This window comes from Gopherus flavomarginatus, chromosome 1, assembly GCF_025201925.1.
Source record: "Gopherus flavomarginatus isolate rGopFla2 chromosome 1, rGopFla2.mat.asm, whole genome shotgun sequence".
Taxonomy (NCBI): Eukaryota; Metazoa; Chordata; order Testudines; family Testudinidae; genus Gopherus; species Gopherus flavomarginatus.
In genome coordinates, this window is record NC_066617.1 from 197,703,260 (window position 1) to 197,847,438 (window position 144,179).

General features: G+C 44.7%; 1 protein-coding gene across 1 annotated transcript; it reads right to left on the reverse strand.

Annotated features, from left to right (window-relative positions):
- Positions 1 to 993: 993 nt before the first annotated feature.
- CYYR1 (cysteine and tyrosine rich 1) lies at positions 994 to 91,174 on the reverse strand. The gene is made up of 4 exons (XM_050962377.1): positions 91,075 to 91,174; positions 87,190 to 87,292; positions 7,811 to 7,968; positions 994 to 4,304 (listed from the first exon to the last, which is right to left on the reverse strand). Exons 1-4 carry the CDS (start codon positions 91,139 to 91,141, stop codon positions 4,171 to 4,173), a joined length of 462 nt encoding a protein of 153 aa, XP_050818334.1. The 5' UTR covers positions 91,142 to 91,174; the 3' UTR covers positions 994 to 4,170.
- Between the last annotated feature and the right edge of the window lie 53,005 nt (positions 91,175 to 144,179).

Below are 144,179 nucleotides of genomic sequence, written 5' to 3' on the forward strand. Positions count from 1 at the left end.
TAAAAATACTTTTTTTTAAATATTCATGCAAAGAAAATAAAGCTTGAGGTATAAGCAAGATACACAGTGGAAAAAATTATAATGGTTTCTAGCACTGATCCAACTAAGATCTTTAATAAGTGCTACACAGCCCCAAGTTCTGAATTCAACTAAATTCAGCTCTGTGCCTATTTAAGACAGTGAAACTCTTCTTTCTTGTTATGCAGCAACTGTTTCTTTGCCATGTTGCTTACATTTAATAAACCCTCCAAACTTTCTTTCATCTGCTTATATTGTACATGCACCACAGTTTGCTTTAAGAAGGCCATTTAACCTCTTCTCAAACACTTCAAATGTACTCAATTGTATATAGATACATCATCATCTGCTTTGATAGGGCTTGATGTATACTCCTTCAGTGATAAAATTCCAGCTGACTTGCAGAAAAGGAGCAGTTTTATGTGTCATTCTGCAATCAGCCAGGGCAAGGGATAATGTAAATCAGTTATGAGACATTGAATCATCCTCTGATATGGCCCAAATTTTTTTTGAGAAAATTAATGTACGAAGTGTGCACCCCAAGGTTCTTGCTTACTGGGGTCCCATCAAACAAAAGGATCTGTTTATTTTTGTGAGATGCTAAAATGAATTTCTAAGACTGTCCTCCTAAATCAGGGGCTGGCAAACTTTTTGGGCTGAAGGCCGCATCGGGTTTCCAAAATTGTATGCCAAACAGCCAGGCATGGCCTGGCCCCGACCCCCTATCCAACCCCTCCTGCTTCTTGCCTCCTGGGGCTCCTACTCCATTCAACCACCCCTTCTTCCTGTCCCCTGATTGCCCCTGGAACCCCTGCCCCTGACTGTTCCCCACTGCTCCATCCAACTCCCCTCTCCTTCCTGACTGCCCCCTAGCAACCCTGCCCCCATTCAAACCCCCTGTTCCCCGCCCTCTGACCACCCTGACCCCTATCCACATCCCTGCCCCCTGACCACCACCCCGAACTACATCTGCGCTGCCCAGAGCACCAGGATGGGCAGCCATGCCACCCGGCTGGAGCCAGCACCGAGCCCCGGTTCAGGCCACGGCTCTGCAGCTGCACTGCCCCAGGAGCTTGCAGCCCCAGCTCCCAGAGCATTGCGCCAGCAGCAGAGTGAGCTGAGGCTGCAGGGGAGGGGGAAAAGCAGGGGAGGGGCCAGCCTCCTGGTGCAGGAGCTCGGGGCCGGGCAGGAGGGTCCCACAGGCTGGATGTGGCCTGCAGGCCATAGCTTGCCCACCTCTGTCCTAAATACATGAGCTATTTATGCAATCTAGATACCTTATCAACCAGAACAATCTTTACAACAGGATACTGTCAGTGACGTGTAATCTCAAAGCTGTGACTTAAACTGTGGTTCTCTTGACCAATGATTTCTCACTAATTACCAGAAATGCCTCTTCCCATAAGAGCTGTACTTTATTACTTGTTCTGACTTATGTCACTAGAAGATAGATCTTTAAGATGAGGGAAGACTTATGATTCAGGAGACATTTAGATTTCCCTGTTCCGTTCAGGAAACTGTAAGAGGTTAAATGTACAATGTAGCATGAGCTCATCAGATAAAAATGGAATGGTAAAACTGCTCCCTGAGATGTATTTGTATATGCATTACATTGTTACAGAACAGAAAATCCAGAAATGAGCGAAGGAAAAGTACTCATTTCATTCGTACCTTCCTCTCCCAGGGGCAATTATTTTGGCATAAAAAGCATCATCAGGTGTGATTAGCTGTAAAAAGGCATGTGGCATTGCTATGGGAGAGGAAGGACTTCATGCAGAGAATATGATGCTTGCTCTGTTATGCAGGCTGACCACTAGTTGAGACTGGTATATTGGCAGACATGCCATTATCCTAACAGATGGTCATGAGCAGGGGAAGCCAAAATATTATAATCAGGAACCCTACTGTCAAGTACATTTTAGGCTCTATCTAGGAACAGCTGCCTGTCCCTTGTGAGCAGCCATATTAATGAATAATGTGACACACCATTATTACTCCAGCTGAGAGCTGGATTAACTTTAAAAATCAGATAATTTTGGATTCGAGTGCACAGCACCAAAAGGAATAATAATAAAATCTCCATTCTTTGTTGAAGGTGCTATGAAACTTGCTACAACTAAGTTCTGTGGGACAGTCCAATTTCCTCTGAATAGATTAAAAAATTTAAGTAGTACACAATGCTCATTTTGGCCAAAGGCCACGTAACAGCCCTTCGAAACACATTCTGTTGAGAATAAAGTCTTTTATGCCTTCAGGCAGACTTTTCAGGAGGGTAAAACTGCCCAAACTGGAAGGGACAAATACTATTCCAAAGTACTAGCAAAGATAGTTATTAAGGCCTAGAGTCAACAAGGTATTTAAGCTTGCGAATACCTGTCAGCATGTGAGTACTCCCGCTGAAGTCTGTGAGATCATTCATGTGCTTAATGCTACACTAGCGCCCAGAACCTTACCAAATCAAGGCCTCAGCACCTATAGTGCTTTTCATTTGGGACCTAATTCAAAGCCCAATAATGTCAATGGGAGTCTTTCTAGTGACTTCAGTAGGCTTTGGTTCAGGTCCTCAGTGAATCACCTTTCTTCTTATTTTGTAATACATTGAATGTCCATGAAAGTCTCCAGCTGAGGGCTATGTGCTAGTTTTTAAATAAACACATTCTGAGCCTTAAGAATCATGATCATAAACCTGGAGTTTATATGCATAAAAAAGGCTGTTTCCACAGCTTTGTGAATTCCGGTCACTATAACTTCTTGATATGCTACATCATTTTTCCTCTTCTACTTTTTCCATAAGTTGAGGAGCATACAAATAATGAAGGAAGCCATAAAAAGCCCATAATACAGCTGTAAACGTTACACAATAGTAAATTCAAATAGAAAAATCCATGTTGGTGTTTTTGTTCCAACAACTCTCTAATGAAGAACATTCACCAACAATGCCTGCAAAGTGATTCTGAAAAAGAGAAGAGATCAGGACAGAACTGCATATACCCCTAATTTGTGTGCACAGTTCTTAAACAGGATGGGAAATCCAACTCTGATCTCTCTTTCAATCTATGGAGCCCAATCACTTTTAAATAACCAAGATAACTCATTCCCCTATCTTTTCTGACTACAGCAACGTTTACAGTCCCTCTGCATGCATCTTCCTTTATGTTGACTATTAGCTTGTCAGAACAAATACTCAATTAAAATTACTACTGACCTTCATACAGTTTAATCAACAATCAAACTGCAGGAAAAATCTATGAAGCCTTAATAACCTTGGGTTTTCCCCCTCCAAAACTATTTCAGGATTTTGTTGAATCTATATTTACTTTCAAAATTAAAGTATTATCTAGTGACCTAAAAAATCTGTATACAGTATTTAAATCCATATAAAAAGATCTGTCTATAATTTATAGTGAAAGCTGCATACAAAAACGTTCTGTATACTTAGATTATAGGCTATAAACCAGACTTAATCTCCTTAAAAGTAGGCACTTAAAATACTCTGTGTTTTGGTCAAAAGTAGTTACAGTAGTCATATTTTGGCCACTGAATGACTTTAAAAAAATTCTTGTTTGCAATATACCTATCAGATCCTAAATACTGCTATGCTGAACAGGTCATCTGGTATTCCTATTTTGGAATGGAAGTCAATAAGTAGCTTCCATCTTTCTTGTTCTTCCTTATCTGCACCACTTCAAGGAAAGATACTATATAGGTTTGTAGACAACAGTTGGAATTGTCCTCCCAGAATAGACCCCAACTGCTGTATCTCATGCTCTGAAGCAGAAGCTTATTAATCATTTTTATCATACATTCCTTAAAATGGAAAAATTATATTCCAGTTCACTTTAACAGGTTGCTAAAGCAAGCCAGCAGAATTTTGGATGATGCTAACCACTGTTGACTAGGCTGTAAGTCCTAGTAGCTGTTTCTTTTATTGTGCTTTAGTTTATTTGTGAATTACAGTGATCTGGGATGGACTGTACTTTTCATCATCCTTTGGAAGTCATCCTGAGCCACAGCAACTGTCCTCTGTTACACTAACACCAGGCAGCATATGTGGATGTAGGCCCCATCTTATTTGCTCCTGGGCCAACAATATCTGTCCATAATGTGCTGGCTGATTCAACAGGCACTTTGTATCTCTTTAAAGCCCATTAATTATTTCCCTGAATATCCAGGGTATGGTGGAGGTGGCGGATACTGTATTGAAGTCTGTGGAGTTGGAGTGTAAGGTGGAGGTAGATCTGCTGCGTATTCCATCTCATATTCATAACTATAAGGTGGAGGAGCCACTGAAAGTGAAAGAGAAGGAAAATTAGTTTGAAAAGTATAATTTAACCAAATCAATACGATTTAGGTGGGGAAGGTTTCCTGTAGCAAATAGCTCTACTCATTGTGGGACAAAGCTTGAGGTCTTCTCTGAGATTCCTAGTCAATGGGAGCTGAGAGGAGTGGTGCCAGTGGGTGAGAGCTGCGTGGAGCCACTTGCGTACCTCCGCCTAGGAGCCGGATCTGCTGCTGGTTGTTTCCAGGGCGCTGACGGGGAGCCACCCGAAGTAAACCCCAATCCTGTGCCCCAATCCCCTGCCCCAGCCCTGAGTGCCCTCAAATCTGGAGTCACTTCCTGCACCTCAAACTCCTTATCCCTGGCCCCACCCCAGAGCCTGCATCCCCAGCCCAGAGCCCTTACCCCCTCCCGCACTGCAACCCCCTGTTCCATCCTAGAACTCCCTCCCATACCCTGAACCCCTCATTCCCAGCCCCACCTCATAGCCCTCACCCCCACACCCCAACCCTCTGCCCCAGCCCTGAGCCCCTTCCACACCCCTCATCCCCAACTCTGTTGGGTCGCGGGTATCAACAATTTTCTTCAACTGGGTCGCCAGAAAAAAGGTTTGAAAACCACTGCCCTAGTGTGTGGTTCTTCACAGCCCCACATCTCATCATGGAGATGTCCCACCTCCCCAACTTGAGGCTACATTGATAAGAGATTGGACTGCCTGATGATAGTGAGAGGATGTGAACCCAGGATGTGTGCACTGCAGGGGAAAATCAGATCCTAGTGCAAAGGAGAGATAATGGCACTTCCCCAAAATCTACTCAGAGCTGAAGCTGAGGCAGAAGGAAAAGATTTCCATAGCTTGCCACCTATCTCAAAGACAGCTCCTAGCTAGGGTGGGAGAAATAATTTCTCACAGTGTGCACCATCCTCCAAAACATGCTTCTGCAGAAGCACAGAGCCTCCCCTCGAAAGGATATTAATACCAGGGACAGGGAAAATGGAGAACTAAAATGCTTCCTGCTGGAGATGAATGGATAAGGATGAAACACAGTGAGAAAAGATGTCCTCCATTTTGTTTTTGCATACTAAGTTTGCTCTTTAGCGATTCATGATTGAGAATTCTAATGAGTCCTATAGTACTCCTTATTACTCAACTCTCTATGTTATGCAAAGCAATGTTTCTATAATGAGGATGATTATAGCTAAGTTTCGTGCAGCTGGCAAGTATGGGAGTGAGGGGGAAGACAGACACATTGAGTATAGGAGACTGCAGTATGGACACATGCACAAATACTAACTATGTAGTGAAACAGGGAGATTGTCAGGCAAAAATAGTATAGTCTGGAGTGGCATCATCTTTGCTGCTGAACCCAAGTATGGTACAGAATCCCATTTTTAAGGCAAGGGGAATTCCTATAGAGCAGCATGACTGATTTTATTGTTCGTAAAATACATAAACACAAAACCTTTATTAGGGTAATTTCAAAAGTTGCCAAAATTAGAGCATAAAATAAGGCACCAGCCCAGGTCATACAACTGATACATTTTTTTAGGCTCTAAGCTCTTTGGTGCATGTGAATACAAATATTTAATAATATTTTAAAAGCCCTTGTTCATTTTCACAGACAGCTCTTAGCATTAAGGACTTAATCCTGCCAAGTCTTAAGAGTCCTCAACTCCCACCCCTGGAATTTGCAGGAGGCACATAAGATGTTCCAGGAATGGGCCCTTCAAATGTACTTTATGTGATTCTACTGTTTCTATATCACAAGGAGCATTTTATCTTCAAAAGATTTTGTTTATAGTACCTGGCCAATCTCCTACTTACACATCGGGTTGGTTGTTTGTTTTGGGGTTTTTTTGTTTGTTTTTTTTAAATGACCTGTCCTTAAAAAATTATTCATCAAAGCAATTTCCCTAATTTGATACTTGGAAAATCAACTGCATGGTACTTGCACATTCTCCTGAGACAATATAACAAGATCTCTCTCTCTCTCTGCCATGGCTTCTTGTGCTGTTTTTCAACCTTATTGTATCACAGGTATTCATTTCTGACATTGGAACATAACCACCAACCCAATTTATAGGGGTATTAGATGCCCTGGCTTCACTTTGACATGCAACCAACATGATAGACAACTGAGTGCCTTGCATGCCCTGCCATCATGATGATTATTCCTTAAGTAACACAAAGCCATTAAGAAAGGGCTGGATGGTGGAAAACTAGAATATGTTTAGTTTAGTAGCATTTGTATTTTCCATAGCAAATCATGCACAGTATTTTAGGGATTGACTATGTAGACTGTAACTTGGAAACGAAGTGTGTATTTTAATATTAATGTTCATGTGTTTGAAATAAAATGTATTATTCTTTACTAAGCATTCAAAAGAGTTCTAGGTGCTTCAGAGAAGCAAGCAGAGACACAATTTCTGCTCCAAGGAGCCTACAGGAGAAGGTCTGAGGAATGAACTTTGTAGGGTGTGTGGCTCAGCAAAACCTTCAAAGGGGGATGTGGATCAGCAAAATCTGTCCTCTGATATGACCTGGGTGGAACAATGCAAAATGATCCACATCGAGATTTCCTCTTCCAAAACCCCTTGCAGTTGTGAATCCAGGCCAATCTGCAATATGTTCGGTTTCCAGAAGCTTGAGATGCAGATACTATTAAATTATTCAGATAAACACTTCCTTTCCATTGTATAGACCTTCCCCAAGCACTGAAACCACACCCACCCAATTCTTGAACATTTGATGGGATGGCAGGATGCACTTTACACTGCTCTGGAGTAGTTTTTGAAGTATCTTAGGATATGTCTATACTGCAACTAGATTCCGATGGTTGGCCCGTGCTAAATGACTCAGGCTCATGGGGCTGTTTAGTTGTAGCGTAGACACTTGGGCTCAGGCTGAAACCTGGGCCATGGGACCTTACAAGGTGGAAGGGTAACAGAGCTTGGGCCGCAGCCTGAATCCGAATGTCTGCACTGCAATTAAACAGCCCCGCGAGCCCGAGTCCATTGGCACAGACCAGTTTTAATTGCAGCGTAGACATGCCCTCAGTTATTGGGAACAACTGTCCTTTATTGACATCTTTATGGCTTTATTTTACTTACTATGATCCAAGAGTGGATGTAACCTCCCCATTTAATGGTTGCACTTAACTAAACTCTTCTTATTGTAGTCGAGAGGGGCACTGACCACCTGCGACCCTGACAGATCTAATCCTGGCCTGGAGAGGAGGGAGGTGTTGGAGAGTGAGCCTGGTCCACACTCAACCCGTAGTGGTGGATCCTGTCCTGGGGGGATGGGCTTGGTTCCCTGTTCTGGGTGTTGCAATGGGGTGGCCAGGCTTGCAGCACTACTCAGGTTTGCGGCATTAATGGGGGGTTTATGATTTCTGTGGGTAAAACTGCCACTGTTATGAAATCATTATGATTAAAGAATATAGCTCTGTTATGAACATTTCTTATGGAATTGTTTGGCAATCTTATGAAGGGGTAACTTAGCATCCTCACCCGGATAGGTGCTGATGGTGTTGATGTGCGTAGTTCTGATGACCCCTACTCGAGTCCCACGGTTGTTCTTCATGCACATGCAGATACAGATGGCGATGCCGGCAATCACTCCCATGATAAATACGATACCAAATACAATCCCTGCTATTGCTGTGCCTCTGCAATGTAAGAGGAAATATGCAGTCAGTTTCAGCTAAAGGCAGTTTAAAGAAAGAAACCCTTTCCTCTTCAGGGTTCCTCATTTTAAACAAAAATGCGTATTGATTATTGGAAATACCACAGAAATCCACCCATCACAGCATCTAAACAAACATGAAGATCCCAGACACACACAAAATGAGACAGTTAATTCAAAGTCACCTAGAACATTGAGACAGGTGTTAAGTGTTCCACACTTTGATCCAAGCCTAGAAATGTGAGACTTGGGAAGCCCCTTATTTGTAACATAACAGAATGTTGCAACATTGGACTATGTGACTGAGATCTTCCAGCTGTCAAGTTCATCCAGTTCTCTCTGGGACTAAGTTAGCCACTTTTGGAACAACAGGCACATTAAAAAAAAAATTAAAATTCTGAAAAGACTTTGTGAGATATTCTTTCATTTCCAAAGAGTCTTCTTATGACACTACCAAAAAATAAGACAAAACAAAAACCAAAGGCATAATGAAAGCTCCATTTATTACAAACAATCGCAGAGCTGTGAATGCTTCCATTGTATCCATTAAATGGATGAATCATCGTGACCTTCCCCTAGAGTGCAATATCAGAAAATCATACGGAAAGTTTTTGTGCTTAAACCATCTCATAGGTGAAAGAAACAGAACCTGAAACCAAACATCCCTGGACCGCTGGCTATAATTTTAGTGTTTTATTTTTCCTTTGTATACGTAAAGCAGGTCTTCCACATGAACTGTTCAACAGTAATGTTCCAAATATGCAAATCTACTCTGCCACACTCATTCACTCAAGCTCTTGAGATTAAAACAATTCACTATTTTTTCATTATTATTATAGCCTACAAACTGAGGGGAATTCAAACCACAGTTAAAAGAATAAAGGCCGACCCTACCCTCCACCTCCACTCTCTCTCCCCCTCAAAACAAACAAACAAACAAACAAACAAACAAACAAACAAACAAACAAATTTCAAAACCAAACAGCATCACCCACTTCTCTGGAAACAGTGACTGACCTAAAAATGCAAAAATATAAAAACAGTGGGGCCATATTCTGTATTCCTTATGCCGAGTTAATACTTTACAACATAAGTAGACTTGAAATCAATGGGACTACTCATGGTGTAAGGTACTACTCAATGTAAATGTGGCAAAATATGTCCAAATACCTGGATGAGGAGCAAATCCTATTAGTGCTCAAATACTCCACTGGTACTTAGGCCTTGTTTACATTTAAAAGTTTGCCAGTATAGCTATGCCAGGAAACCCTCTTAGTTATGTTCCTGAAAAATGCAACTTTAAGTGAAATGATGTTAAACAAATCCAATTTTCCCATAAGATGTAATGTAAATGTGGGGGGTTAGGTTCCGAAGAAATTATTTTTGGGCAGACAAAAGGCATTATATACTGTACAGTACTGTACTGTACTGTGGTTGGGAAATGCTCCTGGCTTACCCTACACAGGCACAGCCTGCTGCAGGCAAGGATGCTAGGAAGCACCTTCGAAGCACCAGCGGCAGCTTCCCCGGAAAAGAACAGGCACCGACTTTGTTGGGAATGCTCCAGGCCCGCCTCTTCCTGTCCCCGCTCCACTCCAGGCCCACTTCTTCCCACCTCCCCTCCACTTCCTCTCTGGAGCAGCCGTATCCCTGCTCCTCCCCCTCCCCCCCGAAAGTCCTAAGCACCACCAAACAACTGTGGATGAAGCACTGGGAGGGAGCGGGAGGAGGCGGAAAAGAGGAACTTGTGCAATGCTCCCTTGTAAAGTCGTTGCTCTTCCACAGAATATTACAAGCACTGGACAGAGCAGGCAGCCAAATGACGTTATAAGGGTGCACTGCACAACTTTAAACAAGCATGTTCCCTAATTGAGCAGCAATGTAACTTTGAAACAACGTTAAGCAGGAGAATGTTAAGTGAGGAGTTACTGTACTTGCAAAAAAAATAAGTGCTTCTGCAAACATAGGTTACACTGGTTCAGTAAGAAAGCTAAGCTATACCAAAAGTACTTTGCTAGTACTACTAGGACTTTTACCAGCAAGCTAGGTTCTCAAAAACCCAAAAGAACAGAATGGCCCTGCCAGCTAAACTTGTAAACATAGACCTGGCCTTAGATACTAAGGTCATGAGTCCAAAAAAATTGCCTAGATAGCTAAACATTTTTGTTTCTATTTATGAAGTCAGATTTTGCATTAAAGTGGTGTTTAGTGATTAGCTTTTAAACAGTTTGTTAATGACAGCATGAGACATGGAGAAGGAGCTGCCTAAACTCAAATGGCTTTTCTGTTCAAGTAGGGGCTGATCCAAAGCCCGCTGAATCGGATCCATGGGTCATGCATTTTACATTGTTATGCGAGCCAAGTACTTCATTTGTTAAAAAAAAAAAAAAGGATTAAGAGGATTTTGAAGAGAGTGTTACAGCATTAAAGTGCTATCTGCTAATCAGCTGAACATTAAGAACATGCTGTTAAGAGGTGTGCACCCACAGCTCCCACTGACTTCAGCTGGAGCTCTGAGTGCTCTGCACTTCTGAAAATCAGGCTCCAAAAGGCTAAAACTCTCAGAATCAAGTCCTGACATAACTAGAATGTTGGAATGACTGTTCTGTGGACATGATGTAAAAATAACCTTTGGTACGGCTACAATGTAAAAAGCAAAATCATAAATATATTTACCCTTCTGATGTGGCCAAATTTTGTCAATGCTATTTTCACGTTCCTGTTCAATTAAACACCCTATAAAGAAATTCATCAACTTTTATATTATAAAATGCATGCTCTCTCTCTTTCACTCAGTACTAAGAGGATACAGATGACATTTTTCATGCTATCACCACTGCAAGTTTCTTCAACGGGGAGTGTCTTTAGAGAAAAAGGACAGCAAAGCAAAGGAAGACCTAGAAACTGCACAGCAGAATCACATAGCAACTAGGAAGATATGAAGGAAAAAGAAAACTTTGAAGTACAACAGTTTAAAGGAAACCTTATGCAAGGTTCTTCATAGAAAAGATATGCCTAGAGGAAAAAAAATATAGCCATAGAAATAGCGACGGAAAAAGAGTATATAGAAATGTAAAGGGGAAGAAGAAAAGATTTTTTTTTTGTAAAAAGTGAAATTCCAAGGGGCATCCTTGGGGTAACAATAAAATATTCAAAAGACAAATTTTCTTCCCCCATCACTAACACCACATTTCTATTTTACCAGTCAACATTTCTGCTGTTGCAAGGCCCACAGAATCTCTTCAGATCTTCTGCTGGGCTGCACAGGGAGGCTGCCAGTAAACGGTGATCCAAGAAGCCTCTAAACCTCACATTCACCACATAGGAGGTCTCGCTAACTACCCTACATAGGCTGTCACAGAGGGTGTTAATGGGTGGATGAGAGGGAAAATGGCCACACAACTGGTGAATGCAATGGCCTTAATGCCCTGCACAAATGGCAGAGGGGCAGCAGCTACTACTCTAACTCACTGCTGCGTAAATGGGGGAGAGGCACAAGAGATTCTCGGGTGGGGGCATGAAGAAATTGGGATCCTCTGGGTCCCTCAGGAGCTATTGCCATAATAACGGAAGTGAGATTAAAAAAAGAAAAAAGATTGGGTATTGTGGGATGGGAGCGGGATTAAAAAAAAAAAAAGTGTCCTCCTACATTGCAAAGAACATGAATGCCCCAGCCAGCAGCTGCCATTCTCTGGCTGCCCAATGCTGGACGCAGAACCGCCACCAGCAACAGCATTGTCCCCCATTACTACTGCGTTGTTACTGGCAGTGGCGCTGCCTTCATTGCTGGGCGGCTGTAGCGCAGCAGCTGCTGGCTGGGGTATTGCCACCCTAATGTCTGCGCTGGTGCATTCAATTCTGAGACTGGTAAGGGGGGCATGACTGGAAAAGTTTGGGCACCACTGCTCCAACTCGTCGGCTGGAGTAGAGACTACTGAGGACAGTGCAGTGACTGTACTACAGCTCCACACCCATATTTTACACTGAGGGGGGTAGATTTCACCTACTTGACTTCCTGCCCCTGCAGTGACTTGATAACTTAGAATTTATGCAAATGAAGTGAATTTCAACTTTGATTAATGAAACAAATTTAAAAGTTTATTAGAGAATATTTAAATAAAGATGATACAAAGAGTTTGAAGCGTCAGTTATTGGTCATTGGGGGTAACATACAGAGTATAAGGGGACGCTGGTATTTGGAAATTGGTTAGCACATAATATATACAGTCTGCAATGTCCCCAATGCGGAGTGTACGGTGGGTGGGATCAAGAAGCAGTAAGGAAGCAGTGAGGGTACATCGCTCATACAGTGGGTTACACGCAGTCATGGGTATAAGTAAGTGGGCCGGGTAATGGGGACAGGATGACCTTAATATGGTAGAATCCAGTTCGGTGGGTTTAGGGCTCAGGGGATATGGTTCAGTAGGGGGGGTTTATAGGTCTCCTCCCCCCCGTGGGTGCACGAAGCCACGTCAGCTCACTCCTGGTATTGGCGGTGGCCGGTGATGTGCTCCGTGTAAATATCCCTAGACCACCGGATAGTGTCCGAGACCATCAAACGTCTCATGAGCCGCGCATAGCGACGGCCCACCCCACAGGCCCTGAGTACACATTCATTACAGAGGTCCCAGGCACCCAAGGCCCCGACGATCAAAGCGTCAGTGTAAACCTCGTAGCCCTTTGCCCGCAGGGTGTCAGCCAAGGAGGCATATTTTTCGAGTTTACGGGCTTGGGCTTCACGGAAAGCCGGGGTCCTGTTCTCGAACGGGATCGTCACGTCGACGAGAGTGATCTTTTTCCGCTCCTCGTCCGTGACGACGACGTCTGGGCGCAGCAGGCTGTCCGTGTCGGGGATGGTGTGGTTGACTGCGATCTCACCCAGGTGTGGGGCAATGGCCTTCACCAGCCAGTCCTGGACGGTGTTGTGGCGCAGCTGCCAGGCTCTGGCGTGGGGCTTGCAGCTGCACAGGACATGGGGCAAGGTCTCCAGGGCGTACCCGCACTTCCTGCAGCGCTTGTCACGGTTCCCGTGGTGGACGGCTCCATTGAGCGGGACGCAGTTCAGTTGGGCACGGTGTATGAACCGCCAGTCGGCGAAACGGGTGAAGCTGCCCGCAGGGAGAAAGTGGTTGCTGGAGTCCCACTTGCTGGTCACCTCAAAGGCCTTGCCCTGGTCGAGTTTTTTCCTCAGGGTGTCCACGTAGAGCGCATGGACAGCGGCCTTCAGTGACTTCTCCAGCACGCCAGTAGAGGTTTTCCTGAAATTTAAAGAGCTAATCTACACAGAGTTTTTCTACCGCTATGTAGTAGGGATTTAGCCAGGCTGGCTTCAGACCCGTTTGCTGCCTCACTTTCTGCCTCTCGGACTCCCCAGTGACTCAATATAGGATTTCATGCATCAAATAACACCCCACTTTGGGGGTGGGAGGTGGGGTCTGGTTTATTGATGCAAAGTTCAGAAGAAATACAAGATATTCCACCCAGTCTTCCCAGCTGTCCCACAGCCCTTAGTGCACGATTCTTAGTCCTGTCCCTGGTGAGACTTTGCTCCAGCAGGCTTGCTCCCTGCACTCCAACCTTCCTAGCTGGTTGCTGCTCTCTGCAGAATTGCACTTACCAGTTTCTCTGCCATGGACCTAAGAAAGACCTTTCTACATGGAGCAGCTCATGTAGTCATCCTGGCTCCTTTAAATCTTTCCCTGACCTCAGGCTGCCCTTATATTTCCCAGCAGGTCTGCTTCTGAGTCACATGCTCCCATCCCTTGCTACCTGGACTTATTCCCTTCACCTGCAGAGGTGGGCTGATCCCAATACTCTTAAAGGGTCAGCTCAGTATGTGACACACATGGTTATATCAGTTTAGAACACAATATAGTAGTATAAGCCTTTAGTATGGACAAAGTTATATGAGCATAAAACTCCTTATATTGGGGTAGTTTAGTCTGGGAAATTTACAGAAATCCAGCCTAACAGGGTTTAAGAAATATTGTTCTTAAAAGACATATGACAGCCACCATCCTCATTGTATTTTACTATGTTTCAGTACAGTAAGGGGGTACTACTTTCACAATCCTCATTTCATGCATCTGATCTATCAAGTCTCAATTTTCTGTACTTTTTTTAGTTTTCCAGTTAATTTGTTGCCAGTTGTTGGCACCAGTGGTTTGTTGACTTTGAATTTTTATAAATACTGTACATCAGTAATGGTACATGTACCACAAATTTTGGAATACTACTACTAGTACTATATAGCTCTTAAAGGATTTTCCCTAGTGTGTTAAAAAACGAAGTTACAGGATTAAAAAAAAGTCACTCTCTGAGATGCTTTTATAAAAAATAATATTCTATGCTCTTTGATCCTCTGTTCCGGCATATGGTATGTTTGGAAAATGAACTCTTTAGACCTTTAATTAAGTCTGATTTTGCTGTATTTATATAAGCAGAACTTCCACTGAATTTATTCGGCCTAACATGCATGTAAGGTCTGCAGCAAAATTCCAGCAGGTTCATGTGCACTTTTTCCTCACACACAGAGGGCAGATTCATGCCTTTTGAACTGTGGGTGTTCAAAGTGCACCTCCCCTCCATCCCAGCAGGGGCAGCTGTACCTGAAAGGGATTTACCTTCCCATGGAAGGCAAACTACTCTACTATTACTATCCTGTAGGAATTTTGCCAGGGAGGGAAGCTTTAATTTATGGCTGGGACACTACAGGACAGTGGTTCTCAAACTTTTGTCCTGGTGACCCCTTTCACATAGCAAGTCTGAGTGCAACCCCCCCTTATAAATTAAAAACACTCTTTAATATATTTAACACCATTGTAAATGCTGGAGGCAAAGCAGGATTTGGGGTGGAGGCTGACAGCTGGTGACCCCCCCATGTAATAAGCTCACGACCCCCGACCCCTGCTATAGGAGTTCCATTGGCAAAGCTTACGTTAGACTGATTGATTTCAGTACATCCTCTGGCTTCCCAGGGCTTGTTGCTTCTGGGCAGACTTTCCACCACAATGTGATCATAACCCTGGAACCCCTTAATAAAAGCCTGTGTAACCTGGGCTGCATAAAGTCGGAAAACTGCCAAACCTAGGACTCAGTGAAATTGTTTGGCTAGCTAGTACCCGGTTGCAGGGCCAAAACCTGATACAGGTTATGTCAGTTCTTTTTACAGGCCAGAGTTTGGTCAAGAGGCCAGAGGCCCAGTAAACAGTGAACAATCTTAGCTAAAAGAAAAAATAAGAGACAACCTTGCTTTTTACTAAGATAAAATTGGTCAGCAAAATGCCAGATGGGGAGCAATAATTGGCACTTTTATCTGAAGCTGCAAACAGACCAAAGGAATGAAAGGAGCCCATTATGTTTGTGTTCACCCCTCTGGCAAAGGAGGTTGCCATGCTCTCCCCACACACCAAACTTGAGTTTATGGAAGAGGTTCAAACATGTCAGTAGGAGATATGACATCCTTCTCCTGCTTCTCACAGATACCAATGTCCGCCTTAAGAAACACAAATGAAAATCTCTATTGCCAAACACTTTTCAAAGGTCTTTTTGTTTTAAACCCCGGGAATGTACCTGTTGGATAATCAGAAGGGCTACCTCATTCCTATGGACCCCAAATCAAAATTCAACATATATATTTTATACTAATACACTTTATACATTGTTTAAAGAAAAACACTTGTGTACTAATTGCATGTTACTTGTTAACCTGAAACCATGGGTGGAGACATTATGCATTCGATTATTGGCTACTAAGCTTATCTCGTCTTGCTGTTAGACCTATCCAGGTGCTTGGGACCATCCACCTTGTCACTTCTCTCCACCCATGAAAAATCCATATAATCCTTTGTAATCAATTGTTTGGTCATGTCTCTGAGCCCAATAAACAAAGTGACACTCCACCAGCACAGTGCATAATAAACCCACATGCTTGATTCTACACGGTGTCCATTTTGTTCCTTCACTAGTGTTTAATGTAATAAGTGGCATAGAGAACAGCAACTGAAGTAGGACTGGTTTTGCCTTTGAGGCCTTATTCTGCAGTCTTTACTTAGGCAAAACTCCTACTCACTTCCTTATTTTATCAACCTTTTAAAAGTATACCAACAGCTACTTTAGCATTTCAACTGTTACTTCATTAATTCTGTTTTACTGAGATCAGATCATGTATCTAAATATGTTGCTTCTGTTTGATTCCCTCCAAATTGATTTTTTCCTTCTGATACTGACAAGGTGAGTTTTTTTTTTTTTAACAGTTCAGCCCACAAAGTACTTTGAGAAGTATAAGCATTGTGAAAAAGCAAAAATACAGCCCTTTGGGCATACAGTACACTGCAAACCCTAACCTTCATTCCCGCTTCTCTGTTGGCAGCTTAGGACAGACATAACACTACACAGGACTAAAAACAATATTTTTTTTTCTTTTCATATTTTGGATGCATGAACAGTAGGTTACAGCCTACAAGTTTGTTACAAAGTTGCACGTCCAGTGAAGTGTAGTCAGGAATATTTAAATAGGACCTGAGAGGAACTCATAAACACTGAAACATAACAGGGATACATAATTACAATTTGTTCTGGTTTCGGCATAATCCTTGGATGGACTTTTCAGACAAGTTATCTTTCCAGAAACATGTGAACTCGGTGTACTTAGTTTCTTTATGCACATTCGCACACTCCTCTCCCTGGTGCCTAAGCTGAGTAGTTTGTCTGGGCAGTGGAGAACTCAGCCAGGGGATATAAGAATGGAATGTTACAAAGTGGCAACAGAGTGCTCCAAATAAGTTACACTGGAGAAGTCTGTAAGATCCATGGGCCCACCCCCAACAGGGAGAAAGGGCAGAATAATTTGTATAGTTGTGGATCCTCTAGCCCAGGCCTGCACAACTCGTAAAGCGGCGAGGGCCACATTACTCCAAAGAAAACAGCTGAGGGCTGAAACCTCCCAGCCCCGCAGAAACACCCTGCCCCAGGGCAGGCCAACCCTGCGGAAACAAGCCCTCCTTCCCCAGCGCTGCCCCACCAAAACAGCTGTGGGCCAAAAAGGAAGGTTGGGGGTGGGGAGGTGATACTTTATTTTAAATCAACCAGGGGCTCCCAGCTGAAGAGGTGGCTGGGAGCCCTCAGAGTCAAATTAAAGGGCCCGGGGTTCCGGCGGCTGGGGGAATCCGACAGGGCCGGCGCTAGGTTTATTGCTGCCCCAAGCAAAAAAAAATTTGGCTGCCCCCCATCCCAGCCCTGGGCTCCCCCCTGTACCCTCCTGCTGCCCCAGTCCTGGGCTCTCCCCCCACCCACCCACACACACCCCCTGCTGCCCCAGCCCTGGGCTCCGCCCCACCAGTGCCCCCCCACACACCAGCTGCCGCCCCAGCGCTAGGTCACTGGTAACTCACTCTCAGGGTGGGTCATTCAGCAGGAATTTTGGATGTGTACAAAACACAGACAGGATTGGTTCCCATATGGTTACAGAGCTGCAGTAAAGTGGAACAATTTTCAGCTTGTGTGATTAGAGGATATCTGGATGCATATTATAAGACTGTCCTACATAAATAAGGAAAAGTTGAGGTGCCTTTATTATTCTTTTGTTTCACTCTTTCTTTCCATGGGGAATTGGCCAATGCAATATCACTGTCTTCCTTTTAAACAAACAAAAGGCAATGGCTGTTGAAAATAGCAATTCCAGTCCTAATAACCACTGGGAAGCATTTCTTGCTCAATTTTATCCTACTTTTTCTACAGCAAGTTACAGTGGATCAGTATATTTGATTTGGGAGAAATGAAGTAACAGCAGCACAAACTGAGCTTGAACACTCCTGAATTTTGAGGTGTTCAAATCTGGAAGGCAGGTGCCGGGAGGGTGGGGGGCGGGCTGTGGGCTCCGCAGGGGAGCATGGCAGCAACTGTCTGGAGCTGCGTGGAGCCAGACACGCTGGTCTGAGTGGCATGGTAAGGAGGCTGGGGGTTGGAGAAGGGGTAGGCGGTTACAGGGGGCAGTCAAGGGACAGGGAGCAGGGGGAGTTGGATGGGGCGGAGGTTCAGGGGGCAGTCAGGGGACAGGCGGCAGTTGGATAGGCATGGGAGTTCCAGGGGTTTATCAGGGGACAGGTAAGGGGTGGGGTCCTGGGAGGGAAGTTGGGGGGGGTCTCAGGAGAGGGCAGTTGGGGACAAGGAGAAAGGAAGCTTAGATAGGGGCTGGGGTCTCAAGGGGCAGTTAGGGGCAGGGGTCTCGGGACGGGGCAACCGAGGGACAAGGAGCAGCAGCATTTAGATAGGAGGTGGGGTCCTGGGGGGCAGTTAGGAGCAGGGGTCCCAGGAGAAGGGTATCAGGGGACAATGACCAGCCATGCTTAGATAGGGGATGGGGGTCCTGGGGGGCAGCTGAGGCAGGGGTCCGGGGGGGCAATCAGCGGCAGTGGGTGGGGATTCAAAGAGCTCTGGGCTGCTGGTCACTGTGGGCAGCCCAGAGCCCTTTGATTCCTGGCAGCAGCTGAGATTTAAAGGGCTCTGGGCTCCCTGCCCCTGCCTCTGCCCCTGCGGGCAGCCCAGAGCCCTCTGATTCCTGGCCGTGGCTGAGTTTTAAAGGGCTCTGGGCTGCCCGCAGAGCGGGCCGCACAGTGAGGCTCTGCGGGCCGGCTGCACGTTGTGCAGGCCTGCTCTAGCCTGTTCCAAAATCCCCTCACCTGACAACAGCAAGCCCCTGGGATGCTTGAAAAACACCACGAAGGGGATGCGTGCTCCCTCCCTTCCCCATCCACTGAACAATAGAGAAGCATCGCAGTTCCTCTACAACTCTGCCCTCTGCACCCACAGAGAATGATGCAGGATGTCCCGCTCAGAGCATTCAGGACACACATGGAAAGGTCTTGGTTGATTTTATTTCTTGTAACAAAACAGGAAATGAATTCAGTGCTTGTGGAAACTGCTGAAGTGACCTTGGAACTGAAGTCATCTCTCAGTAGAACAGCAGAGCGTGTCAGCGCATGCATGCCCCCAGCTTCCCAGCATCATGCCTCAGCTATGGAATCATCTCCAGGGTACAAAGGTCATTGTAGTTTGAAAAGCTCATCCATTCAGTCTTGGACTTTCTGTCCTGACTGCAACTCTGGTGCAGAAAAGCACCTGACATCCCTAAATCATTTCACATAGGATAACATTATCATCAGTTTGTACTACAGTAGTACTTAGGTGTCCCAGTCAAGGATTGGGGCACAAGTGAGCAAGTCCCAAGAAGAAGGTCCCTGTCCTGAAGAGCTCATCAGTAGGTTTATGACATCATGTGAAAGGCAGATAAAGCAGATAAGGGGGAGGGGAGAGAATCAGGGAGGTGAGAGGACAACAGAACAATAAAATTAGCATGTTTTGCAGAATGGGAAATGGTTTCAGGCTATAACCTGATAATGGCCAAGCAACTACATTTTGATCAGTCTAGATCTGTTCTGTGTTTGAACTTGAATTTTAAAAGTGAACAGATCCAGATCATGGCCTTGAAACCCTGAGGCAATCAGTCCAACAGTAAAGAAATTAAATGCTTTTACTGCCATTTGAAAAACTGCCAATATAGTTAATTTAAAACAAAAGTGACACAGAAAAACGCTATTAACACTGCAATATCAGAAATGACAGCTTTTCTACTTTTTATTTTAAAGTACTTTGATCAGGACAGTGCCCCAGGCTTCTAGTTATTGACTTTGCCCTCCTACTTGTTTGAGCTAGGTGCTACAAAGGTATTTGAACCCCAGCCTCTCAGTTTAGTTTGTTGTGCCTTTTCTCTCTCTATTTTCTATTCTTTACTCTGCCCCGCCCCTCCCCTCCTCAGTTCTCCTGTTGCAATCTCATGAAATTAGAGTTTTCCAGGAGCTGCCTGGAAAGGAAATTGAACCTGTAATGGAATTTCCACTTTCTGAAATGTTCCACATTGTTGTGCTTACTTGATCAGTGACCCAGACACTGTATCTATAGCTGTGAGGGTGACACACTGTGCAAGAGCCCCTTGCACTTAGTGTAATCACTTTTGTCTTGTTTTAGATGATGCTCTTTTTGTTGTTTTTGGTCCTTGGTATTCCTGGTCCCTCATTACTGTTAAAAAACACCTTCTGAGTAAGAAGCCAGGAAAGCGATGAGAGCACAACAAAAAAGGAGCAACATCTCTAACAGCCGAGGAAGGGAGTTGAGCTCCTTCCGAACCCCTAGCCAAAGAAAAGTGGGGAGGACAGATTGGCATGTACTGCTTCCAGTAAAATTGCTACCACTCTATAGAACTCTAGCAATAACCCACTTTTGACAGCTTGGGTAGGTAGGTTTAAGTGCCTCCCAGAATGCTCTGACTAGTGTTTGTTTGGTAAATGTTTGAAGTCCTGTTTATTTATATCAGCTTCTGAAAACATTTGGCTTCACATATTTCCAACAGCTCATTTCTAGAGCTATGTCAGATTCTGTGTTTTTGCTTCACAGGGTTTGTTTGAACATTTTATTTGCTTTCAATTTGCAACCTTTGCAACCATTTACATTTTTGAACTTGGTATTGGAGGAATCCAAAACCTCAGATTAAAACCCACCAAGTTTTCCTTATGTCTACATCCACAGTGGATGTGCCATAGCTCCAATGCCAAATCAAATCATGTCAGGTAAGGTGCATGTGAGAGGTTCACGGTCCTCCTGAAGCTTTCAATGAACCTGTTCCATGTTTCAAGATTGTAACAAACCCCTAAATCAGGCAAGTTTTATATGATTTTAGATTTCACTGAGAACATTACACATAGCTCTGATCATTATCTGCAATGTTACCCACATGAGTGAGCACTAATTAAAGGGGTGGCAAGACTAGGCCCTTAAGTACAGCCCTGTGAGGCAGATGAGCACAAGCTTGTGGGGAGAATATTAAGTGGATGAGTGACATGGAAGGTCGCATTTTATCTGTGTAATCAATAAAACTTCCATAATGCTGAGGTCAGAGACCTGACAGTTGCTGATGCACAGTGTGAACGGGGTTCAGTTATGCTTCATCTGTGGTAGTATATGCCTGAGATTGCATAGACAAGAATACCTCACTCAGTCCTGGAACACAAACAGCCAGTTTATGGCTGTCTCCTGCACTAGTGTGCTGAGGCAGACAGGAACGTTACAAACCTGTGTGTTGCAGAGAATTGTTGCAAGTACTAGATTGGGGTGGGCAAACTTTTTGGCTGAGGGCCACATCTAGGTATGGAAATTGTATGGTGGGCCATGAATGCTCACGAAACTGGGGTTTGGGGTGTGTGTGGGGGGGAGTGAGGGCTCTGGCTGGGGGTGTGGGCTCTGGGGTGGGGCTGAGGATAAGGGGTTGGAGGTGCAGGAGGGTGTTTCGGGCTGGGATTGAGGGGTTCCGAGGAGGGAGAGGGATCAGGGCTGGGGCAGGGGGTTGGGGCGCAGAAGGGGGTCAGGGTGCAGGCTCTGGGCGGCGCTTACTTGAAGGAGCTCCCAGAAGCAGCGGCATGTCCCTCCTCCAGCTCCTACGTGGTGGTGCGGCCACGTGGCTCTGCGCCCTGTTCCATCTGCAGGCGCTGCACTTGCAGCTCCCATTGGCTGTGGTTCCCATCCAATAGGAGCTGTGGGGGTGGCACTTGGAGCGGGGGCAGAGTGTGGAGCCCCTTGGCTGCCTCTGTGCATAAGAGCCAGAGGGGGGATATGCAGCTGCTTCTGGGAGCCACGCAGAACCATGGCACACGTGGAGTGGGACAAGCCCCTGACCCTGTTCTATGGCTGGAGTGGGGCAAGCTCCAGACCCCACACCCCGGCAGGAGCTCGAGGGCCGGATTAAAACATGTGAAGGGCAAGATGTGGCCTCTGGGCCATAGTTTGCCCACCTCTGTGCTAAATAAATCTCTTTCTCACATGCATCCACCCACACACAGAGAGGAAGACTACTTGCTCCCTCTCCCTGTGCATTAGTGATAGAACAACTATTGTTTAGTCTTAAATGTCAAAACACATGGTTGCTTTTCTTTGAGAATGTAGTGGTTGAAAGAATTATTAAAACAAAAAACTTAAAACAAAAGACAAAATAAATGAACAAAAAATGAAAATAAATGTGTGTTTGTGATTATTATAATTAAAAGGAATAGACTACCAACAATTCAAAGATATCTGGCTGAGTTGGAAAAGTTAAGTACCTAGAAAAGCGGAAGTTAGACCTGGAAATCAAACTTCCTGAAAACGATAAGACACAACTCCAGTTGAGTAGTGCTGTATGTGTATATGTATGCAATCTCTAATACACCAAAGGAGTCATAAGCCAAAATGTGGCATAGTTCATGTCAGACTATGTGCTATTGACTCAAACTATCTCTCACAGCTCTGGAAAGGCTAAGGCCACAGAATAACATTCTTTCCTTCACAGTGGAAACAAATACTCTAGAAACAGATCCAACAGCTTATATAAAATTGCTAAGGCTTGTTCTCAAATACAAGAATTTTTCTACTGAATATTGTACATTCTCTAAGTGCTCCATTAGTGAATCACTAGAAAGAACTATATTGCCATCTACTAATGGCTGTCAAAAGAAAATATGAACCAACAAATGCAAAAATCCAGACAAGCCCTCTGAGGAAAGAAACCCAATTTGCATAGAGGTGCCTTATAGGGAACAAGTTACTCAAACAAATGCCCGAGGAACAAGCATTATGTGGTCAAAGAGCTCTCCTCTTTTAACAGAGAGCAAAAGATACATTGCATTGGAAGAGCCCCAATAACTTTTAATTCTGTTCATATCAATGGACCACGATGATGAGTGGCCACCTAAAGCACAGCAATGACATAAGAGCAAAATAAGTTCTACTGATGACATCAATTCTAGTTCTCTTTATATTTCTTGCTGAGAGTGCTAGCATCACTGACCAGAATTTGATAGAGATTCTTAGAATACTATAGTATAAAAGGATGGCCACTTTGGTCCTGAACCTGTACCCACTGGAGTTAACGGTAATATTGTCACCCATTTCAGTGGAAGCAGGATCTGGCTCTATGGATGAAATTCCCCCCAATACTGAACACTCATGCAAGGCCCATTGCACCACTTCAACAGCATGGTACCTCTGCAGGAGGAGATGACCTTGGAACAGGTAGAGGCACATCCATTGTATACTGCTGAAGGATAGTTTGTGGCCATGCTTACACTTACCAGGGATCGATGCTGCTGAGATCGATGCAATGGGGGTCGATTTAGCAGGTCTAGTGAAGACCCGCTATATCAACTGCAGAGCGCTCTCCGGTCAACTCCGTTACTCCACCAGAACGAGAATAGTAAGGTAAGTCGACAGGAGAGTGTTTCCCGTCAATCCAGCATGGTGTAGACACCACAGTCAGTCAACCCAAACTATGTCGACTCCAGCTACATTATTCACGTTGCTGAAGTAGTGTAATTTAGGTCAATTTAGCCCCATAGTGTAGACAAGGCCTGTATCAACTCTGACTGAACCCATTTCCATGGAGGCTGTGGTAACAACTCCAGCTTACAGTTCCCACAGCTGGCCAACTGGGCTCATGGAGTAAATTCCGCCTTCTCCAATCCCTGCAGAGTTCACCACACATACAATCTAATCCAAAGACTACTAAAGTTAATGGGACTCTTTCAACTGACTTTAGTGGGCTTCGGACCAGGCCTACAGATGATTAATGCTTGCTTTATTCAGGGAGGTGTGAATTTCATCCCTTAAGAAAAGTTGCTCCTTTAGTCCTTTTTTTGTGTGTGGCACACACAATGGCAAAATAAAAGAATATGTGATATCCAGAGAGAAACATCTCGAATGAAACACAGATGCAACACTATTTTTACAGAATAGGAAAAAAGCTTTAGACTTTATTTTTGTAACATTTCATTCCCAGAACTTAAGTCATGCCCAAGAAATACCATTAAGATTTATTAAATTCCAATTCAAATAGGAAGATTTTATTGTCTTTAGGAAAGCTGGAAGAGAGAGTAAAAATGAAACAAATGTATTTTTAGAAACTAAATTATCAGAATTATGTCTTGGAATCCATGGTGGGAAATTAAAGCCCCAACTTCATTAATTATTTACACCCTAATTTTTAAAAAGAAAATTATATCTTTATGTACATTGTCAGAGGAATAAAACAACAGTGAACTATCTTTTAAAAAGGCAACACTATCTGGGATTGTATTTTTTTAAGTCTGAATAATTCTATCTGGGCTTTGAATGATCTGGCATAGATTTTTTCCCAAATCTTTCAATAAGACACTGAAAATTCAATTCTGTAGCAGAGTAGGGGAAAAACACAAAAGAAAAATATTTTCTTCTCTTCTTTCTAATGTATTTTAAAATTCAGCCCCCTTACTAATAAATAATAAAATGGGCTTTGAATATTTCGGCTGCTAAATTAAAGGTGAATCTCTTCAGCATTCCTTTCCTTGTCAAATTTACAACACTGTTTACTTCCTTTACCTTTTCTCTTCCCAGAAGCTGCATGAGACCTCTTGAGATAACTCGTGTCTTTTGTGACTTGTAAGAAGGGCAGAGTCCAATTCTGTTCCACTGAATACAATGGGAGTTCTGCCAATGACTTCAAGAGACACAGGACTATCTTCCAAGGCTGTGATCCTGCAAATACCTATACATATGCATAACTTTAAGCATGTGCATATAGCTTCTCAGGATTGGGGCCCTATTGTATAATGTAATAAGCAGAGATCGCCAGCAAACTGTGATTAAGGTGATTAGACAAGCACAGGTTAAATATGGCTGTAATATCAGATGTGTACATTATATTTATTAAACATGGAAGTGATTGGTGATGGGAATCAGTTTACATTTCTAAAGAAATAGATTATGAAGGATTAAACAGGAAATTTCTGTTTGCAAATTTTTTGTTTTTGCTTTGTTTTGTTTCTCTTGTATGTTCCAGAAAGTGCAATAATTAAGGTCATTTTACCCAAAGAAGGTGATGGTGTTGAGGATACAGAAGGGGCCACTGAACTGTAAAAACCTGTAAACATGATAATGTAAATAATACTGAGCCAGATTCTTCTTTCACCTGAAGGAGTGTTGGAGGTACTGAGGATGGGCAAATTATTAATGAATCAGCCAGAATTCCTCTTAAGGAGTACCAGAGAATACATACACAGTGATGTGCTCACTGCACCAGAGTATATACTCTGGCCAACATGGAGTAAGGGTGGAAACATGACCCAGCCCCTTCCTGCCCTTTTTCAGACACCTATATCCACTGGGGTGCAAGGAAGGAAGAAGTACTATGCACCTCTTATATCAATTCTGGCCAGTTCCTATACAGTGTGTGGGATGAGCTCCTTGTTTCCCATTTCCCCTTTGCACATCCATGTAGGGACTGGACAGAATTTGGCCCATTATTACCAGATATGTTTCTCCAAAATTTTTAGCATAGTCTTACTTATTTTCTTTGCCACTGATAGGCACAGATGCAGGGATAAAACCGGCTCACCTTACCTCATGCGTGTAAGATGGGAAGGATTTTCCTTACAGACTATAAGGGAAGAGCTACGTAACCTCAGTGGGGTCCCAATTCAGCGAAGCGCTTAGCAGATGTTTAACTTTAAGCATATGAGTATTCCCACTGAAGTTGACAGAACTACTCAAGCGCTTAAGTGATTTGCTGAATCAGGACCTGGGTTTTCATCCATTGCTTGTTATGTAACTAAACTATTCCTTTGCCTCATGTTCACATATCATGCAGGACTTTGGCACTACCAGGCTGCCTTAAAATTATATTATAAAAACATTCTGCGATAGCCTCTCAAAAGAGTGCACAATACCCAGATTCTCAGTGGAAGAAGATGCTCCCAAACCCTCATCATCACACTCAATCATTTAAAAACAATCTGGAATCAAAATATATTCCTCGCCCTTAGGTGTTCCTTCTTATACAACACACTTTACTAAATTAGGCTTCTGTAACAGAACTGGAACATTACTACTTTGCAAAACAATGATGATATCCATAAGCCAGAAAAGCTCATTTCTATGCAAATGTCCCTAGTAATAAAAAACAGAAATATTGAAAAATTGAGCTACACTGGCAGAATGGTCTGTAAACAGATTTTTTTTGTCAAAGTTCTCCTTGAGGCTTCAAGTATTTCCTTTATGTCATAGCCTATTACTTATGTACACTTTACATGATTTTTATAGTAGCGTGAAGGAAGTGACTGAATGCTATAATAATATGGCTTACAAAATATTCAAATGCAAAAGCATTTGTTACTGCAAGACCACATATTGATGTTGTTTTCACTGTGGCGTACCCCCATAGAGCCATTTTATTTTAAATGTCACACTCCAAGATAGCCACTTGAGATGTGTCTCAGTGTCTCATGATATAGCTTCTGGGTAGAGCAGTGTATGTGTCACAATAGCACATCATTGTAAAAGAAAACATTTCTCATGAAAAAAGGGCCAAATTCTGTCTTTGATGTGTGTGAACAATTACCTCCACAGGAGTTCTGCACATGAATCTGGGGCAGAATTTTTCTCAAAGAATTGACTAAAATATTCAAAAGGAATGTTTAAAAATATATAAGCAGAAGTACATTGCCATGTACTATATCAGTAGTTCTCAACCTTTCCAGACTACTGTATCCTTTTCACTTAAAAATGACTTGCTTATAAAATCAGACATAAAAATACAAAAGCAACACAGCCCACTGTTACTGAAAAATTGCTCACTTTCTCATTTTTACCTTATAATTATAAAATAAATCAATTGGAATATAAATATTGTACTTACATTACAGTGTATAGTATATAGAACAGTATAAACAAATGATTGTATGTAGTGCTTTTTATGGAGCCTGTTGTAAAACTATGCAAATATCTAGATGAGTTGATGTACCCCGTGGAAGACCTCTGCATACCCCAACGGGTACGTGTACCCCTAGTTGAGAACAACTGGACTACATCACCAAGGAAGGGACTAAAGTAATTATTGCACATTTTATGTTAGACAGGCATATAGGGCTAATTTACAGAAATGGGTCAAACATGCTTAACCAAAACTGGCACACTATTGGTAAGGCAAACTTTACAAAATGTAGGTGATTACTCTCAATTCAAAATCTACACACAGCAGGTAAAAAGATCCTGCACAGATTTCAAAAGAAAACATGTCTTGTGAACAAAATGGACCCCTCAAAGCTTTGGAGCAAGTGTGCTTGGTGAGTGGAAGAGAAGACAACCTAGGTTTTAACTGATGAATAGTATTCAAAAAATAGGTCGCCTCTACTCTTTCTGCAGCATGTTGTATGGGAGCTTAGTATTGGGAACTCTTGGGAATATAACCACATTCAACACGCTGATTACTTTCACAGAACAAACTTGCGTTCTAACAGCTGATATTTTCATGGCTGTAGGCCACATTCATCACTGAAGTGAGCAGGTAAAGCTCTGTTGCCTCCAATGGAATTACATCTATCGATGCCAGTGATAAACTTGGCCTGAGGGGGTTGATAAAATGTTGAGTACCAGAACTGTGCCTTAAGTACACTCCAATGTAATTAACTAACTACAGGGGAAATGTTCAAAGGCACAAAGGGGAAATCAGGTGCCATACTCCTGGGAAGGTAATGAGAGAGGGAGGAAAAAAGGAGAGGAGTGAAAGAAAGTCAAGAAGGAACAGAAGGAAGAGTCAGAGTGAAAGAATGCGAATCAGGAAGCAAGTCAAAGAACAAGGAAGTAGAAAAGTAGAGAGTGATAGAAGAAAAAAAAATGAGTTGGGCACCTAATTCTCCTTTGTGCCTTTGAAAATCTCTTCTGTTCCTTTCAGGCTCATAGATGCTATTTTCCCTCACATGAGCTGTGTTTTAGGCCTGGTCTACACTACGCGTTTAAACCGAATTTAGCAGCGTTAAACCGATTTAACCCTGCACCCGTCCACACAATGAGGCCCTTTATATCAATATAAAGGGCTCTTTAAACTGATTTCTGTACTCCTCCCCGACGAGAGGAGTAGCGCTGAAATCGGTATTGCCATGTTCAATTAGGGTTAGTGTGGCCGCAAATCGATGGTATTGGCCTCCGGGTGGTATCCCACAGTGTAACATTGTGACCGCTCTGGAAAGCAATCTGAACTCGGATGCACTGGCCAGGTAGACAGGAAAAGCCCTGTGAACTTTTGAATTTCATTTCCTGTTTGCCCAGCGTGGAGCTCTGATCAGCACGGGTGGCCATGAGGTCCCAAATCCAAAAAGAGCTCCAGCATGGACCGTACGGGAGATACTGGATCTGATCGCTGTATGGGGAGACAAATCTGTTCTATCAGAGCTCCGTTACAGAAGACGAAATGACAAAGCATTTGAAAAAATCTCCAGGCTATGATACAGAGTCCACAGCACAGTGCTGCGTGACAAGTGTAACAGAAAGCCAAAGAATCAAATGGACGCTTATGGAGGGAGGGGGAGGGGACTGAGGATTCCAGCTATCCCACAGTCTCCGCAGTCTCCGAAAAGCATTTGCATTCTTGGCTGAGCTCCCAGTGCCTGTAAGGTCAAAAACATTGTCCGGGGTGGTTCAGGGTATATCTCGTCAATTTACTCCCCCGCCATCCCCTGTGAAAGAAAAGGAAAAAAAAATAATTTCTTGTCATTTTCCAATGTCACTGTATGTTTACTGCATGCCGCTGGTAGACGTGGTGCTGCGGCGCTGAACAGCAGCATCTCCTCCCCTTCCTTTCCTGATGGCAGACGATACAAAATGGTGGAAAACCATCATCATCCCGTAAGTGCTCCTGGCTGGCCTCAGTGAGGTCGGCCGGGGGTGCCTGGGTAAAAATGGGAATGACTCCCTGTCATTCCTGGCAGATGGTACAAAATACTTGGTAACTGTCCTCATCATAGCAGCTGGAGCCTGAGCTCCATCAGCCTCTCCCCTTTCGTGTCTAAAGAAAAGATTCTGTACTCCCTGGACTATCATAGCAGGGGGAAGCTGTGTTCCTCTCCCCACCACCCTTTAATGTCCTGCCTGGACTATCATAGCAGCTGGAGGTTGCCTCCCAGTCATTTTATCTCGCTAAAAAGTCAGTGTTTCTTATTCCTGCATTCTTTATTACTTCATCACACAAATGGGGGGACACTGCCATGGTAGCCCAGGAGCGGTGTGGGAGGAGGGAAGCAATGAGTGGGGTCGTTGCAGGGGCACCCCCTAGAATAGCATGCAGCTCATCATTTCTGCGAGATCTCTGGGGCTCTGACCCGGAGCAGCTGTGCTCTCTGGCTCTCTAGTAGACTTGCCCCATATTCTAGGCAGGATTGACTATTTTTAGATAAAACATAAAGAAGAGAGTCATTTCCATTTTTGTCCATGCGCCCCCGGCTGACCTCAGCGAGCCCAGCCAGGAGCACCCATGACAGCAGCAGATGGTACAAAATGATTGATAACCGTCATCGCCAATTTCCAATTGCAAATGGTACAAAATGATTGATAACCATCATCTTATCACTAATTTACAATGGCAGACAGGGCAATAGGGATGGTAACCATCTCTGCTACTTTGCAAAGGCAAATGAATGCTGCTGTGTAGCACTGCAGTACCGCCTCTGTCAGCAGCATGCAGTACATATACGGTGACAGTGACAAAAGGCAAAACATGCTCCATGGTTGCCATGCTATGGCATCTGCCAGGGCAATCCAGGGAAAAAGGGCACGAAATGATTGTCTGCCGTTGCTTTCACGGAGGAAGGATTGAGTGACGACATTTACCCAGAATCACCCACAACACTGTTTTTACCCCATCATGCATTGGGATCTCAACCCAGAATTCCAATGGGCGGGGGAGACTGCGGGAACTATGGGATAGCTATGGGATAGCTACCCACTGTGCAACGCTCCAGAAATCGACGCTAGCCTTGGTACATGGACGCACACCACTGACTTAATGTGCTTAGTGTGGCCGCATGCACTCGACTTTATACAATCTGTTTTACAAAACTGGTTTATGTAAAATTGGAATAATCCCGTAGTGTAGACATACTCTTAGAGTGACTAAAGCTCTGATTCAGCAAAGCACCTCTGCAGGTACTTGAAGTTAGGCACATGGTTAAATGTTTTTACTGACTTGGGGTCCAATTTCTTAAATGGAACGAGGGAAGAGGTAATATAAAGGTTAGTGGCTACATGTTGGACTTGTGGGAAGGAAGGAAATCCACTGTACCCAATGGATCGTATTGATCTAAAACACACAAAAAGTTGGAAGAGATTAGAGAAATTAATATGGCTTTAAATGGTGACAACTCAGATAACCATAGGAATTTCACTCTGGAAGGTCTAAGGCCCAGTACCAATCCTAGTGAAGTCAACAATAAAGCTTGTACATTTCTGTGGGAGCAGGACTGGGTATTTTACAACATCTCAGAGGTCTGACTAATCTTCAAAAGCAAAGCACCCACAATTGGTAAGAGAAATTTTAAGAAACTAGAAGAAAGCAGACAAGCTAAATACTAGTAAGTGGGGTTAATGAATTGAGAGAAGTGGAGAACCTGGGAACAATTTTACATGCTATTTATGATTATTGATATTTATGAAAAATGTGATTCTGATTTTTAAAACTTCACCATGGATCGTTTATATGCCTTTTTTCTGTTTCACTATTTCATGACTGATCGATTCATGTTTGGCTGAGTGAAGTGAGACTTAAAACTAACTCAGTGGCATTCTCTGTGTGTCTGTAATGTGACAATATTTAAAGATCAATCTGATCAATGACAAAATTTCAGGGAATGGTCTCAGCATCAGTGAGATGAACCCTACTGATTATTTTTTCCTGATCTGAAATTCAGTGTCGCTACTAATGTGAGTACAGTTATACATCTGCTTGTATTTTTGCAGGATTGTGATCTCAGACTGAAGTATAAACTCCTATTTTCAGCTTCCATTTCCTACCCTGGTAAATGTTGTAAAGTACATTAGGCCCTCGGCAATATTTTAAATACCATTTCTGAGAATGAATATAATAAAAAAACCCACCCCTTGCAATGAACCAATAGCTGCTGCTATTCCTGCCTCTCTGGCTCCATATTTTCTCATAGCGTCAAAGGTGACGGGACGTAACAGTTGTTCAGATCAGTCATCCCCCAGGGCAGTGGAGCTTGCCACACGAGTGTGGCTATTATAGCATGTTATTATTTTTAAACAGCAATTTGCAATGTGCTAAATTAATACAAACTGAAGTGAAATTAAGAAAAACAGAGTCCATTTGTGCTTCTAACATCTGAGGTATTCATGAAGCACCACTCTGCCACATAATACAGTACGTACCTCAAAGCACACTAGATACAACACTGTGGCTGCCACAGAAGTAGAAGAATCATTTAAGTCCCACTGCACTTTTACTTCCCTTAACCAGACATTTATCTTGAAAGGGTATTTCATATATCTCAATGTTTTCACAAACCCATTTATTCCTTTAATGGCTTTGGGGATTATGAACATACCTTCTCCTCTACCCAGGAATCAGGTAATACTCCTGGAAACATGTTTAGAGACTCAGTGTTGTCGAAGGGCCATTACCAGATTATGGGTGGTCTGGAGTCTGTTGTGAACATTAACTCTTGGGGAAGGGAAAAAAGGATAAATTAAATCCTTTTATTTCAATACAGGAATATGGCAGGGTTTTTTTTTTTTTACCACCAAAAAAGGTTTAATAGCATTCAGGAAATTTCAGAAAAAAGGATTTCACTAGTAATGAGAGGCTTCAGTGAAGTGTTCACATGGTTAAACCACAGGGTTCCTTTGTTCCTATCTAGTTTTCAAAGGGCGTGATCTTCCTTTAATTTTGTGTTTTCCTCATTTACTAATTCCAGAGGAAAACATTTCCTTTATCCTATTTGGTTCCTTACGGAATTCAACTCAATGAAAACAAAATTCAAATTAGGCTCGGTCAATGCCAGTTAACACAAACCATGACCAGTTGATTCTGATTTGAACTCCGAGAATTTAAATGTGTTTCCAATGAGGAAGTCACGATTAAGCACTTTCCTTCTAGTGACCCCTCAACTGTGCCTAGATTTATAGGGAACACTCACCAAACAGGCATTTGTATCGTGCCTGGCTGCATATTAGAAAATCTAACATTCCATCTTACTGTCCACTACTCAGTTTTAGTTCTCCTGGGGGATAGTTGTGAAAGGGTCATTTTAGGGGTGAGAGAAAATAGTGAGAAATTTCTTTCTTAGGATTTCTAAAGCAAATTCAACCCAGCTCTATTTATTAGCACTGTATCGGTACAAGAATGCTTGCAATAAAGAGAAAGGCTTCCTCCTTTTCCTTTCTAGATGACAATATTTCAGAATAGTACTGTGGGAGTCAAAGGGCCAAATCCTCAGCTGACCTAAATCAATTTAGCACCATAAAAGTCAATGGGGTTAAGACAATTTTCATCAGCTGAGGATCTAGTCCGGATGGATCTATAACATTTTTCTTCATGGAGCTAAGGTAAGTTTATTCTGCCTTTAGCATCCAGATGTATATTAACAGACCTATGACCTGATTCTTTTATCACTTCCATTGGTGTGAAACAAAAATAATTCTACCGTGTAAAACTGGTGTAGGTGACAGAAGAATAAAGTTCATAGGTTAAAATGTTTAAAAGTGACTAAATGACATAGGGGCCAAAATCCCATTTCCAAAATTGTCTTATGCATTTAGCCTCCTAAATCCAATCAACTTTCAAGGAGATTTAGGGCTTGTCTACACAGCCCTGCAGTTTCAAACAGGATGACATTAACACACACTAGGTACACCTTTGGTTTGTGCTAGCAGGCTCTCCACGGGGCAGTTACAGTGCAACATTTAAGTGTGCACTACAGTCCATATGCCTGTAATCTGCACTGCAGGGCCATGCAGACAAGCCTTTAGTTTCATAATTAATGTAGTTGCTTTTGAAAATTTTACCCTAGCTTACAAAGATAAGTAGAAACCACAATCCTCGTGTCTAAGAAAATACTACAAGCAATAAACAAAAAAAAACAAAAAGCAAAAATCAAACCTTTCTTTTAAAGTGTTCTAAAGCAATGGTGCAAAAAATATTGGAAAAGGTAGAGTTATGGAGATCTTCTAGCAGAATACTACAGTATTGCAGGTGCTAGTCCAGCAAAGCATTTAAGCTTGAGTAGTCCCATTAGCTTCAACAGGACTAATCAAGTGAGAGCCTGTAGTAAAATGAAAATCAATTTTCATGAACAAATCTGAAAATTGAAAGTGGTTTTTGTTTTGAAGTGCTTGAAACAGATCCATTTTAGTATTTTAATTTTTTTGTATTTTTGTTCAAAATTTTAACTTTTAATAGTATCAAAAAGTATGAAAGCTTTCACAGAAAATGAAATTTCAATGTTGATAATTTTTCATGTGTTTTTTAATGAAAAAAGGCCATTTTTCAACAAAAAGACTTTAATTTGAAAAATGTTAACCCGCTACAACAAATGCTTAAAGTTGTGCATTGGCTACATGCTTAGTTGGATCAGGGCCTTAAAAGGAGAGTTCTTGAGGAATTAGGATTTCTACTTACACCACTTTCTTCCTCCCCTGGTGTGTATGTGCGGGGTGGAGTGGTGTGAAAAGAAGAGACTTTTCAGGAACAAGTTTCCTTTTTCCTTTGCTTTCTTACATTTTCAACTCTTGCATTTCAGGTCCAATTACTGACTGTTGAGTAGATCTCTTCGCTGCATCAGATACAATGGATGAAACAGGAATGACTCAACCATTTGACTGCCTTTTATGCGCATGAGGGATTTTTTTATTTTTATTTTAGCATGAATATGGCTTTCTGAATCAGATCAGTTGGAAACTCTGCCTCTCTAAGACTTCTGCTCGAGGAGAGCGACACTGCCAAATACAAAGCCATTCTTTATAGAGATATCCGGGACACCACAGACCTTGAAAAAATATGTTTTACTCAAAATGATCAACTCATCTCTTCTGGTCTCAAGCCAACATGCTATAAAGTCAGAGACAGGACAGCATTTGTGATCTTAGCTGAAGGACCAGTCCCTTCATTAAAATGTCATATTGAAACATGTGTAGATAAAAAGCAATAATTTAAATGGCGGGGGAGGTAGGGGTGGGGAGAAAGCTACTTTACAGTGCTGTAACACTTGGAGCTAGCAAAACATCTGCAAAAACTTTATAGCACACTGGTCAAGGATCATTCTAAGAAATATAAATATTTCCATGACTAACCATTTCAGAGAATAAAATTTTTGAAAGAATTAAATATATCCTCTTGTTATCAAACTAGAGAACTCCTAACAGAAAACAAAGTTTACATCGTCAGGCGAAACTGTGCAAGTTTCTGGACACTGTCTCCCAAACTTCTGCACACAAGGCCAAATCCTGCACCATTCTCACGCTTTCTCCCCACTTCCTGCACTCCTGCAGAAAGAGTTGAGAGTGACTGTCCAGGAGGTGGGGAGACAGCGTGGGGATAGTGTGTGCACTTCCTGCTACACCATGGAGCTGTGCTCTGACAGGACTTCCTGTGCATCTTTGTGCCAGGGGAGGGACCCCCCCAAGCCTGCAACCACTGGTGATTACTGTAGCCCTGAAGTTGCAGTGGTTGCTATAGGGTAGATTCACCTCTGCTCAGGGGGCCTGGGTGGGGAGCATTCTATCCCTTCAGTTCCAGTTCTTCTTCTCCTCAACTATCTGCAGACTCAGTCAGACTGCATTGCATCTGTTTACATTTCATCCACGTTTAGAAGGGTTACTTTGAAAAGGTGGTTTCTAGTCCTTATTGTTGCAAACAGTTTAAAAAATTCTTCTGAAATTGCTGGCTATGGCCCCAACACTAGAAAGCAGATTTTACAAACCTGGTTTAGAGACAAAAATTAAGCTTCATAATAACATTATATATTTTACAGAATGAGAAACTGAGGCACGTAGAGGTTAAATTTGTGGCAGAGGCTAGGAAAATATCCATGATTTCTGACTCTCAGACCCCTGCTCCAGCTGCTCCACACACTCTTTGGTATCAGTTTCCCTAGTGCTAAATTAAACTTTAAAATGTTACAAAATATTTTATTGCATTTGATATGAAGAAGCTGACAACAGTGGTACAAGCTATGTAAAAGATTCAGAGGGCAGAGGTTTCCATGGAAGTGCACAATTTGGTGGTGGCTGCAGAATTAGCATTGTGCTCCCTTCTGCTCTGCTAATGGCAGCAGGATTCAAGAAGCAAGTGGGGAGAGGCTGAGGCCAGTGGCAGGCTCCATGTAGAACTGGCAGTCTAATGCCATGGAGTCATTAAGACCCTGCTGTGGAAATCAACATGGCAATGTTGTGAAGCAAAACAGCCCTTCATTGGCCTGCATTCCCATCTGGGTTGGCAGCCACCTCACTATTCTAGTATTAGTTTCCTCTGAGAAGATGGCCAGCCACGCCTAAATGTCAAGTGATTTTGTGGTACACACACATTTCTACTGAGAATTAGTTTAAACTAGCCTGAGACCTAGGGTATGGCTACACTTGAAATTTCAAAGCGCTGCCGCGGCAGCGCTTTGAAGTGTGAGTGTAGTCAGAGCGCCAGCGCTGGGAGAGAGCTCTCCCAGCGCTGCACATAAACCACATCCCTTACGGGTGTAGCTTGCAGCGCTGGGAGCTGCGCTTCCAGCGCTGCAGCACTGATTACACTGCGGCTTTATAGCGCTGTATCTTGCAGCGCTCAGGGGGGTGTTTTTTCACACTCCTGAGCGCGAAAGTTGCAGCGCTGTAAAGTGCCAGTGTAGCCATGGCCCTAGGCAATATATGAATCTAAATCCCAGAGGTGACAGATCAGTGGACTACAGTAGAACCTCAGTGTTATGATCAGAGTTACGAACTAACCAGTCAACCACACACCTCATTTAGAACCAGAAGTATACAACCAGGTAGCAGTAGAGACAAAAAAGCAAATACAGTACAGTATTGTGTTAAACATAAACTGCTAAAAAAATAAAGGGAAAGCAGCATTTCTCTTCTGCACGGTAAAGTTTCAAAGCTGCATTAAGTCAATGTTGTGTTGTAAAGTTTTGAAAGAACAACCATAATGTTCTGTTCAGAAGTACAAATAACCTCTGTTCCTGTAACATAATATAAACAAGGCTATATAAACAAATGGTGAAGAACAGACCTAGGGTAGGCCACGGCCAGCTTAAATCTGGCCCATGGGTATCTATCCTGCCGTAGGCTTCTAATTTTTGCAACAGTCCTATCTGGCCCACAGTCCTGGTTGGTGCTTCACTCACGTAAAAGCAGCATGCAGAATGGTGATGTTAAGCGATGCCTCCTGCCTGCTGAGCTTAGCTCAGGCCACGTCCAGACTACCCACCGTATTGGCAGGTTAAAATCAATTGCTCGGGGATCGATATATCGCGTCTAATCTAGACGCGATATATCGATCCCCGAGCGCGCTTATATCGATTCCGGAACTCCATCAACCCCAACGGAGTTCCGGAATCGACACGGAGAGCTGCAAACATCGATCCCGCGCGGTGTGGACGAGTGAGTAATCCGATCTTAGATATTCGACTTCAGCTACGTTATTCACGTAGCTGAAGTTGCGTATCTAAGATTGATTTCCCCACCCCTAGTGTGGACCAGCCCTCAGAGAACCAGTGACAGCACTGTGTGTTCCCTATGATTGGGAAAGGAGGAGAGATTCTTTAGGCCCCCTCCCCAATTGGCATTAGGATGAGGAACAAAAGGAGAATGTCTTCAGCCCAGCTGAGAGCCAGGAGGGAGCACAGGGTACTTTTTTTACCTGCAGTAAGGAGCAAGGGAAGATGAACAGAGTAGACTGCCCCCTCTTACCACCAACTAGGAAATGTGAAGAAAAAGGGGACAATAATGTAGAAGAGGAAAGAAAAAAACCTGGTAGAAGAGGAAAGACACCCCCCCCATTTCTACAGCTGCTTAGATAACTCTGTGGTCTGGCTATGGATCTCATGAAAGCATTATGGGTTTGATCCTCCACTGACCATGCCCCTGTGTGTGGTAATTTATACCTGTGCAGAGTGGTGTAAAACACTAGAAAAATCAGAAGAGTGGCATTTCACACTCACTTCACACAGGTATAAACATCTGCACGAGGCAGTGGAAAAATCAGGTTTGTGTGTGCCTGCATGAGATCCAAATGCAAAAAATTTCAAGGATTATACTGAATCCTGGATAATTCTAGCTGTGGCTTGCAGTGCTATGGGATGCAGTCTTCTGTCATTCATTGGTACACAGCATTAGTCCCTCAACAAAGCCATTACTATAATTTAATATGGGATATCCTCACAAGAACAAAAATATGGAAGTTTACTATGTGCTCAGAACTGAGAATAAGCACCAGGGAATTCCTATAAAGTTGAAGTGTGGCCAGAGCTAAGAAGCATAACACATGGGGGAAGGTGAGAACGCACAGGAACCCTGTGGTATTACAGTCCACTTTGGAGCTTGGCAGAAAAGCCAACAAGGTATGAAATAAAGCATGAATGAGACTTGCAGAACAAGTCTATTAAATAACTTTTCTGAGGGTTTTTATTTCTTTTAGTCTTTGCATCCCACCCCCCAGGTTTTGTTTTATTTTAGGAAATATTCTGATCTTGGATCCTGATGACAAGAAGACAATATGTCTCAGCATATGGAAGCTCTTGCTTGCTCTCAGTACTGGGTCAGCTTTGACACAAACTATTTGTCAAAAGAATCAGGGCTTCCCAAAGCAACTCTCTTCAGTGTTACTGTGAGGTTTTAGTCTCATCCTTTTGAAACTCATTGTGCCTGACAGGCAAAAATATTCATTCCCAATATATTTTGGACTTGGAGAAAGGATTGTTGACATTTCATGATCTCCTATCTTGTTTGCCACATAAGCCTACATTGCTGGGTGAACATTCAAAAAGTGATTTTAGATTAGTCACGGAAACATCAACATCCCCCCCTGGCCAAACAGCTCTTTGTATGCCATAGCAGAACACTGGCTCAAAGTTTGGCATCAGCACAAGCCAGAATTTTATTTTTCCTTTATTTTTCCTTTTTTCCTTTTCATTTTGTATTAGTTTGCATTCGACATAAAATCTCAAAAATAGCTTAAGAGAGAACGTACTTTCAAACAAGCAAGCTCATAATGTAATATCATCTGAGTTGAGAAACATGCATTATAAGGAAAGTATATATGTCAGTCACTCCCAGAGGATAATTCCATTCCATTCCATAAAAGAAACATTGCGACAATCATTTGCTTATAAAAAGGCATAATTCTACATTTACCTAATGTTTAATTCAGTATTTTTCATACTTTCAACATAACATGGTGTCCCACTTGAGCTCAGATTTGTCATCTTTATGAGCCCACAATTTCTGAAACATTGTCTTGAAAACGCATACTCATATGCAATGACCCATTCCAGCATGATGATTCATGTTGAAACTTCTAGTAATCACCTGCATAAATCCTTTACTGTATCTAAATATGGCTACCACCTTTCTGTAGTTCTGTCCTTACTTGCACTGGTAAATATTCAAGGATTCTATATAGATTCTAAATAGTCTCTTAAGCAAGCCTTAACTTCAGCACTTATTCAGGTGGGTCACTACCGCTAGATAATGCTCTCTCTCTCTCGAGAGAGAGAGAAAACATACTTGTGAACAAGTGCCAGACTGATAGCCCAGGAAACTGACACCTGTTTACAAAAAGGAATACAGCATAGGAAGCAGCAGTGCAAACCTCGTAACATTGCTCCACTAATGTGCCTCAAACATAACACACAGGGACCAACTTTAGAAGCGAGACGTTACAATTAAGTCTCCATGGCAGTTAACATCATCACTTCTATGCTTCTATGTGAAGACTTCCAAAAATGATATCAGCCAGTAACAATTGTGATGGCGGTTTTGTTTCCTGGAGTTGGACATGTGTCCTCTAGGAACAGGATCACAACGACCAACTGACTGGGGACTGTGTTTACCTCTGCAACCTGCTATGTGCATTAAGAAAAAATGCTTGGGTGACAGACCCCAGAGTAACATTTTCAGGTACTAGTGGTAGCATATACATAGTGGAAAGCCCTCGGTTATGGAATCCTTTATAGTAGAAAATCAGGGCGCTGCTAAGCCTTGGTGTCGTAACACAGCACCTGCCATTGCCTCTTCCTTCAGTAACAATGACAGAATGACCAACATTGGTTCTCATGGATGATTATTTTCAAATTATTCCCAGTAACTAATAACAGCTGAAATCAGTGGTAGAAAGGAGAGCCCCAATCATGCAAATACTTAAAAGCATGTGTGTAATTTTATTCATGCAGATACCTCCACTGACTTCAGTGGGACTGCTCACATGAGTAAAGTTGGCACGTGCTTAAGTGTTTGCAGCACCAAGGCCTAGATGTCCTTTCAGGCAATTAATACTATTTTCAACTTTGTACTTGGTGCCTGGTAATGAACTACTGAGTATGACAGAAATGCACAGATAGATTAATCTAACAGAAATCAGGTGTCTAGTGGCTGTTAGCAGAAGCCTGTCTGGATCAGAAGCCCAACTGACTAAGCAGCAGTTCTGCAGAAAAGAACCTGGGGATTACAATGGATGAGAAGCTGGATATGAGTCAGCAGTGTGCCCTTGTTGCTAAGAAGGCTAACAGCATATTGGGCTGCATTAGTAGGAGCATAGCCAGCAGATCAAGGGAAGTGATTATTCCCCTCTATTCGGCATTGGTGAGGCCACATCTGGGGCACTGCATCCAGTTTTGGGCCCCCCACTACAGAAAGGATGTGGACAAATTGGAGAGAGTCCAGCAGAGGGCAACGAAAATGATCAGGAGGTTGGGGCATGTGACTTATGAGGAACTGCTGAGGGAACTGGGCTTGTTTAGTCTGCAGAAGAAAAGAGTGAGGGGGGATTTGATAGCAGCCTTCAACTACCTGAAGGGGGAATCCAAAGAGGATGGAGATACACTGTTCTCAGTGGTGGCAGATGACAGAACAAGAAGCAATGGTCTCAAGTTGCAGTGGGGGAGGTTTAGAGGTTGGATATTAGGAAAAACTTTTTCACTAGGAGGATGGTGAAGCACTGGAATGGATTACCTAGGGAGGTGGCGGAATCTCCTTTCTTAGAGGTTTTTAAGGTCAGGCTTGACAAAGCCCTGGCTGGGATGATTTACTTGGTGTTGGTCCTGCTTTGAGCAGGGGCTTGGACTAGATGACCTCCTGAGGTCTCTTCCAGCTCTAATCTTCTATGATTTAAGACACTGACCTAGCGGTGAAAGAATCCATAGCCTGCTACTAATCATCTGAGCCACCCAAGTCCCTGTCTGAAACATCTCTTGGCTTTCACTGGTTATGTGAAGTAAAAATGATAGCTAGACATAAAATAATTAATGGCTAAGTTGGTGGTGATATATATTCTCATAATATGCAAAATTTGAAGTGACACATTATTGGCACTTTCAAAAACAGGATTAAAGTTAAAATGTCTTTTATGTCGTCTCCTGTCAGTGACCCAGTGTGTTTATACAAGTCTGAGATAGAGGAATGTATTAGGTCATCTAGCCCATTCCTGCAACAGTGCACAATTATTCTCTACAGTGCTTTGTCTAGTTTAATTACCTCAAGTGATATGACTTTTCTTGCTGTTCAGAATAATTTTTCCTTTCCTTGATGTCATCCCATTCCTAGGTAATACCACTTGCATACATGTGCTGACTTTCTTCTTCAGAGGAAGACAAACAAGAAAACTCACTGAACTAGAAGAGATGGTGGTGGTGATGTTGGGGATGGAATAGAGGAGTCATTCTGTGAGGGAAAGCTTGCCCCTACATGTGCTGAAGTGGCAACATCTGGAATTAGGTCAGAGTGAGCCCAGGCAGTGGATCTGCAACCCCTGAATGCTCCAGAACATAGATTCATGAGGACTCCCTTTGCATCTCTGTGAAGCAGGATTAAGGAGAAGAGGTCCAAGCTGGTGGAGGAGTGGATCAGCCTCCAAATGGAACCATTAGCCATTTTTCCCCACAGTAGGGGTGACTGCTGACCAGGGCTGGCTCCAGGCACCAGCTCAGCAAGCAGGTGCTTGGGGCGGCCAAAGGGAAGGGGCGGCACATTGGGTTCTTCAGCAGCAATTCAGCAGTGGGTCCCTCGGTCCCTCTTGGAGGGAAGGATCTGCTGCTGAATTGCTGCTGATTGCGGCTTTTTTTTCTTTTTTCCCCCGCCGCTTGGGGCAGCAAAAACCCTGGAGCCGGCCCTGCTGATGACTCAGGATTCCGCTACCTTTCTAATGTCTCTGACAAGCCAGTTGTATGGAGAAGGGATTTGGCCCTGTTGCAGAAGATGGTTTTGTTTTTCAAAGTTTGGAGCAGCAGCAGGAACAGCTGCCAGTGCTGAGCCAGGTAGGTATTTCCTGTTTATTAATTCCGGAAAGGCAGATTTAATATGGCAAGTGAAGTCTGACCTAAGGTGCTGCAGGTGAACTTTGAAAAATAAAATGAATGTGAATCTTTATAGAGAGGGATGAGCAAAAAGACTCAAATGTGATGGGCACATAGTGAAGGGCAACAAGGGGCCTTACGTGATGGCTCCCGTCTTGTGCAACATGCCAGGCACTGAACCGGGAACCTATAGACCTCAAAGCATGATCCGCTAGAACTAAAGCTACAGAACACTCTCTAGCTGGGGGCTGTAACAATTCATATGTTCTGTAGATAGGCACAGAGCAGGACATGTAATGCATGCTCACCAGTGGGTTATGCTTGCACCTTGCACAGTTGCACCAGTGCAAAATGGATACATAACCCTACCAAATCAGAACAGTTACGTTTTATACTCACTTGGCTCAGATCTAAAATGACTGCCCCTAGGGGCAGGGAAGAGAAGAACTGAGTGTAAGAGAAGGAATCTTCCCGTGTTATAGATGAAACCGCATTATATCGAACTTGCTTTGATCTGCCAGAGCGCGCAGCCCTGCTCCCCCAAGCACTGCTTTACCACATAATATCCAAATGTGTGTTATATCGGGTCACGTTATATTGGGGCAGAGGTGTACATGGAATTGGACCTAATTCTGCCAGTGACAATATTCATTCCCTGCATCCAGCTGGATTCCTCCAGCACCTCTTCTATCTGGTGACTTCTGATTAGAGTTTCTCCCTCTCATATACTATCCACTGAGTCAAGAAGCCCCGATGCTACTGAACCATGGAATCCTAACTTTTCTGAAATGGGGCAAATACCTTGAATTCCCAGTGCCTGGCTTCATTTGGAGACCTAGACTGGTTTGAATCACAAATGAAATTAGATATGAGTCTTGACTCCATGTGTCAATTTGGCCAAACCATAAAACCACATGGAAATTTGGTACAATTCAGGCCATTTAGATAATATATGGAATGGTGATATTCTCCCACTTCCAAGTACTGTAATTCTGTCTCCTTTGCAGAGTCTGTTAGTAATTCTCCTTGTTTACTTAACAATGAGTTTACACTTATTAGAAGAACATGCTAAACAGCCTATTTCTGAGGCTTAAAACAGCTAATGCAAGGCTACAGAATACCAATTACATAATTAAGCCACAACAAATCAATTGATTACAGTGAATGTTAAAAAACCAACTGGTACTGTATACACACTTGCATTCAATCAGTGCCTGCACTCTGAATTCAAACTTGCTAATCAATTTCTAACTCCACTGCTTCAGCAGTAATCTGTGTCTTTTCTAACAATCAAAATGATTCTTAGGACTAACACTCCAACTTCAGTGCTGATTCTCTCTTCCAGGATAAGATCATTTTGTAAAAGGTCAGATCCATCAACTGTAATGGAGTATTCCAGTTTATATCAGATACATCTCTGTCTAGAGATCCAGTGGTTACAGCAAGAAATGGCTGTCAGAAAGCTTGAGTTGTGGTGCTGAATTTGCCACTGACTCACAGTGTAATCTTGGGCAAATCACTTTGCCTTGCAGTGCCTCATTTTCCCCATCTGTGAAATGTGAATAATACTTACCAACCTTACAAGGGTGTGCAAGTATTAAGATTTGTCAGTAGCTTTGGGACTGATGGATGGAAGGCACTATAAAAGTTTTTTTTTTTTTAATTTCAAATCCCTCACCTAGGCAAAGTACCTCCAACTTACTCCCTTTATTTTTAGGATCTGTATTATAGCACCTTGAGACCCCAACCTAGACCAGGATCCTATTGTGGTAGATGAAATAAAGATACTTAGTAACAGATAATCTCCAACCCAATGTCTTTACAGGCTAAAGAAATCTAAATGGAGTATGACTTGCCCAAAATTACATGGGAAGTCTGTGACAGACCACATCATTGAACAAAGCTTTCTTGAGTCTAAATCTAGTGAGTTAACCACAAGGCCATCCTTACTGCTCTTTAACACCTTCACAAAATGAATAGGAAAACCCAGCATTAGTTAAAACAATTCCAAGGAATCAGAGACTCCTCGCATTGCCAGAATAGATAGATCTTTCACATGCATCAGAAACACGTTGCATAAAATCCTAGCAAACCAGTAAGAAGGACAGTGTGATGGAATACACTTCTGTATTCACACCCTACACACTACTGTAATAATATCTGTACATTTGAAAACTCAAAATTTGCTGGTCCTGATAAAATGTGTCTGGAAACACTGTATGTGAAGTTATGAGATTCTCCTGTATGATCTTATTAACACATGTATCAAATCCCACAGCACTGCCCAAGCAGAAGACGGGAAACAAATCTGTCCTAAACAAAATAATATGCGCTTGCCTTAATTTGCATGTAAGCAGTAAAGAGTCATCAAGCAGGAAGGGAAACAAAGAAAGCTCAAACAGGTGAAAAAAGCCAGCAGGGAACATCCTTCCACATAGACTTTTTGTATCCTGGTTCTCAGCTGGAAATGTTTTTCAAGACTGTGATTGAAACTATAAAAAGGAGGGACAAAAACCCCAAGGATCACCCCCACCTCCCGCCCATCACATTCTCTGCACCTGAGAAGACAAAAGGAAACAGTCATTGGGCTTTAAAGTGGTAGGGGTCCTGACCTGAAGAGTTTGGTCAGTAACCTTCCTGGTAGCAAGTAGTGAGAAATTTTGCTTGAATCGAATATAGTTTGTTAAGTTAGGCACTAGTAAGTTTTTTACCTTTATTATTCTTGTAACCATTTGTGATTTGTATGCCTCATTACTTATACTCAGTTAAAAGTTCTCTTTGTTGTTAATAAACTTGTTTTATCTAATCCAGTGTGTTTAAGTTGAAGTGTCTGGTTAACTATTTAAGATAATAAAATGGCATATTATTCCCTTAGAGAATAACCGACTTCATATAGTTGTACTGTGCAGGAGAGGGCTGAGCAGCACAGGATGTACATTTCTGGGGGGAAAATCTGGGACTGGGTGTGTGTTGGGGTCACCCTGCAGTATAACAAAGGCTGGTGAGAGCCAGGGTGTGGTTGGCAGGTTGTAGTTACACACAGACACTCCAGGTGTGACTTGCCTGCTGAAAGGCAGTCTGTGAACAGCCCAAGTCAGAGCTATTTAAGCAAGCATTGTAAGGCACCCAAGACGGCAGGGCAGGGGTGACGCAGTTCCCCATTGGTCTAAATTGTACTCTGGTATAAAGTAATTAACAGCTAACTTCATAAAAGGTTTAGCAGAAAACAATTTCTTCTAATGGAACAGAACAATCTTATACACCTTTACCTTGCTATAACGTGATCCGATATAACACAGGTTCGCGTATAGCATGATAGCAGCGAGGCTTCCACGGCTGTGGCAGCAGGGCTCGGGCGGTGACTTAAAGGGCTCGGGGCTCCAGCTGCTGCGGGGAGCCCAGGATCCTTTAAAACACCGCTGGAGCCCTGCTGCTGCTACCCCGGGACTGTGGCAGCGGGGTTTGCGGGCGATTTAAAGGGCCTGGGGCTCCCTGCAGCAGCTGGAGCCCAAAGCTTTTTAAATCACCGCTGGAGTCCTGCCGCCCCTACTCCGATATAACGGGGTTTCAGCTACAACGCGGTAGAGATTTCTGGCTCCCCACGACTGTGTTATAGCAGGGTACAGGTGTAGTTGAGTTACATCTTTTGGTGGAGAAACCACATTTGTACTAAATTACTATGTGATGTAAATTTTCTGTTTCATCAAGTCATGAAAGATTCAACAGATAGCTGAATAAATCACTTCAACATGCAAATCTTCCAGGCATAAGTAATATTTCTCCAAGGATTCTAATCCACTGGCTCTTACCCGATTATGGAAATGACTATGATTCAGAAAAGGAAACACAGTGTATGTTAATTCACTATATGTTTATTTTAGCTGCAGTTATTATATCTGGAGTATACAGTAGAACTCTGGTTTCTCCAGAGATCTCTAGAAATATGTGAAATCTTCAGAAAAGAAAGGAATTGGCAAATGTGCAGAATGAGCACCACCCAGCAAAATGTATGCATAAGGAAGGATCAAAGATGATAGCAGGTTGTATTGCATTACTCTGAAAATCAGGGTACCAATAACAGAGGTACTGAGCACTTACAAATTTCACTGAAGTCTACAGGAGTAAGAATTGCATAGTACATTTGAAAACTCAGGCATTAGCATATGATAGAGTATAATAATTAAATTATAATTACAGACTTCATAATGTGTTTGTTGCAAATTCTGTACTTGTGGCTATTATGCAGCATAACATGCACAGAAGATTTTAAGTTGCAGTTCTTAAGATATGATGTTATAAAGATTTTAACTTGAGATTTTTATATTATTTGAGGGCGCCAACTGAGTCAGGGCTTCATTACGTTAGGCACTGTATGGACATACAGAAAGAGAGAGTCCCTGTTCTCAAAAGCTTATGGTCTTAATTTAAGACAAGCTGTAACAAGTTAATACATGTATACATTTTTTAAAAAGATTGTCAGCATGTCACTGTGTAAAGGTGTGGGACCGGGGCTCGACCCTCCCTGAGGGGCGGAGGGGAGCCACATCAGCTCCCTACACGCTGTCGGGCCGGGAAGGTCCTGCGGCGATGAACACCAAAGCACAAGGCTCCGGCCCCGGATTCGGGGCAGTGCAACAATACAGAGTCACAGGGGGTTCAGGCCCTCTGCTTCAGGGCTGAGCAGCAATACAGAGTCAGTAGGGGCTCAGGCCCTCTGCTTCAGGGCTGAGCAGCAATACAGAGTCTAAAGGGAGCTTAGGCCCTTCTGGTTCAGGGCTGAGCAACGCACAGGGTTTAGGAACCTCAAGTCCTCTGGTTCAGGGCTGAGCAGCAATACAGTCTAAAAGGGCCCAGCCCTAAGTTCGGGCGGGGCACCAAACGCAGAGTCACAAAGCTCAGGCCCTTCTGGCTCAGGGCTGGGCAAAGCACTCAGTCTAGAAGCCCCGGCCCGTAGGCCTGGGCACCGGGGAGAGGGGGAGACTGCCACCCGTAAGCGGGGTGGCAGGGGGGACGCAGGCCCACCCACTCCACTGCGTCCCAGCCCGGGGCCCTAACAGTAGCAGACGGTCCGCTGCTGCGTCAGTGGGGATCCTGCCCGCAACACACTGACATAGGCTTGGATATGGCTGCAGCCTGACCGGAGTCGGCTGCCCCCAGGCTACTTCCGACCTCCCCCTCAGGGCCTACCTGGTCCGTAGGGTCGCCCCTGGGTAGTCCAGCAGCATGGGCTCCTCACGGCCAGGGCTGGGTGGCAGGTCGGGTAGTTCCTCAGGGAAGTCCGGGCTGGCTTGCTCCGGCGGTTCCTCTGGGTAACAGCAGGGCCGGGGGGGGCTCCAGCGGCTCCTCCGGGTAGTAGGCACAGGGAAGCTCCATCTGCTCCTCCAAGTAGCAGGTGTGGGGAAGCTACAGCCAGTCAAGGCGGCTGCCTGGGGCCCTAGAGGGTTACCAGTCTCGAGCTCCCTGCAGCAGGTCTGCTCCCGGCGGCGGCTGGGCTCCAACTGAGCTCTGACAGCCGGCTTTTGTACTTCCGGGTCGTCGCCTGACCCTCTGAGGGGCGGGCTCACCGCTCCTTAGCCCCGCCCACTCAGGCTTCTGGCTGGGCGCTCCCTCTCCTGGGCAGGAGGGGAGCCACACCGACTCGCTACATGCCCCCCTCCTCAAGTCTGGCTCCCGCTTGTCTGGGCCAGGCTCTTCCATCCCCCCGAGGAGGGACAGAAAGTCCGCGTTGGCATGGTCTTTACCTGCCCGATGCTGAATGGTAAACGCATAGGGCTGTAAGGCCAGATACCAGCGCATGAGACGGGTGTTGTTGTTCTTCATGTACATCAACCATTGGAGGGGGGCATGGTCCGTGACCAGCATGAACGGGGCGCCGAGGATTAAAAACCGGAGGGCGTCGCAGGCCCATTTCATGGCGAGGGCCTCCTTTTCTATCACGGCATAGTTTCGCTCCAGAGGGAATAATTTCCGGCTAAGGTACAGCACCGGGTGGTCTCTTCCATCCACTTCTTGGGACAGGACAGCACCCAAACCCACCTCTGACATGTCTGTTTGAAGGATAAACCTCCGGCTGAAGTCTGGGCTGTACAGGACCAGCTCCTGACACAGGCATCTCTGGAGCGTCCTAAAGGCTGCTTCGCACTCCAGGGTCCACCATACCTGTCGGGGGCTGTTCTTGGTCAGCAGCTCGGTTAGAGGAGCTGTGATGGAAGCGAACTGCGGGATAAATCGCCGATAATATCTGACGAGGCCCAGGAATTGCCGTACATGGCGTTCCGTCGTCGGTGTCGGGCAGTCCGTGAGGGCTTGTACCTTTCCCACAAGGGGTTTTACTCGTCCTCCTCCAACGGTATAGCTGAGGTACGTAGTCTCCTGTCAGGCTATGCAGCATTTCTTGGGGTTGGCCGTCAAACCCGCCTGCCGCAGGGACATTAGGACCACGGCAACCCGGTTCAGGTGGTCTTCCCAGTGACAGCTGTAGATTACCAGTTCACTCGAATGCCTTTCGGTCTCCATGGGGCCCCGGCGACCTTCCAGTGATGAATGGACCACCTATTACGATTGCATCGTGATTATGCAGCCGCCTACCTAGATGACGTGGTAAAGTCCCGATGGGGTGGCAAAGGCTGTCTTTTCTTTCGAGGCCTCATCGAGCGGGATCTGCCAGTAGCCTCTGCTGAGGTCCAAGGTGGTAATAAACTGGGCTTCCCTGAGGCGGCCCAGCAGCTCATCCACGCGGGACATCGGGTAGACGTCGAAGCGAGAGATGGCATTTACCCTTCAGAAGTCGATACAGAACTGGCAGGTGCCATCTGGTTTGGGCAACAAGACCACTGGACTGCGCCATTCACTTCAGGAAGGCTCGATAACCCCCAAGGCCAACATGGCCTGGACCTCCTCCTCGGCCTCTTGGCACATCCGGTACGGCAATGGCCGGGTTGTTTCTCGGATGACCTTCCCCGGCTCGGTCTGGATCATGTGGCAGGCCAGAGTCGTGTATCCCGGTGGCGCCGTAAAAGTTCTCCGGAAAGCCCGCAGGAGACAGTTGGCCTGCTTGCGCTGCTCCTCCGTGAGCAAGCCGCCAAGCAGGGGTGCCTCGGGGTCTTCTGTCTGAGGTGCCTGGGGACCCAGTTCCGGCAGGTAAGGGTCGATTAGCAGACCCTCCCGGTTGTGCCAGGGCTTTAGCAGGTTGACCTGGTAGAGTTCTGTCCCTTTGCGTCTGTCCGGTTGGCGAACCTCGTAGGTCCCACCTTCTGGGTGACTTCGTAGGGTCCCTGCCAGCAGGCCAATAACTTTGACTTGCTCGAGGACAGGAGAAGTAGGACCCGGTTCCCAGAAGAAAACTCCCGTACCTGCGCTTCCCGGTTGTAGGCTCGCCCCTGTCACTTCTGGGCTGTCCTCAAGTTCTCGCGCGCCAGGGCCCCCGCCCGAGCGAGATACTCCTGTAGTTGGAGGACGTACGTCAGGAGGCCCTGGGTCGGGGAAGCAGACCTTTCCCAGGTCTCCCGCATTACGTCCAGAAGGCCTCCCGGCCTGCGCCTGTACAGCAGTTCAAACGGGGAGAACTTCGTCGATGACTGGGGGACCTCCCGGACGGCTAATAGCAGAGGCAGAAGGAACTGATCCCAGTGGCATAGCTCCTCCGGGGGGAACTTCCGCAGCATCTCCTTGAGGGTTTGATTAAACCACTCCACCAGCCCGTCTGCCTGCGGGTGGTACATGGAGGTGCGGAGCTGTTTAACCCCCAGGAGCTCACAGACCTGCTTTAGCAGCCGGGAGGTAAAATTGGTACCTTGGTCGGTCAAGATCTCTTTGGGTAAGCCCACTCGCGCAAAGATCTTCACCAGCTCCCCCGCGATAACCTGGGCCGTGATGCTCCGCAGTGGAATGGCCTCCGGGAAGCGGGAGGCATAGTCCACGAGAACCAAGACATACTGGAAGATGGCAGTGCTCTTCAGGAGCGGGCCTACCAGGTCCATGGCCACCCGTTCGAACAGCGTCTCCATCAGGGGCATGGGGACCAGGGGGGCCTTGGGTACCCGGGATGGAGCGGCTAGCTGGCACTCTGGGCAGGAGTTGCAGTAACGCTTCACGTCCTGGTAGATCCCGGGCCAAAAGAACCGTGCCAAGATCCAGGCGAGGGATTTTTCATGTCCTAGGTGCCCGGTGGCCAGCACATCGTGGGCCAAGTTCATCACGGCCCGGCGGTGACACAGTGGCACCAGCAGCTGCATCTGAGGTTCCCGCGTGCGAGGGTCCCGGTCCACCCGGTAGAGATGGTCCCGGCGCAGCTTGAAGTGGGGCCACTGGGTTGCTTGCTGCAGATCAATAACGGCCCCATTGACTGCCGCGAGTTGCTCATAGGCCCGACTGAGGGTAGGGTCCACCCGCTGGTCCCAGCAGAAGTCAGTGTCAAGGTGGGGCTCGGGTGTGGGCTCGCTCCACGGCTCACCGGCTGCCTCCTTCTCGGCCTCCTCGTCCGCCTCTGTGGCCTCTGGCGGGGGCAACCGGGGGTCAGCTTCATCGCCGGCATCGACCGGAGGACTCCTCGAAGGCGGGCCAGTCCCGCCCCAGGATTACTGGGTACGCTAGTCGTGGAGCTAAGCCAACCACCAGCTGTGGGGTGACGCCAGCTACCGTTAGCGGGTTTCAGGCGCTCGGGTAGGGCCAACGTCCCCATGGATACACTGCAAGTGTATCGGCCCCAAGCCAGGGTCGGCTGGGGGTCCCAATGCTTGGCGGACCAACGTTTGGCAGCAGCCAGAGTCAATTAAGGCCCGTGTGGCTTGGTCTCCAACGACCACCGGGACTGTGAGCTTGGGGGTCTGTGGCAGTCAGGCCCGAGCGTTCCCTGCACAGACTTGCCTGAAGCTACAATCCATCTCTGAGCAGTCTCGCTGGAGGGGCCCCGTCTTTCCGCAGCCGAAGCAGGGGCCGAGCTCGGGGCGCCCGCCCTGGGAGGCTGCCGTCCTCAGGCTTTGTGGAGGGCTCCAACAGGCCCTTGGGGGCCCCTGGCCAGGGGGCGTCGCTGCGGGCCAAGGGGTTGAATCTGGGCGCTGGACCTGGGACCCTGGCTGGGTGTCTGGTCCGCGACCCGGGTGCCGTGGCCTGGTCAGGGGGCTCCCCTTCCTCTTACCGTTGGGGTGTTCGGGTTGCGAGTTGGGAGGCTGGAAGGTGGGTCCCATGGAGGCTTCTGCAGCGAGGAAGCCCTCCATAAGTGAGACGGCCGCAGCCAACATCGCCGGCTGGTGGCGGAGCACCCAGGCCCTCCCCCGGGCAGGCAAAGTGTTGATGAACTGCTCCAGGACGACCTGTTCGGTTACCTCCTCGGCCGTCCTGGCTTCCGGCTGCAGTCACCGCCGACATGCCTCCTTCAAGGTTTGGGCCACCAGCTGCGGTCGGGCGCCCGCAGGGTATGTCTGGCTCTGGAACCGCTGCCGAAAGGTCTCAGGGCTGACGTCCAAGGTGTCCAGAATTGCGGCTTTTACCCAGTCATAGTCTCTGGCTTCCTCCACCACTAGTCCGCGGTAGGCCGTCTGGGCCGTTCCGGCCAAGTAGGAGGCCAAGAGAGTGGCCCATTGGTCTCAGGCCCACCCCGTGACGAGGACCATGCGTTCAAAGGTGAACGAGAAGGCCTCCGGGTGATCGTCTGGACCCATCTTGGTAAGTTGTAGGGGGGCGGCCGAGCACGGCCCCCCAGCGCCCTCCCTTGCTGGCCCATCGGCGGGGCGGGGTAAGGTGACCACGAGCTGCTGCAGTTGGTTTCCAAGTTGCTGCACCAGCTGCTGCTGTTGCTCGAGCTGAGCCGCGTGTTGCTGCTGCTGCTGTAGGAGATGGGCAGCATCTCGCTATTGCTGCTGCTGCAGCTGGGACGCCTGCTGCCGCTCCTGGCTCTCCCCCAGCAGCTGGAACAACCGCTCCAAGTCCATGCTCTTTGCTGGGAGGGGGTGGACAGTGCCCCCTTTCCGGCCCCTTCTCACAGGGGCTTCCGGTCCCTGGTAAGGTGCCACGTGTAAAGGTGTGGGACCAGGGCTCGACCCTCCCTGAGGGGCGGAGGGGAGCCACAACGGCTTCCTACACGCTGTCGAGCCGGGAAGGTCCTGGGGCGATGAACACCAAAGCACAAGGCTCCGGCCCCGGATTCGGGGCAGTGCAACAATACAGAGTCACAGGGGGTTCAGGCCCTCTGCTTCAGGGCTGAGCAGCAATACAGAGTCAGTAGGGGCTCAGGCCCTCTGCTTCAGGGCTGAGCAGCAATACAGAGTCTAAAGGGAGCTTAGGCCCTTCTGGTTCAGGGCTGAGCAACGCACAGGGTTTAGGAACCTCAAGTCCTCTGGTTCAGGGCTGAGCAGCAATACAGCCTAAAAGGGCCCAGCCCTAAGTTCGGGCAGGGCACCAAACGCAGAGTCACAAAGCTCAGGCCCTTCTGGCTCAGGGCTGGGCAAAGCACTCAGTCTAGAAGCCCCGGCCCATAGGCCTGGGCACCAGGGAGAGGGGGAGACTGCCACCTGTAAGCGGGGTGGCAGGGGGGACGCAGGCCCACCCACTCCACTGCGTCCCAGCCCGGGGCCCTAACAGCAGCAGACGGTCCGCTGCTGCGTCAGTGGGGATCCTGCCCGCAACACACTGACATTGGCTTGGATATGGTTGCAGCCTGACCGGAGTCGGCTGCCCCCAGGCTACTTCCGACCTCCCCCTCAGGGCCTACCTGGTCCGTAGGGTCGCCCCTGGGTAGTCCAGCAGCATGGGCTCCTCGCGGCCAGGGCTGGGTGGCAGGTCGGGTAGTTCCTCAGGGAAGTCCGGGCTGGCTTGCTCCGGCGGTTCCTCTGGGTAACAGCAGGGCCGGGGGGGCTCCAGCGGCTCCTCCAAGTAGCAGGCATGGGGCAGCTCCGGCCAGTCAGGGCGGCTGCCCGGGGCCCTAGAGGGTTCTGAGTCTCGAGCTCCCTGCAGCAGGTCTGCTCCCGGCGGCGGCTGGGCTCCAACTGAGCTCTGACAGCCGGCTTTTGTACTTCCGGGTCGTCGCCTGACCCTCTGAGGGGTGGGCTCACCGCTCCTTAGCCCCGCCCACTCAGGCTTCTGGCTGGGCGCTCCCTCTCCTGGGCAGGAGGGGAGCCACACCGACTCGCTACATGCCCCCCTCCTCAAGTCTGGCTCCCGCTTGTCTGGGCCAGGCTCTTCCATCCCCCCGAGGAGGGATAGAAAGTCCGCGTTGGCATGGTCTTTACCTGCCCGATGCTGAATGGTAAATGCATAGGGCTGTAAGGCCAGATACCAGCGCATGAGACGGGTGTTGTTGTTCTTCATGCACATCAACCATTGGAGGGGGGCATGGTCCGTGACCAGCATGAACGGGGCGCCGAGGATTAAAAACCGGAGGGCGTCGCAGGCCCATTTCATGGCGAGGGCCTCCTTTTCTATCACGGCATAGTTTCGCTCCAGAGGGAATAATTTCCGGCTAAGGTACAGCACCGGGTGGTCTCTTCCATCCACTTCTTGGGACAGGACAGCACCCAAACCCACCTCTGACATGTCCGTTTGAAGGATAAACCTCCGGCTGAAGTCTGGGCTGTACAGGACCAGCTCCTGACACAGGCATCTCTGGAGCGTCCTAAAGGCTGCTTCGCACTCCAGGGTCCACCATACCTGTCGGGGGCTGTTCTTGGTCAGCAGCTCGGTTAGAGGAGCTGTGATGGAAGCGAACTGCGGGATAAATCGCCGATAATATCTGACGAGGCCCAGGAATTGCCGTACATGGCGTTCCGTCGTCGGTGTCGGGCAGTCCGTGAGGGCTTGTACCTTTCCCACAAGGGGTTTTACTCGTCCTCCTCCAATGGTATAGCTGAGGTACGTAGTCTCCTGTCAGGCTATGCGGCATTTCTTGGGGTTGGCCGTCAAACCCGCCTGCCGCAGGGACATTAGGACCACGGCAACCCGGTTCAGGTGGTCTTCCCAGTGACAGCTGTAGATTACCAGTTCACTCGAATGCCTTTCGGTCTCCATGGGGCCCCGGCGACCTTCCAGTGATGAATGGACCACCTATTACGATTGCATCGTGATTATGCAGCCGCCTACCTAGATGACGTGGTAAAGTCCCGATGGGGTGGCAAAGGCTGTCTTTTCTTTCGAGGCCTCATCGAGCGGGATCTGCCAGTAGCCTCTGCTGAGGTCCAAGGTGGTAATAAACTGGGCTTCCCTGAGGCGGCCCAGCAGCTCATCCACGCGGGACATCGGGTAGACGTCGAAGCGAGAGATGGCATTTACCCTTCAGAAGTCGATACAGAACTGGCAGGTGCCATCTGGTTTGGGCAACAAGACCACTGGACTGCGCCATTCACTTCAGGAAGGCTCGATAACCCCCAAGGCCAACATGGCCTGGACCTCCTCCTCGGCCTCTTGGCACATCCGGTACGGCAATGGCCGGGTTGTTTCTCGGATGACCTTCCCCGGCTCGGTCTGGATCATGTGGCAGGCCAGAGTCGTGTATCCCGGTGGCGCCGTAAAAGTTCTCCGGAAAGCCCACAGGAGACAGTTGGCCTGCTTGCGCTGCTCCTCCGTGAGCAAGCCGCCAAGCAGGGGTGCCTCGGGGTCTTCTGTCTGGGGTGCCTGGGGACCCAGTTCCGGCAGGTAAGGGTCGATTAGCAGACCCTCCCGGTTGTGCCAGGGCTTTAGCAGGTTGACCTGGTAGAGTTCTGTCCCTTTGCGTCTGTCCGGTTGGCGAACCTCGTAGGTCCCACCTTCTGGGTGACTTCGTAGGGTCCCTGCCAGCAGGCCAATAACTTTGACTTTCTCGAGGACAGGAGAAGTAGGACCCGGTTCCCAGAAGAAAACTCCCATACCTGCGCTTCCCGGTTGTAGGCTCGCCCCTGTCACTTCTGGGCTGTCCTCAAGTTCTCGCGCGCCAGGGCCCCCGCCCGAGCGAGATACTCCTGTAGTTGGAGGACGTACGTCAGGAGGCCCTGGGTCGGGGAAGCAGACCTTTCCCAGGTCTCCCGCATTACGTCCAGAAGGCCTCCCGGCCTGCGCCTGTACAGCAGTTCAAACGGGGAGAACTTCGTCGATGACTGGGGGACCTCCCGGACGGCTAATAGCAGAGGCAGAAGGAACTGATCCCAGTGGCATAGCTCCTCCGGGGGGAACTTCCGCAGCATCTCCTTGAGGGTTTGATTAAACCACTCCACCAGCCCGTCTGCCTGCGGGTGGTACATGGAGGTGCGGAGCTGTTTAACCCCCAGGAGCTCACAGACCTGCTTTAGCAGCCGGGAGGTAAAATTGGTACCTTGGTTGGTCAAGATCTCTTTGGGTAAGCCCACTCGCGCAAAGATCTTCACCAGCTCCCCCGCGATAACCTGGGCCGTGATGCTCCGCAGTGGAATGGCCTCTGGGAAGCGGGAGGCATAGTCCACGAGAACCAAGACATACTGGAAGATGGCAGTGCTCTTCGGGAGCGGGCCTACCAGGTCCATGGCCACCCGTTCGAACAGCATCTCCATCAGGGGCATGGGGACCAGGGGGGCCTTGGGTACCCGGGATGGAGTGGCTAGCTGGCACTCTGGGCAGGAGTTGCAGTAACGCTTCACGTCCTGGTAGATCCCGGGCCAAAAGAACCGTGCCAAGATCCAGGCGAGGGATTTTTCATGTCCTAGGTGCCCGGTGGCCAGCACATCGTGGGCCAAGTTCATCACGGCCCGGCGGTGACACAGTGGCACCAGCAGCTGCATCTGAGGTTCCCGCGTGCGAGGGTCCCGGTCCACCCGGTAGAGATGGTCCCGGCGCAGCTTGAAGTGGGGCCACTGGGTTGCTTGCTGCAGATCAATAACGGCCCCATTGACTGCCGCGAGTTGCTCATAGGCCCGACTGAGGGTAGGGTCCACCCGCTGGTCCCAGCAGAAGTCAGTGTCAAGGTGGGGCTCGGGTGTGGGCTCGCTCCACGGCTCACCGGCTGCCTCCTTCTCGGCCTCCTCGTCCGCCTCTGTGGCCTCTGGCGGGGGCAACCGGGGGTCAGCTTCATCGCCGGCATCGACCGGAGGACTCCTCGAAGGCGGGCCAGTCCCGCCCCAGGATTACTGGGTACGCTAGTCGTGGAGCTAAGCCAACCACCAGCTGTGGGGTGACGCCAGCTACCGTTAGCGGGTTTCAGGCGCTCGGGTAGGGCCAACGTCCCCATGGATACACTGCAAGTGTATCGGCCCCAAGCCAGGGTCGGCTGGGGGTCCCAATGCTTGGCGGACCAACGTTTGGCAGCAGCCAGAGTCAATTAAGGCCCGTGTGGCTTGGTCTCCAACGACCACCGGGACTGTGAGCTTGGGGGTCTGTGGCAGTCAGGCCCGAGCGTTCCCTGCACAGACTTGCCTGAAGCTACAATCCATCTCTGAGCAGTCTCGCTGGAGGGGCCCCGTCTTTCCGCAGCCGAAGCAGGGGCCGAGCTCGGGGCGCCCGCCCTGGGAGGCTGCCGTCCTCAGGCTTTGTGGAGGGCTCCAACAGGCCCTTGGGGGCCCCTGGCCAGGGGGCGTCGCTGCGGGCCAAGGGGTTGAATCTGGGCGCTGGACCTGGGACCCTGGCTGGGTGTCTGGTCCGCGACCCGGGTGCCGTGGCCTGGTCAGGGGGCTCCCCTTCCTCTTACCGTTGGGGTGTTCGGGTTGCGAGTTGGGAGGCTGGAAGGTGGGTCCCATGGAGGCTTCTGCAGCGAGGAAGCCCTCCATAAGTGAGACGGCCGCAGCCAACATCGCCGGCTGGTGGCGGAGCACCCAGGCCCTCCCCCGGGCAGGCAAAGTGTTGATGAACTGCTCCAGGACGACCTGTTCGGTTACCTCCTCGGCCGTCCTGGCTTCCGGCTGCAGTCACCGCCGACATGCCTCCTTCAAGGTTTGGGCCACCAGCTGCGGTCGGGCGCCCGCAGGGTATGTCTGGCTCTGGAACCGCTGCCGAAAGGTCTCAGGGCTGACGTCCAAGGTGTCCAGAATTGCGGCTTTTACCCAGTCACAGTCTCTGGCTTCCTCCACCACTAGTCCGCGGTAGGCCGTCTGGGCCGTTCCGGCCAAGTAGGAGGCCAAGAGAGTGGCCCATTGGTCTCAGGCCCACCCCGTGACGAGGACCATGCGTTCAAAGGTGAACGAGAAGGCCTCCGGGTGATCGTCTGGACCCATCTTGGTAAGTTGTAGGGGGGCGGCCGAGCACGGCCCCCCAGCGCCCTCCCTTGCTGGCCCATCGGCGGGGCGGGGTAAGGTGACCACGAGCTGCTGCAGTTGGTTTCCAAGTTGCTGCACCAGCTGCTGCTGTTGCTCGAGCTGAGCCGCGTGTTGCTGCTGCTGCTGTAGGAGATGGGCAGCATCTCGCTATTGCTGCTGCTGCAGCTGGGACGCCTGCTGCCGCTCCTGGCTCTCCCCCAGCAGCTGGAACAACCGCTCCAAGTCCATGCTCTTTGCTGGGAGGGGGTGGACAGTGCCCCCTTTCCGGCCCCTTCTCACAGGGGCTTCCGGTCCCTGGTAAGGTGCCACGTGTAAAGGTGTGGGACCAGGGCTCGACCCTCCCTGAGGGGCGGAGGGGAGCCACAACGGCTTCCTACACGCTGTCGAGCCGGGAAGGTCCTGGGGCGATGAACACCAAAGCACAAGGCTCCGGCCCCGGATTCGGGGCAGTGCAACAATACAGAGTCACAGGGGGTTCAGGCCCTCTGCTTCAGGGCTGAGCAGCAATACAGAGTCAGTAGGGGCTCAGGCCCTCTGCTTCAGGGCTGAGCAGCAATACAGAGTCTAAAGGGAGCTTAGGCCCTTCTGGTTCAGGGCTGAGCAACGCACAGGGTTTAGGAACCTCAAGTCCTCTGGTTCAGGGCTGAGCAGCAATACAGTCTAAAAGGGCCCAGCCCTAAGTTCGGGCGGGGCACCAAACGCAGAGTCACAAAGCTCAGGCCCTTCTGGCTCAGGGCTGGGCAAAGCACTCAGTCTAGAAGCCCCGGCCCGTAGGCCTGGGCACCGGGGAGAGGGGGAGACTGCCACCCGTAAGCGGGGTGGCAGGGGGGACGCAGGCCCACCCACTCCACTGCGTCCCAGCCCGGGGCCCTAACAGTAGCAGACGGTCCGCTGCTGCGTCAGTGGGGATCCTGCCCGCAACACACTGACATAGGCTTGGATATGGCTGCAGCCTGACCGGAGTCGGCTGCCCCCAGGCTACTTCCGACCTCCCCCTCAGGGCCTACCTGGTCCGTAGGGTCGCCCCTGGGTAGTCCAGCAGCATGGGCTCCTCGCGGCCAGGGCTGGGTGGTAGGTCGGGTAGTTCCTCAGGGAAGTCCGGGCTGGCTTGCTCCGGCGGTTCCTCTGGGTAACAGCAGGGCCGGGGGGGCTCCAGCGGCTCCTCCGGGTAGTAGGCACAGGGAAGCTCCAGCAGCTCCTCCAAGTAGCAGGCATGGGGCAGCTCCGGCCAGTCAGGGCGGCTGCCCGGGGCCCTAGAGGGTTCCCAGTCTCGAGCTCCCTGCAGCAGGTCTGCTCCCGGCGGCGCCTGGGCTCCAACTGAGCTCTGACAGCCGGCTTTTGTACTTCCGGGTCGTCGCCTGACCCTCTGAGGGGTGGGCTCACCGCTCCTTAGCCCCGCCCACTCAGGCTTCTGGCTGGGCGCTCCCTCTCCTGGGCAGGAGGGGAGCCACACCGGCTCACTACACACCCCTATAACAAAAGTTCTGTGGGCTTCATGGAAGACACCTAGACAGATCCAGTACTATGCTTAAGACTAAAATTTTTATATTAAATAATTAACCAATTGCCTTCCAGAATACAACTAGCACTATACAATTGTGACGCACTGGACCTCAAAGTAGCACCCTATAACTCCCCGTATTCATCATGTATATAAGGTTGTGATACTTCATACAAAGCATGCCATGTAAGATATCATGTGAAAGGTCATGATCTTCTGAAACTCACTGTTCTGTCAAAATATGTATATCATGAGTGTGTATGAAGTTATGAGATTTTGCTGTATGGTTGTCATTGAAATATGTTTGGGAGATGCCCACTGCTAGCTCTCCAGTGGTGGGCATTAAGTGACCATTATGAGTCATTGACGATAGGGTGACCAGATATCCCAATTTTGTAGGGACAGTCCCGATTTTGGGGTCTTTTTCTTATATAGGCTCCTATTAACCCTCCCCCCCCCAGATTTTTCACATTTGCTGTCTGGTCACCCTAACTTGACCACCAGAGGAATTGTAAACAAGAAATTTACAATTTTGTAAGAGACAGTTGCGCAAGAGAAGGATCTGAGTTTGTCTCCCCCCAGCTTCCTCCTGTGAATATTTCCATGGGAGGGATAATCTGGCCCCTAATTCTTAACTCCAGCTGTGTCCAACCAGCAGCACCAAAATTTGACTCTGGGTCACTAAGAACTACTTCTCTACGTTAAGAGCTAGTTGCCTCAAGCCCTGTACTCTGAAATGTGAAAGGAAAGCATATTCCTCAGCTATTCATGCCCTAATGCTACTTATCCAAGTACCTACCAGAAACAGTTAGGCTGATATACTAGAGAAATAATAATATTATGTATAGAAACTTTTCCTCTTATATATCAAAACTTGCCTACCATCCTGAAGTGCAAACAAAATGTGCCAGATTCAATAGAGTCTTACTAAAACAATAATAATAAAACACAAACCCCATTGTAGCAGATCTGACCATACTAGTTTTAGGATAAGCACATTTCCCCAGTGATTCACTTCAATCAGACTCTGAAAAGAGCGATTTCCAGTCTTGCAACGTGTTGTGACCTCATAAAATATTTAAGTATGAAATATTTATATTAGAGGAAAAGGCCATGCTCATTCTTTAACAAGTTTAATAACTTTTTAAATATGTATGAACGTGATTTGGAAGAGTTTGCAACTTGTTAGGTACCACTGGTTTCAATGTGCTTATCCCCATTCTTCAATATTCTCATGCGAAAAAAAAATCTGAGATTTTATCTTCTTGGGTTCCATTTCTCTTAAGAAACTTAAATTTAAGGTGATCTGAATTTTTGAAAACTATCATTACAGTTGGTTATTATTTTTACGACCATACCACCTAAGAGCTCTATTCAAGAAGTGGGACACTATTGTGTTAGATGCTACACAAACACAGAACAAACACTAATTCCTCTTTCCTCAGGTGTCTCTATCAGCTTTGAACAGGACAACAAAGGGCATTTTGCATCATTTAAATAAGATGGTAACCATTTTCTGCAATCAGACACAATAGAAAAACTGGCCTTAAATCAGAAATGACTGGTTTGGTCCCTGTGGAAACATGGCAACTTGGGGTATGTCTACACAGCAAAGAAAACCCACAGCTGGCCCTCGGGCTTTGGGGCTGGAAAGGTGGAAGGGTCCTAGAACCTTCAGGGTGGAAGGGTCCTAGAACCTGGGCTCTAGCCCAAGCCCAGAAGCCTATGTAGCAATGAAGCGGCTCCACAGCCCGAGCGTTGAGACCCAAGTCAGTTGGCATGGGCCAGACGTGGGTTTTCTTTGCTGTGCAGGCCAGTCCAGTGTTCCTAATATGCAAGGGTGCTGCAAGGCAGGGCTGGATTAACTCTCCTGTGGGCCCGGGGCCATTAGATTTTGTGGGGCCCCTGTATACAAATGTAACTCCTTTAGGGTTTAGAAAGCATGGCCCCTTTAAATCTTTTTCCTAAGAAGGGAGGGGGAGCAGTGAGAGAAAGGGGGGAAACTCAAGGGTGTGGCTCCGGAGTTGGAGACAGAGAAGGGCTGCAGCCCGCAGGCCTCAGAAAGTGAAGCAGCAGAGAACCCACCTGAAGCCTGGGAAGGACAGGGTGGCTGATCAGGGACATCCCAGGACAGAAGCCAGGAGGAGCCCTGTGCCAGGGAGGAATTAACCGAGCAGGACAGGCCAGATCTGAACCCAGTATCACGGCTGCCCAGAGCTGCATGGGGCTGTGAGTACTGGGGCTTGTGACTCTGCACTGGGAACAAGGAGGGAGGCTGCTAGCTAGTGGAGTGGGGAGGTGGTCGCTCTGTGGCTTTGCAGACAGCGGCAGAAGAGGGCACCGGAGGGGTTTATTGGGGGAAAGTTCACTGGCGCCGAAGACGACCAGGAGCACCCAAGATTCACCACTGGACTGGAACTTTGCTCAGGACTCCTGAACTCCGTGTGCAGACACATTGCTCAGTGTCTGCCCTTCCAGACTGTGTTACCACTGGGCCAATGGGGCCTTGGTTTGGATGCAACCCTGTTTTACTGCTCCCTCTATATTTCCCCTTAATTGTTTTTCTCCTCTCATCCCTCTGTAAATAAATATTTCCCTTTGTTATATCCATTGTACTTTTCCTGTGGGTGGGTGTGTTCACTCTGGGGGGTTTGGAACAGGTGCCCTTGAGCTGGAAGGGATTTCTCCTGCTGCATTCCTGCACATGCCTTCTCTTGGCCAGAGCTGCCTGCAGAGCAGACGCCATCTTGGTCATGACAGTGCTAAAGTTACACAAATCTTTTTCCTGGGAGGGAGTTTGGGTGCAGGAGAGGGTGTGGAGTCTGGGAGGGAGTTTGGGTGCAGGAGGGGATTCTGATCTGGGGTAGGGAGTTTGGGTGCAGGAAAAGGTGCGGGGTTTGGAAGGTAGTTTGGATGCAGTAGGGGGCTCCGGACTGGGGCAGGGGGCTAGGGTACAGGAGGGGGTGTGAGGTGTAGGCTCCAGCTGGAAGGCGCTTACCACAGGCTGCTCCCGGCCGTTGGCACAGCAGGGCTCAGGCTGCCTGCCTGCCATAGCCCCACACTGCTCCCAGAAGTGGCTGGCTACTGGCACATCTCTACGGTCCCTGAAGGGAAGGGGGCAGTGGGTCTGTGTGTGCTGCTGTGCCCGCAAGCGCCACCCCTATAGCTCCCATTGGCTGGTTCCCGGCCAATGGGAGCTGTGAGGATGGTGTGGGGGTGGGGCAGCGCACAGAGTTGCCTCCCCCACTGCACTGCCAGCAGCGTGCCAGAGACGTGCCAGCAGCTGGCTGCTTCTGGGACTGGTATGGGGCCGTAGCAGGCAGGCAGCCTGCCTGACCGCCCCTTTTAGCGGCCCGTAGATCACTGCCTATGATTTACTTTTGCGGGGCCCCTCTTGAGCCGGGGCCCTTGCCTGCAGCCCCTAAAGCCCTTGCCTTAATCCAGCCCTGCTTGGGGGAGATGCCATTCATAGACAGATTCCCCTGCTACAGCATCGTATGGCCTACAAATCATAATTCCACCCCAAAATGAAACCAGAAATAATATCTCAAGGAAAATAGACCCATTAAGACAATGGGGTCGCGCACGGGTCCAGAAGTCTTCTTATAGGGAACAGCTTGTAGAATCAAGGCCAAAGTTTGCAGTGTGTGCATACACACCTGTACCCTGATATAACGTGACCCAATATAACATGAATTTGGATACAAGGCGGTAAAGCAGCACTCAGGCGGATTAAAGCAAGTTCGGTATAACGCAGTTTCACCTATAACGCACTAAGAGTTTTTGGCTCTCGAGGACAGTGTTATATCGGGGTAGAGGTGTACTTGTAAATTCTAACCATATAGATCTTCTCACTTCTATTTTGAAATGTTTTTCTGTTTGCTGAAGCTTGGAAATACATAGTGTGACAGACCCAAACCAGTGGGGTTCAGGAGTCTGGTAGAGGGCAAATACACTAGTCACTGGATAAGTAGTTTTCTGATCCCTGAGTGACCAGAGCAGGGGCTGCAGTAGAGTAATCAGGAACCTGCTAGAACCAATTAAGGCAGACAGGCTGATTAGATCACCTGCAGCCAATCAAAGCAGGCTAATCAGGGCACCTGGGTTTAAAAAGGAGCTCACTCCAGTCAGGTGGGGGTGGGTGGAGCCAGAGGAGAGGAAGTGCGTATGAGGAGCTGGGAGCAAGAGGCACAAGGAGCTGAGAGTGAGAGGGTGTGCTGCTGGAGGAGTACAGAGTACAAGCGTTATCCGACACCAGGAGGAAGGTCCTGTGGTGAGGATAAAGAAGGTGTTTGGAGGAGGCCATGGGGAAGTAGCCCAGGGAGTTGTAGCTGTCATGCAGCTGTTATAGGAAGCACTATAGACAGCTGCAATCCACAGGGCCCTGGGCTGGAACCCGGAGTAGAGGGCGGGCCCAGGTTCCCCCCAAACTTCCCAACTCCTGATCAGATACAGGAGGAGTTGATTCAGACTGTGGGGAAGATCACTGAGGTGAGCAAATCTGCCAATAAGCACAGGACCCACCAAGGTAGAGGAGGAGCTTTGTCACAATATCTAGAGTTATACAATTGACCCTTCTGTGACAATGCACGCACATAGGGTTTGGTATTTACCCATAGATTTTGAAAGAAATATTTACTTATAATGAACTAGATGACCATGAGGTGAACGAGCCAAATTTCATTTACTGTGAAGTACTGGAAAAACTAATTTCTTGATGAGTAGAAGGATACAGCTGTATTGTTATTATTACTGGATATTTGTGAAGCCATTAGCTCTGTGCCACAGGTAGGTACTTTTCTTTCTCAGAAGATTCAGGTAATTAAAAACTCCCTTTACTTTTGAAAAGACAAGGGTCAATTGACATGCCTTCAACTCAGTCCTAAATCATTCCCCTCCATCCCTGCCCCTGCAAGCGAAATCCTTGCTTCACATCTCCTAATCCACTCTATAAATAGATCACAGAGGTGCTACTTTTCTGTCTGCTAGAATCATTCTGAACGCCTCTTATGAAATGAATTGGCATGGGCAAAGCTAAATAAATGACAAGCATTCCTAGGGGAATTCATGTTCCCCACAGATTTCTTTGCTTCCCCAAAGAAAAACGATTTCTGACAGGGAAGCAAAGGGAAGCCACAAGAACAGTCATGCACCCCTCCCCAGCAGTGCCAGTGCATTGTTTTGGGTGCCCAGAGCAGCCAGCGGAGAGAGAAATCACTGTGTGTGGGTGGAGGGCATGGCTGGGGAGGGCCAGTGGCTCCTACCCTGCTCTGGGCTCAGCTGCTTGTCCTGCTCGGCAGGACGAGATTTCCCCTTCCCCTGCAAGGAGTGGCTGGGTCCAGGCCAGACCTACCCCAGAAACCTCCACCAGCTATAGAAAGCTCAGCACTGCCCACCATCTCCTGTCCCCATCACTCCTCAGCTGCAGGTGGATAGGTCACTATATAGAGAGCTGCTCCCTGTCCACATGGACTCCCCTATAACCAGATGCCCCACGCCAAGCCTCACTTTCCCAGCACCCAGAACTTTCCAACTGAGGCCCTTGCACCTAGAACCACCCCCCCAAGCCTCATCCCCTCTTCTGGAGTTCCCCTACACTCAGACCCCCCTGCATCTACACCATCCCCTGCTAAGTTTGCTGCACTCAAAACCCACCCCAACAAGCACATCTCCCTGCACCTGTACCACTCCAATGAATCCCCTGCATCCAGACTCCCACCCCACTGAGCCCCAAACAGATGCACCCAGACTCCCACCCCACCAAATCCCACTTCTCCAGCACCCGGACCCCCCCACTGAGCCTGTCCCTCTCAGATTCCACTGCCAAGCCCCATCCCCCCACACCCAGACCGTCCCTCCCAACCACCTTCACCTGGACCCCCTGTAGAGTCCCATTCTCCCTGCACCTGGAACCACCACCAAGCCCTTGTGCATCTGGATACTCCCCACACCCAGACCTCCCACTAAGCCACCCACACCCAGATTTCCCCCCATAGAACCCTCTCACCCCACACCTGGATCCGCACCCCCACACTAAGATCCTGCCAGGCTGAGCCTGCCTCTTCCACCCCTGAGGTCAGGGCTGGGCATGTGTGTGAGACTCTGTGCACCTGGCTTGGTGGGGCAGGGCCTCGTGGTGTTTCTCAGGCAGGCTTGGCCCTTATGCTGTGTCAGGGTCGGGTGCAGCCTCACTGCCAAGTTCATGTCCCAGAGGGGAGGGGATAGGAGGGCTGCAGGGTGATCTCCCACCTCCGTGCAGCCAGTGGCCTGTGCTCCCCACTACCATGCTGGAGCCTCCACGTTTATTTATTGAAAAATAAAATATGCAGAATTTTGAAATATTGTGGACAGTTTTTTTTTTGCACAGAATTTTTAATTTTTTGGTGCAGAACTCCCTCAGGAGTATCAAATGAAGGGGGGATTCCTAAGTGTGCTGATTTAAACAGATAATAAAGGAAAGCTAGGTCTAATGACAGACCATTATTAAAAATACAGTTATCATTTGGGTTGGCTGCAGTACAATTATAATTTGGATTGGCTACTGGCATAGGAAGGGCAGTATTTAAACTTACTGGGACAAATTCACTGTTGCTGTCATCAGATGCTAGTCCTCTGACAACAGAGTTACATTCCATTACCTAGTAATGATGGACGATTACCAAAGAAAATAGCTACAAGGATTATTTTTCACATTAAAGAGTGGTCACTCTAGTAACAACCACTCTTTCAACAACCACAGGGAATTTTCCAGGGAAATAGAGCACTTGCTGGTGTTAATAGTTCTTTTCTCACCATGGTCAACAACACCCCTTTGGTCATTAATCCTCAGTGAAACATCATATGCTTGACTGGCAGATATTGCAATGACAGATAATGAATGAAAGAAAAAACCCACAATTTTGTATATTTCTATCTTAGTGAACATATGCCTACCCACCCACCCCACCCCAAAAAAAGGGGGAAAAAAAAGGATCCACTCCAATCAGCATACTATTGATTGGGTTAACTGCACATTACTGTCATGGAAACATATGGGATTTGATAAGCACATGTACAGATCACACAGTAGTTGGAGAATGATTTAGAGATCCCAGTAACAGAGAGTCAAACACCATCACTCTGTGCTTCCATTGCCATCTTGTCTTTTATGTGAAGTTCAAAAACTGTCAGTTTGATAGAGACTTTTAGAAGGGGTTTTCCTCACTACCTGTGGTCCTCTTTGCGGCAATATAATTGATTCTTGTTTGGAGCACCAAAAGCTCTGAGATACAGGATGTACAATATCCTGACCTCTGGCATCAAGTGAATAGATATGAATTTGAAATTCATCAGCTTCATCTCTAATGCCTCCCTTTGAGCCAAACTCTGCAGCATTGTTTTTATTATGTGATTTTGGTTCAGGGGTGCTAAAGGGAGATTATATTGATTTTAAACACATACTGCTTAAGGGAGACTAGAGAGAGTTTAGAGGATTTGTAATGAAATAACAGTGTCTTACCTCCAGGTTGTAGCAAAGGATAAAAGGCATCAGGTATATTTAGGATACAGAGGTGGAATATAAGCATTATTAATATTGTATTACAGGGCCTACAGGCCGGTAAAATATTTAGTTTAGCAAAATTAGGATTTAGAACAAATTAGCATACATAAATTAATAATAATCCCACTGAGTTTGTGTCTCTGTTTGTGATATGCTGATGTTTTGAAAGTTAACTACTGAGTTTGGATAATAATGTTACAAGAGATTAGCAGACACTTAGCCCTCGTCCAGACTAACCCGCGGCATCGGCGGGTTAAAATCGATTGCTCGGGGATCGATATATCGCGTCTAGTCTGGACGCGGTGTATCGATCCCCGAGCGCGCTTACATCGATTCCGGAACTCCATCAATCCGAACGGAGTTCCGGAATCGACGCGGAGAGCCGCGGACATCGATGCCGCCCCGTCCAGACTGGTGAGTACCTCGATTTTAGAAATTCGACTTCAGCTACGTTATTCTCGTAGCTGAAGTTGCGTATCTAAAATCGATTTTAATTCCTAGTCTGGACGTGGCCTTAAAGATGACTACTGGTAGCAAGGGTGAAATGTTAGAGACTTCCTTAAGGTAACTGCCTGTTACTATGGCGATAAAGTGACATAAGTGTTAATGAGTGTAAGGGGAATTAATGAGTTAGCCTGTGAAAAATGGCATACCCCAAAAGTAGTGGGGTGTGGAAGTTCAAATAAAGAAAAGGTTAAAACCTTCAAAAATACATATGAACCAAAGCAGGCAACAGCCCAATTATTATAAAAGCTGTATCACAACCTGCATGCTTTGATGTGGGGGAGATAACAGGAGGATATGGTGATGATAGTCCTCATCCTCATGGCCATTAACATTTCAGGTTTTTCCACAAGGCACAGTGTGAGCAATACAAATATTATGCATTCTGTATTGGTCTCTCATTTACCACATTGCAGCGTGTACATTGGTTGGTTGGTTAATAAAAGTAATGATTTTAGCAAGAGCACTATGTAGTGTCTGTTGTATTCCGTGGATCCCTCTTTTATCAATAACCTCTCTGTTCAATCTTGGGGCCTGAACTCTCACAGATTAAAGTAGGTGTAAAACCCTCACCATCGGGATGGGGAATTAGTTAAAGCTACAAGGGGATCAGTTCAAAAGTGGATGCTGCACGATTGCTCTTCAATGACCTAATGAATAGGAAATGAATTGGTAACCTCAGTCCAGTTCTAGTGCAGAAGTTTCTGTTTCATAAAGCCATCACCATACCTGATACCAGTTGACACCTAGCAATCTCAGCAGAAAGGTCACAGACTGAATGCTCCCTCATCCTTAGAGGCTGCCTGTTGTTTCTTTGTTTATGATTCAGCCCATAGAGCAGGAGTCAGCAACCTTTGGCACACGGCCCATCACAGTAATCCACAGGCGGGCCACAAGACATTTTGTTTATATGTACTATCTGCAGGCATGGCCCACTGCAGCTCCTATTGGCCGGGAATGGTGAACCGCGGCCACTAGGAGTTGCGGGGGGCTGTGCCTGCGCACAGTCAACGTACACAAAATTCTCGCAGCCCGCCAGCGGATTATCTTGATGGGCCATGTATTGAAGGTTGCTGACCCCTGCTGTAGAGGGTAGCTTTCACTGTCTTTGCCAATAGCGTGGGAATTCTTCACGGTCATGATCCAGCTCCCATGACAGTCAATGGGAGTCTTTCCATTGACTTCAATGGGCATTGAATCAGGCTTTGTGTAGTAGAACATGCACCTTTCAAACAACTGTATTTTTTATATATATAATTTTAAAACAAAGCTACCTGTCTTACAGTACACTTACACATTCTTATTAGCGACCATCTGTATTTTTTTAAACAAACATTTCAATAGAACACATTGGCCCTTGTACAAGCATTTTAATTAATGTTACAACATATCCTAGTTAAAAATATCCTTCCTCAGTAAAAACACAAAAGCTTTTGGAAACTTGTATTAGTGTTGGCAAACTCCTGTTCTGATTTGAACACCATTGCATAGCTAGCAATAACTAAATAAGTACACCAGGGCATAAAACCCACCAGAGAGAGTCTCTCACTAACATAACTTCCTGTATCTTGTCCCTTGCGACAGCCACCAACACCACCCTAACCCACACCAACCTCGTTCTGTCTATGCTTCATTCCCCCATACTGGTCCACCTATGCTTGTTACTGGCAAGAGGATGGTGGGGCAATCTGCTCCACCTCTCTATAAAGAGGGCATTAGCTGCCTTTTCACAGGCGCTGCTCATGTGGCCAGTTGTTTTAAGGGCTGTTAACAGAGTTGGGTGACAGCTGGCAGAGAGATGGGCAGGGAAGCAGCTTCACCAAAACATCTTCAGCTATTTCCCCCACCCCTCATTTCTGACAGTAGCCGGAGCACTTCTGGAAGTAAGGAAAGGGATTTGGGAGACTTCATCCCCCCTCCAGTGCCTCCTGTTGATTATTCTCTACTTTCATATGGCACAGATTATTCACTAACGACAGGGGGGTGCAACTCTTGAAACTTGTCTCTTCTACCTGTATCAGCAGTGGCTTCTGCATGCAGGAGATCTTTCCCCCTCCCCCAATGCAAAAAACACTACCGGGGCTGGCAGCATGATTGCTTTAGGGTGATCAGACCATTCCTTTCCCCTCTATTTCTCTTACTCACCTGCTGCATCTTGCCATAATGATGAGATCTTTCTGGGGCAGGGGCTGCCACCTTATTATTGTACATCTTCATACAATGCCTAGTGCAATTAGGCCCTTGTCCTGGAATGGGCAATACCATTAAGTAAAAACAACAACAACAGGCTTAAGTACTGTCTACACAGAGAGAAGCTATCTGACATTAGGGTGGCCTTGAACATAGCAGTGAAAGGCAAACAAGATCCAACAGCTGGACAATTAAATTAGACAAATTCATATTAGACACAGGATGGAACCACTGGAATAGCTTAGCAAGGAAAGCAGGAAATTCATCTTCACTTGGAAGTCAAAATTGAGACTGTATGTCTTGATCAAATATATGCTGTATTTCAACAGGACTGGATAGCAAATGCTTACATAGCTGGGGAAGATAATTCTCTCCACTGTGGGAATCATTGGATGAAATTCTATGGCTTGTGTCATGCAGGAGGTCAGATTAGGTGATCACAATGGTGCCTTTTGGTCTGAAGTCCTACAAATCAGCCAGGATTTACACCAACGGCCACCTTGCTGCAGCTCTCAGGTTGATGAATCTCAGTGACAGATGAAGCAATTCTCGCATTAGATATATAAATATAGGGACAATGTTAAGATTATTAAGCCTAAAACTGACACACATGTGTGTTTTCTCAGCAAAATTCCATGTGTGTTTTATATTTTGTTTGTGCAAAACAGTAATTCCTGTCACTTGACTTTTTTTTTTTAAACCCAGAATACTTGAAACTTATCACTAGACTCAAAGTAAGACTCTCTGAGGGTGACTAAGGATAGTGGTAGAAGCCCATCACAAATGCACTGCACTTCTGCACTGCAATGGCATGTGTACTGATTTCCATCCATTGGTTTCAGTGTTAAAGTGGTACACACGAACCATGAATTGGTTATCACAACACATGGGCCAGACTCATTTATTATTGCCTCAGTCCCTTCCTCACAGCAAAACTGCCACGGATTTAGAGTCAGAGAGATAAGGCCAGAAGGGAAAATATCATCTAGTCTCACCTCCAGTATATCACAGGCCATCAGCACCATCCAACTCCACACACTAAACCAAACAATCAAAATTAGACTGAAATATGACAAACACAGAAGACTAGACTATTATGTGCCATAAGCAGAGAACGGTAAGGACCAAGGTGCACCAGTGCTTGATGCATGAACAATAATAGGTAAATGATTAAGTAAGATATACCCAGATAATCCAAGTGACCAGCACTCATGTGTTGCAGAAGTCAGCAAAAAATCCCCAAGGTCAGTGCTAATCTGATCAGTGGGGTAATTCCTTCCCAACTGTGCATATGACCATCGGCTAGACCCTAAGAGCGTGGGCCAGCAAGCCAGCCAAACACCAAAAAGAGAGACTGTTCAGTGCCACCTCAAAGCCCTAGCTCACCCTGCCCAATGTCCCATATTCAGCAGTGGCCATCCCAGATGTTTCAAAGGAAGGACATAAAAATACCCTTCCAGAATACACTGAGGGGAAAAAAATCCCTTCCTGGCTGGCAGAAACCCCAAAGCAAAGTGTTAGGAACATATGACAAACTGGAAGCAAGCCCTGTCATGCTGTCTGGAGTGGCTCATGAGCAAGAATACCAACCTCAGGGCAGAATGTTAAGAAGCAGAGCACATATCCCAACCTGGTTGTGAGTTCTATACTTAGATTTCACCAACCAAGTAACAAGGGTAAACTCCTCAGGCACTATACAGCCTTAACATGGAGTCACAGACAGTCCTCTTGGGCATTTCAACATATTGCCACCCAGGCAAGCTTGACTCTCTGATAAATGGTCACTTAACACCAAAGATCACAAAATATTTAGGTTACTTATAGTCTCAAAGGACCAGTGACTTATCAAGGTCAGTTTTCACCTTGGATCTCACATCAAAGACAATGCTTGTAGCCAATCCTTGCCACAGGACTAGTAATTTCATGTGCCAGTTCTTTCAATATTCTGGAATGAAAATAATCTAGTCCCCCCAGTTGAAATGCATTGAGCTCTAAGTTTTTCTTCAACATCAGATATGGTAATTTCCATTTACAGGCACTCATTTCCATCAAGTGAATTGCCTTCACGCCCATGCTCCATCTTATTATCCTTCTTGAAAAATTGAGGTCTCTCTTTAACTTTGGGGCCATACCTAGATTATCCTTCATCTCCTCTCCCTCCATAGTAGCCTGGCTTCATCCTTCCTTAGTCTCTTTTTTATATATAACTATAAAGTCTCTTATTATTTATTTTAATTTCCTTGGCAAGAGCTAATTCAGTCGAACCTTTAGAAATTCTCACTTTATTCCTACATTTTCTAACCTCCAAGATGTAGCTTTCTTTGCTGATCAGCCCCTTTTTCTATTCCCTATAGGCTCTCTGCTTACTCCTAATAACTTGTTTTAGGTGGTTCTTCATTCAGTTGGGTCTGGAGCTTTTTCCTACATGTTTTTTCTCCTTTCTTGGGATGCAATTTTAAAGAAGTTTTCATATACCTGATTTGGAGACATTCCAAGCCTTCCCTACATTTAAGTCCTTAAACTCTTCAGTCCAGCTGACTTCTCTAAGTAGTTCCCTTAATTTCACAGTTTGCCCTTTTGAAATCAAGAAATCATAGATGACTAGCATCTTATCTTTCCATTTAATTTAAACTGAATAAATTCATGATCACTTGATCCAAGGCTATTTCCTATGAAGTCCTCACTAAAATTACATAGCCTCTTGTTGATTCAGTGACAATTTCGTGAAGAAAACTGTCATCTATCACATCCAGTATTAATATAATTTATTCTCTGATCTATATCTGTGAAGTTAAAATCTCCCATTATGACACAATTCCCAAAAGTATTTCTCTAAGAAGATTAAAGAGATCACTATCCACATCCGAGTCTGACCCTGGGGGTCTAAAACAGACCCCTAACACTATCCCAAAAGGACTTCTTTCACAATCCTTCCCCCAAAGCGATTTCAACCCAAATACATCCTCTTTTGTCCATACTATTACTTTGTATTCCTTTACAGTACATCTTTGTTGTACAATGGTACCCCACCCCCTTTACCTTTATTCTAACCTTTCCTAAACAGCACACACTATTCATTACCTATATTCCTGTCAAGAATGTTATTCCACCATGTTTCTGTAATCCCTAAAATATCTGGTTTGACCTCCTGCACCAGTAGTTACAGTTCCTCCATTTTATTGCCCAGATACCTTACATTCATGTACAAGTATTTCAGTTGTTTCTTTTGAACCTTACCCAGTTTTTTAGCTTGTGGTGTTCCATTATTCCTTATTATATCTTGATTTAACAGATTTTCCTCCTCCTGTGTATTGAAGCCAGGCATGGAGGTTTCGTGAGTATCTCCCTGCCTTCCCTCCTCATATTCTACCTTCTTAACAATTTTGCCAGCCTCAATTCCAGAAGATTAATACCTCAGGTACTTAAGTGGAGTCCATCAGTCAAAAAGAGAGTTCTTTCTGTGAATGCCTCCCAATGGTGAATCATCCTAAAACCTTCCTCAGAGCACCTAACCATTGACACATCTGTTGGATTTTCATTATCTTGACATGCCTTTGTTCTCCTTCTCTAGGAACCAGAAGTATTGAGCTGAAAAATCACCTGAGCTTCCACTTCTTCAAATGTCTGATCTATCTGAGCATAACTGTCCTTGATCCATTCATCTTGGAATCTAGCAGTATTATTTGTCCCAACATGTAGCACGGTGGATTTTCCCCCAGTCTCATCAGGATCCTCTTAAGCCTCACATCCACATCTTGCATCCTTGCTTCTGGAAGACAGCACACTCTTCTGTTCTCTGGATCTGGGCTGGTGACAGGCCTGTAAATTCATGAGTATGGGGTCCTCCCTCACATAGACCTGTCTCTTCCTGGTGTTGGTATAACATGTTTTATGCTCTCTCTTGCAGCATCCTGAACATCATCCTCATTTTAACTCAGGCTCCCATCCCTGGCTATCTCCATCATCTCTTCTGCAGGTACTGGCTTCTCTTTTCTTCTTTTTCACACCCCATCTTCTGCCTGTTTCTTCTCCTCATTTGCCAGTGCAGCAAACCAGTTACTCAACTTAATTTCATCACTACTATCTGGTCTCTTCCTCCATCTTGTCCTCATGGTCACATTCGTCCATGCATCACCCTCCTCTTCTGGCAGTCCATCTTCCAGGTCCTTTCGTTTGGCAGGTATCCACAAATCTTGTGTTGTCTCTACCACCTCCTCTCCTGCATTATACCTTCAAATCCCTGTCTGAATTTCCTCAGTCTCCAGCTGCATCTCTAATCCTTGGATCTTCTCTGCCACAAGTTCTACCAAGCAACATTTCCTGGATAAGTAGCTTCCATCAGCTATCCACTCAAGGATGATGTGCATCCCTTCTAGTGCTACCTCATGAGCCATCATTGGTTTCTCCTCCAAGACTTTATTCCTAGAAAAAAAAACAACAGGAAATGGGGGGGAACTACCAACTCCCTCAGACCCAAAATACTCATCTACTTATGAACTTCCACAGAAACGCCACTGTCAGCTGCTGACTTCAGTAGATCAGATTGAGGCCCTCAGTAACATGAAAAATCTGTTTTCAAAATAATCCTGAAGGTAATAGTTTAGGTATGAAGCAAACATATTAAGGTAGGTCAAGATTTTTAGGCACAGCCTTAGTAGCATCTCTTTAAAACATAAAGCCTCTTCCCTCCCCAGGCAACCAAACCATATTTCACAGCTTTAAAAGTGTCACTAAGAAGATATTTGAAATACCTGTGGGGCTAGAGAACACTGCATGGTTCTACTCAAATTTATTTCATGGGGCTTATTGTTACTCTGTTCTTGACCTCAAACTGGAAAGATGCCCTGAAGCTCTGGGTACATTGTCTCATGTTATATCTGGTGCCATTAGTTCAAAGGAATTTTCTGCCAATATTAAGCTATCAAAGATCACAGAATACAAAGATATTGTGTTTAATTAACATCTTTGGACAGTTATCAGAAATAGAAAATGTAATCACATCTGATTAAGAGGCTTATTTATTATTCACAGTTAACAGACATAATGCAGCTATTTTAGTAGATAGTGTATGTAGAATGATTGAAAAGCAGAGCAATGGTCCAAGGAGAAAACACAGGATTTTTTGGAAAGGGGGCAGGGGGCAGCAACCAAGTTGCTGAGACTATAAATAGATCAGAAACTAAGTGTACCAAAATCAACAAAGAGAGACATTTTGCTCCCAAGCATGGTCCTCACTTCTAGGATTTGCCCAGGGAAAATTTCAATCACAGTAAGCAAAAGCCAAGATTTTCAGAAGTGACTGGTAATTTTGGATGCCTCCATTTTGAGGTGCCCAAACTGGCAACGCAATGAAGAGGGCCTGATTTTCTTAATGCGAAGCACCTATCCTTGAACTCAGGTTCCATTCAGGTTTCTCAAGTCTGTCACCCAAAAACTAAGGTACTTAGAATTGCTAGGCTTACCTAGCATCTCTGGTTTTATTGTGCTTGCTTTCTAGAACAAAAAGAACATGACAAGCAACAACTTTAAACTCAAGTGCTGGACTTGTTTTTAAATGTACGCACTGTAAAAGGTGCCACGTTAACATCCTTTGAGACTGAACTCTTATATTTGTCTCCAAAACAGATACTGCACAGGCAGCAGCATAGCAAGCTTCTCTGCATTATCTTCTTAGTAGGCCTTCATTCTGACAAGGAGGTACCACCTCTAGAGATGAAAGAGAAATGAATTCTCCATTCCTTTGTCTCTGTAATGAGCCAGCTGACAAGTGTGTCAAGATGGTACTAGCTGTGGTGGGCTTTTGTGATATCAATAAAAGCTGAAATAAGACAATCAACATATCTCATATAAACCAACTGATACAGCAACATTAACAGCAGGCAATACATATGGTGGCGATTGCTGGCCACTGCCACCTTGATCCACATTTGCAGAGGTGACTTAAATATTATGTAATCCATATCCACAGGAAAACCCAAGGCTCTCTGTTGGAGTATTATATGTAATATCCATTTACAGCTCCATTTAAATCTCATATGAAGATGCACATGCCTTCACATACTGAAAAATCTGCTGTAGTAGATATGAAGAAATAATATAGTCACAAAACTCTTTGCACACAGAGAAGATAATAATAATGTAATTAAAGAATGTATCATAATGCATACACACAAGGGGGCTGAATTAAGGCTGCACAAGCAAACTAAATCTGGCACTTCCTAACTTCTGAATGGGTGCTTTTGCAATGCTAACACTCTGTTAATGTAGATTTTTTTAAATGTAATATATTAATTGCATTGCACACACACACGTACATGTATGTACATAAAGATTCTTTATATTTGATTGTTTCCCTCTTCTTCACATGCTGCTTGTTTTCATAGACAGTCCCCGCAATGAAGGGTTAACAATGTTTAATTCATGTCACTAGTACAGAGATCAGGGCCTCTGAACCCTAACATACCAGTAATAATCTCACAAGTTTGGCATGGTCAGTCATGTTGTGTACTAGTCATTCAAGACCCCCAAGGAAAAGAAAGACTCTTGCTTCTGAGGCAGAGTACTGGTGATTTAATAGGTGGCATTTTTTTCTTTTAGCCAGTAATGAACTAATGTGGAAGCATGATACTAAGGGGTAAATTAGTGATACTGGGGAGGTTCAGTTACATATAATGAGACAAAGGCATAGTTTTGATCATTTACGGTCACTAAAATTCTATGTTTTGCAAGAGCAGGGGTGTAAGTCATATGCCCACAGAAAGTGCAGACAATAGTGGACATGTACGCACAACTTGGGAAGTCCAGTTGCTAAAAGCCTGCTATTATTTTAGGGTCATCAACAATCTTCACTACCCAAGGATGTACCACACTAATAACTGACTTGCAACCATCCATCACCACCACTCCAGCAGTTGACTTGACAATGCCAAACTCATCAGACCCTGGCCTGTAGCAGTTTGGGGTGACCAGCTCCCAGATTCATTATGATAGTTTCAGACCGGAAGCAACCATGGTCACCTGTGCTGATCAGTTCACCACGCTGGCCAAACAGGAAATGAAATGCAAAAGTTCACGGGGCATTTCCTGTCTACCTGGCCAGTGCATCTGAGTTGAGAGTGCTGTCCAGAGTGGTCATAGTGGAGCACTCTGGGATAGCTCCTGGAGGCCAATACCATCGAATTGCATCCACACTACCCCAAATTTGACCCAGCAGGGATGATTTCAGCGCTAAGCCCCTTGTTGGGAAGGAGTACAGAAATCGATTTTAAGAGCCCTTTAAGTCAACAAAAATGGCTTCGTCGTGCAGGGTTAAATTGATCTAACACTGCTAAATTCGACCTAAACTCATAGTGTAGATCAGGGCCTAGTGTCTGACCTGCATATCACATGCCATTACATTCCTCCCAGTTACCCCGGTATTGAGACCAATACCCTGTGTTTGGCTAACTTTCCTTGGTAGTTAGCTCCAGTGGTTAATCAGCCTCCCTGTTAAAAATTTCTGCTTATTTCTTATTTGAATTTCTCTGTCTTCAGCTTCCAGATATTGATTCTTGTTATGAATTTCTCCAACAGATTAAAAAGCTTTTTAGTTCCTGGTATTTTCTCCCCACAAAGGTACGTAAACACTGTAATCCAGTCACCTCTCAATCCTCTTTTTAATAAACTAAAGAGATTGAGCTCCTTAAATCTCACTGGAAGGCATTTGGGGACAGAATAGAAAGAAGTAATTCTACAATTACCCCTTCAGAAGTGACTCCTCCTGGGAGGACATAGCTCCAGGGCAAAGGGCTGTTGAGAGAACGAGGCCCACGATGTTAGAGAGGCAGCAGTAGACTTTTCGGGACAGTGAAGTGGCTGCAGAGCAGATGGAACACAGTATTCACTTAGAAAGCACCTTTGCTGTTCCCAGCCCAGTGTCTATGGTGGACGACGGGTCTGTGTCAGGTTGCTGATTGGACATTCCCAGGGCCAAAGATGTTGCTACTGCAGTTGACATCTGATCAACTAGAATGTGCACCTCTGCAGCAGTCAGAGCAGAGGAGTCATGGTTATCACCACACCCTTTATTGGGGGAACCATGCCTGCCCCCGTATGTATTTGCATGAGCTGCTGTAGGAAAAGACTGACAGATATTGCAATATCTTTGGAGAGCATATTATATTAAGTGTATGTATCATTGTGGGCTAAAGATGGTATGCAACTGGAGGGTTACCACAGCTGCTCCAGGAAACAAAAAAAGTGTGGAGTGATTAAGGTGAATCACCTAGGTTGTAAACAAATCCAGAGAGAGATGGGGAGACTTACCTATAATGGTTCAAGCTGGGTTGTCCAGAGACTAACAGATAAAGAAAGAGCTTTTGATATAAAAAGGCTGAGTTTAGACTGGCGCAAAGCCTTCTTTGTTATCCAGCAGACAGACAGGACAGGACCTTCCGTCCATCGAGGGCCCTAATCCTTGCAGAAGGGTTTTCCAGGGCCCCAAAAGACTGATGGGTGACTCCTTGTACATTTAGTATGTGTTTACATTTGTTTATTGTTTTTAATATGTTTTCTCTGTAATGCTTTTCTCTTAAGAATAAATGTGCTTGAGTAGAAAGAGTTGTGTGGTGACTTGTAACTGCAGGCAACACACTGTTCATAGCCCTTGGGGGGAGGTGGCAAGCAAGGGCAGAGCAATGCACAGATAGTTCAGTGGTTTGAGCATTGGCCTGCTATACCCAGAGTTGTGAGTTCAATCCTTGAGGGGGCCATTTAAGGATTTGGGGCAAAAATCTATTTGGGGATTGGTTCTACTTTGAGCAGGGGGTTGGACTAGATGACCTTCTGAGCTCCCTTTTAACCCTGATATTGTATGACTAGGCAGACTGGTTGGCTATAGATATCATAGGTAAGCACAGAGGTACTGCAAGCCCTCATCTGTGGGGAGAGAGATGAGTGTATCTGCCTGAGAGTAGTGATTGATGGGAGCCTAAAACCTTAAGAGGAGGACCAGAAGAAGGGGTCAAGCGTGCAGTTAACCTTAAATTGCGACAGAGGCTGCCACAGCAGATCCTGGAGGGAAAACCCCAGGTGCCAATTAAAATTAGTCATATTGCAGGAAGACTAAACATTATAATTTTAATAATTTAAGAGGCCAAACTGAAAGAATTAAACCTATTGTCAAGGGAGTTCTGGAAAACAATGCAGCTGGCAGTTTCATAGATTTCATAGAATATTGGGGTTGGAAGAAAAAAATCTGTCTGGGGATTGGTCCTGCTTTGAGCAGGAGGTTAGACTAGATGACCTCCTGAGGTCCCTTCCAACCCCGATATTCTATGAAATCTTTGAAACTGCTAGGCCACTTAGATACCTGAATGCGTGCATTCAAAATTTACCAATAGATTAGATAGATGAGATAGAGATTTGAGGCAAAACAATCTGCAGGTTTTCCCAGAGAGAAAAAGCAAAACCACTGCAATTACAGCAAATATGGGGGCGGGGGGGAGGGAAAGAGACAGGACTGGCAAAAACCTGGCTGTAACAGAGGGAAAGGACTGATGTCCAGTTTCAGAAGAGTTCAAAATTATCTCAGAGAGTAGCATCCTGCAAAACTTGCAACTTCAGTCAGTGATGGAGTCTTATGGAACTAAAACTGTGCTTGCATCCCTAGGAATGGGACAGTTTTGGTTGATCACATAATGTCAAAACCACGATAATGTGGTCATTACTAAGCAGAAAAGCACCCCTCAGATTTGAAAACAATTATCATAGCTGTTTAGTCAGGGAGTGCCTAGACATTTTCACAGGCCAGAAACCAGCAAGACTTTCTGCTGTCTCTAGACCACTTGAGAGAAGGGTATTCCAAACTATTTCCTTCGCTTGCTTTTGAAAGCAGTTTGGTGGTCCCTCTCATAGTGGGCCAGAACTTCAGCTGGTGTATATTAGCAAAACTCCACTGCCATGAACATTGATTTATACCAGCTGAGGACCTGGCTCTCTCAATCTAGGGTTTGAATCCTTTGAAACAGGCCAAATTTTATGCCTAAATTTAAAAATAATAAGGTGATAAACACAGCAACAGCTATGACTGTCCTACTGGCAGTTACCAGTAGGCTGTTAGTTGTAACTGTTAATCATTTGTTGCAAAAGACTATTTAGGTAACAGTGTAATAAATCTGCTCATTTGTTTTCCTGATGCATGTGTCCTGTGTTTTTGTAGGTGTAGCAAATTCCTGGGCAAGAACAACAACATCTTATTATGAAATATCAACAACTGAAAGGTATATCAAATTATCTGAATGAAATGAAGTCTAAGTGAAAGGCCTCATCTGAGGCCTAGATTCTTTAGATTTAAACCTTGCTTCACCTTAAAGTATAATGAAAGACTTATAGAAAAATGTATTTCCAGCTTCCAAACAAAGCTGCTTCTCCTTCCTCACAACCCTTCCAAACCAGTCTGTGGACATGGTCCATTGCTGAGGGAAGTATATCTTGTATCTGCTGCCATTGTAATGTACCCTGCCTTAGGGCCCAAGTGAATTTTTGCCTGAGCCAGCAAGAATTCCTCCTAGGGCTCCTGTTGCAACACAGACCCTGTATACCCCTACAATGTAGGTTGCAGCTTAAAAGCCATCTTGTGGCTCATATTCATTACAAAGAGAAAGGGCTCATTCTTTAATAAGACTGTCATTAACTGTTGCTAAAGTAATTTGGGAGGATAAGTAGATTGGTTGTGACAATAGTTCTTGGGAAGGCAAAGAGGACAAAATTTAGTTTTGTTTTATAGAGTATAAGACGATTTAATTGATACATTCATTTACTGACTGTGAAGCAGAGTTCAAATTACATATAGGAGTACATGAATGCTACTTTCCTAGACACACCAGAATATCAAACACAATCTTAAGGGGTCACCTCTAACACAAACCCAGAAGAGAACCCCTAGACTGAGAACAATAATCTCTTACTCACAATTTTTCCCTACCAAATTCACAGTCCATTTTGGTCAATTTCATGGACATAGGATTTTAAAATTAATAAATGTCATGATTTCAGCTATTTAAATCTGAAATTTCACAGTGCTGTAATTGTAGGGGTCCTGACCCAAAAAGGAGTTGTGTGTGGGGGGAGGGGTCACAAGGTTATTGCATGTGTGCGCGCGCGCGGGGAGGGGGGGTGCAGTACTTACAAGTACCTGACTTATGCGCTGCTGCTGGCGGCAGCGCTGCCTTCAGAGCTGGGCAGCTGGACAGTGGCGGCTGCTGGCTGGGATCCGTAGGTGCTGGAACTAGTGGTGCGGGGGCAGGGGTGCTGCAGCACCCTGTGTCTTGAAGTGGTTGCTATCATATACAGGGTTTACAGTTTGGTTCAATGGCTCTTGGAACCCTGACTATACAAACTGTTCCAGCACCCTGCCGGGATCCCAGCTCTGATGGCAGAGTCACCGCCAGCAGCAGCGCAGAAGTAAGTATGGCATGGTATAGTATTGTCACCCTTTCTTCTGCATTGCTGCTAGTGAGGTGCTGCCTTCAGAGCTGAGTACCCGGCCAACAGCAGCCACTCTCTGGCTGCCCAGCTCTGAAGGCAGCACAGAAGTAAGTGTAGCAATTCCACGACCCCCCTAAAATAACTTTGTGACCCTCCACAACTCCCTTTTGGGTCAGGACCCCCAATTTGAGAAACACTGTCTCCTCCGTAAAATCTGTATAGTATAGGGTGAAAACACACAAAAGACCAGATTTCACGGCCCATGATGTGTTTTTCATAGCTGGGAATTTGGTAGGGCCCTATCCATAGGTGCCCCAGTTAGGGTTGCCAACCCTCCACGATTGTCTTGGAGTCTCCAGGAACTAAAGATTATATCATATGAAGAACCCTCCAGGATTATGTCAAACCAAAACTGGCAACCCTACCACCAAAGTCCCATGTTTACTTTATAGAGCAGATTCTGGGCCTCTGTAGGAGGTAGAAAAGAGGCAGAAAAAAGATAGAATAACCTCCCTGACAGAAAGAAGCAGTCTAGCAAAAACAAATTAAAACTATTTTATAAATTGCTAAACCAAAATAATCTAAAACAAAGACCATTGATAAAAGCTCACATGATTTATATGGCTAACTGACATTTTTTATGAATAAAAAAAATTTTTGTTCCTCTGATATTGTTAACATGAAATAAACTATATTGGAAGATAATGAAACTCTGTGGCTGCCAGATACAGACGTTAATTGCCAAAGACCCCATTCTCTTTCCACAGAAGTCAATATCCAATATGTTACTTGAAACATATTGTAGTTAAGTGCAACAGCATTAACAGTACACCTGCCATACAGCAATTTTGAAAACATTATTGCAAAGCTGACATTTTATTTTATTCCTGGAAATATGCATTGTCAAAGTTTAAATTTTAGTCAATAAGATGATGTCTCCAAAAAAAAAAAAGTGTAAGTATGTGAAATACTGCTTCTTGTGTCAGAAACACATGGTTTTATTGTTGTTATAAAACTGTAGCGAATGAAAGCCACAAATTTTCATTTTTGACTGTGATTTTATTCTCCTACTGTCCATTTGAATTAGGTATTTCGCATGGTATACATAAGCAGTCACAAGAAGCAGCAAATGAGAGATAAAAGATGATTGTGTAGCCCTCTTTCAGAATTTCATCTTATGTTAATGAGTCTTAGGAATTAGTACAAAGTATAGGGTAGGAGCCACATTGTTAACAAGAATCTTTCTATTTCTGGTCAGTCACAATATGCTTGATAATAAATGGCTCAAAGATATGAGTGATATTATTAGATTGTTTCACTGCAGTTCCTTTTAGGTTAGGACTACACAGCCTAATCTAGCACAGTGACACTCAGACTGAGGCTCACAAGCGGCTTTTTAATGTGTCTTCTGCTGCTCTTTGCAGCACATGACATTAAAACATGGTGTGATTAACAACCAATCTAAGTTATTAACCACCAATCAGGATGCTTTCACTATATTATTAACTAATTGTAGTTGATAAAATAATACTTGGGGGCAGTCATTTTGCTGTGAGAATAATATATATATGTATGTATAAAAATAGTAAATGAAACAATGAATTCACACTACTGTGGCTCTTCTGGGGTAATGTTGACTGCTAATTTAGCTCCTGAACCACTGATCTAGTATATTGCAATTTACGAGAAACATATAGGCTTTAAGGCTATTAAGGCTTTTGTCAGTGTACACAGAGACAGCCTCTGGAACATTATGGCTCACTATGGAATACTAACAAAAATAATCAAAGGCATATATGAGAATGCTAACTGCACAGAGATGGTGATAACATCACATAAAGGTCTGCAGAGACAACTAGAGTAAGGCAAGGGTGTATTATGCCTCACGGCTGTTTGCACTGGTCTTTGACGGCATCATGAGGAAAGTAACTACAGAAGGCAACTGAGGTATTTTATGGACAAATGATAAGGTACAACTGCATGACTTTGTTTTTGCTGATGACAATGTCTTGCTCAGTTCAACGCCTCACTTAATGGAAGAAAAGACCCTGGTTTTGGTAGAAATAGCAAAATAAGTCGGTTTGTTTATCGACAAGGGAAAGACAAAATATATGGCTATCAATGTTCCAAAAATCAACCATGAAAATACATGGAGAAACACAAGAATAAGTAAGTCACTTCATGTATCTAGGGAGTGAGATGTGCCATGATGGTGACACCAGACGAGATGCCAAGCAATGAATATAAAAATAGCAAGCACTTTTCCAAATCTTCTAAAATTTATGAAAAGTAGAATGATCAGCACTGATACAAAAATACGAATTTTTAACACCAGCATCATGTTGGTCCTTGTTCATGGAGCAGAGTCATGGAAACATGTAACAGCCATTGATCAGATGATCAATGTACTCCAAAATACATGCCTGCGGACAATTTTCAGAGTCCACTGGAAAAAGTTCATTACAATATCAGAAATTTTAAGTAGAACACACCAACTTAAAGCATCATATGACAAGACAAAGACTATGCTCATATTTAGGGCACACTTTAAGAATGACACTTAACACTACTTCCACATCAAGTGATAACATGGACACCCTCTGCAAAGTGAAAGATAGGGTGATCTAGAAAAAAGTTACATAAACAGAAAAAGGAACTAAATCCATCAACATGACACTCAGAAGCCAGAACAGACCAACAAGTCCAAAACTAATGGTGAAAACTGACTTTTGCACCTGATGGCATGGAAGAAGAAAAAAAAGAAAAAGAAAAGAAAAGAAAAGGAAATTTAGGAAGAATATTTAGTCTTGGCCCTCAATAGATCTCTAAATTAATAGGAACAGATGGAAATAGCCTGCTGTCTCTCAAGAATGCAGCTTTTGCAGGTCACATGGTTTGAGAAAGATTATTTGCATTAGAGTAGCACCCAATATATATCTGAAGGGCTTTCAGATGATCGAGGCCTGAGGCGTGGAAGGCTGAATTTGATACTCATTCTCTCTGTCATGATAGCACATAAAACTACTTCTAGTCCATTGAATTGACCTTTCCCACGTATTTCTGGCATCTTTATACTAACTCCCAACACTCCACACAAGGGTCTTCAGACTCTACCCCCTTCACTTCATGGTTCAAACCCCACCACATCCACTCCCACAGGGAAATCCTCCTATTGGAAACAAGAACTAAACTCAGATGGAAAGTTTTTTGAGCTTGCAATAAAGTTGGCCTTATGCTTCTGAAATGGCACAAGCACAAAACTGTAATTGCCAGAAAATTGACATTTTATAATCAAATGTGCTTCTAGACATGTGAACTACCTGAATATTAAAATTAAACCTCTTTTAATCAGTGTATTTCAAGTAGATTGTAAAAATTTTTACAAAACAGATGCAAGTGTCTCTCTTAGACCAGTGGTTCCCAAACTTGTTCCGCCGCTTGCACAGGGAAAGCCCCTAGTGGGCCAGGCCGGTTTGTTTACCTGCCGTGTCCGCAGGTTCGGCCAATCACGGCTCCCACTGGCTCTGGTTCACTGCTCCTGGCCAATGGGAGCTGCTGGAAGTGGCGCAGCCGAGAGACGTACTGGCCACAGCTTCCAGCAGCCCCCATCGGCCTGGAAAGGCGAACCATGGTCACTGGGAGCCGTGATCGGCCAAACCTGCGGATGTAGCAGGTAAACTAACCGGCCTGGCCCGCACAAGCGGCAGAACAAGTTTGGGAACCACTGTCTTAGACAACTGTTGCTTAGCATTTTAGAATTTGTCATGAATCCTGAATTTCATTATTTTATATTTACTGTGAAGTATATAAGCCCAGTCTCTGCCCAAACTGCTAGTTTATCCAAGACATTCTGAATGTTCCTACACTTTTCCTTCATATCAACTGTCCACACAAAACCATGGATCAACTTAATGAACATTTCTTATTCCAGGTCACCGATATCTGAAATGAACAAAATCCCTGTTCATCATGACCCTCGTTGAATTCAGTCAGGCACCTTCCTCATTTACATACTGTTTCCAGTCAGAAGTACCCTTTGCTTGATATCACGTATCTTACTGCATATGCCATACTTTCTGCCACTACATATTCTTCTTTTTTCCAGTTCTGCAGCTTGGAGTATGCACAAAAATTTTATATTGAACACATCTGCCTTTTTTCCTTCCATTCTTTCTGTCCCTCTTCCTTCCTTCCTGCCACAAACCACAGTCCCCAGATCATAACAGAAGTATTTTCCCCTGAAGTTCACCTGTCATCAGACTGCTACTTTCTCAGCATTTCTTTTGGGTTTGTTCAGCCTCCCCTTTTGCAAATCTCAGCTATCTTTAATGAAATCACAGAGTTCTAAGGTTTTTATTTGCCCTGCCTTCCATTTGGTTTTTGGTGTCACTGGAGTAACAGGCTGTATTTTTCAGTCCAAGCAGGACTCAAAATAATCAGTCTGAAAATGTTTACCAAAAGGACTTCATAAACTTCGCAACAAAATGCATCCCTTAAACTGCCCCTACAAACAAAGGAGCCTGGACGGACAGCAATGCTGAGTTGGCTTTTAGGTTTGTAAAGCCTGCAGTGCCCCTTCTCGCTAATTCCAAAGCCTTGAACATTGGTGACAATCTCAGCTTTCATTTTCTTGTCTACTTTTTAAGAAGACATTTCCACCTCTTTCTTTTTGTGAAAATATCCCTGAGAATATAAACTAATCACTAGTGTTGAACCTTTGCCAGTGACTTTCCTAAATACCCAAGGAATTCATTACCCATGACTGGTCTATGGGGACACAAACCCGCACCCTCAAATCCCTCGGTTTTTTGGAGGACCTAGCTCTGGTCAAATGACAGTCATCAAAAAATTATTTGGCTTATTTCACATCATTTTGTAACTAAGTTATTCCATATTTTGCCCCATTATTCACCCAGCTCTGGGAAGATGCCAGACCCACTGAGAGCTGTGGGTGCATCTGAGGCTGGGTGCTACTTAAGCGGCTAGTGATGGCATAGAATTTACTAATGCAATCTCCCCCAGACAGTACCTTGCAACTGAGACAGCTCCACTGTTAAGCACTCAGCATGGCCTCTGGCTACAAAGAGGGGCAGCACAATAAATTAAGAGACTGACTGGTGTAATGAACTGTAGAAACTTAATCATTATAACCCTGGCTGCGACACTAACTAGTTCCCTGTCTGGGCTCAGTCAAGTCACTTAATCTTTCTAGCTTAAACTCTCCTTCTCTGTTGGCATTTATACTTGTCTCATCAGCACCGGTATCTTAGCATTTGTAAAAATTGGAATAATGTACATGCCTCCTTCACAGAAATGCTGTTACGATTAGTGTTTGCAATGTTCTATCAAGCAGTAAAATTCATCCAAACGCACACAAAACCCTCCACCGGCCCAGCAACTCCCAGGTCTCAGATAACTGTCCACTGCAAAACTGTGTATTACATATGTTGGAAACGATGCATAAACACCAAGAAAAGCAGGGCGTCTCCATTCTCCTGCAGCTGAAGGCACTGTGACCTGAAGACTTCCTCCTATCCCTGCCCTTTATATAAAATGGGTCAGTTTAATCTTGCAGGATGCTAAAGAACCATTGTGTTGACCCTCCCCAAATCCCTGTGCTGAGCACTGTTATCAGGAAGGACAGAATTGGTTAGGTTTGTGGGGCAGTAAATTAAATTGTTTTTTGGGCCCACTCAACAATGACAAGGTTGTCTCTGAGGTATGATAGCCCTTGCTAACATTCCCACCACTCTATGCAAGACATACATGCTGGGATAGGGATCTCAGAAACAACCACCCTCTCTTCTCTCTGTTAACAAATGAGGAAACATCCTTACAATGAGTTTTCATTACATAGAAAAGAAAATTAAATTGGAACATTTTATCCCCTGGGTGGAAGCAAGAACCTATTTTAATTCTCAGACAATACCAGGAAATCTTGAATACGTGCTCTCCTATTTCCAGAGGAATGCTAGATTCTGACACTCTATTGTTAGGTTATTTACTTTTGTCTAAAAAGTTTCTAATTTGGTCCAAAGGCCTTGTATAAAATAAGATATCATCAATATGTCTGCTCCTTCAAAGCATGATGAAGTATGCTAAATGAAACACTGATATACTCCTAATGTTCCAGGACCAAAACAGGAGAAATCTCTTTTTATTTTTTAAAGCAGTGTTTTCCAAACTTGGGATGCCGCTTGTGCAGGGAAAGCCCCTGGCGGGCCGGGCTGCTTTGTTTACCTGCCACATCCGTACGTTCAGCCGATCGCAGCTCCCATCGGCTGTGGTTTGCTGCTCCAGGCCAATGGGAGCTGCTGGAAGCGGCACGGGCCGAGGGACGTACTGGCTGCTGCTTCCAGCAGCTCCCATTGGCCTGGAGCCGGTGGGAGCCGTGATCGGCCGAACCTGCGAATGCGGCAGGAAAACAAACCGGGCCGGCCTGCCAGGTGCTTTTCCTGCACAAGCGGGGTCCCAAGTTTGGGAAACACTATTTTAAAGGCATGACTTTGCTACTCTGGTTTTGATCAAGAATATGTAACAAATAATTGTCAGTTTGTATTCTGAAAGTTGAATAGAAACTATTGATGCAATTGCCAAACACGATTTGCAGTACAATTTATCACAGAATACCATGGTATGTTTTAACGTTTGCTTTGTTCTGACGCACATGTGGAACACTTACTGGCTATCACTACATTTAGACACTGAACCTACAATTAGACTTGTTAGTGCAGATTTGTACACCTACATGAAACCTTACTGATTTCAAACAGGGCTGCACTTTGAGACAAAGATTAGTGGATTTAATTACAGGATTGGGATCTGTTTCTATACATGCATGTTGAATGGAGAATTTAACTCTTGCATTTCTTTTGGTATGGGAATATCCTTGTTTCCCCTCCATCAGCAGCCATTGTTTTTACATATACCACAATGTGCAAGGCCTAGTGTGTGTTGCACTGTGTTGAAAAGACCAGCAGACCCTAATCTGAAATGTTTACAATGAATTCTAACTAAAGACAAAACACAATTTTTCAAAAGTACAAATGACACATGCTCAAAAAACCCCCAAAAAACAGGAGGGTCAAATTTACAATAATCTAGCCCACTTATCTAATGCCTTTGTTCTGGCCTGTTCTCAGCTTGAATAAATCAGTGTAGCTCCAATGATCACAAAGAATTTATGTTAATTTACACAAGATGATGATCTAGCCAAATCTATTGACATGAATACATACTTTAAAAGTATACAACACTTGGATTTCATGGGACCATTAAAGGTTTTTATTCTGGAAATATTTATGATGTTATTAGCAGGAAACAATCTTGAAATGTTTATTGCCAAACAGTTTTCAGTCATCTAACTTTACAGCAAGCCATAAATCCGGGGCATCAATTTTCTCAAGAAAGTGACAATACTTACGAAAGGACATTCCCAATATAGGCATAATACGAGCAGCAGTAGGGGGTAGTCCCATCACAGCAGTAAGCTTTGCAGTCATTGTCACACTGTGCAAGACAATCTTCTGCAGAATAAAAATAACAATGCAGTCTCAATAGTAAAAAACTATATAGCACAGCTTTAAAGAAGATGCATTTTTAGCAGCTTTTTGCATTGAATCAGTCACGACAGGACTTCACTTGAGGTTTGATCGGACTCTGAAATCCGAACTCCACCAGAATTCCAACAGGCTTGAAGAGTACATCTCCAGGTGTCAGTGTATATCTGTATTTTGCAGTTTGGCTACGTAGGCTTTCTCCCTCTGTTTTTTAAAAAAGAATTTCAAATTTCCAAAAGTACAGATTATCTTTTTATATTTTAACAATAAATACTAAGAAATATCTAGGGACAGATTCTGGTTCACCGAGTTGTATGCTGGGACAAGCAGAGCGTGAGGCTGTGTGGGAGTTGATTATAGGTCCTTGATTCTGGGTCTAATCCCCAGCCCTAGGTGTAAGCTAGAGCAGCCTAGGGGCTGCTTTGAGCTGGGCCCGCTGGGAATGGTCCTTAAGGCACCATCTGCTAGCTAAGAACAACTGAAGCACAGTGCACTTTGACTCTTCCCCCACTAACCGTGTCTCCAATTCATTCTCTGTATTAGGGGCTGCAAGCAGGGCAGTGTAGAACACCTTTGTGCCAGGGGCACTCCTAGTTAGAAGGATACAACCACTTTTGCCCCCACTCCTCCCAGTCTTTTAATGTGTGATTTTCTGAGAATGACAGAATAATCAAACTGTAAAAAGAAATAAAATCAAAGGTTAGCAAATGAAGAATGAATATCCATATATTGAAGAAAGAGAAAAGTTTTTCACTAGCAATGGTTTTGTTGTTGTTTTTAAAGAAACAAACCGGTTCCTCCTAAGTAAAAGCCAGAACTCAAAGTTCAGGTTCTCCTCTGAAAAAGTATCGCATTAAAACTGTTATTGCCGGGTTCCATGTTTACTGCAGCTCACTGATTTCCAGTGCAATTTTGTTATGTTTACATATCAAGATGTTTTTCTAACTGTCATAAACCCAACCTGGGCTCAGAGTCTGCTTGGGGTCTTTCCATCTTGTAGGTCATTAACCCCAATAATAAAGATTTAACAAGCCAAATTAATTCCTTAAACAGATGCAGCCCCATTGAGGGCTTAATTGGAAGAAAATAGGTTTCCGTAAGTGCAATTGAGGGTTTAATTTGGAGACTTTTGCCCCTTTTCAACTACAAATTAAGCCCTTGTGAACATTTCTGCATTAGTTTTCAGTGGGACTTCTCATGCCAGTAAGGTCAGGCCCCATATGCTTCAGAACCTTGCTTCCTTATAATAATCAACATAGCAAAGGAAGTGGAAGAATCATACAATGTTCATCTACATGGCTACAGCAATCACCGCCTCCTGGTTTTACTGGTGCTGGGTCACCTAGCCCATAAGGAGAGATTTAAAAATCTTGCAGTGCTCATTTAGGGGGAGTGAGTGAGCAAGCTAGTTAATTTTTGGTAGCATTAGAGAGACTTAAAATGGGCATGATTACCTTTTTGAGAGAATCCCAGAGAACTGTTCTGTACACACACTTCTCATTCAAAGAATGTAAATTATCAATTATTTGATCAAACACCACAAATGAAACAAATCAATTTAAATCATCAACAATAATGAAACTTCTCCAAAAGTGGCAAAAGTTACCAGCTAACATACAAGATACTCTTATGTGAAAGAATAGTGCTGTGCTTAATTGTTAAGCGTACAAACCACAGAATCTTGGTAACTTCTGACTGATTATTGTACTGTCAATTTTAAAGTTACTGAGGCCATGGCTACACTGGCGCTTTACAGCGCTGCAACTTTTGCGCTTAGGGGAGTGAAAAAAACACTCCCCCTGAGCGCTGCAAGATACAGCGCTGTAAAGCCTCAGTGTAAACAGTGCCGCAGCGCTGGAAGCACAGCTCCCAGCACTGCAAGCTACACTCGCAGAGGATATGGAGTACATGCAGCGCTGGGAGAGCTCTCTACCAGCGCTGGCACTGCGACCACACTCGAAACTTCAAAGTGTAGCCATACCCTCAGTCTGGAAAGCACTTAAGCATGTGCTTAACTTTATCCATGTCCTTAAATCCCAAAGAGTGCTGTCCTGAATAGGGATTCTTTCCTGATTTGAGGCCTCAGTACTTTTCTAATGAGGGCAATATAAGGTAAATTAGTCCCCTTGGGCTAAATTCAGACCGACTGTAAGTGGCAGCTACTCCATTGTAATCATGGGATTTGTATAGCCTTTTTTTTCTTTTAAAAGTCTCTCACCATTGCAGCGCCTCCTCCCTGTATGGCAATGGTGGGACATTCTGGCTGCCACTTCCCGCAGCTCCCATTGGCCAGGAATGGCAAACCGCAGTCACTAGGAGCTGCGGGCAGCCATGCAAATGTACGCAAAATGTCTGGTGGCCCACCAGCAGATTCCTGATGGGATGCAGGTTGCCCACCTCTGCTATATGGTAATGGCAGACATGGGACTGGTTTTCTTGTTTTGTTTTTTAAAACCTACCATGTCATGTACACCTCCTCCTCTGTGTAAATTTACATGGCAGGGTGGTAAAAATGCTGTCAGCTGTCTGCACTAGCACTACCAATGTGCTTCCATTTGTGGTAGTGCAACTGTTGAAGGACTGCAAAAGAGACTCATATAGATACAACCATGGAACTACAGATGCTTACACCTGGTTTGAATTTGGACTGAACACAGACACCAATTTGTTGATGTTCCAGGTTTTATTTAATCACAATTAATATTAAAAGGTTAAATGCACATACACTTCAGTCTACACCACAAATAGGTCATTAATTATCTACTGTAATAAAATTAGAGAGAAACAGAATAGAGGAAATAATCACATTGCCCATTTAGGCAGGCAGAGCCTGAGTAATGGATATTAGAAGTGCTTAATTGAAACTCAAACTTTTAGTCCAGGGACTGACCTTGCTCCCATTAAAGTCAGAAGGAGCTTTACCATTCATTTCAGTAAGAGCAGAACTAGGCAGAGAAAGTAAAAATATTGATTTGCTCTGCTGGAGTGTGACTACCAGCAGTAGAAACCCACTTCTGCTGCCCTGATTTAAGTAGGTGGAGGACAGGGTCCTAAATTACTGCAACAGGAGCAGGTTGCATAGTGGAGGATGTTTGGAGACTTCTTTTTATTAATTTGGTTTCGTTAAATTAGTTTGAAAGCCAATTAAATGTGATTGTGATCCATTCAAAAATCAACACAGTAAAGACAAAGGTAACTGTTCTCAGGAGCAGATGACAGACCCAGGAGAAACGTGCCCCTACTTTATTTACTCTAATTATCGGCCATTTCAAACCAAATCCGAGCACCTGCTGTGGAGTACGAAGGCTTTTCCTCCACTGAAAACCGCTCACCCTGGTGACAAAGCAAAGCTTCCTGGATTCGGAGCCGCTCGGCAAACCTGGGCTAAGCGATTCGCCAGTCCCTGCAGCGCGTTTGCCAAGCCTCTTTCTTCTGGTGAGAAGGGCTGGTCCGAGCGCCGCTCGGCGGCACGGCCTGTGCCCGAGGCAGACAGCCCTGCGCACTGCAGCCCTCGGGCCGGAGCCAGCCACTTGCCAGCTTCCCAGCGGGGAATCCCGCTGAAGTGCCCCAGGCGCCGTGACCCCCCCGCCTCGGCACCGCTGCGTTCCGCGGGCTCCGGCCGGAGCCTGAGCAGCCGTGGGGCACGTGGGCGGCAGGGCAGAGCAGGGCAGCTGCGGCAGGACGTCCGCCGTGCAGCCCTGGCCTGCCCCTGGGTCATCTCCGAGCCGCCCCGCGCCCTCCCCACTGACCTGCGAAGACAAAGAGCAGCAGCAGCTTGGGAAGCGGGGCTCCGCGGCCGCGCCGCTGCGTGTCCATCCATGCAAGCGGGCTGCGGCAGGACAGCGGGAGGGGCCGGCTCCTCCGCCGCTGTGGGGCAGGGACCGGAGTGGGGGCGGGGCACAGCGCCCGGCCCCGCGGGAAAGCAAAGGGCGCACCCGGGCGGGGGCTGCGCTGCAGCCTCTCGCCCGCCCATCAGCTGGGCGCTGCCCTGCCCTGGAGCGTTGCTGGCGCTGCCCGGGACTCGCCCGCCCCCTTTGTCTCGCTGCTGCCTCTCCGGGGCTCACGTTTCAGCTCGGTGGGCGGCACTGACGCGTGCACAGAGGCAGCGTGTCTGCCCCCGGCCCGTCCACGCCCGACGTGATGCTGTGGGGGCCGTTCACACACACACACGCGCGCGAGCCAGTGGAGCCGAGCTTCGCAAAGCGCCCTGCGAAGTCACGGCACTGACACGATGGACCAAGCAGCTGTAATTGCTGGTGTGTGTGCGAGGGCAGCGGGGAGCCGCTGAGAGCACACAACAGGCCGGCCAGCGGAGCCAGTTGCATCCCCCTGGAGCATCCCCCTCTCTCACTAGGTGGGGGAGCCAGCTGGATGACTGTGAGCCTTTCCTCCTCGGCTGCTCCTCACATCATTGTTCAGCTAGTGCCACGATAGCTTGGTGGGGTTCATATCGGGCGCTCTGAAAGCAGCTGTTACACATTAGGTGGAACACGCTGCACAACCCCAACGTAGCAGTGTGCACTGATAGGCTGTGACTTGATAGAAATCACACGCCTAATATGACAGCAGATGCACCTATCACTTGAAGGAAGTCCAAGCACAGTTTATGCCCAGAATCTCACTACATACAGCGGAAGCTGCGTGCTTTGGGTCAATGTTGGGGACAGTTTTTGAAACCTAACAAATTACTAAATGTAGATCTGGTAAATCACAACACACGCAACTGATTTCTGCCTGTGCTTATATCTTTTTGTTAACTTTTTTGTAGCTGCTGCATGGAGCAAGTATAAGAAAAACATCCATCCATCCCTTTTACTCTATGCACACTCAAACAGCTATACTTAATTATTTAGAACATCTGTTATCAGATATGTATTCCTGTGTCTGACCTATTATTTGTTGCTTACCTCTCTGCTCTGGCTTTACATCACAATAGCTTCGAAAAGCAGGAATTGCCTGGAGGATTTTAGGAGTTGCCATTGGCATGTGCAAACACAAACCTCCATCCTGACTGACACTGCTGCTGTACATATGATAAACCAAAGCCAATTGTGGCATGTAATTACCTAATTTGTGGTTAGTTGTTTTTTTTACCATGTTTTAAGTGTTACTTTACCATCATAATCAAGTGTTAAGTAAAAGCATGGATTTGTCAAGAACAAATAGCTTTCTTTGACAGGGTAACAAGCTTTATGGATGGGGGAAGCTGTAGATGTGGTGTATCTTGACTTTAGTAAGACTTTTGATACTCTCTCGCATGACCTCAAGCAAACTAGGGAAATACAATCTAGATGGAGCTACTGTAAGGTGGGTTCATAACTTGGTGGGAAACCATTTCCACAGAGTAGTTATCAGTGGTTCACAATCAAGTGGAAGGGCATATCAAGGGGGGCTCCGCAGGCATCAGTTCTGGGTCTGGTTCTGTTCAATATCTTCATCAGTGATTTAGATAATGATATAGAGAGTACACCTATACAATTTGTAGCCAATACCAAGGTGGGAGGGGTTGCAAAAGCTTTGGAGGATAGGATTAAAATTCAAAAGGATCTGGAGAAATGGTTTGAAGTAAATAGGATGAAATTCAATAAGAAAAAATGCAAAGTACTCCACACAGAAAGAAATAATCAGTTGCATACATAAAAAAGGGGAAATGACTGCATAGGAAGGAGTAAAGCAGAAAGGGATCTGGGGGTCATAGTGGACCACGAGCTAAATATGAGTGAACAGTGGAACACTGTTGCAAAAAAGCAAACATAATTCTGAGATGTATTAGCAAGAGTGTTGTAAGAAAGACATGGTTTGAGCATTGCTCTGCTAAACCCAGGGTTGTGAGTTCAATCCTTGATAGGGGTCATTTAGAGATCAGGGGCAAAAATCTGTCTGGGGATTGGTCTTGCTCTGAGCAGGGGGTTGGACTAGATGACCTCCTGAGATTCCTTCGCACCCTGAAATTCTATGATTTAGCCTTACCTAGACTATTGTTCAGGACAAATTGGAGAAAGTCCACAGAAGAGCAACAAAAATGATTAAAGATCTAGAAAACATGAACAGTGCAGGAAGATTTTAAAAAATGGATTTGTTTAGTCTGGAGAAGAGAATACTGAATGGGGGGAACATGCTAACAATCTTCAAGTACATAAAAAGTTGTTACAAGGAGGAGGGAGAAAAATTGTTTGCTTTAACCTCTGAGGACAGGACAAGAAGCGATGGGCTTAAATTGCAGCAAGGATGATTTAAGTTGGACATTAGGAAAAACTTCCTGTCAGGATTGTTACCTGCCTTGGGAGGTTTTGGAATCTCCATCACTGGAAATTTTTACGAGCAGGTTAAACAAATACCTGTCAGAGAAGGTCTAAATCAGTGGTTGTCAAAATTTTTTTTTGGTGGACCACTTGAAAATTGCTGAGGGTCTTGGTAAACCACTTAATGATCTTTCCAAATGTTGTTTGTACTGTTAACTAACTATTGTAAAGCACTTTGGATAAAAGCGCTATATAAAAAACGCTTAAACATTTTTTGTTCTACAAATAAAAGCACACAATTCATTTTAATATCAGTAGTCTTACCTTTCTAATATGATGGATGTGCCCTCTCTCCCCCACTGCGGCAGCCCTTGAGCTGAGGCTGGGAAGGAGGGCCATCTCTTCCCGGCAGCCATAGCCCTGGAGCTGGGGAAAGTCGACTCTTTCTCTGGCTGCCGCAGCCCTGCACATCTCAAATTTCACCCACCACATTCTTCTCACCCCACTGCCCTCCTCACCAACTCCCTAATCTCCCCCAAGGCCACCACCTCACCTTACATGTGCATCTTCTCCAGGTTCCAGGCACCTAATTAGTGGAGCCACACAGGCAGGCGCGGCTCCACTAATTAGGTGGGTGGCCCTTCATTCTCTTGTGTGCAGCTGCCCAGGCACACACCTTAGAGGGAACTATCCGCAGACCACCTGAATGGAGCTCGCTGACTACTGTTTGAGAACCTCTGGTCTAAATAATACTTAGTCCTGCCATGAATGCAAGGTCTTGAGGTCCTTTCCAGTCCTACAATTCTATGATCATCTACCATAAAAGCCATAGTTTAATTTTTGGTACCAGTCCTGCTCCCACTGATGTTAATAGAAGCAGGATCAGACCTTTGAGTGGTGAATGGCTTGAGCACATTCTACTGTAAGTGTTTGAACAATGGTTGTATTTGTACTTGCCTTTTTCTTTTTTTTTAAATCAGACATAATATTCAAATCTGATTTTTCTGGATCTACTGGAACTAGACTGCCTATTTTGCTTGCAGCCAGAGAATCAACATATGGAAAAGTGAATATAAAACAGACAATGTCCACTGTAAGATTTTTTCACTACATCTAAAACACTTTTCAAACATGAATACAGGCCTCTATGCTTATTACACAGTTTGTGGCCATATTAATATTACAAGAAACTAAAAAATTGTATTAACCAAGGAAAGTTATAGCATGGTTTTTACCTTTTGTAGATGATAATAAAAAATCGCTTTGATATTGAATAAGAAAATTGTTCCAATGAAGCTGGAAACAATATCTTCAAAGTATTTGTTAAGCATGAATCCTACAACCATGTATAAATATTGCAGTTAACCCTGTTCTAGAATTAATGGGGATAGGGCCCAGAGGCCAAAATATTTAGCCTATGAACTCAAAAAAACAACCACCACCACACACCAGTCTGTCTTTGTAATGAGTTATATGCCAAGAAATGCACTTTGAAATATTAAAGAATGCACACAAAACTGAGAAAAATCCACAGGTGTTTTTGTTCATAAAAGGCCCGTTGTAGATGCATCTATTGGTAGCTGGGAGAGGGAGGACTTTCACAGGCATTTATTTTCATCTTCTCAGGTTTTGTCTTTTGACTTCTTTCCTGATTCCCAGTATTCTCATTGCTGCTTGTGCTAAATCACACTTCAGTATTTCCTAAAAATTTTAGGTCAGATCTCCAGCTGCTGGGGTAAATTTGCCCAGCTTTACTGAATTCAATACTGATTTACACCAGTTGAGAATCTAGTGCTGTATTTCTCTAGTAGTTGGGGGTTTTTTTATGCGGGGGTGAGAACAGCAATTCAGGCTTCTGATCTCACTTACACTGGTATGAGTTAGGAGTAACTACAATGGTGTATTACCAGAGATGAATTAAGATTCATTAGAGCTCTAGGCACAAAGAACGTTTGGATCTCCCATACCTGGGGGCCCAGGGGCACGAGAATCAAGGAGGCCGGGGGGCCACGCCTGCCCACTTTTTAACATGGATATAATAGCCCAGGCATGCACGGAGTGGTGGTGCATGAGTCTGGTTTGGGGGAGTGTTGGAGGAGCAGTGCTGCATGTGGTTGCTGCGTTGGGCACAAACCCCAGGCAACAGCCTGTCATCGGGAGCAAGAGGGACCCGCAGGTGAAAGGGCGCAGCCTGGCAACAGCAGGACTGGCAGGGGCAGCCTTGCAGCGGGAGTCAGCAGGCGTAGGCACTGAATGAGCTCAGGTGGAGTGTGGTAGCTGCTGAGGCTAGGCCAATAGCAGCAGGAGCTCCTCACTGCCTGTTACCCAGGGCCGGTGCAATCTATTAGGTGGGTGACCTAGGCGGTCACCTAGGGCACTAGGATTTGCTGGTGGCATTTTCTTCAGCAGCAAACGTGGCAGCCAGATCTTCGGCAGCCCCAGTCACCGCTGGCATTTAGGTGGAGGGATCTGGGGCAGGGGAGTGCGAGGAGGGCTGCCTGCAGCAAGTAAGGGGGGGTGGCACACAGGGGAACTCCTCGCCCCAGCTCACCCCTGCTCCACCTTCTCCCCGAGCACGTCGTTGCTGCTTCTCTTCTCCCACCTCCCAGGTTTGCGGCGCCTAAAGTGATTGGTGCCGCAAGCCTGGGAAGCGGGATAAGTGAAGCAGCGACGGTGTGCTCGGGAGGAGGCGGAGCAGGGGTGAGCTGCCATGGGGGGGGCGCCCCAGGACCTGGGGGGAGCTGCCGCGGGGGGGGTGCCTCTGGGCGGGGGCTCAGGGAGGGCACAAGGTGGAAGTTTCACCTAGGGCACGAAACATCCTTGCACCGGCCCTGCTGTTACCTTCCCAGGGCTCCCTGCTGCCTCCCAGCCAGGGCAGGGCTTCCTCTCCCTGAAGAGCATGTCTGCAGGCCCTGGGGAGGAGGCAAGAGGATGAACCGGAGCCCCCACCCCGGCTCCCACTGGTAGCCGCTCTCTCAGGCATTGTGACCTCTGCCCAGGGCAGCTAGAGGGTCTGGGTCTCCCTGGGCAGCTCTTACGCTCTTCTGGCACAGCCAGGGGGCAGGGCCTTGGGGGGGAAGAGGTGGAACACGGGGTAGGGGTACAGTTCCAGCACTGATGGCCCCCACTTCTACCCAGGTTCCAGCACTCCTGCAAGGGTCCCCAAATTGGCCAGGACCTCTGGGCATGGGCCTTGTAGGTCCATGCATTAATCCACCACCTTGTATAACCTAGATAAGATGAGCATTAGGCTCATAGTTATGAAGATGCTTGTTAAACATTTTCAGAAAGTTTTCCCCAATCACATACAGCATCCCCTGACAGCAAAATCATGTTGCCTGAAATGATTTTCAAGATCATTTACTGAAAACCATTTCAGGATTGGGGAAATTTTGTAAAGTGGACAAGTCTCCTAGTGCCAGCTTTCAGGGCTATTCTGAAGAGACAATCCCTCTCCCTGTGTTAATGTCCTGAAACTCACTGTAATCGGGCATCAATCTCTCTAGCTGAATCAGCAGTTTAGAAATAGTAATTACCATAGGTAGAATACAAAAGGCAGCATCCGGTACAATGAATGGAGAGGGAGGAGGAAAGGTTATGAGGACCGTCTCTGAAAGTGGTCAATATTGTACCAGATGATTCAGCAGAACCTGTAAAACTCCCATAATGGATAATTGTACAGTAACATGTCCCTAGGGGATGCTTCATCCTAAACTTAGGCAGTTAGTGGTTAGCTGGCTTATGTCCCGAAACATAGACTCATAGACTTTAAGGTCAGAAGGGACCATTCTGATTATCTAGTCTGACATCCTGCACAATGCAGGCCACAGAATCTCACCCACCCACTCCTGTAACAAATCTCAACCTATGTCTGAGTTATTGAAGTCCTCAATTTGTGGTTTGAAGACCTCAAGCTGCAGAGAATCCTCCAAATACCTCTTATACATATTTACTTAGTAGATAGTGAAAATACAGATATTACTGTTACAGAAAAGGATTAGACAGCATCCTACTAAGTTCTTTTCTTCAATATCTATTGGCAGTGAGTCTATTGATAAATTATACTTTTTGCAATAAAGTATTTCATTTTATGAGTTTTACATTTGGTGTCTCCCCATTCCCTCATCATGAAAGAGTAAATAGGAGCATCTGATTTGGAGTAGGATCCAAACACACACTAAAAGAGTCTTCCAATTGACTTCTATGTTAGCTGGATCAGGTGTAGAAGTTCTTATACATTCATTACATCAACTTTTATTCATTTCCTTTCTACTCTAGTCTCTCATGTTTCTAATCAGTTTCACTGCCATTATTTGGATATTGTCTATTTCTGCTATATCTTTTTTGACATAGGGTGAATACTGAACATAATATATAAGATGGATATAGTATTATAATATTTTCGGTATTGTTCTATATCCTTTTCTTAAAGCAACAATGTTTTGTCATGGCTACTCAACTCCAGCTATAAGGATCTTAGGCTCCAAAGGGCTAATATTATATGGTTATCAAAATATTAATTGTTATGACACAGGAAGTAGGTTTTTAGTTTCTTCCATCACAAAAGTCCTCTGTGTCTACACTGGAAGCTCTCAATTTTTACTACTTTATTCCACAAACCTTCTTGCTGCCTCTTTCAAGATCTCTCAGGCTGAGAAAGCCTGGAAGGGGAATGAAGTTTGTCAGTGCAACTCCATAAATCACCCTAGAAGAGTGCTGCTGAATGATGCTCAGCACTTCTTTTTAACATTAGCTACTGAAGTCAGTGGCTATAACTCCGTCACAAGACAGGAGTAATTTACCTTTCATATCCCTGACATTGTCATGTAACTGGACCCAGGAAACACAGACCACAGTCTATTACTAGATCTCCTGAGAATAACACCTTTGTTATATCCCTAGTGGCTACTGAATGTTGACAATTTATAAAGCTCACAAGACAGTGTTATGTAACAAATAAAATGTTTTTATGAGTCCCGGATGTGCCTTGTGCCCTTTTGTTGAACCTAATTGGTTGAGCGGTTGCACATCTGTAATTTATGGAAAACCTAGAGAAATCCTCAGACAGCTTAATATGCACAAAAACTCAAAGCAGCAAAGGAGGAGGGGTGTTTTTGTTATTGTCTGCTCATCAGACATATTTTGCTGTTCATACCAAGCATTTATCTATAGGTAGAATAGACAATAGAATTCCTCTGGCATTATTTCTAATAAGAGTGAAATCTTCCTCAAAAAGACTATATCCTTTCTGTTAAAGCACCAAATGTTGATTTATAAATCTGTGCCAAAACAATGCATCTGGCAAAAGGATGAATTCCATTCAGCCTTGATAACCACTATTTAAAAATACAGGCATTCATGTTTTTTATTGCTTTCCTTAATGAAACATTTATTTAATAAACCCAAACTAATTAGAAGTGCTTAGTAAAGCTTAGCAAACAGTAACAACATCTGGGGCTAATTCACTAGCCACAGGGATCTTGGACATAGGCATTAACATTGCAATAATTTCCCTTACAACCTCCTCCCTTCCCCTCCCCCCAAGCCCCCTTCATAATTCAAAATTAAAGTTGATAATTTGGGCATGAAATACTTAAGGTTCCACATTGATTTAACTCTTTCCCTTAACATCTACACTGTGATTAGAGGTGGCTAAATTGGCTGGACTACAATAAGGAACATCACATATTGGTCCAGACTTTTTAACTAAGACAGACAGACAAGCAAACAAACAAAACCAAACACTCTAGCTCTGAGGCCCTGGGCCCAATATCAAGTAGGCATACATGTGACTTAAAGCCACTTTTGCTCTCTCTATGCTGAACCAGGAGAAAGAGAGCTAGTCCCAAGGGTTTGGCCCTGCATTTCTAGAATCTGTGTAGAGAAAGTGTAATATTGGGTTTTAGTGTGATACAGTAGGAAGTGTGTTTCATGGAAGTCCAGCTATCTCCTTTTCAAACAAAGTTAAATGCTTACAAATGTACAATATGCTATAATCTTTGTAGGAAGTGTCAGCCTCCATGATGTCTAAAAGAAACAAAAGAAAAACTTGGAGACGTGCCAGAAGGTGAATATTAAGGAGCTGTTCGCAAGCAGAAGATGAATACCCACTTGAGGGAAGCCAACTGTTATTTCAACAAATTTCAACACTCTGCTCAATCTAAAATGTTCCTTTTAGTTTCAGATGCATCACGCAGAGCAGTGCACCCACAATGCAGTGTTGAGTCAAAGAGTTAAAAACATATTTTGGGGATAGACAAAAGTTTCAGTTGGCCAAAAAATGTTAGCAAGGGAAATGATGCAGGAAGGTATACAGGGCAGCTGTCTGGTATGGCACTATGGTTTTCTCCCACAAAATATTCTTTATATTTTCCAGTGCATTAAGTCCTATTTTAACAGTTTTGGTTACTTAGCTCTCAGTGATACTGGTATAATGAAGAAGTCTGTATTCTGGCACCATGTTATAGTGATTCTACCGGAATTTATTTTCTTCATGAATTGTAAAGTGAAGACAGCCAAAAGTCACTTTTCCTGCTTAATCCAGCAACGAAAGTGTACAGCCTGAAGAATGCTGCAGCAGTATCTGACCATAATTGAAACTAATTAGTGTTTGGCAATTACAGCATTCAGAGAATTTGGGCTTTGCAAAAAATTGACTATCCAGTCCTATTCTTTGCTAATCTAGTCCATATCTGAAAATATTTCACCACAAGTGAACAAAGAGCAGTCTATGAATTATGCATTGCTCCTTGGAATTTGTGCATCACTGGTGAGATGAATACACATATATGTTATGCCATATACATGTATTCAGCAGTGAACACACTTGTTCCAAATCTTATGTATGTATTCATCCAAACAATGGAGAGCAGTTTAGAATAGCTGCAAATCTGCAGGGCCTGTTCCTAGTGCTCCAAACCCTGCAGTTTTGTGATATCACATATCTCAGTTTCTATACTTTTGCCTCTCTCATGGGTGTCATGGGTCTGCTGGGGTGGTGTCAGAAGGGGCCTCCACCCACACTAAGTCCTCTGGTCTGGTAGAAGAAGGTTTAGTCCTTCCTTTTTCAGGATGGACTCCAACCTGCACTGAAACAGGAGTGGGAGGCCTCGGTCTACCCAAAAAAGTAGCGATGGTGACCCAAAGCCCAGCAGATAAAACATGTTTATGGACCCTGCCATTACACTCTCAAAAAACATTTTGTTCATTGTATTAAAGTAATGAGAGCTTGCATTTAACAATACTCAATCATTACATAACATAGAAACTGGAGTCTGCTGTTAACTGCAGTCTGCAGCCTGCATTACAGAGTTCTGACCTTCTAAATTCCTTTGGCCTCTATCTCCACACCTCACATCCTTACACAACAAAGCTGCTCCGCACACCAACCTGGGGCAGGGACAAGGTGGAGCCTCATTCTGGGGTATGCCGATGGCCACTGATTGCAACTTTGCAAATTCTAAAGGTCTTCAATACAATCACATTAAATCAAAGCCTGATATGTGCAAAATACCCACATATTTTCCCCTCAATATCAGCCATAGAAGTGTAGAACGATTGACAAGAACTAGGATACCGTTACAGTTTAAAACAAACTCCTTGTAAAAAAAACCCACATAAATCTATTTTTCCAAATGATAAATAGAACTGTATGCTAAATACAGGCCCGGTCATGTTGTTCAAGCTTTGCTCAGATTTACAAGCCCTTGCTCTGATACAAAGTGATCAGGGAAGGAAACCTCAGCACCAATACATAGTTCATGCCCATGTCATCCACATAGCTGACTTGCAGTTGGTTATTGTTGGGTATACAGTTGAAAGTAATGGGAACAGCCTAATAATCCCCTCCTACATTGGTTTTGTGCCCTGTGGGTTTGCATTGTGGATACTCAGTACACATACTCCCAATATGGTCACTGCTACCATCTTGGAAATACAGCAGTGCAGAGTTACGCAGAGGTCTCCTCTGTACTTGCAGTTCTCTTGCGCTGGTTCTCCGTTGCTTGGCACTTCAACACAAATCCAGCACAGTGGAATTTCATTATACCAAGCCCTACATAATGCTTCTGTGCAAGTCCAAGATCATACCCTCCCATGTCAAAGCTCCTCCTCTGCGAGATTACCTAAGGAAGATTTCCCCCCAAGCACCCCTGCCATGTCATTCCATCAGGGGATTGGAGTCTGGCCACCATAGAAAAGACCACAGGGCTGCCCCCAACTTTGGGATGGCCAGGGCAATCCATACAGAGATTTCATGCTGCCACACTGTGTCTTGGCCCTGACTCCTTGGTAGCGCCAACACTCCATCTGAGCTGTGTTTCCAGAGGATACACCTGGCTACCACAGCCCCTAAAACTCCCTGAGACAGGAACAGGGGCTATGTAGAAAAGAAAGATAATGCAGCCTGACACTTTTTCTCTTGTATTCCGGTGGGACGGGGAGAACACAATATGCACCCCACCACTATCACCACACAGAGCCCACCCATTTCTCCTTCTGGCCTTCCCACTGTCCATAGTCTCTCCTCTCAGGGACAACTCTGGGGGAGAAAGGAAGGAGACAGCGACATATGGAGGTGGGAGAGTGCACTTTCCACATGGAAGTGAGGAGATCTACCTGTGGGGACCTCCATGTGTAGGCCTAGGGGTCGTGCTCTCAGCCTAAGTGAGGTCAGAACCGGGACCTATATAAGTACTATATTATAAGAATGAAGTAGAAAACATCCTCCTGCCCCCACAAACAAACAGCCCTTTCCTAATTTATGTACATATTTTTTAATCTTGGTAATAGCATCTAACTGCCAAGAGATCAGTGGTGGCAGGCGGCCCGTCAGGGTAATCCACTGGCGGGCTGTCAGACCATTTGTTTACATTTGCCTGGCCGCTCACAGCGGCCATGATTCACCCTTCCCAGCCAATGGAGCGAATATCTTGAAAATCTAGTTCCAGTGAAAATCTTTGCCCTACTTTGGTGTCCAGCATATTTGTATGCCACAAATGGTAAGTACTAGAAATTTTTCCTTTTTCTGTCTTCACTGTCAATGTTGTCATATAATTGATCTAAACTTGTGAGAGCTTGCCAAATGTTGGTTGCAATTACGTGACTATAAATCCATAGTAATTCCAGTTAAATCAATAGTTACTCTGATTTAGGTAGCAGAAACTGAGTAGAATTTGGTCTGCTGTCTGTAAAAGTCACAACTCAGAGTGAACATATCCTTATTGGTTTTCTTTGTTGTATCTAGTGTTCCTGTCTGATCAAACTATTAACCTTCTGTACCAAACTAATAATCTCCTTCTTGTCATGCATTCCTGTGATAAACTCTTTGCAGTTATCCTCAATTTCTAATGATGATCGAAGGTAATTTAATCAATTGATTAAAAGGTAGACTTCTTCAAGGGAGCCAGATGAAAGACTGAAGCCAAAAAAGGTCATTTTATCAGCTTTTTCCTCTGAAGATTGTCTCCAAAAGTCCCTTATTTATAGCTGTATTATATATAATACACAGACACAGACACACCCCCCCCCGCTAAAAGTGTAATGTTCCACTGACTGAAAGAACCAGCTAGCTTACTAGTAGAAAGAACCATATTATCTATCACCTATCCAGATTTTTAAAATACCATTACTTAATATTCAGTAGAACAGTCACTATTAAAGAATCAGGATTTGTTGATGATTACTACCAAATTATTGAGATTCCACAGTCTTCTCTATGCTCAGAATGGAAAATACCCAAGGTACTTTTAAGAGAGAGTTGAATTTTTAACCATGTTCACGGTGTGATACTGATGTTAATACATGCTTGACAAATTGCTAATTACTAGAACATTTATCTTCAAAATACACCATGAACAGGTTGGTACAGCAAAGTGTCATGTGTGAATCCACAACCACGCTCCTTTTTAAAAATTTTTTTTTATCGTCATAGCAACAATAATTCTTGTTAAACACTATATCTACCTATAATACTAAATACTACGAAGGGTGACCTCTTCTTCTATATACCCCTGATCAATGCAAATATTCTTGTTAGATATCCAATATCCACTTTTGCTTTCAGAGCAAAAATGGTTAATAAATACATGAAGAACATTTGAATAGTTCTACTTAAGGGTAGGAGGCAGGGCCATATTCTCAGCTGGTGTAAATCGGTGTAGCTCCACTGAAGTCAATAGAGCTATACCAATTTGCACCTGCTGAGGTTCTGGCTCATGACGGTAATATTTGTATATTGCTCACAAAGGGTACAAACTACAGCAGAGCTTAAATATAAATCCACAAATTGAGAAAGTGATTGTGTCATGGTATCAAATCCTCATCACTTTTTGGAAGCCATGGTGACAAGTGACAAAAATAATTGGGACAGAGGACTCAGAGTCAGCAGAAATGAGGGCTATTCTTAGCTCTGCCAAGGATTTCCTTTGTGAGCTACCTAACCTCTGTACACTGGCCTGGTGTCCTGGCCTGTAAATTAAAGTGTGCAAATAGTATCAAACTCTCCAAGGTGCTTAATACAATGTGCTTACAAAATGCTTTGACAGCTATAGAAGAAAACTGCTATACAACATAAAATATATGTTATAACTCATATTAGAGATATAAGTAATAATGTTAAACACACAAACATTTTTAGAGCTGCCAGCAAGACAGTAATAAAACAGGATTTTCCGTAGTGATGAAATGCAGTTTGGCAAATTGGCACTGTAACAGGAAACATCCTGGCTGACTACGGTGAAGAGAGGTCTTGGTCTCCTCAGCAAGAACAGTACAGAGTAACGGGAAAGTCTTTCATAAGTATTTCTTGTTATTTGCACCATCTTTATAACAACATAAAAAGTAGTCTTTGCATACGGAGTGTGCTGGTGAATGCATGTTTCGCTGCAGGCATCCACCTTACAAGAATAGAATGTTCTTAAACATACAGAAATAGTGACATTAAGAACTGCTGATCTTTGGGGAAAAAAATCCCCATTTGCCAGACTCATGGCCATTTTACAGGTTTTAATGGTGTTAGATTTTGAAAGGCTGTTTACTGCTCGAGTTCTTCCTTTATAGCCATTCTCCCCTATTGTGCAAAAAAAGAAACAAATTACACTGAGACCAGGGATTCCTGCTGGGCCTCCTTATTTATAATTCAAAAAATCCATCCTGTTTTTAGGAATGTCTCTGCCTAAATTCTATACTTGCCAAACAGCTTTGCAAAATGGTCATAAAAATGTCCCCACCTTTTGCCAGGACGATTGATGATAATATGCAAAAATGAAAATGCTATTTTACTTGCCTGTCAAAAATAATTGATCACCTCCAGTGAGTGGGCAGATAAAATTTTGTAAGGCTGCTCCCAGAGCCACTGCTAGCTAGAGATCTCTAACTCACACCAGCCTAGTTGCTATTTGCACATGGATAGCTGTAGAATTGTAAAAAGCAATGCAAAGGCTTAAAGTCAAGAGGATGAGTAAGAACTGGGAAGGCTTGAACTCCTCGAATGTAATGACTAGAGGCAATAGAGGCTTGAACTTCTGGAATATAAAGAGTAAAGACAAGATATATAGTTTCTGAGGTATCTATCCAGGTAAGAAGTCTCCAAGCACAGAACCTCTGAATATTCTCTGTGATATTCACCCTCTGCAGGTGTAAATCACGTATATGTTTGCAATTTGTATTTACAGGCATTCCCATATATGACAAATCTGGACATTTATCAACTTGCACTAAAATGACACCTTTTTGGAGCAAAATCAAGAAGCTGAAAACAGTCTAATTATTAATGTTTGAAAATCAGCAACTGTCCCATTACCTTTAATGTCAGTCTCACAGGCTTAAAATTAAGTATGTGCCTCAGAGCTTTGCTGAGTTTGGGCCTTAGTACTGTAACTTTTTCATGTCTTTATTGTTATTTTTTTTAATTCTTATGTCTGTAGAAATATTATATGTTAATGTTATATGGCTTCTTGTAATACTGAATGTGTTTTATTTAGCAGGATTATAACCTGGTTTAAAAGAAACTATTATAGTCTATTGAATAACATGCAATATTATGCATACTCACATACATATTATTCACGCACATAGACACTGACCTGGAACCTTCAGGGAGACTGCTGGTTCACGTGGAATCCCATTGATTTCAGTGTGGTTCCATAATTTTAGTAGTTTATCTGCATGCCATAGGTCCTGGAACTAGGGGTTCTATGGGTGCTGATGCACATCCAGGCTTGAAGTAGTTTCCATCATTTACATGATTTAGTTTTGTTCAATGGCTCTCAGCACCACACTATACAGATGTGCCTAAACTATACAAATTATACCAGCACCCCTGCTGCATGCTCCACATTACAATATCAGAGCTATGTACATTATATAGACTCATGCAAAACTATTTATTTACAGAAAATACATGATAGTGTGGTCCAGTATAAAGGAGAGCTGGCCAAATTTTTCCAAAATTATTGAGCAGCAAAGCCTCAAGTGAGTTTTGAAGTCCTTACAAGTAGTGCTATTATAGGCCCTAATTCAGAGAAAAGCTCAAGCACATATTTAAAACCAATGGGTCATAATTACCTGTCTGAAGTAAGGCATATGTTAAAGTTTTTCTGGAATAGAATTTGATTTAAGCTCATGTTTAAATGTTTTCCTGAAGTGGAGCCAGAGGCCTCAATTCTGCAAATACTTATGCACACATTTCATTTTAACAACAGTGAAATTACTAAGTTTGTAAAGTTAAACAGATGCAAGAGTCTTTTGTAGGATCTGTGCCTTCTCCTGCACCACTGCATTGTGTATAATGTAGATGCCAGACATTTTACAGAACACAAAACTATCTTAGGAATGTTTTAGACATTTAATATTTTTAATAGGTAGTTTTTCTATATCTTAGCCTAATGTCAGAAACCTTTACTAACTGTACAGGACTCAGAGAGGAATATTATAACTAAGACATTTTCAAAGCCTCCAGAAATTACTCATGATATATTGTGTACGAAGAATAGGATTTTGAAGTTCAAATGTTTTGGGACCATAGACAACTTAGGCCAGGGGTTGGCAACCTCTGGCACGTAAGCACCCTGGTGGGCCAGGCCAGTTTGTTTACCTGCCGCGTTAGCAGGTTCAGCTGATCACGGCTCCCACTGGCCACGGTTCGCCGTCTAGGCCAATGGGGGCGGCGGGAAGTGCTGCGGGCTGAGGGATGTACTGGCTGCCACTTCCCGCAGCCCTCATTGGCCTGGAGCAGTGAACTGTGACCAGTGGGAGCAGCGATTGACCAAACCTGCTGATGCTGCAGGTAAACAAACCTGCTGATGCTGCAGGTAAACAAACCAGGATGCTTACCCTGGTGAGCCGCGTGCCAGAGGTTGCCGACCCCTAACTTAGGACCTAATTCAGCAAAATCAGTTAAGCACATGCACTAACTTTAAGCACCTGCTTAAGTACTTTGCAGAACAGGGATAGACTTAAGCAGGTGCTTAAATGTTTTGCTGAAAAAGGGCCTAAAAAACAGGGTCTGTGCATCCCAGTGGAAAACTTGGAATCTCTCCTTTCCAACTCCCATATCTAGCTCTGACTGGTGAGATATTGGACCTTAAACCAGTCACTGATGCAGGATGAGAATTGTCCATTTGATACTTCAAACCCGTGTTAGGAGGAAATAGTTCTCTGTTTTAGTGTTTTTCTGTTGTTCTAATACAAAGCAAATACTTATAGATAATTGGGCATCTGAAGCTTCCCAGGGCTTTGGAATATTAGAAGTCCCAAGAGAGATACATTAGTGGGCAGACAGCAAGTGAAACACTCAAAGATGCATGATAAATGCAATTTTCACACAGCTGTGCAATTTATCTTGTGGCATGGCATGTACTTACACCTCCTCCCACCCATCTCAGAATTGTACCTTCAATTCAGGTGAGTTGAATAAATGATGTAAATTTACATAGAAAAACTACATTGCCATTCTGATCTGCTGGATACAGAATATACTTTAAAAAAAAGCTTAATTACATGCTTAGCTAGTAAACTAATATCTCCAGTGGGAGTAATTTTGATTTATTAAGAATGAATAAATATGTATTTACCCAGATGGAGCATTTTCATTCTCTTGGGTGAAAGATACAGGGATACTTGCTACCCAACTATGAAAGATTTCTAAAGAAAAAAAGCAAAGTAAGGTTCTCCCTAAACTAACTATTAATAAATAATAATACTAAAAAATCCCACAGAACAGTTAAATGATAAAACAACACTCCAGCCTCCTGAGACTTATTCAATATAGATTTCAGACTATTAATATTCACAGACTACGGGGGAGTTCTCCTAGAGTCTTAAAATTTCACCTGTCCTGCAGAGATGCTCCTTTCTACAATGAACAACATTGAGAAGCTCCATGCCTGCAGATGAAATGGAATTTTAAGGTTCTGAAACCTGTACATTCATCAAGAAATGTCTTAGCTGAATAAGGTCTGGATTTCTCATCTACTTGTATAAATTACATAAAAAACCCATTAAAAGAACATTAAGGTTGCAACATCAAATATTCAAAGGTGATTACAGTGTCTGGAATGCCATATCTCACAAAATGGGTCTACAGTTTGCCAATCATTATCTTATTTCTTGTATCAGGTGTCAAAGTTAGACTCAGGACTCACAGTTTGTCAGACCACTCTGTTTTATTAGCACAGCACTCTGCTAATAACAGCCAGATAATGTGAGCACCATGCAAGACGCAAACTATCTTATTTATACAGATAAAAGGACGAGCACTTAGCAAGATAACAAAGGAAGCAGAATCTGATAATTTTACCTGGGCTAGGCATGCATATCTTATTTCCTTACTAACTATTACCGATCTTCTGTTAATGTTTTGCCATTAGCACTCTTGTTTATGCCTAATGTTTCTTTTCCTGTATTTCAACATTTCTTATTTCTGCTTAAAGGTACATACAACATTTCTTTAATCCATTCTTATTTTTACAATATAATTCATTCTACTTTCACAATCCCTCCTTTTGGTCAAGCTCACGTCATGACCAACATTTTACTGGGTTCCACATATTAACCATTCTTTATCTCTTTGTTCATCAGCAATATTCAAAATCATCATATTAGCACTCTGTTTTGGGGCAGTCACCTGGGTGGCATGCCTTACACGATTTTGGATACAACAGAAGACTAACTGAAAACATACAAAAATTATTAGGATTCCAAACAGGATAGTCAGGGCTCCCTGAAACAATCAGGCCATGGCTACACTAGAGAGTTGCAGCGCTGGTGAGGAGGTTACAGCGCTGCAACTTAGGATGTGGCCACACTTGCAAAGCATGGCCAGCGCTGCAACTCCCTGGTTGCAGCGCTGGCTGTACACCCGGTCGAGCCTCGGGTGTAGGGATTCCAGGGCTGGTGATCCAGCGCTGGTCAGCAAGTGTGGACGCCCACCAGTGCTTTTATTGACCTCCGTGGTATAAGGAGGTATCCCAGCATACCTTAGAAGCCTCTCTGGTAATCATGCACACTCCACTGCCCTGGGCTCAGCTGACCCCACCTTTAAATGCCCCGGGAATTTTAAAAATCCCCTTCCTGTTTGCTCAGCCAGGTGTGGAGTGCAATCAATCATTCAATCAATCAGCGACCATGCCTCCACGCCCCAAACGAGCCCCAGCATGGAACAATTCCGAGCTGCAGGACCTCATCAGTGTTTGGGGAGAGGAGGCTGTGCAAGCACAGCTGCGCTCCAGAAGGAGAAATTATGATACCTATGGGCAGATATCGCAGTCCTTGCTGAGAAGGGGCCATGAACGGGATGCGTTGCAGTGCAGGGTCAAAATAAAAGAGCTGAGGAGTGCTTACTGCAAAGCCCGTGAGGGAAATCGCCGCTCAGGAGCTGCCCCCACGACCTGCCGTTTTTACAAGGAGCTGGATGCCATACTTGGGTGTGACCCCACTGCCAATCCGAGGACCATGATGGAGAGTTCAGAGCAGGGAGAAGTGGGGGAGGGTGTAGAGGAAGCTGACAGTGAGGCTACTGGCATGGAGGGAGACACCCCGGAGTCCCAGGAGACATGCAGCCAGGAGCTCTTCTCAAGCCAGGAGGAGGCTAGCCAGTCGCAGCAGCGGGAAGTTGCTGGTGAGGAAGAAGCTGAGGAGCGTGCTCGGGGTAAGCAGATTTTTATGTTTTGGGAGAGGAGGGTTTGAGTTATGGCTGCCTGCATGAATGCCTAAACGTGGAATAGCCCATTGATTTGCTCTATCACGTCTCTGTAATCTGCTTCGGTAATCTCTTGAAAAGTTGCAGCCAGAGCATGCGCAATGTGCTTTCTCAAGTTTATCGGGAGAGCCACCATGGTCCTTGTCCCGGTCAGGCTAACTCGTCCGATCAACTGTGCAGCGAGGGGTGGGGGGACCATGGCTGCACAGAGACAAGCTGCATAGGGGCCAGGGCGGAATCCACATTGCTGTAGAAGACCCTCCCTCTCTTCCCAGGTAACACGCAGCAGTGATATATCTGGCAGTAGGAAACCCTGTTGAGAATTTAGGGATACTTGAGTGCAGGGCGCCAGGTTCGCGGTCCCCCCCCAGCCCCGCGGTGCGTTCCGGTCTCCCCCCTTCCCAGCAGGCAGGCAGCCCCGCGGTGCGTTCCAGTCTCCCCACCCCCTTCCAGCAGGCAGGCAGCCCCGCGGTGCGCTCCGGTCTTCCCCCCCCCCCTTCCCAGCAGGCAGGCAACCCCGCGGTGCGCTCCGGTCTTCCCCCCCCCTTCCCAGCAGGCAGCCAGCACAGCTGTGCGTTTCCCCCCCCACCCTCACCAGCAGGCCGGCAGTTACGCGGACCGCCCCCCACCCCCCCGCCAGCAGCTCGCCACCTTCCTGTTCACTACTGTCCCCTGTGCAGGACACCAGCTACCTCCTGTACCCAGTGCAGATAAACTCCAGTGACCCATCGGTCAATTCCCCCTCCAAGGTGCAGTTGGGGCAGAAACACTCACCCCATTGCTCACCATGCCTTCGCTTCCCTGGCCTGTCTGTGTTATGTTAGGTATGTGGGAAGGATGCTACAAAAAGTCTAAAAACTCCTTCACTGTGTGATAATAAACAATGTAGCCTCTGTGTATTACATGTTTCTATCTATGTTTTTTTTTGTGACCTTGACTAATGCAGCCGGATCACCGGCCTCACGTCGCTTGCAGAACTTGAGAAAAAATCCGCGAAAATCAAAAGAAGAATTGATCAAAGCAGTTATGATTCACTACAACACAGAAAGTAGGAAGACGCAGGAATGGAGAGAGAAAATGTATGAGTGGAGGCAAACAGAAAGCAGGAGAAAGGAATTGGCTACCAAAAAAACCTCAAAGCAGATGATAAGCCTCCTGGCTCGCCAAACTCAGTCTTTCGAGTCTCTCGTAGCCATGCAGGCAGATCTGTACCGTGGTAACCCACACCCCTCCCAAAGCTCTCTTTCTTGTTCCCCAGTATTTGCACAAAACACCTTTTTCCAGCAGCCAGTTTCTTATTACCCCCAGCTGCCCCCAACACCTGTATGATCACCTACCAGCCCTGACAACTACAATTCTTACCCTGTGCACTCCACCCCCATTACCCTGCAGCATAGTAATCCTGAAGTGCAGCAGACATTTAACAGTAATCCAAACAGGACATATTCAAACCTCTGAATGTACAGTCCACCACCCTAACCCCCCTGGCCTTTTATGTACTGTACTTTGAATAAAGGATTTTATGGCTTTTACAATACGTTTTATTATTGCAGGAAGTGGTAAATATTGTACCCCAAGGTAGAAAGGAGCACAGCAAAGGTATCAAACATTACTGTTGGCTCTCAGCATCAAATTGCTCCCTTAAGGCATCCCTAATCCTTGAAGCCCTTTCCTGGGCCTCTCTAGTAGCCCTGCTCTCTGGCTGTGCAAATTCATCCTCTAGGCGTCGAACCTCGGAGGTCCATTCCTCACTGAATCTTTCACCCTTCCCTTCACAAATATTATGGAGGGTACAGCACACGGATATAATAGCGGAGATGCTGCCTTCCCCCAAATCTAGCTTCCCATAAAGACACCTCCAGCGGGCTTTCAAACGGCCAAAAGCACACTCCACAGTCATTCTGCACCGGCTCAGCTTGTAGTTGAACCGGTCCTTGCTCCTGTCAAGCTTCCCTGTATACGGTTTCATGAGCCATGGCATTAAGGGGTAAGCGGGGTCTCCAAGGATCACAGTGGGCATTTCGACATCCCCTACTGTGATCTTGCGGTCTGGGAAAAAAGTCCCGGCCCTCAGCCTCCTGAACAGGGCACTGTTCCGAAAGATGCGTGCATCATGCACCTTTCTAGGCCATCCTGAGTAAATGTCAGTGAAATGCCCACGGTGATCCACAAGCGCTTGCAGAACCACGGAGAAATACCCCTTGCGATTAACATACTCTGATGCCAGGTGGGGTGGTGACAGAATAGGAATATGCGTCCCATCTATTGCCCCTCCACAGTTAGGGAAACCCATTTCTGCAAAGCCATCCACAATGTCCTGCACGTTCCCAAGAGTCACAGTTCTTCTTAGCAGGGTGCGATTAATGGCTGTGCAAACTTGCATCAGCACCATTCCAACGGTGGACTTTCCCACTCCAAACTGGTTCACCACCGATCGGTAGCTGTCTGGAGTTGCCAGCTTCCAGATTGCAATAGCCACCCGCTTCTCCACTGGCAGGGCAGCTCTCAATCTCGTGTCCCTGCGCCGCAGGGTAGGGGCGAGCTCAGCACACAGTGCCATGAAAGTGGCTTTTCTCATCCGAAAGTTCTGCAGCCACTGCTCGTCATCCCAGGCTTGCAGGACGATGTGATCCCACCACTCAGTGCTGGTTTCCTGAGCCCAAAGGCGCCGTTCCACGGTGCTGAGCACGTCTGTTATTGCCACAAGCAATTGAGTGTCTTGAGCGTCAGGCGTTTCAATATCATCATCTGACTCCTCACTGTCACTTTGCAGCTGAAGGAATAGCTCCACTGCCATGCGTGATGTGCTGGCAACATTCATCAGCAAGGTCCTCAGCAGCTCAGGCTCCATTTGTAACAGAAATCTCAGAAATCACGCTGTAGACTCACAATGCCGCCAAAATGCTCGGAACGTGTAGCAAAGCACCACGGGGCGTTGGAACAGGAAGCGGAAAGTCCCGCACACTTCCTTCCCCTTCCCACAAGCCACAGCGCCAAAATGAGACGAGGTGCTCTGTGGGATAGCTGCCCACAATACACCACTCCCAACAGCGCTGCAAATGCTGCAAATGTGGCCACACTGCAGCGCTGGTAGCTGTCAGTGTGGCCACATTGCAGCACTGGTCCTACACAGCTGTATGAACACAGCTGTAACTACCAGCGCTGCAAAACTGTAAGTGTAGCCATGGCCTCATTTTCCTATGCCAGAGAAATTGAACAGGTCACTTAGTCACTTACATAAAGAACTCAGCTCTTCATGGGGAAGATATGAGATCTGTTCTAAGTGGCTAGAGTGATCTATTACCTCATTGGTATCATCAGGTATAAACACACAACATTGTTTTCCAATGAGAGCACAGGTCCCTCCTTTGGCCGCCAGCACTATGTCCAATGCCTGACGGTTTTGGAGGGCCACCTGTCGGATTGCCCCTGTTTCTTTGGCTAGGGCTCTTAAACTTTCTCGTTTTATTTGCCATTATTTTAACTACTGCTTGTAACCTCAGGAGCCTTTTTGGCTGGTGTATTACTCCCAAGTGGGATAAAGGAACTGCCAATAGCTTCTTCCCAGGTGTCATTACTGTTCCATATTGTGTTAAATGGACAAGGTCCTCCAATGAGGTCTGAGGAATTGAGTGGGATAGCCAGGACAGGAACACCAGTTTGAGAGTGGGCTGGGATGTGGCTGCAGACCCAGCATTTAGAAATTATAAGGGTCTGAGCTATCCACACTTGCTGCTAGATAAAAGAATTGTCATTGTGAACTCCTCAGACTTTAGGACACCAGCAGTCGAGGAACAGGTGCCACCAGAGGCGCATGTTGGAGGCAGGGCCCTTCTGGCTCTGACAACCGCAACTGAGGAAACAGCAGTCACGGTTTTATGTCCACCAGGCAGCAAGCGCTAGGCTTGCTACTGCTTCTTCTTGGGCCTTGCTTTAGGTTGTCATGTGCTTCTGGCAACCCTGATGAGAACGTAGATTGTAAGGTATTGCAGGCTGTTCCTCTACGTCTTCTTCTGGAGTCAAAATTGACTCTGCTTGGTCCTGAGATGATGATTGGTTCGCTCGGGGTGGTGCATTCTTACACTGCGAAGCATGTATCCACTCTGTGATGCCAGACAGTTTAACAGCCGTCGGGGTAGTAAGCAGTGCCTGATGATTCTTTGATGTTCTTTAAGTCTCTTTACTACTTTTTCCTTGACTCTGGCTATAACAATGGCCTTCACACCTTATCTTTTCCTGATGCATACATTTCTCATTCACACAAACAGATTGAGAATACAAACAGTAGTATTTTATATCGAGCAAAATGACATTACAAATTAAACCTTGCTAAGTTTTACAATCAAAAACGAAGACAATTTACATTGAGACCCAGGCCTTCAATGTTTCTCTAATTTACTTAACAGACACAATAGAGAATCCTGTCTCTTACTATCCAAATCTTAAAACAAAGAGTTAGAGAGGGCCCAATTTGTAACGCATATGGGAAAACAGAATCCTATAGTCCCAGAGGGTCATTTCTTTCTGCTATTTAAAAAGGGTGGCTAGCAGGATGAAATCAAATTATACTTTAATTCTTATGGGACATTATAAAATCCTGCTACTACATATCCCCTTTTTGACACTAAGATTATTAATCGCCAGTGTCACTTTTTATTTAGTCCATGTGATAGAAAATACTGGGAGGTGATTTGGGCCTGTGGCTTTAGCTTTGCATACATTTGTTTTATCCATCAGCACATTTTAAACATTTCAATTAAACACATACAATTTAAAACCAAAAACAATTAGGGGTAATAACATTAGTATGCCAATAGTTGTGGGAGACCATACAGAAAATACGTTATACCAATGGTAAGCTGTTATGTTTTTCTGCAGTGGCAATTCTTAACATGTCCCCATTTGCGTGTATAATATGAATGGTTCCGTTTCCCACACTGGTGGGTTTTTTTTTTTTAGGAACTATGTTACTTTTTACCTTTCAACAGATGATTGGTAACTTGTTGCCATTCAGTGCCAAGACTGATAGAGAACTCAGCTAAATCAGTGCTTACAGTAAGCTGAGACTTTTTGTTGTTGTGGCAAATAGTAAATGTGATTATTAGTAAACACAGTACTTATATTACATTTACATTTGTCTTCTGGTGGGTTACTAACACTTTTTAAATAATTTTCCCCAAGAATTAACACATAAACATAGTTCATTATACAGTACTTTGGTCTCATTAATTTTATTTCACATACAGGATTCTAGTGAGATGTCTTTACTACAGGGCTTTGGAGCAATAGGCATGGATAAGCATACCCACTTTGTACAACCTGTAGTGTTCAATAGTTTCCCTTTCTCCACAGCCCACTGGCTTGAGGTCCAGGACAGCCAGAAAGATCTCAGGTGCAATCTGGAGAGTGGGCTAACCTTCCATATCTTTGCTTCTACAGTCTGTTGGTGTGCAATTTTAACAACAATTTCCTCACTTAACAAATTTTGTCTCACCATACTGGAGACATACTGCATCCATTTATATTGATAGGTATCAAACAATGATTTTTTTTCTTTGCTTTAACAAATGCATTAAAAACTTAATATTTTCTGATATTACCCCAAACATCTTATGTTCTAAATATCTGCATTTCAGTACATTCCATAGCTATTGCAGTATATTTTTTTACTTACATTTGTTCTGTAGCTGGTATTAGCTTTTTCTGATTTTCTGAAAGACAAAAATAACATTTTTCTACCCCTTTTGGGGTGGCATTGATTATCACTTAAAAGATTCCTTTCTTTTACAAATACCCTGCTGATTGCAGGCAAAACAGAGGAATTACCCCCATATTTTCCTGTGTTTTTTGTTCTATAGGCAGGTCAGGTTTTAATGGCTTCTACTTTTTAAGGGTTATGGGGAAATTATTCCACTGTTTAGTTATTAAATTCATAAGGTGGTATACCTTAAGTTTTTTTTTTTTAATATAGCAGACCAAGTTTGTAATGTTTTTCCTGCTGTGTTAAGCTTTAAGTTTATTCACAGGTAATAGCTGAGAAGCATCATTACCTTCAAGGATTTTTCCAAAAATCATACACACTATACATTGTTACAGGAGTACTTACTAACATTACATTTATTTCAATGTTTAATATTAACAATAACATTTAACATCAAATTTCTTGAAGGGATCTTGTTATACCATGTCTTTTATTTAGGCAATTTCTTTTGTGCTGGCAGTTCTCACCTTCCTTTATCAGTTAGGTAAGTTGCATCAACACAGGCTTGGCTTTTGGATTCAAAGCCATCAGCAGAGCTCAAAGACTCTGGGCTTGGCTACACTGGAGAGTTGCAGCACTGGTGGTGGGTTTACAGCGCTGCAACTTAGTAACTGTCCACACCTGCAAGGCACATCCAGCACTGCAACTCCCTGGCTGCAGCGCTGGCTGTACACCTGGTCTGCTTGGGGTGTAACGATTGCAGCGCTGGTGATGGAGCGCTGCTCATCAAATGTGGCCATCAAAAGCGCTGTTATTGGCCTCCAGGGTATTAGGAGGTATCCCAGAATGCCTGCTCACAACAAACCGGAAGAATGGCTGAACTCCGAGCTCCCCCGATCTGCTTATCTAAAAAAACAAACACAGCTCCAGTTTGCTCGATCGAACGGAGACAGGCAGGGGAATTGCTTTGGAAGGTTCACAGCAGTTTGCTTGAAGAGAGAAGTCACACGGCAGAGGGGGAGGGGGAAGTCCGTGTTGAGCAGCTGCTTATGTGGTCTGAAGGCTATTTAGGAATGCATAATTTGCATTTAGTGAATAAGAGAGGGTGGGGGAAGGGCTCAAAACTTTTAAATTGATTGCAGGTTGATGCTGTGTATCTTCCAGTCCTTAGAACTTGCAAGGCAGGGAGCTGACACAGTGTCAGCTCCAAAAATCCACTCTCTCTGTCTCCCCCACGCTCCCTGTCACAGTCCACCCCACCCCCCTCTTTTGAAAAGCACGTTGCAGCCACTTGAATGCTGGGATAGCTGCCCATAATGCACCACTCCCAACAGGGCTGCAAATGCTGCAAATGTGGCCACACTGCAGCACTGGTAGCTGTCAGTGTGGCCACACTACAGCGCTTTCCCTACACAGCTGTATGAAGACAGCTGTAACTCCCAGCGCTGTACAACTGTAAGTGTAACCATACCCCCTGTCTTAAAAGGGACATAATCAACTTCCACCAGAGTTTTGATTTCTTTCCACTTTCAACTTCTGCTTACAAAACACACAGAGATCTGAAAAAGAAAACACAGTCTATTGCGGCTCTTTTTGGAGCCCTAATAGGATTTTAATTCAGTAGCACATTTCATTTGCATTTCTTTTACCCCTTTTTACAATATACACTGCACATGTCCTAGGGAAAATGTACATTCCTTCTATACTACAACTTTTTTTAAAACATTAGCCATATTAATTTTTACATAAGGTGTAACTGTTTCTTTTGTTCTTACAGAGTTTTCATGTACCCTTATCAAAGTGACAGTCTGATTACACAGAGCCATTTTAAGGCTCAGTGTTTTTAACATTGCTTCCTTTTGTTTTGTGCACCTCACCTCTGCTGTTGCTTCAGAGGGTCACTGTTAATTTCTTATTCTTTCACTACAGCTCTTATCTGCTATTGTTACAAAAAAAACCAGCCAAACAAACAGACTTCAGAATCTCTCCCTATTCTCCTGATTTTGACTGCCCTATTGCAGCCATGACTTGGTCTTTATTTAAAAACATTTTAAATTTTGTAAAGAATCAAGTTACCCCTTAAGGGTTAAATGCTAAATCCCAAAGCCAAACAACACTAATTACCTGTGTCTTGCAAAAAGGTCTGTCAGTTTTGCAACTTTGAATTAAAGAGTCAAATGAATTTTTAGTGGCATTAAAAACAAAAACAAAACCAATTTATCTCACACCTAGAAAACAGGAGTTTTACAAACTGGATGTGCTGGTTTAGATTCTTAGAACTTTACATATTTTCACAGACAAATAGATACATACACATTTTCTTTTCCTTAACATTCCTTTACACTGCTTTGTTTTTACATAACTGTATATATATTTGGATTATTTACAGGCATTCTTCTAGAAAAGGGCCCATTTTCCCTTCAGAATGGCTGCAAAGAAACCAAGAATTCTCTCTCTTTAACATGGTCCTTTTTAACATTTTCACAAAGTTTAACTGCTTAATTCTCTTCAGCCTCTGTAGAGTTAACTTTTCACTCTGTTTCCTTAAATCATTTGTTTATCTCCCAAAATGACACCTTTATCACCTCAGATTTCACCATTTTAAGTATTGTTCCAGGGGTTCATGCCTGTACTTACTGCTTTTCTTACTCCTGACACTGTGCCCTTAGGGCTTCCAACCTGTTTTTCAGTTTCTTTATCTGTTTGCTTGCCTGCTTGTCTGGGCCTGATCCTGCCTTTTTTCCAATGAACCGTTTGTGAGTGCTATTGTGGTCACTTCACAATTTTGAAAGAAATGTTCAAGGAAAGGGACCAGGAAGGGTGGGTGTCATGGTGTAATTCCCCACTCTGAACCTTAGCGTCCCAATCTGATAGCGTTCTTTGATAGGATAACGAGCCTTGTGAATAAGGGAGAAGCGGTGGATGTGATATACCTAGACTTTAGTAAGGCATTTGATACAGTCTCGCATGATATTCTTATAGATAAACTAGGAAAGTACAATTTAAATGGGGCTACTATAAGGTGGGTGCATAACTGGTTGGATAACCGTACTGAGAGAGTAGTTGTTAATGGCTCCCAATCCTGTCGGAAAGGCATAACAAGTGGGGTTCCGCAGGGGTCTGTTTTGGGACCGGTTCTGTTCAATATCTTCATCAACGATTTAGATGTTGGCATAGAAAGTACGCTTATTAAGTTTGTGGACGATACCAAACTGGGAGGGATTGCAACTGCTTTGGAGGACAGGGTCAAAATTCAAAACGATCTGGACAAATTGGAGAAATGGTCTGAGGTAAACAGGATGAAGTTCAATAAAGATAAATGCGAAGTGCTCCACCTAGGAAGGAACAATCAGTTTCACACATACAGAATGGGAAGAGACTGTCTAGGAAGGAGTATGGCAGAAAGAGATCTAGGGGTCATAGTAGACCACAAGCTTAATATGAGTCAACAGTGTGATACTGTTGCAAAAAAAGCAAACGTGATTCTGGGATGCATTAACAGGTGTGTTGTAAACAAGACACGAGAAGTCATTCTTCCGCTTTACTCTGCGCTGGTTAGGCCTCAACTGGAGTATTGTGTCCAGTTCTGGGCACCGCATTTCAAGAAAGATGTGGAGAAATTGGAGAGGGTCCAGAGAAGAGCAACAAGAATGATTAAAGGTCTTGAGAACATGACCTATGAAGGAAGGCTGAAGGAATTGGGTTTGTTTAGTTTGGAAAAGAGAAGACTGAGAGGGGACATGATAGCAGTTTTCAGGTATCTAAAAGGGTATCATCAGGAGGAGGGAGAAAACTTGTTCACCTTAGCCTCCAATGATAGAACAAGAAGCAATGGGCTTAAACTGCAGCAAGGGAGATTTAAGTTGGACATTAGGAAAAAGTTCCTAACTGTCAGGGTAGTTAAACACTGGAATAGATTGCCTAGGGAAGTTGTGGAATCTCCATCTCTGGAGATATTTAAGAGTAGGTTAGATAAATGTCTATTAGGGATGGTCTAGACAGTATTTGGTCCTGCCATGAGGGCAGGGGACTGGACTCGATGACCTCTCGAGGTCCCTTCCAGTCCTAGAGTCTATGAGTCTATGAGTCCCAAAGATGGAGTACCAGCATGAATTCCTCTAAGCTGAATTATCAGCTTAGTACTTGTAGAGCTGCCACCAACCAGGAATTCCAGTGCCTGGTACACTCCGGTCCCCCCAAAACCTTGCCCAGGGACCCCCAAGACCCAGTCCCTCTGGATCTTAACACAAGGAAAGTAAACCCTTTCTCTCACCGTTGCCTCTCCCAGGCTTCCCCTCCCTGGGTACCCTGGAAGATCACTGTGATTCAAACTCCTTGAATCTTAAAACAGAGAGGAAAATTCACCTTCCTCCTCCTTCTCTCTCCCCCTCCCAGACTCTCCTTGAGAGAGAAAGTAATCCTAACACAGAGAGAAAATTAACCTCTCTCTCCCCCTTCCCTCCTTTCTCCCCACCAATTCCCTGGTGGATCCAGACCCAGTCCCCTGGGGTCTCACCAGAATAAAAAAACAATCAGGTTCTTAAACAAGAAAAGCTTTTAATTAAAGAAAGAGAAAACAGTAAAAATTATCTTTGTAAATTTAAGATGGAATATGTTACAAGGTCTTTCAGCTATAGACACTGGGAATACCCTCCCAGCCTAAGTATACAAGTACAAATTAAAATCCTTTCAGCAAAATACAAATTTGAACTCCTTCCAGCCAAATACACATTTGCAAATAAAGAAAACAAACATGAGCCTAACTCGCTTTGTCTACCTAGTACTCACTATTCTGAACATATAAGAGACTGTATCAAAGAGATTGGAGAGAAACCTGGTTGCACGTCTGGTCCCTCTGAGCCCCCAGAGTGAACGACAACCAAAAACTAACAGCACACACAAAAACTTCCCTCCCTCAAGATTTGAAAGTATCCTGTCCCCTGATTGGTCCTCTGCTCAGGTGACAGCCAGGCTCACAGATTTTGTTAACCCTTTATAGGCAAAAGAGATATAAAGTACTTCTGTTCTATTAACTCCTACTATCTGTTTATGACAGTGGGGGCTAGTTGAGGAGGCTCCCCCCTTGCTGAATTGGTAGTGGAACACTAAAGAATCAGTTTCTGAGGCAGACAAGAAAGGGGAACAGAACAAGGGGCTTTTTGTCCTTTTTACAATGAGATGGGAGTATGAAGGGGGTTGGATCGATCCGAGGTTTGGAGAACGGGGTAAAGGGGAGCGCTCGGTCTGGTGGTGGGAGAGGAGGCTTTTAATAAAGCTTTTAACTTATTATTTGAATATTTGAGAGAGGCGAGTTTTAATTTTGTCCACCTACGATTTACCTCTTCCCACCATTGCCTGAAACAATTAACCTCTCCTTTAGCCAATTTAGTTTTGGGTTGGCCAAGTTTGTCCTTTAAGACGTCCACTCGGTTTTTGTTCCAAGATTTTAACAGTGGCCACTGAGTTTTGGGATCCCCCTAGCCTAGACCATTTTTACAGAAATTTACGAGAGTCTGGACCCTTCTTACAGGAGTCCGGACCCATCCTAAATACATAAAATAAGCCACCGTTCATTTAGGGAACTGTCCCGACTTAGACGTCTGGTTACCCATACAGGAGGACTTCACACACCAATCACACAAGAAGGAAATTCGGGTTCGTCAGAGCGATGCCTGGTGCAACACACAAAAGGAGCCCACAGGCTACTGCCTCAATCGCCCTTGCTTTCACACCAGGGATTTTATCCAAAATGCGGTGCGGCTGCGATTGTGCAGATTCCACTCACTCAGACTGCAGGGACAGGAACCCCTTGGTCGGCCGATCCCTAGACGGAGACAGCACCCAGACTCAAACACTCCACAAGAGGACAGATAGACACAGAGACAGGACAGTCCTCAGTCCGGACAAAACACAGAAATAATTACCTGACCAGATTCCTGATGTCAGATCCCGGGATCCCTACCAGAACAGAGTGGGAACCAATAGGTTCAATGGCATAGACTTCACTGTGGTCGTGCGCCTTTCTGTTCTGGTGGAAGACCGCTCGGGCCAAATGCCCAGGTGCCGGCTGCCATGGTCGTCCTACAAAAACGGTCAGGAATCACATTGCCCCAGTGAAGACGGTTGCCATCTCGGTGGAACCTCCAAATTGTCAAAGTTAGACTCAGGACTCACAGTTTGTCAGACCACTCTGTTTTATTAGCACAGCGCTCTGCTAATAACATCCAGATAATGTGAGCACCATGCAAGACACAAACTATCTTATTTATACAGATAAAAGGGTGAGCACTTAGCAAGATAACAAAGGAAGCAGAATCTGATAATTTTACCTGGGCTAGGCATGCATATCTTATTTCCTTATTAACTATTACCGATCTTCTGTTAATGTTTCGCCATTAGCACCCTTGTTTATGCCTAATGTTTCTTTTCCTGGCACCTGTATTTCAACATTTCTTATTTCTGCTTAAAGGTACATACAACATTTCTTTAATCCATTCTTATTTTTACAATATAATTCGTTCTACTTTCACACAGGCAGGGCATCGACCTCCCAGAAGTTTGAGTAGTAGTCGACTCTAATCAAGTACTGCTTTTCTTTGAATATAAATAAGTCCACGCCCACTTTTGTACATGATTGAGTGTGCAGCTCATGTGCTAACAGTCTTTTTCTGCTGGTGGTTATCACAGGACTGTCAGCTGTCACATCTTTCTATCAAGGAAAGGAATTGGTTTTCATTCCTGGCCATTAAACACGTTCTTTAGCCCATGTAAGACAGCGGTCAATGCCCAAGTGTGAGGCATGTATTTTTTGCATGATATCCGTATGTAATGAGGCAGGGACAACAGCTCACTGTCCTCAAAATATGATTCCATCCTGAAGAATCAGCTCATCTTCAATTTGCAAATACTGTTCTGCCCCTACCATACTTGGTTTTTGTCTTCTGGGCTCCTACCAGTATCACTGTCTCGACTGCCTGTAGTTGGATGTCTTTTTCTGTAGCCTCTTTGATTTCCATTAGACAGAGATAGGACATTAAATCCAGTAATATATTGCATTGATCACCTTTCCCCAAATTGCTGATGCTGGGTATATATTTGCCCTGCTCAGAGTATCAGCAAACACCAGTAGTCATCCTGAACAATGTCTGATCTCTACCTAGTACTCTGGAGATGCATCAACATGTGCTGCAAATCTCTTTGGCGCACTAAGATGGGGCTTTGCCATGATTGTATCTGAGGCTTTGTGGTCTGAATGCACTATTACTGGGAGACCATAGGTATATTGATGAATCACTCTGTGACATTCTGTGCCCCAAAGCAACAACCTGGCACCCCATATTCACCACTGCCATATAATTATGATATGTTTTGTACAAAGTATGCCTTGTGAGGCATCATTCTAAAAGTCTTGATCTGTTGAACATTAAATATCCTGTTGGATTGTATGTGCTGTCATTGTATGTGAAGTTATGAAGTTTTGCTATGTGTGTGTTACTGAAATATGTTGTGAAGTTGGAAACACCAAAAACTAGCCTTTCAGGTACAAATGAAGAAGCTAGACAGTTCTAATGGCCCCATTAAATGGAATCCACATGCCTAGGGACTATATCAGGAATAGTTTATAATGGAGGCTTCCCAAAGGGAGAACAGTAGGCAATGCAAGTTGCTTGACCGAGGGGGTGGACCCCCACGACACAAGCAAAGATCTTTCCAGCAAGCTGGAAGAAGCTATAAAAGAGGGGAAGTGACATCATCACTTGGCCTCACTTCCCCAAGAACACAGCACTTGAAAACACCTGAGGAACAAAGACTGAACTGGGGAAGGGGTTTCCAGGTGGGAAAGAAGTTAGCCCAGCCTGTGTATGGAAGATTGGTGGACTGCTTGTACTATCTAAAAGGGTGAGAAACCACTTGATTCAAATCCTGTCCCCTTTAGAGAATGTAGATTGCATTTTTGTTTTATTTCTTATGATAATCTACTTTAATCTGTATGCTGTTACTTATAATCACTTAAAATCTATCTTTCTGTAGTTAATAAATCTGTTTTATATTTTTTACCTAAAACAATGTGTTTTGCTAGAAGTGCTTGAGGAATATGCTCATGAACAAAAACTGGTGCATTATCCTCTCCACATTGAGGGAGGGGTGGATTGAGTAATAAACTTTTACTGGTCAGGCTTCTGACCAGGGCAAGATGGTATAGCCCTGGGGATCTAGGCTGTAGAGGAAGCTGGCTGAAGCCTCTCTATTGTTAGTTCATGAGTGGCTGAGGAGCAGCTGGGTGGTATCCCTGCCTGTGTAGATGTTTGCATGAATGCATGACAGGGAGTGGTCTGCAGCTTGTCACCACCTCACAGTGTGAGATGGGACCCAGGTTGGTATGCCAGAGGGCTCAGTGGCACCCCAGTTCCAGGTTGCACCCCAGGAAAGTCTGTCACACACTCCACTCCAAATACCACATCCAGAAGCTCTTCTTCTATTTGTGAGAGGGCACCCCTATTTATTCTCCGACAGGCCTCTTCTGGCATAAGCAACTGGTTGCTCCTGTAAAAGAGCTTCACCTAATTCATTCTCCAATGCATTACACTGGAGTGTCAGTGGCCTTCCTGGATGACAGCACTTCAGGCCTGGGACATCCATTATGATTTGTTGCAGTATGTCAACTGCTCGCTCTTGGGGTCCTGCCCAGTCCCACTCAACATCCTTCCTTGTGAGCGGATGTATGGGTTCTGACTACTGCAGCCAGGTGTGGACAGAACTTGGACAGAAAATTGATCAATCCAATGAAGTGTTCTACTCCTTTCACATCCACTGGCACTGGCAAGTCTCTGACTCCTTCATCTTGCTAGGATCTACTTTCAGCCCCTCTGCTGTGAGTAGCTTTGCAATGCACATCACTTCATATTGTTTGATTCACATTTTTCTGGGGTGTTTTATTTTCTGGTCCCTGCATTGCTATAGAACAGCTTGTAATTTTCTGTCATTGTCTTGTTGAGTTTCTGTATCATTGCTCCCTTCACCTACAGTGAGGATAACATCTGCAATTTTCAGGCAGTTGGTGAGAGTTTTCTCTGGAACACCTCTGGTGCTGGACTTATCACCATTGACATGTGCAGTCATCAGTAGTGATCAAAATGTATTGGTAAGGTGTCAGTTTGCTGGACTCTTTCTCCAGGCTTATATGCCCAAAACTGTTCCTCATATTTCAGACCATAAAGATTCTGGTTTTAAAAAATTCTGACAAGATATCATCAATTGTGAGCAATGGATAGTGGCATTTTTTTCAATGCCTGGTTTAATGACTCTTGTTTATGCAAATGCATAATATGCCTGATGGCTTCTTTATCACCACCATGCTGCATACCCGGGCTGTACTGGCCTCCACAGGTGCTATGATATATCTGCTCTCCAAAGTTTTGAGCTCCTTACATACTTGATTATGTAGTACTGCTGGAATTTTCCTAGAATTTTTTCTAGAATCTTAGAAGTCTGGAGTAGAAGTGAACTCAATAGGTCACATAGTCCAGTCCCCGACACTCAAGACAGGACTAAGTAACAACTAGACTATTCTTGACAGGTGTTTATCACAAAGAAGAACAGGTTAGACAAGCATACAGGTTCCACTGTCTACTTCCAGTCACATCTTTCCTTCGAGACACCTGTCACCTTTGAAAACATTCCCATGTGCTTTTAAAACTTTCTCCATTGTCCATGGAACTATCCTTTTTGCTTCTTGCACTGCAGCTATGCAACTCTGATGTTGCATCCTCATCAGACCTCCCCAGTAGTAGTCTGTGTGGTGCTTACCATCCACCACCACATGCTTTATTTGGTACTGTGCGCTATTTTTCAGGTTAGTCACATTTTCCTATGGGCTGCATAATGCTCTAACTGTACATTATTAGAGTGTACCTGATCTTTGTAATGGGTGTGTAAGAGTCCAAATGATCCTGAGGAATCACAATGCATGAGGCCTCGCCATGCAGCTGAAACCACAGAGGGTGTTTCTCTATTAACATTGTTGCATGCCTGGAGGTTGGTATTGTCATTGATTGTTTTATTGTCCCAAAGCCTGAACCCAGAATGCTCTTGGACTCAAGGACAGATTCATGAAGTCATCACTGCTGTCTGATGTGCCATCCCCTACTCTTACAAGTCTGACTAAATCTTTCTGGGGCCTTCCCTGGTTCTTACACACACTGCTAGAGTAGTTCAGCTTGCCACATTCCTTGCAATGTTGACCCAGTGTGGGACATTTCTCCTTTACGCATTCATACAGTTTCCCACAATAAATGCATTTCACTATGGGTGTGGAATCCTGGCCATCCTGCTCTCCTTCACTGTTGTCCCACTGCATGCACTTCTGGGGGTGTTGTGCTGACAAGGGCTTTCATCCTTTCTTTTGAGGCTTCTACCGAACATCCCATGTCAGAACATCTGTCTAATGTGAGGTCACCTTCCTGGAACAGCTCTTCCCCCACATGATGATCCCAAGTCCTGAAGAATATCTTGTCCCAAATCAGGGAGTCTGTCAAGTCCCCAGAATTGCATGTAGCAGCGACATATAGGTCCATCCCCTTCCCTTCAGATTGGTCACCAGTGAAAAACTTATGTCGCTCCACAGTTTTGTTCTGCTTTGGGGAGCAATAAGTCACCAGGGCTCCTAAGACTGCTATAAGGCACAAGGCATTGGTGAGCTTCAAAGTAGTGCAGATCTCTCTGCCTTGTTTCCCAATAAGGTAAAACAACAGTTTTATGTTCTTGCTATTGTCATCCTCCTGCATGGCCAGGTCTGTGTACAGTTCGAACTCCTCCTTCCGCAGGGTCCATTGCTGGGCTATGTTTGTGTCTGCAAAACCTAGGGTTCTGGAAGGCTTCAGACTTAGTTCCATGGCTCACGCTACTGGCTACTGCAGCTCAGAGAACTCTCAGCTCAGATTCTGCCACCATGCTTCATTAGCAGAGAGTGAAGCTGAATGCTGATTCATTTGAACAAGTAGAACTTTTTAAAACCCAGTGCACAGCTCTGTCCATGTGACTAAGTTGTTTCTAGCCTAACTCTACCCATTCCCACAGTGTCCCATCCATAACAGGCCCTTTCAGGGAATCTGGGCCCTCTGACTGCAGTTCCCCTGATCATGATAGAGATTGAACCATAGGGTTTTACTCAGGCCTTACTTAGTGTAAACTCCCATTGACTTGAATGGAAATTTTGCATGAATAAAAACTAAGTAAGGACCTCTGAATTTGGCCTGATTGTTAACAAAAATTGCTGTGTGTCTCATTTCTCTGCTGTGTATCTTAACATTTACCTTCCTGTGTCTTTCAACATTTTTTAAAGGTACAATAATAATATTTTGATAGGATATTTGGTTTCTTTTAATACTATGTGTATGCCATATGGCAATGAGGTTTCCATGGAGATGCCTCACTCTTGAATATGAGTATAATTAATGTAGAATAATTCATTTCCTTTTATTTGCATCTGAGTTATAAGGCTGCCTCCTCTTTTTTTTTGTTGACTTTCTTCTCTAATGAATATACACGTTTTGAGCAGCAGAACGAGGCATGTACATCTGAAAACAGTCTCCATCCTCCACAACAATGTGGAAAACCTGGAAATACAGTCTAGATCTCCACAAGCAAATATTGAATTTAGAAATTGTATGGAGAATGCCGCCATAACAACACAAGAGCAGCTACTTGCAGTAGGATGCATAACAAGCAGAAGGAAAGAAGGAAGTGTGATGAATTCCAAATGGCATTTTTTCCCTCATACATTTAATTGTCTCCTTTGTGGTTTAATAGTTGCCCAGATTACAGCAAAATCAGTTATGAACTGGAAAACTTCCTTTGCTCCATGCTGCAGTAATAAATATGGTGTCAGTTGGATAAGACAACCAAAAGAAATATGTTGCTTTTTTTTTTTGAAGGGCTACATTTGTCTGTAGCAAGTGAAAGCTATATATTTAGAGTAGCACTGTTAGACAAAACAGCACCAAAGCTTTCTTCATTGGCTCTAAACCAGGGAAAGGCTTCATTGATCATATTCAAGGTGACTGAAAAAACAAGGGAAAAAACTGGGCTTGTGTTATCCTTTTTTTTCTCTTTATGTTGTATTAAAGTGGCCTGAAACGGTTTTCCTGTTTTGTTTTTACATTAGAAATTCAGGCCTTATCAGAGGCTTTAAGAACCTGTGTCAGCTGGAGAACTAATGCAGCTGAGACTTCACAAGAGGCAAGACAATTTAAGACGAGCTATTAAGAGAGGAAAGGATTTTTTATCAAACTGTTTAAAACTTTTGGGGGGAGGAGTGAGAGAAAGAAAGAGAGAGAGAGATAGAGAGAGAGAGAGAACACCTATTAACTTTGGTGCCTAACAATCTGTTTGTTCAAGCAAGCTTCTGTTAAAGTTTCAATACACTGACCTATTCAATTAAGAACTTAAAACAAACACCCCCTATATCTTGCAGAGATACAGTATTTCATCAAAAACAAGGAAGACCAGAAGACTCGTGCTGTTTCTGGATTCATCTTCACTAGGAAAAAAAAAATCTTCTTAACTGGAAAAAACAAAACAAAAAACAAGACAGACTGTAGAGTCCACTTGAGTTAGTAGGTCAAGGAAAATTCTTGTCTCTCCCGTAGTCTTTAGCTTGACCCTGTACTTGTGTGGAAAATCTACAAACTGTCTTGTCGTTGCAGGATTTTATCTTGTGTTAATTAGCACGTGTTAGCTAACACAAGTTAAGAACACACCTTTAATCCTAGTGAAGACACAGCCTAAGGAAAAAGGTAGTTGGAATTTTAAAAGCCAACAAAAAACAAAAACAAAAAAACAAACTTCTCATGCCTTCATTACACATCAGAAAGAAGCAAAACAGAGTACATGTCCAAATGTTAAAAAACTCTTTCCAGGTCATCTTTCAAGTACTTTGGTAACCTGCTTAAGATTTAAAGGATCTTTTACTAATCACAAATCAGAGTTTTTAATATGTCTATACATCTTTCTGTTATTTTGCAGGTGTAGGGAACTCACCTACAGTCCAATAACCACTGTCAAGTAGTTTGCCCATAAATAGTTTCATGCTATTCTAGTTGTTTATTTGTGTGAGGCTGACTGAGAAAAGAAATACAGCTTCCCCTGTAATATATAGTACAGTTTTGTTTCCACCATAAGGGCTCAGTTCTGGTTTTTAGAGACAGAGCTTGTGTGAGGGTTTGGGGGAGGTGCACTGCATGAGGAGCAATAATGTGCATATTGACTGAAGAGGCCAAAGTGAGGCACATGCTTCAGTGAGTGATGGGGGAAACAGACTTACAGATAGATTTACACCTTGAGAAAATGTGTTTCTTTTAGTGCTGCCCTTTAGATAGGAGGACAGTCCTGTGGATAAGTCACTGGACTGAGACATAGGGATTAAGGGCTCAGTTTCTGGGTCTGCCACAGTCTTCTTGTGTGACCATGAGCAAATCATTTAATTTATGCATCTCAGTTCCTCATCTGTCAAATGAAGACACTACTTCTTTTCTCCCAACAACTGTCAATCTCATCTATTTAAATCGTAAGCTCTTCAGGGCTGAGACCAGGTCTGGCTTTAGACCGATTCCACTGATTCCCTGGAATCGGGCTCCGTGCTGAAGAAGGCCCCATGCCCATGCCTAAGGGGGCCCCGCTCCGGGGGTCTTCAGCAGCATTTTGGTGGCGGGGGGTCCTTTGGTGCTGCGGAAGACCCGGAGTGGATGCCCCGCCACCGAAGTGACATTGAAGCCCTGGACCGCCGCCAAGTATTGCAGTCGGGCCCCATGAGTCATAAAGCCAGCCCTGGCTGGGACAATATCTGACTATGTATTCGTACAGCTAGTTTAACTAAAATCCCACTCAGAGAGGTTATAGGAGTATTCTAGAGAAGCGAGGTCTGCAGATATGTTAATAATTAATAGATAAGGTCAGCTTGTAGGTGGCACTCAAAAGTACACAGTACCCTGGGTTTTGTAGCGCCTGTAAAAAACTGCAGTTCTCCACTGCAAATGGCTTTGCATGTTGGTCCTAATACCTAGCAAAGTGGGCCCCTGACCTCAGTTGGAGTCTCGAGGTGCTATTGTAATACAAATAATAATAGAGTTGTGCAAAGGGAGTGGCAAGGCCAGGAACACACCCCTTCTGGGGCGATGGGTAGTGCTGGCTGTGCTAGCAACTTCCCTCTCCTTCCAGGTGCGTGCTCAGGGGTTTTGGTATCTACATTGTGAGTCATTGGGGAGGAAGGAGAAGGACTCTCTGCATCCTCTCCTTTGCACCAAAATTTTACACTGAATGCATGGCTTAACAATTCTTGACACTCTTCTGATTTAGGGATGGTGAAATTTTAAAATGTCAAAATCTGCATTCTGATACCTGGCCTCAGGCTTCAAAAGGCAGCTTCCCAAACACAGCTAGGAAATGCAGACAACTTATATTTTCATTGTGCCCTATATTTAGTTTCTAAAGTTTCCTCTTTTTTAATTTAAACGATTCTCTTGAAAGAGAATTACAAATTTGGGAATGAACAATCAGTCAGCTGCAGAGCTTCTGGTACTTCTAGAGAGACCAATTATAATGACCTGTATGGGATAAAAGACAGGAGAGACCTTAGGAGGGATTTTCACTAATTAGAGCTTTAGGATTTCATTGCACTTAAAGATGTTGTCAGTAGAAGTGTATCCTTGCTTTGACATAGGGGTAAGCAAAAGGACAGAAGGGTTATCATCAGCTTTTGCTGCACAAACGTGTGTTTCACTTCTGATTTGGGGCTAGGGGATTATTATGCCATACTCCACTCCTTATGGCCGCTGGCTCACAGAAGTTGAACAAAAGGGAAAGCAAAAACTTGTGCTTACCATCAATTTATGGAATACGTACTACCACGTGTGCTCAAATACCATGGTGACGGGTGCAATGTAGACACCTGTGTAACCCTTCTGCCCCTCTGAGTTGGCAGCAACAAGGGCTGGGTTCAGTATCCAGGGGTTCCGTTTCAAAAACACAATGCAAAACTGGCTCGAGCCCCCACCCAGTGACCTGGGACAATTACATATCACCCCTGCCAGGCACCTCTAGGAGGCAATACTTCCCCACTCGCAAGCATGGAGTCCGAGTGTAGCAAAATCCTTTTAATAAAGGAAGGAAACAATGTGACATTACGATGGAGAAACACCACAAACAGGATAACACAAACCATGAGAAACGCCCCCCCCACCTCCAAGTACGTTTGGCAATGTCCTTTTCTCCTCAGGGTCTTAAGTCCAAATCACCCCAGAGTTCAAAAGTTCATCTGCACAGTTTTAACCCCCCCAGCCTGGGTGGAAACAGGGGGGGCACACAGGGTGTAAAGGGGCACCTTACGTGGGCTGAGGCTGACTGCCCTGTCTCTCCGAGGAGATCTGCTGCAGCCTTCACCAAGAGCAGCTCTGCTCCGCTCCACTCGCTGTTTCATGGCCAACTCCAACTGTCCCACACACTGCTCCCCTCCACCAGCTGTCCCCACAAATGGTTCAGCTCCACTCTGCTGCGCTAGGCCCCTCCAACCATCCTGCAAACTGCTCTGCCAGCTGCTTAGCAATATATCTTCAAGCTCCTGCACTAGTTAAGACAGCACTCAGTGATCTCAGCTTGTAGTAGGGGAGCCCCAGTGCTGGTGCACCATTGGTCCAAAGGAAATTCAGCTCAGCAGCCTCTAGCTAAATTCCTAATAGAATCAAAATTAGCTCTGCTATTCAACAGTGGAGGGGGAGGGAAGGAAGTGCAATTGGTATGCCAGGCCCTTAAAAGAGGCCCATACCATCAGGTACACATACCTGTCCCCAGTCTTTTTCAGTTCACTAGGTTTTGGCACCCATGTCCCTTGTCTAGCGAGTGCTACTCAAATGATGGTGAAACTCTCTGTCATAAAGCAGTTTCATAGTTTCTCATTCACATAATCAGGGTGACAACACTTTATTCCTCCTGCCCCACTAACAAAGAAATTGGGGATACCACAGCTGTCAAAGTAATCATCCCAGGCTGCCATGGGCTATGGTAGGTGGGTTGGGTGTGCAAATTCAAATACCTGAAATTCCTTTCCACTCTCCCCATAATTCACCACCAGATGTCAGGATAGAGCTCCTCCTGACTCTGCTTACATCTGGATAGATAAAGTCTATGCCAGCAGGAGCACTAATGTGGTTTAAAATGTAGCCGGTGTCAACAGCCAGTCTTTATTTTACACATAAAAAGATGAATAATGATTTTACAACCACTATAAAAATGCCACTCCCTGCTGTATATGTTTGGTGTGGCCAAGTCAGTGGCTGGTATACTTGTGTGGTAGGGGGGTTGCCTGGATAGAAACAGAGCCCTACTGCCACTCCAGTGCCTATTAATACCATTTCCCTTCCTCCTGCTCAGTACATACAGGAGTCTGCTAGTAAAGTCAGTTGGGAGGACTGCAGTGTTTTCATTATGCAGAGGACAATCAGGCCTATGTTGCTATCAGTCTGAGCCTAATGGTGCAGTGGAACGAATGACTCAGTGTCTGCTGGAGACTGGGGCTTGGATGAGAGCTAGCTGACTGAGAGGCAATCCAAATAAGACTGAAATAACGTTGGTAGGCTGGGAGAAGTAACTAGCTGATTTAGTGAGTTTATATCAGCATCACTGATTGATCAAGAGCAGTTGCCACTTGTGACATGTTGGCAAATTAGGTTTATTGGACCTGAGGCTGCTGATGATACATAGGTAACTCATGCTGTATTTTCCCCAACTGCACATGGTGAGGTATGACTGTTTCACTGTGATACTGACCTTGCTACACATATCCATGCTTTTGTCACCTTAAGACTAGACTACGGTGGTGCAAGCTACATAAGGCTATATCTTGACTCACTACAAACTTCTTACAAACAGCATGCAACACTGGCGCTCTGTGATCTGCACTGGTTGCTTGTGAGTTTACAGACACAGTGTAAAGTGCTGTTTTTAACTACTGAAATCCTAAATGGCTTGGATGCAGATTAACTGAGAGATCGTCTCTTCCCCTCATCTTCCCAAAATCAACCAAAGGGCTCAAACTAGAGCTCCCTCAACAAACAGGAGGGAGCGGATGGTGGGTGAGAAGTGTCTTTCTGCAGGCCCTTAGCAGTGTGCTTCTTCTCTGGCTTCACCAGAGATCAATTTAGTCACCTTCCAGATATGCTGGGAGGCTCAGCTTTTGAGGAGAGGGTGGAATGAAGGGCTGTACTGCTAGGTGTGCTGGTTGGTAGATATAATAATAATAATAATTATAAGCATAGGTCCTGCAGCGTATGATAAGCAACTTGTTGAGCAGCTTACACTCATTTTAAGGATCAGGTATAAACTTGCAGAAAGGCACAAGGAGTCTTTTCAGCTAGGCCCTGCTCAGCCCACGACATAAGGACCAATGCAGTCCTTGTGCTCAGGACACATCTCAAATGCCCCCAGGGGCACACGGTGAATACCCCAAATGGGTGAAGAGGATGCAGAGCCAGTGCTCTGCCCTCATTTGCACTGGCCCTCAGAGTGGGCCTGGATGTGTGGGTGGGGTGGGGTAGTATCAGTCAAGCACCCCCGTTGGCTGGGCAGGGCCAAGGAGAACGCTTGTGAGAGCTCCCTATGAACCAATGCGTCTCCACAGTGTTCTTGACTCTGGACTGTGCCTAACCAGCATCATCTAATCCCATACAACGCTCCATATTTGTTTTTAGATTTTAAGGCCAGAAGGCACCTTTATGACCATCTAGTCTTGTCTCCTGTACAACACAGGCCAATGGATTTTACTGAATTAATTTCTGTTTGTAATAGACCATGTCTTTGAGAAAAACATCTGATCTTGATTTAAAATTTCCCAGTGATGGATAATCCACCACAGCCCTTGGTAAATTGTTACAGTGGTTAATTACTCTCGCTATCAAAAATGTGCACCATATTTCTAATCTGAATTTGTCTACCTTCAGCTTCCAGCCATTGAATTACATTTAATCATTGTCTTTAAACTGAAGAGCTCTCTATTATCAGTTTTTTGTTCCCCCATGTAGATTGTGATCTAGAAACACTTTAACCTTCTCTTTGATAAACTAAATAGATTGAGCTCCATGAATTTCTCATCTCAGTCCTCTGATCATTATCATTGTTCTTCTCTGACCCCTCTCCAATTTTCAACTCTTTAAAATCTTTGGATCCAGAACTGGGCCCACTATTCCAGCATCTGTCACATCAGTGCAAATACAGAGATCATATAACCTTTCTATTTTTATTCTATATTCTATATATAGTCCTACATCTGAGAATTGCTTTAGTCCTTTTGACCACAGCATTACACTGGGAGCACATATTCAGCTGATTATCCACCATGACTCCCAAGACTTTCAGAGATTCTGCTTTCCAGAACAGAGTCATTTTTGCTGTACATATGGTCTGCATTCTTTGTTCCTAGATATATGACTTCATATTGGTCGCATTGAAATGCATTTTGTTTGCTTGTGCCCAGAGTATCCAAATCACTCTGTATCAGTGACCTGTCCTCTTTATGATTTATCACTCCCTCAAGCTGTGTGCCATATGCAAACTGTATCAGGAATGATTTTATGTTTTCTTTCAGATCACTGATAAAAGTGTTTAATAGTGTAGGGGCAAGAACAGATCTCTGTGAGTCCCACTTGCTGATTCCCCATTTATATTTATGTTTTGAGGCCTGTTAGTTTGCCAGAGTAACCATTTAATGTGAGCAATGTTGATTTTGTATTATCCCCGTTTCTTAATCAAAGTGCCATGCAGTACCAAGTCACATGCCTTATAGAAGTCTGCTGTAGCCACACTATTACCTTTATCAAATCAAACTTGTAAACTTATCAAAAATAATTTTCCATTATGTATAACCGCTCAAATTTGAGATGGCTGTTTATAGTTTGTTTTTTTAAATAAATAAGGTCCCAATTGTGCCACCCTCAATCCTCAAGCAGGCTCATTGATTTAAATGTTACTGCTCATGGAGCAAGTGCTACGCAATGTGAGTAACAGGAATAGAAACCAGCCCCAGTTAAAGAATATGCCTCAGATAATGGAGGGATGTGAATACAAGTGTGGTTTCCTAAACTGTAGACTGTTGCTGTCACACACATTTTTGTTATTTATGCACCTACAATTAGCAATAAATATTCTGGGAAATGCTATCATAAAATATTCTTGGCTTTATATTTTTGATGGGGCAACTCTTCAAAAAATGATATACTTTTATATGAAGTTTTCTGAAATCTCAGAGTTTGAACTGTTTATGGATATTTCCAAGATTGTCTAAAGCAGGTTAGGGCTGGTCTACACTACGGGAGAAAATTGATCTCAGATACGCAACTTCAGCTACATGAATAACGTAGCTGAAGTCGAAGTATCTAAGATCGAATTACTCACCATCCTCACGGCACGGGATCGATGTCCACAGCTCCCCATGTTGACTCCGCAACTCAGTTAGGGTTGGTAGAGTTCCGGAATAGATATAAGCGCGTTTGGGGATCGATATATCGCGTCTAGATGAGACGCGATATATCGATCCCCAAGCAATTGATTGCTACCCACCGAAAAGGCGGGTAGTGAAGACGTAACCTTAGACACGTAGATTCTTTACCTTCAACAGAAATGTTACTTTTGTACTTGCAATGAAGATGCATGATGTAGACTTGCTTTTTGTTTGTTTGTTAAATCAATATCAATATATTTTCAAAAGACTATACTGTTTTATTGTCCATTGGCAGAACAACTATTAACAGAAGGGCAATTGTAAAAATCAGTTTTAGTAGTTGACAATAGCAGATAGCAATGATAATGTGCATTTTTATACTGCTGTCAAGCGATATGCTGTGTTTTCTGGGCTTTGAAATGAGGATTTTTCACAGTAGAAAAATGTGATGTTTTTCTTCTTGATGTTTGATTCTTCTTACCATGAACTTCTCCATTAATAGCTGTTTTCTTTATTCCCAGAGTTAGTTATTTTAATAGACCCACATAGGACTGTTCATTGAGCAATCAGTTTAAGAGTATGGCAAGGAACACCAGTATTGTGCTAATCCACAATCCTACAACCTTCGCTCTTGTGACTAGTCCCACTGAAATTAATAGGATCACTCATATTAATAAGTGACAGGATTATGTGTAATTCATGCCACCACGTTGGGTCCAGTCCTGCATTTTTTTTATGCCCATAGGAGTTTTGATTGCACAAGGAAGGCAGGATCAAGTCCCTTGACAAAGGAAACTTCTAGACTCTTCTTTCAGTATCTCAAGGAAGTTTGTTCTTTGAGCAGTGACTGGATAATGCAAAACACTTACTGATAATGACAAAGCAATAACTAGATATTGTTACTAATTGAGTTCTAGTGCATTTTATTTGACTGGCTGAAAAGCAGTGAGAATGCACACTGCTAAATACCAGCTTATCTGCAGAACCTAGGAAGATTAGAAATGCATTTCTAATGTCTACAGAGAAAAGGCTTTTTCAGCTCTTTCCTCACTTATTTCTATTAATCTCAAAGATTGTACTATGCTTATTTTAAAATTGCTATCAAATAGCCTAGTTTAAATTTGATTTTAAACAGTCAGTCCAATTCTGACAGCATGCTGCTATCCTGTTCTTGACAGTTATTTTTTGTATTTTATGGCTCACCGACTGGAATATAAGAAAACTCTTTCACTTATGCTGACTTTACAGGGCAAGCAAATCCCTGTATCTATCTCAATTAGGTATTGACATGTAACCCTTCTGCCCCTCTGAGTTGGCAGCAACAAGGGCCGGGTTCAGTATCCAGGGGTTCCGTTTCAGTAACACAATGCATAACCGGCTCGAGCCCCCACCCAGTGACCTGGGACACTCACATACCACACCCTCCTGGGCACCTCTAGGAGGCAATACTTCCCATCTCGCAAGCACGGAGTCTGAGTGTAGCAAAATCTTTTTAATAAAGGAAGGAATCAATGCAGCATCCCATTGGAGAAACACCACAAACAGGGTTATAACACAAACCATAAACAAAAACCCACCTCCAAGTACGTTTGGCACTGTCCTTTTTCCCCTTAGGGTTTTAAGTCCAATCACCCCAAAGTCCAACAACCCAAAAGTCTCTGGTCAATGCCACCCCAGAGTTCAAGAGTTATCTGTGGAGGTCCCTCCCCCCAGCCTGGGAAGAAAGGGGCATCTTACGTGGTCCGGGGCCAACTGCCCTGCCTCTCCGTGGGTTCTGCTTCCGCCTTCTCCACGAACTGCTCCGCTTTACCAGCTGCTCCACTCTGCTCCTCCAGCCGTCCTCAGGAACTGCTCCGCTCCACCAGCTGCTCTGCTCCATGAGCCGCTCTGCAAAACTGCTCAGCTCCGCTCGCTCTGTGGGCCGCTCCACTCATCCTACAGCTACTCCGCTCTGCCAGCCGCTCTGCTGCCACCAGCTGTCCCGTGATCCGCACCAGCTGTCCCCGCAACTGCTCCACTCCACCAGCTGCTCTGTTCCACAGTATATCTTCAGGCTCCCCCACTAGTTAGCACAGTGCTCTCAGCTCAGTCATTTCAGCTCTTTCGTGATTTCAACTCTTAGTGATCTCAGGTCTTAGTGGGGGAGCCCCAGTGCTAGTGCACCATTAGCCCAAAGTGCGTTCAGCTCAGTAACCTGTATTTAGATTCTTGAGGGAATAAAAAAAATCAACTCTGACATTCCACAGTGGAGAGAGGAGGGGGTGCAACTGGTGCTTCTGGCTCCACAAGTCACCTGCACCACCAGGCACAGATACCTGTCCCCAGCCTCTCTCAGTTCACTGGGTTTTGGAACCCATGTCCCTTGTCTAGCAAGTACCACCCAACTGAGGGTGAGTCATTTGTCACCAAGCAGTCCCACCGCTCAGCAGTCTGGGATAGGGTAGGCGTGCCTATGCAAATACACTCTCTGACATTCTTTCCACCAGATGTCAGGGTAGAGCTTATCCTGACTCTGCTTACAGACCATAAGGTTTCTATTTCATTCAACTGCACTGAACAAGCAGCCCTATAGGTACAGGAACTCAGGGTGCTGTTGCACCCCTGTCTTTAGGTGGTTTCCATTATATACAGGGTTTACCGTTTGGTTCAATGGCTCTCAGCACACCTGCTAGACAAATTGTTCCAGCACCCCTGAGCAGCCTAGTTTAATTCAAAAGTCATCCCAAACATTACTAAACTTGTTCCTTTCGTAAGTTAGCATACTGTTTAAAAAAATAGCAAAAATTAGTTTATTGGGATTGATATTGTATTCTTTTGCCACTGTTGAAGCCATGAAATACTGAAGCCTGCAGGCTTGCTAATCAGTGAGAGCTACTAAATCTCTATTGTATTTAGGGAGGAAGGATGGTCTGGAGGTTATGGCACTGGCCTGGGACTCAGGAGCTCTGAACTGAATACCTGGCTCTACTACAAATTCCGAGTGCCTTGGGGATGTCACTGAATCCCTAGGTGCCTTGGTTCACCATCTGTACAATGGAGACAATACTACTTCCTTTTCCCCATCCTGTGTCTTTTTTGTCTATTTAAATGGTCGACTATTTGGTGCAGAGACTATTTCTGAATGTGTCTGTACCGTGCCCAGCACCATGAGGCCTGGCCTCAGCTGCATCCCCTCTGGAACAGAAATTATAAACCCCAGCAAGCATGTCTTAGTTTGGAGATATTTCATGCACAATGTTTGGCTCCCAAATTATTCTGAAAGTCTTTCAAGCGTTTCATGGTGACACAGACATCCATCCTGTGTTCAGATAGAGCCAAGACACATTGTACAATCCAGCACTAGAGGAGGTTTTAAGAGTTCTGGAATGTTTGGAGAGATAAAGAGAGTGGAGGATTACATTTCACTTGATTTCCTTGGAATTTTTCTAAAGTTTGAAGGGCAGCTCCTCAGTTGATATAAATGGCCATTCAACAGAGCTATGACAATTTACTCCAGCTGAGAATCTGTCCTTGAGGGTTTAATGTGATCACTGTGCTGCCTGATACATCCCCCCAGGGCATGTAATTTTGATAGTGAAGTTAGGTAAATTGTTTTATCACACAATTGCTTTTATAACATCCACACTACCAGCATGTGTCACTGCGGGAGAATACAGAGGATAATAACACTAAAAAACAATAAGAATTCTACTTTTAGTGAGACTGAAATCTCTTCCTTGTGCCGAAGAGTGTGAAATGCAGAACACTGAGTCATCTTATAATGATTAGAAAGAGAACACAACTGTGATTATCCATACAGCAGTAAACTTTATGGAACATTTAGTATTGCCATGATCAGTTAATTACTTATATGATTATTGAATACAGGTTTGTCATAACAGGCACTGGACTCCTTTACAAAATGACAAAAATATGAGGTTGACTCTCATAAGCAGCAATCACCAGATATTCTGCTGTCAGTCCCTAATGAACACTTAATCACCTCACATTAACTCAAAACCCAGTAAAGTTATTGGGTAAGTGCATGAGCCTTGTATGCTGAGGTCAGCAGATGTAGGCCCTGGTCACCTGACAGAAAGAGCAAGTTCCTGAACCAAGGACACTCCACAAGAAACCCCTGCAGCCAATCTCTCACAGTTCAAATCTGGAGAAGCTCAGCAGGAGCACATCAACTGATCTGAGCAGTTGGAACAATGCACAGAGAAAGAGGCAATATCTCATAGTCCGGTTCCAGATGATCTCTAGGACAATTACAGTCAGAATACTCTCCCTCCTCTCCAAATATTTTATTAATTATTCTAGTTATGGGGTGATAATGCAACCAAAGCATGTGTGTGTTTGTTGGGGAAATTCTCATGTTTCAAAAACAACTAAACACACACAGAACTTGATCATGCTCCTTAGATCTGTGGGGTTTTTTTCATGAAATTAATATTTGTTATGCAGTATGTATGAATCCACATAACAAAATGTTTTTCTAACCAAAATAACAAAAGTGTTCCCTAATAAAAAACTTTCATCAGTTACAAGAAAGCCACAGAAAGGAAAAATCACCTACAGAAAATGTGTGATTCTACAAATAATATCTTATTATAAGGGCTTGCCTACACTGTCACTTTTGTCAGTATAACATATGTCACTCAGGGATGTGATAAAACACTCCCCCGAGTAACATAAGTTACACTAACAGAAGTACAAGTGTAGACAGTGCTATGTCAGCAGGATTGCTTCTCCTGCCGACATAGCTATGGCTGCTCCTGGTTTTATTATGCTGGTGGGACAGCTTTCTCCCATAGGCAAAGAGCGACTACACAAACAATCTTACAGTTGTATCAGTACAGCTGTGCCACTATAAGCTCACTAGTGTAGACATGGCCTAAGAGCATTAGCCATTCAAAGGGCTAGACACAGTTTTGTGCTAACTTCTTCCTTTCTCAAGGGTTCATTAACTTCTCCTGGGGAAGAGGTATCTCCCTTTAATGTGTTTTGTGGTACAATTTGTCATTTAAATGACTCAACATTTTCTAACTTTCTTTATCTGTTAACCCTTTCAGGAACTGAGTCAGTGTAAAATGGTTTGGACTGAAAACCATGGAGGTGCAGTGTCGGACAATAGATTAGCCATCTACGCAAGAGGCAATGCCTTAGATAAAACATTCATTTCCAGGGGCAATGAAAAGGATCAATAGCACACTGTTGGGCGGTCTTGCATTATGAGGATCTTAAGACTGTAAAGGCAGCCATTTGCTAGTCTCAGCTGAATGAGTAGTGAAATGCCATCTGACTGAGCATGTGATGAGGAAAGCAATGCAGCTATAAACATTATAGTCAAAATTACCATAAGAAAAACATATAAGCAAAATGAGAACATTGCACACATACCACATTCCAGTGGAATCCATGCAAGTTGCTCCTATAAATCATGACAGTTCATTAAAGTGACCAATGAGTGCTTACAACAGGATCTTTTTATTGAAAACTACACTGTGTATTAGGCGCAGTCTGACATAGATGGTAGCATGAAGCTGCACTGCTCCAGGGGAAGCAACAGATGGATTCTACTTCTGAGAGGCAAAATGCCTCCCAGAGCTGCTCAGTCTGCTACATCATTTTAATTTCCTCCCTATGGCTGGCTAGCTTGGCCGGACAGCACATGGGAAGGCAGATCCATAGCTCCACCTATGCTTTGCTCCTCCTTAGCTCTCCTCACTTCTTTTGGGGGTACTGTACTATCCCAGGGGAGTAGGTAGGGTACAGGGGGAAAGAAAGTTTCTTCTCTCATCCCCCACTCACCCATCCACTCACACTCAGAGCCTACAAAAGGGGTAGGCAGAGTCCTTCCTTCAATGAATAAAGAAGTAAATGCTAGAGATGCCAATTGCAGCACCATAGTTAAGGTTGAGTTGAGTTTTGTACTTAAAACCAGATTAAACTTTTTTGTTATGTATGAAGAATACTGCATCTCCTCCCTCAAATGACCACAACTGACCCCTTAAACCCACAATACATTTTCTGAGAATTTACAAATAAATCAGTTAATTGATTTATCATTTAAAACTAATTTAAGACTAGGTCCTTTATGATGTTTAGCATCTTTGGTTGGGTCTTTTTTTCGCTCCCAATTGGTCTCCGTAATGAAATGAAGACTCTTCCAACTTTTCCCATAGTTAAAATGCTTTCAAATCTTGTGCATAAACTACACTTGAAAGAAAAAAAAGATTGTAATTAAGGTAAGTTATTAGCAATTGTTATATCTCCTTGTCATTCTCAGACAAAAGCTATGTTAAGATGAAGTAAAGGTGATAAGTATAAATCAGTAACTTAAAAGGTAAGAACATTACAGAGATGGTGTAATTATCCTCCAAACAAGCATTACAAACCCAGAAAATTCATAATTATGGATATACCTTGTTAGGTAGAAGAGGAAAGAAGTTGCTGGGCTGACTCATTATTCATGGGAGGGGTGTGGGAGGCGGGAGCAGATTCTGCTTTGAGCTGCTGGACTCTGTATTCCTTTCTCCCTTCTCCTCCTGTGAATAATGTATTGGCCCAGCAGCTCCTTCCCTCTTCCCCGCACCATCTAAAAACGAATGTCAGCTCCTGAGCAGCTCTATCTGTTCCTCACCTCCTGCTCTGTGATCCCAGAAGGAAAGAGGGGCAGGGTCCCAGAGCTGCCCCTGCAGTCTCTCTGTGACCCGCATCAGCAGCCACATCTGCCAGCCAAAGGCTGGTGTGAGTGTTTGTGTGTGTGTGAGGGGGGAGCACATCTGGCATTAAATGTGTGCGCAAAGCAGGTGCCCTGCTTTCGCTGGCTGGAATTGAGTGATCTGGCATGAATTTATTATGGATGCAGGGGTGCAAGAGGCAGGTGTCGGGTGTGAAGGTAGCAGCTCATTGAATTTCCATGAGGAGCTTTTCTCATTCATGTGGGACAGCAAGGGAGAATGTGTGAAGATGCTCATGGGAGAAGCTGAGTGGCAGGTGGTGGTGGCTACAAACTAAAACATGATTACAATTATTTTGACACAGTAAATTATCTCTCCTTTAGGATCCACATACAAAAAGATCCCCTATAAACATGGATCACACAGGCAGGAGGAAGGTCCAGTTGTCTCACAAGCTTGCACCCTCTACCTGCCCCCCAGAACTTGGGGACAAATGGAGTGTTGTCTATGGGACTATGAATTTGAGGGTCAGGAGGAATGAAAGAGAGGACCAGGGTGGAAATATGCATTGTCTCCTCCTCTGTATCCATTGATTAGTCTCATAGATCAAGGGAACAACAACATACAGGTAAACAAATTAAAAAAATATAATAATTACATCCACTCATACTAAGAAAATGAGCCACAACAAACGGTTATTAGACCACAATGAACAGATGGCAACTTATAGCATTTAAATAATAAAGCAAACTACAGATAGGCTAATGGGACATAATAATAATTGCCACTTCTATAGAACCTTCTATGCAAGGATCTCACAACACTCCTGTGAGGTAGGTATTAATATCCTCAACCAGAAAATGTGGAAAGGGAGGCACAAAAAGTGATTTACCCAAGGGCATAAGCAAGTCAACAGCAGAATGAGAAATAGAACCCAGAGCTCCAAATATGCTCTCTACACTGAAACCACAGTGTTTGAACTCCCCATAAACTTTGAGGTTTAATAAAGAGAGACCTGAATGTGAATCACCCCTATACTTGTCTAGTGTGGTTTTTGCAAAATCTACTCCAGCTTAGGCCATGTCTAAAATAGACTTAACTTGTGCCATGTCAACCTGACAAATAGAATTAGAGTAAGGAGAGTGACCAACTTCCCAAAGCTTTCCTCTATACCTTTCTAAGTAAGGCCTGGGAGGAAGCAGGGGATGAGGTAATCACAAAATTGGGCTCCTCTCTGCCAGTGAAGTTTACCTAGCAGCTAACTTCCCTTTCTGTTCCTATGCCATTCATATAAAATACACGTTGGTTTGTTATAAAAGCCTAAAATCTCTCTATATTATAGCATTTGCATTTCTAGAATGTCTTATTACATAGAATTGCACATTAAATTGAAGTCATTCAGACCTTGATCCTGCAATGGCATTCACTAACTTGTTCCCATAGGGAATACTACTGATGTTAATGGGACTCTGCAAGGGTGCCCAGGTCCACTGTAGCAGACCTCATTGCAGGTTTGGGGTCTATGGATATATCTAATTTTTTTTTAAAGTCATGTATTGGGATAATCAAATTCTGTCCTGAAATATAAATCAAGCCATAATAAAATTAATTACCACAAGAAGACAGATGAAGAGCCTGAAGCTTACTTGTCTACTTACTATCCCAAATCCCTTGATTTTTAGCAAATTGCAATGGATTCCCTGCTTTAACAAAAATGTGAGTCTGATTAAATGTGAAACCTTAAATCTTGCTGGATGTAATCATTTATAATCCATTTTTAATAGTTTGAGATGAATTTCAAGTATATATTTCCTTTTTAAACAGCTGAAGTACAGAGCTGTAATGTGGAAAGAAATAAAAGATTTTGAATTCATTATATTAAATCCTCTGAACATGCGGATCTGAACATTTCATTTCTCAAACTACAGGAATTGCATGTTGAAAGCGTAATTCTAGATTAATTATTTTCCATACTCCTTTGGCCTATTAATCTTGTGTAAAACCAGTCTAGAAACAAAACCATTTTCTTGTTCCAAAATGTCAGTAATCCAATTACTGAGAAATGTATAAAGGACCATCCTTTCTCACATCCTCTGACAAAACCCACAACCTGAATTTTATAATGATTCTTTTCATTAGCAAAAATATCTGCTGGTACAGATTTTATTTTTTGTATTAAGAAAACTGCAACATTTTCTTGAGTCTCTACGTTAGAACTTAATTCTAAAAGACACTCAAAGGAATCTAGCCCTTAATGCATCAATTTCATTTTCTAAATAAGAGAAACCTAGTTGGAGTAGGAAACTAAGGCCTGGCTTACTACATGGCTAAATCATTACTGCTGCAATTGATGCAGCGGTGTTGATTTCATGGGTCTAGGAAAGAAGCACTAAGATGATGGGAAAGCGCTCTCCCGTTGACATCTGTAATCCACCTCAATGAGAGGCGGGAGCATGTCTCCTGTTGACATAACATAGTGTGGACCCTGCTGTAAGTTGATCTAAGGTATGTTGACTTAAGTTACGTTACTTACGTAACTTAACTAATGTAACTTAGATCGACTTA

Bases quoted from the DNA above. Each gene is read 5' to 3' on its own strand.
- CYYR1 (XM_050962377.1), bottom strand. From the start codon at position 91,141: ATGGACACGCAGCGGCGCGGCCGCGGAGCCCCGCTTCCCAAGCTGCTG. The intron at 7,969-87,189 runs GTAAGTATTGTC...CTTACATTGCAG, and splicing joins TATATTGGGAATGTCCTTTC to AGGCACAGCAATAGCAGGGA. The intron at 4,305-7,810 runs GTGAGGATGCTA...TTTCACTTTCAG, and splicing joins CACCATCAGCACCTATCCGG to TGGCTCCTCCACCTTATAGT.